We start from the raw sequence: 144,179 nt of genomic DNA, 5'->3' as shown, positions 1-144,179 counted from the left end.
ATGTTCGCAAGCGGCTGGCACGGGGTCACCCTGATCCCTGCTTGCCCATTCTCTCCTCCTCCTCCCTTGTTCTCCTTTTCTTGTCTCTGTGTTTTTTTGTGATGTTATCTTTTCACTCTCCTCCCACTCACTGCTGTTCCCTGAAGCTGTCTCGGGCTGAACAGCTCATTGTTTTTGTCCTTGTCCTGGTTTCCAACACGGCATGACTAGTCAGGGTGCTTAGCTGTTTCCTACACAGCCCCCTTTGAAAGGAGGATGGGTCAGAAGAAGGCCAATGCCGACTTAAAGACAATTCATCCTCTCGCAGCAACACTCAGACTGTATCCTACATGTCAGTGTTCATTCTCATATCAGGACTGAACAATACTGAGCCCTGTTAGCGTGTGATTTATTTGGATCCATGCACTATATGTGATTAATCTTCTTACTGTATGTAAAATCAACAAAACATCCTCCTTTTTATAGATGAGAAGCAACATAATGAAACATCTGAGCGTGTGAACAAAGAATGGTGATGCAGCTCAATAGCATTTTTTTTTGTATTACTAACACAGGCAGGCAGCGAGTACTGTGCAGGCATTGCCATGACAAAATTAAACAATCCTCCTTTCAGCTTTGTCTGTTTACATAAGTTGTCTCCTTTCGTCTTTATTTTTATTCTGATCATGCACATGCTGAGGCGTTACACAAATCAAGAAGGAACTCCTTGCAGATGGGTTGATGAAAGCTGTTCTCTCTGCTCCATGGGGGGTGGAGGGGGGCTGAGTGATTGAAGAGAAGACATGTTGTTCTGTTCATCACGAGGGCTCTAAAATTGATGTGCCCTTTTGGCTCTGCCGGGGTGACCTTAAAAATCTGAAACTCTCGACGAGAGGCACGGCCACTGTCTCAGCACTGATCAATCTCCATCCTCTGCTGCCCTCAGCTCCCCCTCTGTGCCATTCACACACAGACATCACTACTCAAATAATACAGTTTGTTCGTAAAGCTGGTGGCATGTCATCAATAACAGGTTATAGCAGCTCTCATGAGATCTGTGGAATCAAATTAGCAGGCTTGTTGGAAAGCTATCTAGCTAGGCTGAATTGCCAAATAGCATTATGTTACCTTTGTGTGAAGGTAACAACCCCACTCCTGAGATTGACTGGCAATGGGGATCTGACATTACAATTTGCAATGACCACATAGGAAGGAGCCGGCTGGAGAAGTATTTGGGTAAATAGAATCTCTTTCAGGCCATTTCTCTCTCCGGAAAGGAGGCAATGAAACCCTTTATCTACTACGTGCCCAAGAATAATTATATTTTTTTCTCTCTGGCCTTGCATTGCATTGTTACTCGATAATTACCGTGGTCCTTGGAGGATTCTCATTAGGGTGTTGACCTTGAGGAGGCTCATGCAACATTGACATCTTGACTAAAGACCGGAACACTCTTCATTCCATTCCACAACACACAGCGCAGGCAGGGACACTCCGATCACATTGTCCACCGTGAGCCAACTGGAGCGGAAAAGCCAGTGGAAGTTCAGGAAGCATGGATAAAAAAACTCTGAATGTGATGAGGTGCTGCAAGGGCAAGATGTCTTTAACGAGCCCCCCTCCCCCTCCTTCCCCTCAGCCCATTACTTCAACCCCCCCCCCACTCCCTGACAGTCCCTAGCCCCACCTCCACACACACTCATTACTCCCACAGCACACATAACTAGCCATTCCTTCAACCTCTGCACCTGTTCCTACCCCCATCTCTATTTCTCTTCTCCTATCCCCCCTCCACAAATGTGTTGTTCTGTTGTTGCTTTGGCGAGGAGGGACACAGCAGGGTGAGTAATTCTCCCGGTGATACTACCTCCTGACCTTTCATTACACCTAAGGAAAAGAGGGATTTTTCCTTCCCTCAGAAGCGTCACTCCTCATCCGCCATGACGGCTCCTGGTGCATTGTGGATCTGGGCCTGTGTGTGCCCCAGGAGTCGGGGGGAGGGGTCTGTCCTGTCACAGTGTGGAGCATCAGGCAGTGGGGGCTGAGGCTGGGGCCAGAGCCTAGGGTGGCCTACAGGCTGACAGCAGACAGACCTGCTCCTTGTTAGCTGTAACACCTCTAAGCTGAGGAAGATGTCAGCCAACAGACAGCATCACAACCATCGGGCATATCACCTTTCCACTCATCCGACCCCCATACCTAACCCCCTGCAGCATTTGGATGTGCTCCTGCCTAAAATGCAATTAACATCTTCAATGCTGTATGACAATAAACACAGGTGTGATACTCAGTGTTGGGGAAGCTACTCTGAAATCATAGTTACCAAACCAGTAATTACTTCACACTGGAACAAGCAAAACTAAATCTACCCTTAATAAAAAATATAGTTTACTTCACTAAAGCTACTCTGAAAAAGTAGTTCACCACATCCAAGCTACAAATTGTAAGAACAGATCCCTCTGAAATCAGAATGGGTCCTTTTGCCTATTAAACACAAAAAAGATGTTTAATATGTGAAAATTAGGAAGGTCTGATTCCGAAAAAGAAAGGAATTCAGCCATCATTTATTTTATTTGAGCTAAAAAAGTAGTGTGTAGTTCCAGTAGTTAGCAACATTGCCAAAAAAGTAATTAACTACTGAAAACACTACCTAGATTTGAATTTAGTTCAACTACAACCAAGCTACTACAAAATGTAGTTGAATTACTAGTTGAACTACATAACTCCTTAATACTATGGCTCTTTGGACAGCGAACATGACTGGTCCACTGTACAACACCAATGCAATAAATAAAGAAAGAAAGGACATGATACAATTAACATACCACATCCATGGTGAATTCAAAGTCCAGAGAGCAATGAACTAAACAGTGATATTATTTCATATTCCTATTGTCCAGTATGAATAGTCCGGTGAGTTAGATCATTAAGAGTTTCCTGTGTTCTGTGGTTCATTATGAGTGGATAGGAGGGGGCTTGTCAAGTCACGACAACCAACCACATAACCTCCACATGGAAACAGTCAGGCAGCTAATTCCTTAGACCCAACAGAGCACGCACAGAATATACTATTTCACTAGCTCAAAAAGCAAAAAGGAGATATATGAATAGACTGTGCAGAGAGACACAAAGGGAAGAGATTGGTAGTAGGACTGACTTGCAAGATAGAAAGTGGCTAGCTAAGAGCATTTGGAGGAGTGCGTGGGCCGTGGGCGAATCAACAGAGCCTGAGTGGAGCCAAGGCTGTATATACAGTATGTCACAGTAACAAAAGTGAAGCAGCTCCTTCATTTGAGACCCTATGTACGTAACCCCCCACCCCATTCCACTGTAGCTTTTACAAAGCCTCTTTTCTGCAGCTTTTCCTAATTTACACCGAGCCAGAAGAATGGGTAATTGCTGACCAGAAAACAGGTTTATTTTGCTATCCTATTAAAACATACATGTTGACAATGCTCCACTTTCTGGAGAGAGATGAGCAGGGAGGCAGCACTAATGCTGCAGGCTTCACACATCTCAAAACCACAACGCAACACACAGGGGTGGGACACTCAAAATTAGAACTGGGATCACATCCACATCTGTGGCACAACAAACAGCACTTTGTTTTTGGAGGGAATTGGGCGCTGTACCCCGTGCTCTGGAGTCCTAATTTCCTCCCGGTCCCATAGTAACAAACTCCTTTGTCAGTGATGGAAGCTTTGTAGATATTTACGCGCCAGGGGAAATATAATTTATTTTTTTATTATTCCAAACAATGGAGCTCACGCTGAGTCTGAAATGGGTCACAAATGGATTATAATTTTTTTGTTTGTTTGTTTTTTGACACTACTTTCATTCTTTATTTTTAGATGTAGTAAGGAGAGAGTGTTTCAATAAGTCCATCAATAAACATTGTTGTTTCAGTTTTTAAATTATACCCTTGGAAAGTCTCTTGAATACATTGCAACTAAAAAGGTTGCCAATTCCAAACCATACGTGTACATACTGTGTGTGAAAATGAAGATATTGACAGAGCATTGTATTAACCTGGCTTATGCTGATAATTACAAAACATCAACACCTAGCCATACCCCTCCTACATGGTGATAAAAAAAATGTTTCCTACTTGACAGCAATGTGGTAATTTTCTAGAGAGTAATAATGAAGGTTTTGAATTTGTCATTTTAGAAATATAAGATGTTATGCTTTTAGTTTGGCACACATTGAGGTATCCATTAGAACACCACTGTAACGGTATTGCTCCTCCTCTTCAACCGAAGAGGAGGAGTAGTGATTGAACCAAGGCGCAGCGGGTTGTGATGACATATGTATTTACAGAAAAGACGAAAAAACACGAACTTGACTATAAACTAACAAAACAACAAAACGGAGTAGACAAACCTGGACATGTGAACTTACATAAAACGCAGAACTCACGAACAGGAAAATGACTACACAAAAGACCGAACTTACAAACAAACCGAACAGTCCCGTATGGTGCGACAAACACTGACACAGGAGACAATCACCCACAAACAAACAGTGTGAACACACCTACCTTAATATGACTCTCAATCAGAGGAAATGAAAAACACCTGCCTCTAATTGAGAGCCATATTAGGTCACCCAAAACCAACATAGAAACAGAAAACATAGACTGCACACCCAAACTCACGTCCTGACCAACTAACACATACAAAAACTAACAGAAAACAGGTCAGGAACGTGACAACCACTAACAGAACACTAGACATTAAAGAGGTTGAACGGGATCTTAAGCACAATGAATTGGATTCGTAACATATCATCCGAATTGAATAAAAAAAAAAAAAACATGATCATTGAGTGAAATAAAAACAATACAAATTGTAATAAAAAAGTAAGAATAATATACATATTAACAACTGCAACAGTGATGAATGTCATTGGGGTGGGGGTGGAGTAAAGGTCTGAGTAGCGTGGATGGGGGGGCAGCAGGAGAAAGAATGTCAATAGAGGGAGCAGCATGTAAGGTAAGGGAGAGTTGAGGGTGTGGGGGAAGCAGGTAGCTGACTAGTGGTGGCTATTCAGCAGTCCGATGGTCTGAGGGTAGAAAGTATTGGTCAGTTTTTCATTTTTTTGTCTAGCCTGGTTCCTTCTGAAGTCCCCAATCAGCTCGTTTGTTTTGCTAATGTTGAGGGAGAGGTTGTTAACCTGGCACCACACCGTCAGAGTGCCTACCTCCTCCCTGTAGGCTGTCTCATCATTGTTGGTGAACAGGCCTACTACTGACGTATTGTCAGCAAACCTCATGATGGAGTTGGAACTGTGGGAGGCCATGCAGTTGTGGGTATACAGAGAATACATGAGGGGTTTGAGGACGCACCCTTGTGGGGCCCCTGTGTTAAGGATCAGTGCCGCGGAGTTAATATGGCCTACCTTCACCACCTGGGGACAGCCTGTCAGGAAGTCCAGGACCCAGTTGCATAGGGAGGAGTTTAGACACAGGGCCGTAAGCTTTGTAATGAGCTTATATGGCACTATGGTATTGAAGGCCGAGCTGTAGTCGATGAACAGATTCCTCACATATGAATTCCTTTTGTCCAGATGGGTAAGGGCAGTGTGTACTGCAATAGCGATTGAGTCGTCCGTTGATCTGTCAGGGCGGTATGCGAATTGGAGAGGGTCGAGTGTGTCGGGGAGGGAGGAGGCGATATTGGTCTTTGACTAGCCTCTCGAAGCACTTCATGATGTCGGAAGTGAGTGCTACTGGTTGGTAGTCATTCAGTTCAGTTACTTTCCATTTATTGGGCACAGGGATGATAGTGGGCATCATGAAGCAGGAGGGCTTAGACGCCTGAGCTAGGAGGAGATTGAAAATGTCAGAGAACACAACAGCCAGCTGGTCTGCACATGCTCTGAGGGCACAGGTATCGATGTCGTCTGGGCCGGCAGCCTTGCGAGGGTTAACACGTTTGAATGACTTACATACGTCCTCAGTGGAGACTGAATGTGTAGCCCACGTTGTCATTGGGGGCTCTCCTCGGCAGCTCAGGATCCTTTTGCTGTAATCTTGAATAAAAGGTATTTAGCTTGTCAGGTAGAGTGGCGTTGGTGACCATGATATGGCTGGCTTTCTTTTTGTAATCCGTGATCGATGGGGGCCCCTGCCACATACGCCTTGTGTCCAACCCACTGAATTGCTCCTCCACTTTGTCCCTATACTTGTGTTTTACCATCTTGATAGATCTGTGTAAGTCATATTTGTATTGTTTAACCAAACTATTGTCACGGTCCCGTGTGGCTCAGTTGGTAGAGCATGGCGCTTGCAACGCCAGGGTTGTGGGTTCAATTCCCACGGGGTACCAGAGTTCAATTCCCACAGGGGGACCAGGATGAATATGTATGAACTTTCCAATTTGTAAGTCGCTCTGGATAAGAGCATCTGCTAAATGACTTAAATGTAATGTAAATTACTTAAAAGTATTGTCACCTTGCCCTGTTTATTAGCAGCATCTCTCTCTTTCAGTTTTCCTACAAGTCTGCTAGCATTCCACGGTTTTTGATTAAAGTATGTTTGAAAGATACTATTAGTATCACGTCATCTATGCATTTTTTGATAAATCCGGTGACTGAGTCGACGTATTCATTGACGTTATCTCCAGAGGCGACCCGGAATATATTCCAGTCCATGTGATCAAAACAGTCTTGGAGTGTGAATTTTGATTGGTCGGACCACCGCTCTACAGACCTGACCACGGGAATATCCCTCTTGAGTATTTGTTTGTAGGCAGGGAGAGGTTTTACAGCCCTACCATAGACATGAGTAGTTTTACAGCCCTCCCAGTCCCACTGTGTGTAATTAGCCTGGCTGTCACCAAATCTCTGGGAATGAAAGGGCACCTTGCGACCCCAAGGTTACACAGGATCAAAGGTCACGGTGGGCCTAATCTTGTTTCCAGACACTTCCGCCAAAATGCTCTAGGAGTCTAGTGGACCAATGTTGCCTTCATTTGCAATCATCTTAATATACCAACCAATCATCTCTCACTACACCTTCCTCCTTAACCTCCCCGGTACGGTAGCACATCACAAGCACAGACCCACGCCTCGCAGTCAAGTGATTCGCTCAAATTAAATGATGACAAATATTATACTCAGTAAGGTCACTCCCATAGAATTCAATGGTCACTCACTCCCACTAATGCCAACTATTGAATCGTTGATGTACCAGGCTTATATGCGTTGTGTGCAATAGCCTAGGGACAAGGTTACGGTGGGGCCAACAGGGAAACTGTTGAGCAAACATCAACATTTACACACACACACACACACACACACACACACACACACACACACACACACACACACACACACACACACACACACACACACACACACACACACACACACACACACAAACAGGCACGCATTCAGATGCACACACAAATGCATGCACGCATAGACGTACAGACACAAAATACCATAATTCCTATAAAACTGGTGTCTTTAATGCCCTGCAGTGTCACAGTAAAACATGCAAAGCAAATGAACTGCCGTAATGAAACTGAGTGTGGCTGTCCTGTCCTCTTCTACATTACTGTAAGGTTGAATGGTGAATGTGGCACTCAGAACCCGAAGATGGTGACGGGGGCGACTGTGAGTGACATTTCAGAGGGAAATGACCCACGTGCCATGTGGCATGGCATTGAATAGAGGCAATGTCATCCTGATCTTACATAGCTCCAAAAGCGGCTGATAAACACCCCCAACCCCAACCCCAATGACACAAACACCTACACACATGCATGCTTGCGCGCATGCTTTCACACACACGCACACACAGACAGCCACATGTCTCTGACCTCCGGGTGAAAAGCGTGCCCAAAGTAAACTGCCTGTTACTCAGGCGCAGAAGCTATGATATGCATATAGAGATTTGGATAGAAAACACTCTAAAGTTTCCAAAACTGTTAAAATAAGGTCTGTGAGTATAACAGAACTCATATGGCAGGCGAAAACTTGAGAAAAATCCATCCAGGAAGATGGATTTTTTTATGCTTGTAGTTTTCCATTGACTTAGGACTCAAATTGCACTTCCTATGGCTTCCACTAGATGTCAACAGTCTTTAGAAATAGTTTCAGGCTTGTATTCTGAAAAATGAGGGAGTAAGACCACTCTGAATGAGTGGACACTGCAGTGTCCCAGAGGTCTTTCATGCGTACGACCAAGAGCGCGCCTTTCTTGTTTTCCTTTTATATTGACAAAGCTTTTGTCCGGTTGAAATATTATTGATTATTATGACTAAAAACAACCTGGGGATTGATTATAAACATTGTTTGATATGTTTACTGTTTACTGATACTTTTCGGATTTTTTGTTTTTTGGATTACTGAACAAAACGCGCGAACAAAACTGAGGTTTTTGGATATAAAGAGGGACTTTATGAACAAAACAAACATTTATTGAGTAAATTGGAGTCTTGTGAGTGCAACCATATGAAGATCTTCAAAGGTAAGTGATACATTTTATCACTATTTCTGACTTGTGTAACTCCTCTACTTGGCTGGTAACTGTTTGTAATGATTTGTCTGTTGGGCGATGTTCTCAGATAATGGCATGGTATGCTTTTGCCATAAAGCCTTTTTGAAATCTGACACCGTGGTTGGATTAACAAGAAGTTAATCTTTGAACCGATGTGTAACACTTGTATTTTTTATGAATTTATATAATGAGTATTTCTGTTTTTGAATTTGGCGCTCTGCAATTTCACTGGATCTTGGCCAGGTGGGACTCTACCGTCCCACACCCCCTAGAGAGGTTTTAACAAGAAACGTCATCTTCCAGATATGAATGTGCCATTATATCCTCTGGGCAGGTTTAGCTGCAAGAGGTTTTAGTGAAATACATTCAGTTGTCTCATCGTGCTAGATGTCACGATACCATCTGACATGGGAAAGGCTCAGTCATGAGCTCCATGCCATGTCACTAAACAAATACATTCTGACATTACTGTAACCCTAGGACCTAGCTGAAATTAGGGTCTTCATTGGCTTCAGAACACAGCAAGGAAAGGAGAAAGTCAAGGGTTCCTTGTTCGTGTAAAAAACAGAGAGCAGAAATGTGTTTGTAGAACTTCAATGTCAGAACACTGGGGGTCCATACTTGCGAACATTTGAATTTTTTTGAGTTTAAACATTTTATCTGTCTCAAAATGTGCATCAGCCCAGCCAAACTGAGCAATTGGGGGAGAAGGGCCTTGGTCAGGGTGATGACCAAGATCCCGATTGGTCACTCTGACAGAGTTCCAGAGTTCCTCTGAGGAGATGGGAGAACCTTCCAGAAGGACAACTATCTCAGTAAAAGGCACATGACAGCCCACTTTGAGTTTGCCAAAATGCACCTAAAGATTTTCTGGTCTGATGAAACCAAGATGAAACTCTTTGGCCTGAATGCCAAGCGTCACATCTGGAGGAAACCTGGCACCATCTCTACGGTGAAGCATGGTGGTGGCAGCATCATGCAGTGGGGATGTTTTTCAGCAGCAGGGACTGGGAGACTAGTCAGGATCGAGGGAAAGATGAACGGAGCAAAGTACAGAGAGATCCTTGATGAAACCTGCTCCAAAGCGCTCAGGACCTCAGACTGGAGCGAAGGTTCACCTTCCAACAGGACAACAACCCTAAGCACACAGCCAAGACAATGCAGGAGTGGAGGGACAAGTCTCTGAATGTTATTGAGTGGCCCAGCCAGAGCCCGGACTTGAACCTGATCGAACATCTCTGGAGAGATCTGAAAATATCTGTGCAGCGACGCTCCCCATCCACCCTGACAGAGCTTGACAGGATCTGTGGAGAAGAATGGGAGAAACTCCCCAAATACAGGTTTGCCAAGCTTGTAGCATCATGCCTCAAAAGACTCAAGGCTGTAATTGCTGCCAACAGTGCTTCAATAAAGTACTGAGTAAAGGGTCTGAATAGTTTTTATTTTGAATAAATGTGCAAACATTTCTAAATAGCAATTTTTGCTTTGCCATTATGGGGTATTGTGTGTAGACTGAAAAAAAAAAAAAAACTATTTAATCAATTTTAGAATAAGGCTGTAATGTGACAAAATGTGGAAAAGTCAAGGGGTCTGAATACTTTCCGAATGCAGGAGCAGCATCTTTCTTCAGCCTTGTAGACAACCACACTGCTAGTAATGACGTTTATTAGGCCTATTACATTGACATGTAAGCTACTGATGCGCAGGTCAGCTGTTTGTTCACCCGCACCCACCCACAGTTTCTAAACAGTATGTGATAGTGAAAATCTGAGGCCTGCACCTGACCCCAACCCGCAAATAGGCCAACAGAAAATGCGCTGTACAGTCAGAGATAGCGTAACGATCTTTTGACAGGTGGTGTGGGATTAATCCCCTTGAGTCTATTGATGCACCTGTGATGTGCCAACACACCAGTGATGTGATAACAGTTTGTCTGTAGCGTCCAAACTGTTTGGGCTATAAAATAATAGGACCCCACTGTAGAAAGGGGAGACGCTCATGAACATGATAGTCTTCGTTTTGCTCTATGACCCCCAAAAATGTCCAGGGACTCATCTAAAGGTAAGAGAGTTTTGTGCCAACAGAAATAAGGGGTTAAATATGTGTAAAAAATATATATTTATTTCATCATCTTTCTTATATCTCTTAGACACTTCAAAACCTGTCACGTTCTGACCTTTATTTCCTTTGTTTTGTCTTTATTTAGTATGGTCAGGGCGTGAGTTGCGGTGGGCAGTCTATGTGTGTTTTTCTATGTTGGGGTTTTGAGTTCGGCCTGGTATGGTTCTCAATCAGAGGCAGCTGTCAATCGTTGTCCCTGATTGAGAATCATACTTAGGTGGCCTGGGTTTCACTTTTGGTTTGTGGGTGTTTGTTTCCGTGTTAATGTTTGTCGCCACACAGTACTGTTTCGGTTTCGTTCGTTTCACGTTTATTGTTTTTGTATTTTGTAGTTTATGTCTTTGAATAAACATTATGGACACTTACCACGCTGCATATTGGTCCTCCGATCCTTCTCGCTTCTCCTCGTCAGAAGAGGAGGACGACAGCCGTTACAAAATCATATTTGTTATGAAACATTTTTTAACTGTCCTTTTTGGCATTCATGAATGTGTTATTCAATGCGTTTCTATGGGTCGTGTTAGTAAAGGCCAAATTCTATATTTTATCACATTTTTATTTTTGGGATACCTAAAGGGGTCCTATAATTTGAAATCAAAGAGCTAAATGATCCATTGTATGACCTTCATAAAACAATTCCATATGTTAGCTTTGACCCTCCCCAGCATAGACATGTAGGATTTTTTTAAAGCCTCATTTAAATATGTTTTTTCTTATAATTTCCGACATTTTGCTAGGTTATATGTTAGTCAACTTGTCTTAGATACATGCAGCTTCTCTTCTGTCATTACTGCCCTAGAAGACTACAGTACATAAACCCTTGCGCACCAGAATAATAACATAAATGATTGAATAGTTCAATCTAGTTGACATCAGTAATGTTATCTCTTTCATCTCTGCAATACTCAACCCTAAAAAAAAAACGGGGATGATTTTCCATGCAAAATTTCCAAATGACATCAGTTGGAATGGTTTTAAGGAAATTAAAAGCTGTGAAATGGCCCAACATGTTACTGATAAGATTTCAGTTCGGCTTGGATGCATATTTTATGTGGTTGAAATACTAATCAGCTTTTATGATGCTGATTTTATGACACAAGTTTAGGATGACACTGACAGATATTGCAGCACTGCTTCTAGCTCCTAAGCCGGAAATAACTTTTGGATATCAGAGCGGCGGTAACTCTCCAGCATTATGACCAGGAATACTACTTTCCCGAATTGGATCCTTTGCTTGTACCCCCAGGGCAATTGAACTTATTCCAGAGGCTGCTCCAAAACACAGAGAAGAGGTATTCGTAGTGGACTTCTAGCCCGATTCAGGTGGCGTGCACACCATCCACTGCTTCTGAGTATATTACTCACTAATGTTCAGCCTCTGGATAATAAAGTAGACGAGCTCAGGGCGAGGATATCCTTCCAGAGAGACATCAGGGATTGTAAAATACTATTTTTCACAGAAACATGGCTCTCTCGGGATATACTGTCCCCGTCCATACAGCCAGCTGGGTTCTCAGTACATCGCTCAGACAGGAATAAAGAACTCCCCCAGAAGAAGAAAGGCAGGGGTGTATGTTTCATGATTAACTACTCATTGTGATAGAAGAACAGAAACTGAAGTCCTTTTGTTCACCCAACCTAAAATACCTCACAATCCAATGCCGACTGTAGAACCTCCCAAGAGAATTCTCTTCGGTTATAGTCATAGCTGTGTATATTCCCCCTCATGTCGATACCACAACGACTGTGATATGTTCCTGGCAGCCTCTGAGAATAATATTGACAAATACACGGATACGGTGACTGAGTTCATCAGGAAATGTATAGGAGATGTTGTACTCACTGTGACTAGTAAAACCTCCCCAAACCAGAAACCGTGGATAGATGGAAGAATTTGCGCAAAACTGAAAGCGTGAACCACCGCATTTAACCATGGCAAAGTGACTGGGAATATGGCTGAATACAAACAGTTATTCCCTCTGTAAGGCAATCAAACAGGCAAAACGTCAGTACAGAGACAAAGTGGAGTCGCAATTCAATGGCTCAGACATGAGAAGTATGTGGCAGGGTCTACAGACAATCACGGACTACAAAGAGAAAACCAGCCACGTCGCGGACTACGACATCTTGCTTCCGGACAAGCTAAACACCTTCTTCACCCGCTTTGAGGATAACACATTGCCACCAACGACTGTGGGCTCTCCTTCTCCGAGTAAGATATTTAAGCGTATTAACGCTCGCAAGGCTGCCGGTCCAGACGGCATCCCTAGCCGCGTCCTCAGAGCATGCGCAGACCAGCTGGCTGGAGTGTTTACGGACATATTCAATCTCTCCCTGTCCCAGACTGCTGTCCCCACTTGCTTCAAGATGTCCACAATTGTTCCAGTACGCAAGAAAGCAAAAAAGGTAACTAAACAAAATTACTATCGCCCTGTAGCACTCACTTCTGTCATCATGAAGTGCTTTGCTAGTTAAGGATCATATCACCTCTATCTTACCTGACCCACTAGACCCACTTCAATTTGCTTACTGCCCCAAAAGATCCACAGACATTGCAATTGCCATCGCAGAGCACAATGCCCTATCCCATCTGGACAAGAGGAATACCTATGTACAAATGCTGTTCATTGACTATAGCTCAGCATTCAACACCATAGTATTCTCCAAGCTCATCATTAAGCTCGGGGCCCTGGGTCTGAATCCCGCTCGGTGCAACTGGGTCATGGACTTCCTGAAGGGCCGCTCCCAGGTGGTGAAGGTAGGAAACAACACCTTCACTTTGCTGATCCTCAGCACAGGGGTCCCACAAGGGTGCGTGCTCAGCCCCCTCCTGTACTCCCTGTTCACCCACGACTGCGTGGCCACGCATGCCTCCAACTCAACCATTAAGTTTGCAGACAACACAACAGTAGTAGGCATGATTACCAACAATGACGGGACAGCCTACAGGGAGGAGGTGAGGGGACTGGGAAAGTGGTGCCAGGAAAATAACCTCTCACTCAACGTCAACAAAACAAAGGAGCTGATCGTGGACTTCAGGAAACAGCAGAGGGAGTTCGTCCCTCTCTACATCGACGGGACTCTAGTGGAGAAGGTGGAAAGTTTCAAATTCCTGACGATGTGAAACGGTCCACCCACACAGACAGTGTGGTGTTCAGGAGGCTGAATAAATTTGGCTTGGCCACTAAAACCCTCACAATTGTTTTTTACAGATGCACTATTGAGAGCATCCTGTTGGATTGTATCACCGCCTGGTACGGCAACCACAATTGCAGGGCTCTCCAGAGGGTGGTGCGGTCTTCCCAACCCATCACCAGGGGCATATTACCTGCCCTCCAGGACACCAACAGCACCCAATGTCACACGAAGGCCAACAAGATCATCAAGGACATCAACCACCCGAGCCACACCTGTTCACCCCGCTATCATCCAGAAGGCAAGGTCAGTACAGGTGCATCACAGCTGGGACCGAGAGACTGAAAAACAGCTTCTATCTCAAGGCCATCAGACTGTTAAATAGCCACCACTAGCCGACTTCTCCACAGTTATGCAAACCTGCACCTTAAGAGGCTGTTGCCCTATATACATAGACTTGGAATCACTGGTCACTTTAATAATGGAACACTAGTCACTTTAATAATGTTTCTATAATGTTTACATATTGCTTTACTCAGTACATGTATATACTGTATTCTATTCTACTGTATTTTAGTCAATGCCACTCCGACATTGCTCGATCTAATATTTACTTTTAGATTTGTGTGGATTGTTGTGAATTATTAGATACTACTGCACTGTTTGAGCTAGGAACATAAGTATTTAGCTACACCCACAATAACATCTGCTAAGTATATGTATGTGACCAATATAATTTGATTTGATTTGATTGGATGAAGATAGAACCTTTACAGACGGTCCCTAACACGTATTCATTCTCTCAAGATGCTGAAATAAATTAATCATATTTCTCCACTGTGTTCTGAATTAAAATGTATATTTGGTGTATCATTTTACTACAAGAAATGCTTCATTCTGCGGGAGTTAATATTATATTAGGAGAGATAAGTTGAGTTATGTGAGACTTTATAGACCTACAATCAGTGTACAGATTTCTGTTAACCTAATATTCCATTTAACCCATCTGAACAGTAGGCTACAGTTCCCTTAACGTGCCATATTTGATGTACCCTTGTTGTGACTCTTAAATTTGTATAGCGCCTCACAATACTCACACGTAACACGTATCATCCTCTTTTACCACTTCACAAAATCTTTCCAAACATTACTGTTCTGGCCCTTCCTACTCTTTATTTTCAACACTCCATTTTACAGCTTTCCTCTTACTGAATTCAATTTCCCTTTTTGCCTCAGTGGATCAACATGAACTTTTTCTGCCCAAGTTCCCTAAAGCATTTGGCTATTGGCGAGCATACAGTTAGGCCCTGAAGCATAGGCTTACACACTAATGGTAGATACAAATAAATAATGATGTAGCCTAATATTGCCTATAAATAGAAATTGAACAAGAATAATACATATATGGATTTTGAATGCATTGTTTTCTATCTATTCAACCCACCCACCCCCCACCAGCCCTTCATCCTGTCACGTTCGTTAGAATAACTGGACCAAAGCGCAGCGTGATCTGGGTTCCACATCTTGTGTTATTACTAGGTGAAACTCACAGCAAAACAAAACAAAAAAATCTCAAAACGAAACGTGAAGCTAACAATAGTGCTAACAGGCAACTATCCATAGTCAAGATCCCACCAAGCACAAAGGGGCAATGGCTGCCTAAATATGATCCCCAATCAAAGACAACGATAAACAGCTGCCTTTGATTGGGAACCATACCAGGCCAACATAGAAATATAATCACCTAGATGTCCCACCCTAGTCACACCCCGACCTAACCAACATAGAGAATAAAAAGCTCTCTATGGTCAGGGCGTGACACATCCACACAATATATATTATATTTTTTATTTATTTTACCATTATTTTACCAGGTAAGTTGACTGAGAACACATTCTCATTTGCAGCAATGACCTGGGGAATAGTTACAGGGGAGAGGAGGGGGATGAATGAGCCAATTGTAAACTGGGGATTATTAGGTGACCATGATGGTTTGAGGGCCAGATTGGGAATTTAGCCAGGACACCAGGGTTAACACCCCTACTCTTACGATAAGTGCCATGGGATCTTTTAATGACCTCAGAGAGTCAGGACACCCGTTTAACATCCCATCCGAAAGACAGCACCCTACACAGGGCAGTGTCCCCAATCACTGCCCTGGGGCATTGGGATATTTTTTTAGACCAGAGGAAAGAGTGCCTCCTACTGGCCCTCCAACACCACTTCCAGCAGCATCTGGTCTCCCATCCAGGGCCTGACCAGGACCAACCCTGCTTAGCTTCAGAAGCAAGCAAGTAGTGGTATGCAGGGTGGTATGCTGCTGGCTATATAATTCATGGACTATGTTTTAAATGCTCATAAGTGTGGTAAATATGTAGATTTTCCTGTTTCAAAAATATATTGTTCACAACAAGCTGTTCAGTTACTTGCAGTACTACTCTGCCCCTCAGTGACGGCCATCAACAGCAGCTCCATCGCCATGGCCGCATAGGCCGTGCGAACATTGATTGGAATGTTTTTCCAGCTATTTGCTGTAAGGGGAAACAGCCCCAATGAAATCGCAGGATTTCATAGCATAAATTATAACAGCACAAAGTAACTGGACCGTCCAAATGTGTGTCCGTTCAGTCAGAACTTCTGGGTCTCCTCTAGTCTCCCTCCAAATGAGTCTCTCGCACCAGACGGCTTACTTCTGCACATGAGACCTGATAAACTGAACAACTATATCAAACAACAGTCGAAGGACAAAGGGATACACTAGCTAGAATTGGCATGGCAAATTTTGTTGTTTCTCCCCATGCTGTTCATCCGGTTCTACTGTAGGTGACAGGGCGACATTTTGTGTGGACTAAAAAAGCATAAAACTGGGTGTATCACAAAGCACGATCAAATTAATTAGCCAGATACAGTAATTTTGAGATACGTTAAGAAAGAGTTTGGTCAAATGTTTGGTCAAATTAACCAGTTATCTACTTCTAATAAGCTTTCTAGCTAGTTAGCTCCCATGCTAATTTCAAGTCTTTTTAAACTAATATCTGACTAAGTTATTTCAGAATGAAAGTTAACTGGCTAGCGCATCATGCTTTGTGACATTGTGTTAGCTAGCTATCCCCAGTTAGCTAAATAATGTGTTTTCATTTATTGCATCTGCATGCTTGTTGCATTCTCCCTAGTGCATTTGTTCATTTGTGACATGAGCTAGCTGCTCGTTCTAAATAGTATAATCTAATCTGTTCAAAACAGTGGCAGCATGTGCAGCATTGGTCACAGATCGCTTTATGTATCTTCTCAAAGAAATTACCAATAGTTCAAAAACTTGGCATCATATTTCTGTCATGCTGCTTTGTCGACAACTCCAACCACCTTGCGCCCCTGATATTCAGTCAATCAGTGGCCGGGCACTGCCTGGCAGTGATTGTAATGGAGGTAAATGACAGCTATATAACAAAACCATGAGGCTCTTCAACTTGTTTTAACGATGTACAATACACTTAAATGTTGTATAGACCTCCTTTACCTTTATCCTGTAAAAGCACAAAGATGTGTGTGAAACGTATAAGCATGAGATTTTGTCATGTATGCGAAAACGCGATTCTTTAATTTAATCTAACATTAGTAGCTAGTAGCCTAGTCAAGGTTGCATCATGCAATATTGCCACACTTCAATTGTGACAGACCAAGTGGAACAAAAGTAAACCTTGAATTTGAAGGTTTAAAATATCCCTCTGGTGGCCAAGTTGACCTATTTTAAGAAATTGTTGGTAGATATAAAGTCTAAGATCTTTGATATGCTGATGTGGAATTTGTTACAGAAAATATTCACTACCAGCTGGTCAAGTTATATTATATATTATTATAGGGCTAAATGTGCCAGGTTATCTAATGGGAACAGCTTAAATGTAGAGTTTTATCACTACCTCAACAATTTTATTTGGCTGATGTGCATTTTGAGACTGAGAAAAAGTTTAAACTTAAATGTCAACTTTTTCTAATGTTCGCAAGTATGGACCCTGTATTTCTGAGATCACAATGTGCAGAACAAGTGAATGTGCTTATTTTTCTGCTGCCATGGCGAATACAACTGCATTTCTAACAGCATGGGAACAAAACAAGCAAAACACTGAATTACAATGGTGGGGGAAGGCATTCACATCCACTGATAGCCTCACAGTATCAACAGACTACAAAATCCAATTACCTTATTCATACATGGAGCAATGACCTTTAGCTGTAACATTGAAATGGTCAACTCCAATATAACTCTTCCAATAAAAAGTTGCCATAAGAAAAACTGTGGCTATATTTTCCAGTGGATCTGTTTTGAGTCCTACATAAATCATCTGAACTACAACTCCCAAGGAGAACGGAGATCAGATACAGAGTTCCGGCATCAAAGACGGTGACGCGATTTAAACGGGAAGTTCTCAGTCATCGCAGCACAGAATGCCAATCTATCTTCCCAGTGCTTGCTGTATCTCTGTGCCTCATTGTTTCATCCTTCTCTCTCCCTACCCTGCTGTTTTAGGCATTCCCTCCATCTCCCTTTCTCTCACTCCCTCTTTTCTTTTCCATGTACCCCACCCTATCCCTCCCTCCCCCTCTCTCTCTCTCTTACATGCTGATGAGGCAGCTGTGAGGAAGCAGTGTAATAAAAAGAAGAGCTAATGAAAGGTTGTGAGGGGTCAGCATGCTCACATACCTTCACCAGACAAGGGGATGATAGGTTGACCATTCTAAGGGGACAAACTGTTTCACTTTTTGACTAGAGGGCATCCAACGTTCAAAAGGTTACAAGTAAGGGCGCAGGGTCATAACCCCAGGGTTTAGATTCCGAGTGCCCTGCGGTTCAGAGGGAAGGGGGGGGGGGGGGGGTCAAAGGTTTGGTCTCCATCCTGTGTTCGGATGGGTGAACAAAGGCTGCGGGGTAAATTAACATTTAATCCTCCTTGTTTTACCTCAGTCTCAGGCTCCAGACTCACCAACGACAGTACAAACCATTTGGGACGTCAACATTTGATATGATGAATTTGTAATTCTAATTAAATATTGCAATCATGTACAGTAGACAGTTCATGGTCATATTGCGAGTACCAATATACTGAAATATTTCCAAATCACAAGGAATATTTCATTGAATTTTAAGTAGCAAGGGAATAGTAAGAGAACTAATGAAAGCTATCTTGGTTTAGCATTTCAATAGAGATGTAGTGATCCCTAAGACATTAGTCGAGAGCTTAGTTGATTCTTACTACAGCGGCCCAAATAATTAAGCAATATTAACATTTCATCCACTTAACATCCAACAAAAATCTCACCTGACAGCAAAAATTATTGTTATTTTTCCTGTGAAGTGATTGATATGAACAGATTCTTTTGATTTTAAACAAAACTACTTCTTACAGTAACACAAGCGTCAATGTGTTTTGCCAGTGACAAGACGTGTGTTACATCAGTCATAGTGAGTGGAATATTGAAAACCGTATGACATTAACCCCATTTCCCCCATGGTTTTCTTGTGTATATGAGAACTGTGACAGTTCATGCAGAGCTCTACTGAAAAACAGTAGGAGTAACACTGCCATCTTGAGGAAAACAGTGGAGTCTGTCCCAAATGCAGTGTGGGTAACTGCTTAGAACTCCCAGTAGAGGGCCCTGCAATGCCAACTATCCAGTCCAATTTTATATGATGATACTAACAACATGAAATCCATTTTAAATGTAAAGTTATTTTAATAAATCATATGTATAAGATGTCACATTAACAGTACAAACACACAAGAGATGTCTGTAAGAAAAGCCACTTGGGTTAAATCAATACACATGATATACAGTTGAATTAATGTCATCATTCATAGAATTTGTGAATTCCTATCTTCTGGCCAGCTAGTTGGATCTCAACTGGAGAGAATAAGTCGATAAAGCAGCAGAGACATGATATATCTGTGTGTTTCCAGTAGTAGAGTAGCCTCCTCCTCCTCCTCTTCCTCCATCTCCTCCACCACCTCAGGATTAGGATTTTGTATTCTAGCAACCCGGATCAAGTTATACACCCTGTGCCAGGGATCAGTCTGACTGAAACAATGGCAGATAACTGCAGGACAGCAGCACACTGTCAGTCTGCAATGCTCAGAGTGTGGCGTTGCAGTAATGCATGGGTTTTAATGACTATCCTAAAATATTAACTGCAATCCTCAACTGTATTCTAGGCCACTCAGTAGTCACAACAGAAAACATAGCCAATATTGGGTTTATAACTTGGATTTTCATTATTTTCATTGCAGTAACTGTTATCTGAACAATGGATGGGTGTATTTATTATATATTTATCCGATTGATCGGGTTCCCGCCTACAAATATCTGGGCATCTGGATTGACAAAGACTTCATGTTTAAAAACGTAAGGATAAGCTAGTTAAAAAGCTAAGATTTAAAGTGGGCTTATTTAAAAAAAAAAAAGATCTTGCCTCTCCTTTAATTGCAGGAAGTAGATTGTACAGTCAACTTTCCTGCCAGTTCTTGATTATGGTGACACCATTTACATGATTGCAGCAGCCACTACTCTTAAATCTTTGGATTCCGTGTACCATAGCGTCATTCGTTTTATTGTTGGTGACAGTTTTAATACTCACCACTGCATCAAAAGGTTGACTGTTCCTCATTAAAGTCCCGTAGATCAATTCATTATTCCCTTTTTGTTTACAAAGCCTTACTACACAAGCTTCCAACTTACCTAACTTTGTTGCTAACGTATAAAAGAATGAGCTACCAAACCATTTCACAGGGTTGGTTAACTCTTCAGATTCCTCGGGTCTCCACAGAATTAGGTAAATCCGCTTTTAGTTTTAACGTTCTACATTTTGGAATCCCTTTCAAAATTCATTACATTTGGATTCCCTGGTGCCACTAGGGCATTTTAAAACCCTGATGTTAAATGAGTTCAACAAGGTGTGCAATTGTTTTGATTGATTGATTTAGCAACTTGTTTATGATGGCTGTGATGTTAGTGATGTTCTAATGTAAATGATTTGTTATTGTATCTTGTTATATATATTTATTATCTTTTACTTTATGATCTCAGGGCACAATTGAAAATGAGAGCCTGGTCTCAACTGGGCTCCCCTGATTAAATAAAAGTTAATACATGTACGATGTACATGACACTGCATGTGAAACCTCTTCATGGAAAACAAATTGCACCTATTCTATTCAAAATACTTTTAAACCATTAACGTTATACAATGTTATGTGATAGACAGTATTTCGTACAGTATATTGCCATGCAGAGAACAAGGCTGCTGCTGTGCGTGTTGGAGTGAGAGTGATGACAAAGTAGTTTGAGTCTTGCTCCAGCAGACTAATCTAAATCCCCCCCTCCCCAGTAGGAACCTAGCGTGAAGGCCAGGACACACAGATAGACATGCAATGCTCAGCTGGAGTCACACACACACACACACACACACACACACACACACACACACACACACACACACACACACACACACACACACACACACACACACACACACACACACACACACACACAGCTCTAATGAATTTACATGCAAGCCAAGCGATACGCCTATCCCTCTGAACCCTGACAAATGCATGCCTCATACATGAGTGGAGAAAAGGTGACATAAGGTGTTTATAATAACTTCATAACTTGCTATATGACACGTGACGTTAGCCCATTGAGCTAAAGCCTAGGGATCAGTTCTGGGAGCTACGACAAGTCTTCAGGTCTGAAGCGACATATCACACACATAATGTTGTATCAGTGTTGACAACAGCAAGACGTGTTGTTCTAAATCAGGGATAGGCAATCCTAGCGGCGCCTCTCGTGACAGCGAAGAGAAAAAACTATGTTTTAAAGTTAATTTCTTGCAATTCTGCACATTTTGCCATGGGGTGCAAAGAAAATGTTGTGGTCGTTTTTAATGCACGTTTGTTGCAATTCTACATAATTTTACTATGGGGCGGAGAGATGATTTTGGAAATTTATAACTCATTTCATGCAATTCTACTAATTTTGCCATGGCGTGGAGAGAAAGAATTGCAGTTTTACAGCCAATTTCCTGCAATTCTATACATTTTGCCATGGGGGGAGGTAAATGTTTGCTGGGTGAATGGGTAAGATTTAAGTGCCTTTGAACAGGGTATGGTAGTAGGTGCTAGGCACACCGGTTTGATTGTGTCAAGAACTTCAACGCTGCTGGGGTTTTCACACTCAACAGTTTCCCGTGTGTATCAAGAATGGTCCACCACCCAAAGGACATCCAACCAACTTGACACAACTGTGGGAAACATTGGAGTCAACATGGGCCAGCGTCCCTGTGGAATGCTTTCGTCAACTTGTAGTCCATTCCCAGATGAATTGAGGCTGTTCTGAGGGCAAAAGGGGGCGCAACTCAATATCAGGAAGGTTTTCCTAATGTTTTGTAAACTGTGTTTTTTGCAGTAAATTTATATACCAAATGTTAATTATGTCTTGGGAACAGGAGTGGATTTCTTTATTTCTTTCATCTTGAGAAAATGAGAATGCGTGTGGTGTAGCCGCCAAAAATTATAGATTGTTCATGATGCATTAATTCTATTGATTTATGACATTATTTTGATGAGCAAGGCTTTATTTAGTATTCTAGAGCATCAAGGAACGACAGAAGAGACGCTGCATGTGTCTAATTATTAACAAGTTTATTAACAAATAGTCTACTTAATGTTGGAAATTATATGCAGAAAAATAACTAGGCGCACCCTGTCGAAAAATCTTTCCACCATCCCTGGACAAATTAGGAATAATCTGGATGCTGTATTATTTTATAGAATCTGGCTGTAATTTCCTCCTTTGTCTTTCATCCAGATGTTGACACTGGTTTTTATCTGGCTATGATAGGGTCTCTGCAACAGAATCAGGTCAAGTCTGAGAGAGTTAGAACTATCAGGAATGATACTATTACTATCAAGGTAAGACCCAAGTGCAGACTGTGTGAAGTAACAATGTTTATTGTAACCACAGGGGCAGGCAAATGACAGGTCAAGGAAGGCAGGGGTCGATAATCCAGAGCAGAGGCAAAGGTACAGGACGGCAGGCAGGCTCAGGGTCAGAGACAGACAGTGGTCAGGCGGGCGGGTACAGGGTCAGGACAGACAGTGGTCAGGCGGGCGGGTACAGGGTCAGGACAGACAGTGGTCAGGCGGGCGGGTACAGGGTCAGGACAGGCAACGGTCAAAAACCAGGAGGATGAGAAAAAGAGAGACTAGGGAAAACAGGAACTGAGACAAAACGCTGGTAGGCTTGAACAAACAAGACGAACTGGCAACCGACAGACAGACAGAAAACACAGGTATATATACACAGGGGATAATGGGGAAGATGAGCAACACCTGGGGGGGACCAGCACAAGGACAAGTGAAACAGATCAGGGTGTGACAAGAACAGGGATGGGCAACTGGTGGCCAGAGGGCTGCATGGGGTCTCAACTTACTGTTGACAGTTCCAATAATAGAATACACAAGGTGCAATTTCGACATTTGGTATTGCATCAGCAGTCACACAATTAGCCCATGTCAGCAAATTTATTTTTATTAGTAAGTTACTCTAGCAGCAACCTATCTGGACTTGGTCAAATTACCGACCACAGTGGGGCCCATTGATCATCAGTAGGCTACATGTGAGGCCTACAGTCCGTGCCCAGACTTCAGTTCCTATTCCAACTTTTACTGTTTCCATCTGAACTTCAAGGGTGATAGGCATACAATGCGAAACTGAGCCTGTGCAGAACGCAAAAAACAACAGAAAATGGGATAAGATGTTTACATGCCACAGTACCAGTCTTAGATCAGCATATCCCAGGCTTCTTATTCGGGTTTCTCAACACCAGAATAGAGCTCATTCGGGTTATTGTAAACGGAATATGATGTTTATACGCATCAACTAAATAAATTATACTTGAGTACCCCGAATAATAACGGGATATTGGTGTGCATGTAAACATGGTCAATGATGCTGACTTGAGGCAGATCTGGATGAGAGAATAGGAGGGATGCAGACCAGAAATTCAACACACATGTGCCCACCATATGAGAAATATGCTGAAGTAGTGAGTGATGGAGCAGAACTACAGTTAGAGGACAAGGAGAGCAAGGACTACACAGGGGATAAACACTGAGCCTCACATCTATAATAATAATAATGTTATTTTTCTGAGACCAACCCTCTCTGGGTCCTCTGCTTAGAGCAAATGAGCAATATAGCCTGGTGATTGAAAACAGATATGAGTCCTTGGAATGGAGAAATAATATCACTGTATTATAAACAATTGTATTTAGAGATAGATGGGATTTGTGTAATAAAGATATGGACAATATGGTTGTTTTTCTGAGTTTCTACTGCTCTGGTCAATGGTCCTGCAAATCCCCTCTGAAACAAATACTACTTTAGAACTGAGGCTGAGCCAATGGAGTGTCTTGAATAGTATTTGTGGATAGAAAATAGGTACATTTTTAAATGTAACCTTTATTTAACTAAGAAAGTCAGTTAAGAACAAATTCTTATTTACAATGACAGCCTACTCCGGACAACGCTGGGCCAATTGTGCGCCGCCCTATGGGACTCCCATTCACGGCCGGATGTGATACAGCTTGGATTCGAACCAGGCTGTGACGCCTCTTGCACTGCGCCACTGTGACGCCTCTTGCGCTGCGCCACTTGGGAGCCCTACATTGACTATATGTCCATAACACATTTATTACACATCTATAAGCATTTCATGAACATGTCCCAAACACATGATTAAAGTTTAATTCAATATATCCATAGTGTATATGTAGTGCATTCATGTTATTCTATGTAAGAGTTCATATTTAGCCATCTTAATAGATGCAATATTAAGATGACAGCGTAGTTTCATCATTATGGCTGTTCTCAAAAGTGTGCTTCTGCCATACCATTGTTAGTTAGTAAATATGCCAAAAGGCCAAATGATTCTGATACTGTATATAGCCTGTACAGGCCTGTGACTTACATTGTAATTCTTCTCACTGAGGTCAACGGTGCATGAAGATCCCACAGGGTTGTACAGATCAAATGGTGTAATTGAGGGTTGTACGATAACTCTTTCGTAACTCATTAACAGCCCTCCTCCACATCACAATTAGGTTGGTCATACTGGTCTATAACGCCAACGTGGTCTAAAGGCAATTCGTATAACTCCTCTACGTAAATCTGTGACACTACATTCAGTATGATATGTTACGTTATGTTACATTATGAATGGAATAGCAGCCATGCAATATCATATAAATTAGAGGACATGTAGTATCATAAGTCTTATCCGGTTGTACAATACCATACAAATTGGATCATGTAATTTGCATTGTTCTTGGAGGACGTGTAGTATTGCATGTTTTATCTGAGACGAGATTGCTTGTTGCGCTGTAACAACAAAGGAGAATTACGGAGATAATCTATGTTGGCGGTTAGAGAATCTAACGACAAATGTTAGGAGAACTAAAATAACAAAGGTTAGTTGAAATGGATGAAGTTTAGGGGAAAGGTTTACTAAAAAGTTAGCTAAAATGCTACAGTTGACCCGAACATGTAACCTTTAGATGGCTAGACTGTCCTGTATTACGCCCACCCATCCTCACCGACCAACCTACTTTAATTTCTGTCTCAAGTAAATAGACCATTAATAGGTATCATATGTCTTGGAGGTGCTCAGAAATATGTAAAGTATATTGTAAGGCCAGGCCGATAACGCACACATGAAGGGTTTATGTATGAATTCTATGCAGCCAATGTAATGTAATTTATATTTTCGCATTCTTAAAGCATACATATACTTACTATGCCAAACATTAGGAACACCTTCATAATAAAGCATTCCACAGGGATGCTGGCCCATGTTGACTCCAATGCTTCACGCAGTTGTGTCAAGTTGGCTGGATGTACTTTGGGTGGTGGACCATTCTTGAAACACAAAGGGAACTATTGAGAGTGAAAAACTCAGCAGCGTTGCATATCTTGACACGAACCAGTGCACCTGGTACCTACTACCATATCCTGTTTTAAGGCACTTAAATATTTTGTCTTGCCCATTCACCCTCTGAGTGGCACACATACAATCCATGTCTCAGTTGTCTCAAAGCTTAACAATCCTTTTTTAACCTGTCTCCTCCCCTTCATCTACACTGATTGAAGTGGATTTAACAGGTGATATCAATAAGGGATCATAGCTTTTCATGTCATGGAAAGAGCAGGTGCCCTTAATGTTTTGTATACTCAGTGTGTGCCAATGCAGCATTTAGAAACATGCCTAACTTATCAAAAGGAATATGGACACAACACAGAATGTTAAAGGAAATATGAATGGCCTTACTGAAGAGCTCAGTGACTTTCCAACAAGTCAGTTTGTCAAATGTCTGCCCTGCTAGAGCTGCCCTAGTCAACTGTAAGTGCTGTTAGATGAAGTGGAAATGTCTAGAAGCAACAATGGCCCAGCCGCGAATTGGTAGGCCACACAAGCTCACAGAACGGGACCAACGAGTGCTGAAGCACATAGCGTGTAAAAATTGTCTGTCCTAGGTTGCAACACTTACTACCGAGTTCAAAACTGCCTCTGGAAGCAACGTCAAAACTAGAACTGTTCGTCGGGAACTTCATGAATTGGTTTTCCATGGCCAAGCAGCCACTCACAAGCCTAAGATCACCATGCGCAATGCCAAGTGTCTGGAGTGGTGTAAAGCTTACCGCCATTGGTCTCTGGAGCAGTGGGAACTGGAGGGATGAATCAAGCTTCACCATCTGGCAGTCCAACGGATGAATCTGGCTTTGGCGGATGCCAGGAGAACGCTACCTGCCCTGATGCATAGTGCCAGATGTAAAGTTTGGTGGAGGAGGAATAATGGTCTGGGGCTGTTTTTCATGGTTCTGGTGAGGCCCCTTAGAACCAGTGAAGGGAAGTCTTAACGCTTCAGCATACAATGACATTCTAGACGATTCTGTGCTTCCAACTTTGTAGCAACAGTTTGGGAAAGGACAATAACCCTGTGCACAAAACGAGGTCCATACAGAAATGGTTTGTTGAGATCGATGTGGAAGAACTTGACTGACCTGCACAGAGCCCTGACCCCATCGAACACCTTCGGGATGAATTGGAAAGCCGACTTCAAGCCATGCCTAATCGCCCAAAATCACTAATGCTCTTCAAATCAAATTGTATTTGTTTATTAGTCAATATGCAACAGGTGTAGACCTTACAGTGAAATGCTTACTTACGTACCCCTAACCAACAATGCAGTTAAAAAAAATAATATATGAATAAGAAATAAAAGTAACAAGTAATTAAAGAGCAGCAGTAAAAATAACAATAGCGAGATGCTGATAGAAATTTGGTAAGACGAATTTAAGTTTCCCTTCATTAAAGTCCCCGGCTACTAAGAGCGCCGCCTCTGGGTGAGCTTTTTCCTGTTTGCTTAAGGCGGAATACAGCTCCTTCAGTGCGGTTTTGGTGCCAGCATCAGTCTGTGGTGGTATGTAGACAGCTACGAAAAATACAGATGAAATCTCTCACGGTAGATAGTGTGGTATACAGCTTATCATGAGATATGCTACCTCAGGCGAGCGAAACCTCGAGACTTCCTTAGATATCGTGCACCAGCAGTTATTTACAAAAATACATAGTCCGCCGCCCCTTGTCTTAAAAGACACCGCTGTTCTATCCTGCCGGTACAGCGTATAACCAGCCAGCTGTATGTCGATAATGTCGTTGTTCAACCACGACTCCGTGAAGCATAAGATATTACAGTTTTGAATGTCCCGTTGGTAGTTTAATCTTCCGCGTAGGTCATCCATTTTATTTTCCAAAAATTGCACGTTTGCTAGCAGAATGGAAGGAAGTGGGGGTTTATTCGATTGCCTACGAATTCTCATAAGGTAGCCCGACCTCTGGCCCCTTTTTCTCCGCCTTCTTTTCATGCAAATGATGGGGATCTGGGCCTGTTCCCGGGAAAGCAGTATATTATTCACGTTGGGCTTAAAGTAACCATTTAAACACTTTATCACATATCTTATTATTATCTTATTAAAGTTTGACCAGAAGATCCCAACCCCCAAAAATAGCCTAAGCGTTAATTTAAATAATAATAATAATAAAAAATCCCCATAACAAAAGCAGCATGAGCTTTAGCGCTGTTTGTTTGTTTTGTGCAGCCAGCCAGCTTAAGTCAGTGCCTGCCTGTTGAGAGTGTGATTATGGGTGGCCTGCCTGGTCCGGGGCAGACCTGCCTGTTTGTGAGAGCTGTCTTGGACAGTAATGGCTCAATGTTTTCTATTGGATTATGGGTGGGATTTTAAACTGGTAGTAAGCCGTGGGGCTGTAGACAGCCTACAGAGCTCAGAAACTGTGTGTATGATCATTTGCGTATAGTGGTATGTGTCTCTACTGTTTTCCATTATCTGTGGCCGGAGGTGGAGGAGGGAGGCACAGCATCTGAAATATGAACCTCTTCTGCTTCTCTCTGGTAAGGCAAATACTACCATGAATTAACTTTCTTCTATTCCGTCTCTCTCTTTAACTCATTTTTTTATGGTTTCTCCAAAACTCCTTGTTGCTCTGTCAAACAGAGTTGTGGCCATTTCAATTATGCCAATTCAGGAACTTAACAGGAATTCAACTGTACAAATGTTTCAGCTGGATTTTCAGTTTACTTCCTGAATTTAAATGTAATGGACCCCAACTCTGCTGTCAGGACAGGCAGTGTTTTATATGTGTTCACTGCTCAGTCACTAGTGTTGGGGAAGCTACTCTGAAAATATAGTTTAGCAAGCTACCAATTACTTCACACTGGAAGAAGTTAAGCTACACTAAAGCGACCCTTAAAATATAGTTTACTTAACTAAAGTTACTATGATAAAGTAGTTCACTAGATCCAAACAATTTTGTTAAAAATTATCATGTGTAAATCTGAAATTGTATAGATGACAAATTGCAAGATTAGATCACTTTGGGGTCAGATGTTAACAGAATTTGTAATTTAGCCGATTAAACACAAGAACAATTTTCAAGTGAGAATTAGGCAGGTCGGACACCGAAAAATAAAGGAAGTTATTGCCTATTTTACACAGATTTTATTTTATTTTTGCCAAAAGAGTAGTGTGTAGTTCCAGTAGTTAGCTACACCACTACATGGCAAAATAAAATGTTATTAACTACTGAAAACACTACCTGGATTTTATTTTTTATTAAGCCACCAACAAGCTACTGCAAAATGTAGTTAAATTACTAGTTGAACTTGCAGGTTGCTAACTCAGGATTAGATACTGTAGTGTAGCAGTAGTTCAGGGATAGATAGTGTTATTTCTGTTGACGGGGATCCAAAATGGACTCTCAGGAAATTGACAAAAAGGAGATTGAGCTTTCAGTTGTACTAAGCTTAGGAACATTATCAAGAGATATTTGTGTATTATGTATTGTGTATTGTCAGTCCCCGCCTGTACACCCTGTTCACTCATGACTCATGACTGCAAGGCCAGGCATAACTCCAACACCATCATTAAGTTTGCTGATGACACTACAGTGGTAGGCCTGATCACCGACAACGATGAGACAGCCTATAGGGAGGACAACAACCTCTCCCTCAACGTGATCAAGACAAAGGAGATGATTGTGGATTACAGGAAAAGGAGGACCGAGCACGCCCCCATTCTCATCAATGGGACTGTAGTGGAGCAGGTTGAGAGCTTCAAGTTCCTTGGCGCCCACATCACCAACAAACTAACATGGTCCAAGCACACCAAGACAGTCGTGAAGAGGCCACGACAAAACCTATTCCCCCTCAGGAGACTGAAAAGATTTGGCATGGTTCCTCAGATCCTCAAAGGTTTTACAGCTGCACCATCGAAAGCATCCTGACGGGTTGCATCACTGCAAGAAACTAGGGTGCATCGTTCTGTTCCTTTATTTAATGAGTACTTGAGAACAGATTTCAGTCTCCTGGCCTGACCTGGCTATCCGCATCACCCTTAATTGGAAGAGTCCAGCACATAACCAAATAACATATCTAGAACTTGCTACCAGACAGGGGACTTTCCTAGCATTACCGCATGCTTTTGACAACCAATATAACACAGTAACTAGTCATGAAACTTGGCAAATCTTGAATTTTGACCTTGGAATAAATCAATAATACCCTATGGAATAATCAATAAACCCAAGCATTCAGTGTGTTTACAGTATTGTAGCCTTCCAGTCCCTGATCATGTTGCTCTCTTTCCTCTGGTCTAGGAAGGATCGACAGAGTGTTTGTTGAGCCTGCCCTCAACAAACACCCAGTCATCCACGAAAACAGTAGTAGAGTTCCCATTCGACACAGTAGCCCATCTTTGAGGGGCAAGGGCCAAGTGGAGAGGCTCAGATCCATGTATACCCACGGTGAGTTCAACCAGATGTTCAACAAACTAACTAACCTTCGTAACCCAAACCCTAGGCAAGTTGTTGCATATCAATACACTTACAAGTTTGAGAATTTATAGACCACCTATAGTTGACTATCCAAATAAAGTGGGACCTAAAGTAGTATATCATACCTCAAATCAGCTTCCAACACACTGACCAATAGCTTCCAACACACTGACGTTATAGTCTCCAACAACAACAAACCAGTCAGACACTGCTCGTGACCTGTGACTGCAGTCTGCTGCTAAAGCTTCAGGTCACTGGATGGGTGCCTGAAGACCAAACGTTCTGTGTTAGCCTATATGAACCTCTAGGTTCATCAGGGTATTCTGAAATGATTTCAGCAGATCTACTTGTGTAACACATTACGTGTGCCAAATCAATGCAAAGTGTTACATTCCATTTATTTTCTTCCCAGGAGCTGTCCGGAACTCACAAATCCCATTTGAAAAAGAAGAAGAGAAGGTGTGGAACATTTGTGTATTTATGGCTGTCAGTCAACACATGCTGTGGTTAAAGTTAGAGTGAGGGGTTTAGTTAACTCTTGAAATTGATGTGAAGGTGTGCTGCTTATATCTCCAGGAAATAATGAGTTAATCAGGAGTTCTCAGCAGGTCCACTGTTAGCGTTTTTGTCCTTGTCCTCATGGTGGCCTTCACTCTCTAAGCCTCCAGGCAGCTGTCTGTTTGGATCTTGGTCCCTTGCTCAAACCTGTTTAGAGGGCACCTATTCTATAATTTTTATATCACAACAAGGGCATGGTTCACAGTCTTTGGCAAGAGAAAGAGACACAGGTATGGAGGACACAGGGCGAAGTGCCTCGTAAGGATCCGCCGATGGCGAGTAGGAAATCTGCCCTTCCATCAATATTGCCTGCCAACATACAATCATTGGACAATAAATTAGACGAGGTATGATCACGAATATCCTACCAACGGGACATCAAAAACTATAATATCTTATGTTTCACCGAATCATGGCTGAATGACGACATGGAAAACATTCAGCTGGCAGGATATATGATGCACCGGATAGATAGAACAGCAGACTCCGGTAAGACGGTATATTTGTAAACAACAGCTGGTGCATGCTGGTGGAAGACTCCAGATTTTGCTCGCTTGAAGTAGAGTATCTCATGATAAGCTGTAGACCACACTATTTGCCAAGAGAGATTTCATGATTTTTTTTCGTGGCTGGATATTTACCACCACAGACGGATGCTGGCACTAAGACCGCACTCAGTCAGCTGTATAAGGAAATAAGCAAACAGGAAACAGCTCACCAAGAGGTGGCGCTCCTAGTGGCCAGAGACCTTAATGCAGGGAAACTTAAATCAGTTTTACCTAATTTCCATCAGCATGTTAAATGCGCAACCAGAGGGAAAATATTTCTAGACCACCTTTACTCCACACACAGAGACGCGTACAAATCTCTCCCTCGCCCTCCATTTGGCAAATCTGACCATAATTCTATCCTCCCGATTCCTGCTTACAAGCAAAAATGAAAGCAGGAAGCACCAGTGACTCGGTCAATAAAAGTGGTCAGATGAAGCAGATGCTAAACTACAGGACTGTTTTGCTATCACAGACTGGAACATGTTCCGGGATTCTTCCGATGGTATTGAGGAGTACACCACATCAGTCACTGGCTTTATCAATAAGTGCATCGAGGACGGCGTCCCCACAGTGACTGTACATACATACCTCAACCAGAAGCCATGGATTACAGGCAACATTCACACTGAGCTAAAGGGTAGAGCTGCAGCTTTCAATGTGTGGGACTCTAACCCGGGAAGCTTATCAGAAATCCTGCTAAGCCCTCCGACGAACCATCAAACAGGCAAAGCATCAATACAGGACTAAGATTGAATCGTACTACACCGGCCCTGACGCTCGTCGGATGTGACAGGGCCTGCAAACTATTACAGACTACAAAGGGAAGCACAGCCGCAAGCTGCCCAGTGACACGAGCCTACCAGACGAGCTAAATCACTTCTATGCTCGCTTCGAGGCAAGCAACACTGAGGCATGCATGAGAGCATCAGCTGTTCCGGACGACTGTGTGATCACGCTCTCCGTAGCTGACGTGAGTAAGACCTTTAAACAGGTCAACATTCACAAGGCCGCTGGGCCAGACGGATTACCAGGATGTGCCCTCTGGGCATGTGCTGACCAACTGGCAGGTGTCTTCACTGACATACCACAAGCAGACCACCATAGACCACTATGTATGCGGATGACTCAACACTATACACGTCAGCTACTACAGCGACTGAAATGACTGCAACACTCAACAAAGAGCTGCACTTAGTTTCAGAGTGGGTGGCAAGGAATAAGTTAGCCCTAAATACTTCTAAAACTAAAAGCATTGTATTTGGAACAAAACACTCACTAAACCCTAAACCTCAACTAAATCTTGTAACAAATCATGTGGAAAATGAGCAAGTTGAGATGACTAAACTGTTTGGAGGAACCCTAGATTGTAAACTGTCATGGTCAAAACATATTGATGCAGTAGTAGCTAAGATGGGGAGAAGTCTGTCTATAACAAAGCGATGCTCTGCCTTCTTAACAACACTATCAACAAGGTAGGTCTACAGGCCCTAGTTTTGTCGCTCCTTGAGTACTGTTCAGTCGTGTGGTCAGGTGCCACAAAAAAGGACTTAAGAAAATGGCAATTGGCTCAGAACAGGGCAGCACAGCTGGCACTTGGATGTACACAGAGAGCTAATATTAATAATATGCATATCAATCTCTCCTGGCTGAAAGTGGGGGAGAGATTGACTTCATCATTACTTTTATTTATGAGATGTGTTGACATGTTGAATGCACCGAGCTGTCTGTCTTAACTACTGGCACACAGCTCGGACACCCATGCATACCCCACAAGACATGCCACTAGAGGTCTCTTCACAGTCCCCAAGTCCAGAACAGACTATGGGAGGCACACAGTACTACATTGAGCCATGACTACATGACTAATATTCCGACAGAAGCAGTAAAATTTGATTTTAAAAACAGATTCAAAAACTCCTAATGGAACAGCATTGGCACTGAAACATGCATGCACACACGCACACGCACACGCACACGCACACGCACACGCACACGCACACGCACACGCACACACACACACACACACACACACACACACACACACACACACACTACATACTGTACACATGGATTTAGTACTGTAGATATGTGGTAGTGGTGGAGTAGGGGCCTGAGGGCACACAGTGTGTTGTGAATGTATTGTAACGTTTTTAGAGTTGTATAAATTGCCTTAAATTTGCTGGACCCCAGGAAGAGTAGCTGCTAATGGGGAACCATAATAAATACAAATACAAAAATAGTCCCTGTGCCCAAGAACACTAAGGTAACCTACCTAAATGACTACAGACCCGTAGCACTCATGTCCGTAGCCATGAAGTGCTTTGAAAGGCTGGTAATGGCTCACATTAACACCATTACAGTGATCCCTCGCCACTTCGCGGTTCACTTATCGCGGATTCGCTATTTCGCGGATTTTCATAATGCATTTTTTATTTATTTTTGGTGCATTGTGCTCTGCATTCTGATTCGCTAAAAACTCACTCCCGCTTCTTGTATCAAAACATGCTACGAATTGTGCTATCATTTTGTCGTCTCGTGCAGTTATGTTTACGTACATCGCTTAGCAACCATGGTGCGAATGGCCACTGAACTTAAGCGAGTAGCTGAGGAATGGGACCCTTTGATGAGCCGTTCATTACAGTTCTCCAACGTAATCGATGGTGGCATGTCGGTGTACAAGGATCTTTTTGCAAAGAAGAAAAAAGAGCGACAACAGCTGCCTATCACTATGTTCTTCTCCCGAACAAACACACCTGCACCGCGGGCTTCAGAAGAAGAGAACACTGCAGAGCGCAGTCAGGATGCAGCGGCCCAGTCTGAAGAGCAGTGAAACGGCCTACACGTGAGTCACTGTATTTGTATACATGTAATAGTTGCTAATTGTAAAAAAAAAAAAAATATCTATTTCGCGGATTTCACTTATCGCGGGTCATTTTCGGAACGTAACCCCCGCGATAAACGAGGGATTACTGTATCCCAGAAACCCTAGACCCACTCCAATTCGCATACCGCTCAAACAGATCCACAGATGATGCAATCTCTATTGCACTCCATACTGCCCTTTCCCACCTGGACAAAAGGAACACCTACGTGAGAATGCTATTCATTTACTACAGCTCAGAGTTCAACACCATATTGCCCTCAAAGCTCATCACTAAGCTAAGGATCTTGGGACTAAACACCTCCCTCTGCAACTGGATCCTGGACTTCCTGACGGGCCGCCCCCAGGTGGTGAGGGTAGGTAGCAACACATCTGCCACGCTGATCCTCAACACTGGAGCCCCTCAGGGGTGCGTGCTCAGAGACCTGGCCGGGTGGTGCCAGAATAACAACCTATCCCTCAATGTATTCAAGACAAAGGAGATAATTGTGGACTACAGGAAAAGGAGGACCGTGCACGCCCCCATTCTTAATTGACGGCGCTGTAGTGGAGCAGGTTGAGAGCTTCAAGTTCCGGTGTCCACATCACCAACAAACTAGAATGGTCTAAACACAGCAAGACTGTTGTGAAGAGGGCACGACAAAACCTATTCCCCCTCAGGAGACTGAAAAGATTTGACATGGGTCCTCAGATCCTCAAAAGGTTCTACAGCTGCAACATCGAGAGCATCCTGACTGGTTGCGTCACTGCCTGGTACGGCAACTGCTCAGCCTCCGACCGCAAGGCACTACGGAGAGTAGTGCGTACAACCCAGTACATCACTGGAGCTAAGCTGCCTGCCATCCAGGACCTCTACACCAGGCGGTGTCAGAGGATGGCCCTAAAAATTGTCAAAGACCCCAGCCATAGACTGTTCTATCTGCTACCGCATGGCAAGCGGTACCGGAGCGGCAAGTCTAGGACCAAAAGGCTTCGCTACAGCTTTAACCCCCAAGCCATAAGACTCCTGAATAGGTAATTAAATGGCTACCCGGACTATTTGAATTGTGTCCCCCCCAACCAACCCCTCTTTTACGCTGCTGCTACTCTCTGTTTATCATCTATGCATAGTCACTTTAACTATACATTCATGTACATATTACCTCAATTAGCCCGACTAACTGGTGCCCCCTCACAGTGGCTACCCGGACTATTTTCATTGTGTTCTGTACCCCCCACCCGCCATCCCCCTCTTTTACGCTGCTGGTACTCTCTGTTTATCCTCTATGCATAGTCACTTTAATAACTCTACCTATATGTACATATTACCTCAATTAGCCCGAATAACAGATGCCCATTGAATCTATATCGGTACCACCTGTATATAGCGTCACTACTGTTATTTTCACTGTCATTTTACTGTTTTTTAAATTAATTTTTTGTTTACCTAATACCTATTTTTACTTAAAAAATGCACAGTTTGTTAGGGCTTGTAAGTAAGCATTTCACTGTAAGGTGAAACACCTGTTGTATTTGGCGCACGTGACAAATAAACCTGTAGCTCAGAAACTGAAGCAAGGATATGCATATTGTTGATACCATTTGAAAGGAAACACTTTGAAGTTAGTGGAAATGTGGAAATGTGAAATTTATTTAGGAGAATATAACACATTGGATCTGGTAAAAGATAATACAAACAAAAAAACATGTTTGAAATGCAAGAGAAAGGCCATAATATAGTACTGCAGTTTAGGCACAATTTAGATTTCGGCCACTAGATGGGAGCAGTATATGTGCAAATCAGGAGTATTTGTACAAACAAGATGGCGCCGACAGAGATGGTCACCTCAATTAGTCCTTAGCAAACTATGAATTATTTAGTTTTTTTATGTATTATTTCTTACATTGTTACCCCATGAAATCTTAAGGTTTATTACATACAGCCGGGAAGAACTATTGGATAAAAGCGCGATGTCAACTTACCAACATTACGACCAGGAATACGACTTTCCCGAAGCGGATCTTCTGTTTGGGCCACCACCCAGGACAATGGACCTAATCCCAGAAGCTGACTCAAAACAACAGCGCCACAGAAAGGGGCAGACGGAGCGGCTTCCTGGTAAGGCTCCTTAGACGTGCACATCGCCCACCGCTCCCGAGTGTACTGCTCGCCAATGTCCAGTCTCTTGACAACAAGGTAGATGAAATTCGAGCAAAGGTTGCCTTCCAGAGAGACATCAGAGATTGTAACATTCTCTTTTTCACGGAAACATGGCTCTCTCGGGATATGGTGTCGGAATTGGTTCAGCCACGGGGCTTCTCCATGCATCACACCGACAGAGATAAACTCCTCTCTGGGAAGAGGAAGGGCGGGGGTGTATGCTTCATGGTTAACGACTCATAGTGTAATCATTACAACATACAGGAACTCAAGTCCTTCTGCTCACCCGACCTAGAATTCCTTACATGGTGGCCATATTATCTCCCAAGACAATTCTCGTCAGTTATCGTCACAGCTGTCTACATTCCCCCTCAAGCAGACACCAAGACGGCCCTCAAGGAACTTCACTGGACTCTATGTAAACTGGAAACCATATATCCTGAGGCTGCTTTTATTGTAGCTGGGGATTTTAACAAAGCAAATTTGAGAACAATGCTACCTAAATTCTTCAACGCTGGTCTGACCAATCGGAATCCACGCTTCACGATTGTTTTGATCACGCAGACTGGGATATGTTCCGGTCAGCCTCAGATAACAACATCGATCTATACACTGACTCAGTAGGTGAGTTTATAAAGAAGTGCATTGGAGATGTTCAACCGCTCTTTATCTCAGTCTGCTGTCTCCACATTATTGATGGCCACCATTGTTCCTGTACCCAAGAAGGCAAAGATAACTGAACTAAATGACTACCGCCCGTAGCACTCACTTCTGTCATCATGAAGTAGTTTGAGAGACTAGTCAAGGATCATATCACCTCTACCTTACCGGCCACCCTAGACCCAATTCAGTTTGCATACCGACTCAACAGGTCCACAGACAATGCAATCGCCATCACACTTGCACACTGCCCTATCCCATCTGGACATGAGGAATACCTGTGTAAGAATGCTGTTCATTGACTACAGCTCAGCATTCAACACCATAGTACCCTCCAAGCTCATCATCAAGCTGGAGGCCCTGGGTCTCAACCCCACCCTGTGCAATTGGCTTCTGGACTTTCTGACGGGCCATCCCCAGGTGTTGAATGTAGGAAACAACATCTCCACTTCACTGACCCTCAACACTGGGGCCCCACAACGGTGCGTGCTCAGCCCCCTCCCGTACTCCCTGTTCACCCATGACTGCGTGGCCATGCATGCCTCCAACTCAATCATCAAGTTTGCAGATGACATAACAGTGAAAAAACAACAACATTGCAGTGCTTCGTTATGTGGAGGGATTATGTTAAATAAGACAGCTGAATGAGAGCAAACAGGGTGTCTGTTGTTGGGTGTAATAAAACAAACTGAGGCTGAGACAGATGGCCGGGGCAGTTTCATTTGGATTCTGGACCATGTGTGGTAGTTTCAGTAGTTAACCCTACACCTGCACACAATGGCAACCTGTCATTCAGGGCAGGTGGTGCAGTGCCCCACCTGTTTTGACCCCACCGGTTTAAAAAATACAATTAAAAAGTAGGCCTGTTTTGCATGTAATTCTGGCATTAATTCATGTCACATATCAGTTGAGCAAACAATGTAAAAAAAGATTTAGTTAATACAGTACCATACAAACTTGGTCTCCTTTGAGTAAGGCAGCTCCAAAATGCAGCTGTTTCAGCCTAGCTCAGTGCTTTCTGTGGTGGAGGGGCTGCCAGCGAAAGCACATAGAGTAGGGAGTAGGCGATGTTAATCTTGTTAATTGGCTCAGGGTTCTGTCACTCATGTGGACATTGTGTCACTGCAGAATTGACAGGAGAGCAAGGCTGAAGATTATGGATATACTGACAAGATACATGTCTCTCTGCCCTAACAATGGGAGTCATCGATTTACAGTAGAAGTGCTCATCCAAGAAGGCTCAAGGTCATCAAAATGAAGTCAAATCACGTTATATCTCCCGTAGCTTTAATTGGACTGATCATGTCAACATCATACTTTCAAAATCTTAGCTAGCAAGCAAGCAAGCAGTCATCATCATTAGTCACATTGACAATGTACTGGCAAATACTTTTCAATCATTGCCATATGAAGAGAAATTAAAGATGACATTTCTTGGTGCTCATTGGCCATTGGACATAAACATTACATACAAAGTCAGAAATCGCTAATTCTACATTAAGTTGTTGGAAGGAAGCAGTGGGTAACTGCGAGCGTCGCAAAGCAATCACTATTATGCTTCCCCTGCCTGCGATTCGGTGGAGAGGGTGTGGTTCAAGTCTGGGATTAAGGATTTAAAACACCTGTCTGAAATGGTCTCAAAACATAAGAATTGTGCATAACATGTAGACAACGCTGTTAAACTCAGATTAAAGGGGAAATCAAACACTGTGGCACAGCTAGACACCCCATCAGAAAGTAATCACACCCCTTAACTTTTTCCACATTTTGTTATGTTACAGCCTGGCCTACACACAACAACCCATAATGTCAAAGTGGAATTATGTTTTTGGAAATATTTACAAAATGAAAAGCTGAAATGTCTCGCGTCTTTATTATGGCAAGCCTAATTATGTTAAATTGTAAAAATGTGCGTAACAAGTCACAAAAGTTGCATGGACTCTGTGTGCAATAATAGCGTTAAACATGGTTTTTGAATGACTGTCTCATCCCTGCACCGCACTCATAAAATTATCGGAAAGGTCCCTCAGTCGAGCAGTGAATTTCACACACGGATTCAACCACAAAGACTAGGGAGGTTTTCCAATGCCTCACAAAGAAGGACACCTATTGGTAGATAGGTTAAAAAAAGCAGACATTGAATATCTATTTGAGGATGATGAAGTTATTAATTACACTTTGGATGGTGTATCAGTACACGCAGTCACTACAAATATACAGGCGTCCTTCCTAACTGAGTTGCTGGAGAGGAAGAAAACCGCTCAGGGATTTCACCATGAGGCCAATGGTGACTTTAAAACACTTACAGAGTTTAATGGCTGTGATAGGATAAATCGGAGGATGCAGTTACTCCACAATACCTACCTAAACTACAGCGTGAAATGAAGGAAGCCTGTACAGACTACAAATATTTGCAACAAGGGACTAAAGAAACACTGTAAAAAAATGTGGCAAAGCAATTCACATTTTGTCCTGAATACAAAGTGTTATTTTTGGGGCAAATCCAACACAACACATTACTGAGTACCACTCTTCATATTTTCAAGAATAGTGGTGGCTGCATCATGTTATGGTTATACTTATAATCATAAAAAATTGGGATTTTTAGGATAAAACCCCCCCGCAATGGAGCTAAGCACAGGCAAAATCCTAGAGGAAAATCTGGTTCAGTCTGCTTTCTACCAGACACTGGGAGATGAATTCACCTTTCAACAGGACAATAACTTAAACACAAGGCCAAATCTACACTGAAGTTGCTTACGAAGAAGACAGTGAATGTTCCTGAGTGGCCAAGTTTTGACATAAATCTGCTTGAAAATCTATGACAAGACCTAAAAATGTTTGTCTAGAAATGATAAACAAAGAATTTGAGTTTAAAGAATTTTGAAAAGAATAACGGGCAAATGTTGCACATTCCAAGCATGGAAAGCTCTTAGAGACTTACCCAGAAAGAGGGGTGTGAATACTTATGAAAATTAAATATTTCTGTATTAAATTTTCAATACATTTGCAAACATTTCAAAAAACTTGTTTTCACTTGAAAACAATTAAACAATTGAATCCATTTTGAATTAAGGCTGTAACACAACAAAATGTGGAATAAGTCAAGGGGTATGAATACTTTCTGAAGGCACTGTAGATGAGCCATCGACCTTCACAACCAACAAACAGAGGAGAATATGTACGTGCTTGCCAGAATTTGAACATGCATTCAATTGTGTTGCTGAATGAATAGGCCTATAGGCTACGTACGTCTCGGCTCGCTAATGTCTTATGCCCCGTTTACATCGTGAAGTATTTCATTACGTCGTACGTCATCTTTACAGAGTCTTGCCCCGCTATTGAACAGACAACTGTAGTGTTGGAGGAGAGCCTGTCTTTTGTTAGAGATCACATTGATTTTGGGAGATTGCAAAATATGACCGGAGCAGCTAGTTAGCTAAAAGCTAGGCTTTTCCCCCCACATTTATATAACCAGGTAGGCCAGTTGAGAACAAGTTCTCATTTACAACTGTGACCTGGCCAAGATAAAGCAAAGCAGTGCGACAAAAACAACAACACATAGCTACACATGGGATAAACAATGTACAGTCAATAACACAATAGAAAAATCTGTATACAGTGTGTGCAAATGAAGTAAGGAGGTAAGGCAATAAAATAGGCCATAGTGGCAAAGTAATTACAATTTAGCAATTAACACTGGCGTGATAGAATGTACAGATGACGATGTGCAAGTAGCAATACTGGTGTGCAAAAGAGCAGAAAAACAAAAATAAATATGGGGATGCAGTAGGTAGTTGGATGGGCTATTTACAGGTGGACTGTGTACAGCTGCAGTGATCGATAAGCTGCTCTGACAGCTGACGCTTAGAGTTAGTGAGGGAGATATAAGTCTCCAACTTCAGTGATTTTTGCAATTCGCTCCAGTCATTGGCAGTAGAAAACTGGAAAGAAAGGCGGCCAAAGCAGGTGCTGGTGTTGGGGATGACCAGTGAAATATACCTGCTGGAGCGTGTGCTACGGGTGGGTGTTGCTATGGTGACCAGCGAGCTGAGATAAGGTGGAGCTTTACCTAGCAAAGACTTATAGATGACCTGGAGCCAGTGGGTTTGGCGACGAATTTGTAGTGAGGGCCAGCCATCAAGAGCATACAAGTCGCAGTGGTGTTGGAGGCTATTTTGTAAATGACATCGCCGAAGTCAAGGATCGGTAGGATAGTCAGTTTTACGAGGGTATGTTCGTCAGCATGAGTGAAGGATGCTTTGTTGCGAAATAGGCCACGGAAGGAGTGTTGTATGGCATTGAAGCTCGTTTGGAGGTTTGTTAACACAGTGTCCAAAGAAGGGCCAGAGGTATACAGAATGGTGTTGCCTGCGTAGCGGTGGATCAAAGAATCCCCCTCAGCAAGAGTGACATCATTGATATATACCGAGAAAAGAGTCGGCCCAAGAAATGAACCCTGTGGCACCCCCATAGAGACTGGCAGAGGTCTGGACAACAGGCCCTCCGTTTTGACACACTGAACTCTGTCTGAGAAGTAGTTGGTCAACCAGGCGAGGCAGTCATTAGAGAAACCAAAGCTGTTGAGTCTGCCGATAAGAATGTTGTGATTGACCGAGTTGAAAGCCTTGGCCAGGTCGATGAAGACGGCTGCAGAGTACTGTCTTTTATCGATGGCGGTTATGATATCGTTTAGGACCTTGAGCGTGGCTGAGGTGCACCCGTGACCAGCTCAGAAACCAGATTGCATAGCGGAGAAGGTACGGTGGGATTCGAAATGGTTGGTTATCTGTTTGTTAACTTGACTTCCGAAGACTTTAGAAAGGCAGGGCAGGATGGATATAGGTCTGTAACAGTTTGGGTCTAGAGTGTCTCCCCCTTTGAAGAGGGGAATGACCATGGCCGCTATCCAATCTTTAGGAATCTCAGACGATACGAAAGAGAGGTTGAACTGACTAATAATAGGGGTTGCAACATTGGCGGCAGACAATTTTATAAAGAGAGGGTCCAGATTGTCTAGCCCAGCTGATTTGTAGGGATCAACATTTTGCAGCTCTTTCAGAACATCAGCTGTCTGGATTTGGGTGAATGAGAAGCAGGGGGGTGCTTGGGCAGGTTGCTGCGAGGGGTGCAGAGCTGTTGGCCGAGGTTGGGGTAGCCAGGTGGAAAGCATGGCCAGCCGTAGAAAAATGCTTATTGAAATTCTCGATTATCTTGGATTTATCGGTGGTGACAAGATACCATCATAGATAGTGACATCCACCCAATAATTATCCTCAAAAACAAACGTCATTGCCATCACAATAAACTTAAACGGGAGGCAACAGTCATATAATCTAATTGTCTTAACAGCCAATGTGTGTTTTTTAACATTACTATTAAAATAGTTCTCACTTACAGGAATGGGTAATTGTTTACAAGTTGCTGTCTATCCCATAAAGTCATCACCGAAAACCTCATATTTTCATCTTCTTCTGTGGTTTGGTAACTTTCTGTTCTTCAACGGACTCTGGCTGGACTGAAGACGACGCACGCCAAAAAATTATCTAAGTATGCGTCGTCCGTCTCGCAATGGAGCCTTCAACCTAAAGGGGGCGTTGCGTTTCCACTCAGTTGTGTTCATCCCCATTGAAATGCATGACATGTGCTTATGGGTAATGTGAATGATGCTTTATTCTAAATGAAAGCTTGCCTCTTATGCGCTCATCATTCACTTATGCCACAGTTCATACATCTCCATTGTTATATTGCTTATATAGACTGAGGGTATAAAACATTAAGACAACATCCTAATATTGACTTGCACCTCCTGTTGCCCTCAGAATTGTGTTCTTCGGGGATGCTGGCCAATTTTGATGCCGACGCTTCCCACAGTTGTGTCAAGTTGGTTAGATGTCTTTTGGGGGGTGGACCATTCTTGATACACACAGGAAACTGTTGAGCGTGAAAAACCCAGCAGTGTTGCAGTTCTTGACACACTCAAACCGGAGTGCCTGGCTCCTACTACCATAACACTTTCAAAGGCACTTAAATATTTTGTCTTGCCCATTCACCCTCTGAATGGCACATATACACAATCCATGTCTCAATTGTTTCAAGGCTTAAAAATCCTTCTTTAACCTGTCTCCTCCCCTTCATCTACACTTGTTGAAGTGTGACATCAATAAAGGATCATAGCTTTCACCTGGATTCACCTGGTCAATCTATGTCATGGAAAGAGCAGGTGTTCCTAATGTTTTGTACACTCAGTGTAGGTCTATCTTATTAGTATCTTATTCATTATTTTAGGCAATGTTAGATTGATGTATTGCATTGTTTTGCTTACTTTGTGCGTATTATAATTAGCGAATGTGCATTTCTCCACAAGGAGGGCATACTATATAATGTTGTTGGGTCTTTAACCGTTTTTGCCAGGGACAGTGTCTTCCCGTTCAACTATTTTTGTTCAACAAAAAGTTAAATAATAGACCCATGTAGCCAAATTCCAGTCCATTTTGTGTGGGTTGTTTTGTTTGTCAATGCACTGTCTGTGCATCAGTATATTGTTTATAAAAGTGGATCCTCATGATTGTATTTTCAGTCTTTTTTAGACCACATAATAAAACATTTAAAATGGTAGGCTAACCGCTGATTCTCTCTCTCTCTTTGACTTTCTCTCTCTCACTCTCACTCTCACTCTCTCTCTCTCTCTCTCTCTCTCTCTCTCTCTCTCTCTCTCTCTCTCTCTCTCTCTCTCTCTCTCTCTCTCTCTCTCTCTCTCTCTCTCTCTCTCTCTCTCTCTCTCTCTTGTGTGGTGACTTAACTTCTTATGGCTGCAGGGGCAGTATTGAGTAGCTTGGATGAAAGGTGTCCAGAGGTGCCCAGAGTAAACGGCCTGCTCCTCAGTCCCAGTTGCTAATATATGCATATTATTATTAGTATCAGATACAGAAAACTCTGAAGTTTCTAAAACTGTTTGAATGATGTCTGTGAGTATAACAGAACTCATGTGTCAGGCAAAAACCTGAGAAGAAATCCAAACAGGAAGTGGCAAATCTGAGGTTGGTCGATTTTCATCCCAGCCCCTATTGAATACACAGAGGGATATTGGTTATGTTGCACTTCCTAAGGCTTCCACTAGATGTCAACCGTCTTTAGAAACTTGAATGAGGCTTCTACTGTGATGTGGGGCCGGATGAGAGCTCTTTGAGTCAGTGGTCTGGCAGAGAGCCAGGTCCTGGTCACGCGCATTTCACATGAGAGCAACCTGTGTTCCATGGCTTTTCTACAGACAAGGAATTCTCCGGTTGGAACGTTATTGAAGATTTATGAAAAAAACATCCTAAAGATTGATTCTATACTTAGTTTGAAATGTTTCTACGACCTGTAATATAACTTTTTTAACTTTTCGTCCGACGTTCGGCTGGACCTGCATGAGCGTTTGGATTTGTGTACTAAACGCCCTAACAAAATTAGCTACTTGGACATAAATAATGGTCATTACCAAACAAATCAACCATTTATTGTGGAACTAGGATTCCTGGGAGTGCATTCTGATGAAGATCATCAAAGGTAAGGGAATATTTATAATGCTATTTCTGATTTCTGTTGACTCCAACATGGCGGATAAAAAAATAATAATTCTGAGCGCCGTTCTCACATTATTATTATTAAAGTTTAAAAAAAAATCTGACACAGCGTTTGCATTAAGGAGAGGTATATCTATAATTCCATGTGTAACACTTGTATTTTCATCAACATTTATGATGAGTATTTCTGTAAAATTGATGTGGCTATGCAAAATCACTGGATGTTTTTGGAACTAGTGAACGTAACGCGCCAATGTAAACTCAGATTTTTTTATATAAATATGAACTTTATCAAACACAACATACATGTATTGTGTAACATGAAGTCCTATGAGTGTCATCTGATGAAGATCATCAAAGGTTAGTGATTCATTTTATCTATATTTGTACTTTTTGTGACTCCTCTCTTTGGCTGGAGAAATGGCTGAATTTTTCTGTGACTTGGCGGTGACCTAACATAATCGTTTGTGTTGCTTTCGCTGTAAAGCCTATTTGAAATCGGACACTTTGGTGGGATGAACAGCAAGATTACCTTTAAAATGGTATAAGATACATGTATGTTTGAGGAATTTTAATTATGAGATTTATGTTGATTGAATTTGGCACCCTGCACTTTCACTGGCTGTTGTCATGTCGATTTCGTTAACGTGATTGCAGCCATAAGACGTTTTAAAGAAGAGTAAAGTTAAGGTCTCAACATCTTGATGAATTTATTTTAACTAACATCTATATACATTTCTGTTGCTGTTGTTAGGTTCTTAACAAACAGAGTTAAAAATTCAAATGGACAACTAGAAAAAGCTCAAACCAAGTGTATTCACCCACTGGGTCAAACAGCTGCAAAGACATGGCAGATTACACAAGCACATATATTTATAACCTTCTAATAGGCGGGGTCAACTCCTTACACATTTAGAAAACCAATACATCTCTTTAGCTAGACATGAATTTAATTGGTTCCTCTCACTGTTTCTTAAACCATTGTGGAAATGTGTGTGAGATAGGACTCTAGTAGGAAAGTCGTTGTGGTGGGCTTCTCTGGCCCCCCTCCTAGATTTGTTGATTTGACCTTGAGATGCATTCCTCACTCCTCCCTAAAGTAGTTCCGCAGTCGGCCTGCCTTATCAGAGACTAACAATTTGCTTTTGCCTCCCTCCTTAGAAACATGGAACAGAATACTCTTACTCTCTTACTCTTCAGTCTTACTCTCAGTGACTTTCCATATTCCTAGTTCTCATCTACCCTTCATTGACCCCAACATATACATTCCTTATACATGTGAAGTAATTAATGAGTTCTAGTATGGCAACATGAATCAGTACATTTCAAGCCAGAATCTAACACTGTCCATTTTGAAAGTTCTGAAAACATTGGCCTACCTCGTCACAGCACATTTGCTTGCACTTGCTTATACTGATGGCTAAGTGTTAATGTTAAGAAAAACAAACATTATGAATTTACTGTATATAAATGTAATCATGTTTGTGAATGGTTCAAAAGTCAAAACTCATGTCGGCATTCATTATTATTGAAGGAGTATGTGGTTCTTATCGAATCAGCAGAAACCATATCTATTTAACAAAGTCAGACATATCAGCTATGGTTTTTAAAAAGGCAGTAAATGAGGCTGAATTAACTGTTTGGCTGCCAGACAAGGCTCCGCTGATAGCCTAGTGTAGCAGTGGTAAGGCCTCCCTCCATGGTGCTGAATGGAAAGCTCCACTGTCGGGACTGCTTTATGTAGGCCCTAACAATTTGTGGGCACCGTTTGTCACCGTTATATTTAGAGCATTTAATGTATTGTTTAGTCTTGTGTAGTGGCTTCACTGGCATGGATCGAAAGAAATTGATTGAGTTTGCTCCACAAAGATTTACATGCAAAAAATTGCCACTACCTGCACATCTAGAACCAAAGTCAAGATGTTGGTGTGTGTATGTTTGTCACTGAAAACATATTGTACCAAAGAAAGGTGGTCTTACCTTGCATTGTCGCCTGTGGTTCCTCAGAGATGGGTCGAGGTCCTTGTCAGAGAAGCGTTTCGGCAGCAGAGGACACAGTGGAGCAACTGAACTCTGAAAGAAGAGAAAAAGATCCCACAACTCAGGTAATACTGTATCATGATCATCATTATCAGCTGTTGGACAAAATACCAAGTGTAGTTTAGCTCTATCCCAAAAATGCAATGTTGGTTTAGAAGTTCTGAACTTTTCAAATGTAATCATGGCTGAATTATTGACCGGGTACGGAGGGAATGTGCGCAAGGGCCTTAACCTCCAGGTGGCACCGTTGATTTTGTTTGTCACTCTCACTCAGATATCATATTAACGTGACTTCATGTCATGGATATTTTTTTGAATTGCAGGAAATTTGCTTTAAAACTTAAATAAATTCTCCCCACGCCGTGTAAAAAATGTGTAGAATTGCAGGAAATTTGCAGTAAAAATGCTAAATAAATTGTTCTGTGAAGCAAACATATTTGTTTAACTTTTGTTAATATATACATTTTTTCTGCTAACAGATAATGTTTAGCGGCTAATTGTATAGCTAATAGGCTATTTGTTTGTTGATCAACTGAGGTGAATGAGAAATACATTTTGGAATATTTCATTCAATTTCAATTTCCAATTTAGTTTGGACGCTCCATGTTTGCATGTGTCTTGTTGCTCCATCCCACCAAAATGTTGAGTGAGCGCCCATAAAAATACGTAGCCTGTGTGTCACGTTCGGGTCATTACTGTGAGTTAAGATACAATTAGGAAAAATGAACAGCAGTTAAATATAATGATTAGGTCTGATTTGGACAAATTTACCAATGTAATGAATAATATGTAAATGGCCTTTTATGTAGAGCCATGTTGAACATTAGGCCTAACTGTGGTTTTCACTAGAAAGATTGGGGATGTATGAATGTAACTCATTAAACTTTGATTTTACTATCAATCATCTCTGATTGTTATTTTGTTTATGCAGGGTGTCACGCCCTGACCGTAGAGATCCTTTTTATGTCTCTATTTTGGTTGGTCAGGGCGTGAGTTGGGGTGGGCATTCTATGTTTTTGTTCTATGTTGTCTATTTCTATGTGTTTGGCCGGGTGTGGTTCTCAATCAGAGGCAGCTGTCTATCGTTGTCTCTGATTGAGAACCATACTTAGGTAGCCTTTTCCCACCTGTGTTTTGTGGGTAGTTGTTTTCTGTTTTGTGTGAGTGCCTGACAGAACTGTTGGGTTTTGTTCCACTTTTGTTTTTGTTTCAGTGTTCAGGCTATAATAAACATCATGAACACGTACCACGCTGCGCTTTGGTCTACTCATTCCTCCTCAGACGAACATCGTTACACAGGGGGTGAATTTCGAGGCCTGGAATCCAAACTATGAGCCCCCGGACAGCCACCAGCAGGACATGGTGAGTGTTATTGTTAGCAGGAGTGACCAGAGGCCTCATGCTCATGGAAAGTGATGGTGTATCCAGTGGCGTGTCCAGGACATTTTGTATAGGGTGGCCAAGGTGGGTCACAGACCCAGTTTAGGGGGGCAATAACATTTTAAACCTTAATCGATGCAAGTGGGTTTATTTTATATAATGATGATAGTTCAACGCATTAAATGCTTCAGCTTCATCTACTCCAAAGTCCAGCATCCAAACAGTGCACTGTGCACACACCATTTGAATGGAAAGGGACATCTCTTAAAAACACCATAATCGTAAAAACATTCAGCCTACAAAGTGTGTGCCAAGGGAAGCTAGGCTTCTATTGCACAAGAGAAAGCATCCAAACGAGGCAAATAGCGCGCCTCGTCTTAAAGCTGATTCAAGCTGTCCGGAGACACTGTATGGAGGAAGGGTGTGACACAATTGTGGAGCCCATGGAGGGAAAATCAAGCTGAACTCTGAAAATCAAGCTCCCAGATTTTGTAACAATGCGTATGGATCCGTATAACTCCGCATTGACATGATTGGTTGATGGTAGGCGAGGGCAGTACATCCTGTATAAACACAAACTCACATCCTTGAAAACTTCCTTCACAACAAACATGGAGAACTTTAACGAAAGGCTATCAGAACAAGTTCGCAAATATATATTTTTTTATGATACCTCGTGTAGGGATTTCCCAAAAATGAGTTTGAACTCCTGGAAAGAGATAATGGGGAGGTATGGGGAGGTTATTGGGAAGGAAGGGGAAGCTTGCCACAAGAAAGGGAGATAGATTTTATGTGACAATATAAAATATAAACGCAACCTGCAACAATTTCAATGATTTTACTGAGTTTTAGTTCATGTAAGGAAATCAGTCAATTTAAATAAATACATTTGACCCTAATCTATGGATTTCACATGACTGGGCAGGGGCGCAGCCATGGGTGGGCCTGGGAGGGCATATGCCCACCCACTTGGGAGCCAGTCAAACCCGGTGGAGAGCCAGGCCAAGCCAATCAGAATGAGTTTCCCCCCACAGAAGGGATATGAATGGGATATGGTAGTAGGTGCCAGGCTCACCAGTTTGGGTGTGTCAAGAATTGCAACGCTGCTGGATTTTTCTCGCTCAACAGTTTCCCGTGTGTATCAAGAATGGTCCACCACCCAAAAGACATCCAGCTAATTTGACACAACTGTGGGAAGCATTGGAGTCAACATTGGCCAGCATCCCTGTGGAATGCTTTCGACACCTTGTAGAGTCCATGCCCCACAAATTGCGTCTGTTCAAGGGCAAGACATGGCCAGGGATGTTCTCTCTTGATGGGTGAATTGGACCATTTTCCTGTCCTGCTAAGCATTCAACATGTAACTAGTACTTTTGGGTGCCAGGGAAAATGTATGGAGTAAAATGTTTAAAAAAATCTTTAAGAATGTAGTGAATTGAAAGTAAAAGTAGATAAAAATATAAATAGTAAAGTACATATACACAAAAAACTACTTAAGTAGTACTTCAAAGTATTTTTACTTAAGTATTTTACACCACTGACTTAAATATACAAGATATACACAATTAATGCAAAGATATTGATTTGCCTATCGTTTCATGAAGTGCTAAATACTGACTGTAGTGTATAATAGATGACACAGCCATTGTAGATTGGAGAGAAGATCAATGCTCTATGGCATTAGCAAAATCTCCTGAGGGACACAGAAGCAGAAATCCCTTTAACAGCACAATGATAATTATTAGAAATGCAGTGCAGATGGCAGCACATGGCCATGGTAATCCCTCACCCATATGGCCCCTGAGTGGCACGCGGATCAGTCTCTCTGTGTTTGTGTGTGTGTTTGTCTGGACGTGACACGTTGATCATTGTGTCTGTAAGGACATGTTTGTTTGTGAGACCAGACGGGATGTAGCAAGCCCTCCCAGTGCTTCTATAGTATACCCACCAAACAGGCAAGGGGATGGATGTGAGCACACATGGGTTATTACACATAGTGTCCATTTATATGGTTCTTCTGTATTTGGTCATATCTTTTTGAGATTTTCGGCACAGAAGCCATTGCTGGTGCTGGCATACATGTGTTTATAAAGTGAAATGTACCATGCATTTTATTGTGGTGTGGCATAATAACCTCCTGGTCCCTCATCCTTCACCCCGCAAGTTGAATTACAACCAACAGATCAACGAAGTCCTCAGGTGACTGGGCAGCAGTGGAGGCTGTTGAGGGGAGGATGGCTCATAATAATGGCTGGAATGGCGCAAATAGAATGGAAACCATGGGTTTGATGTATTTCCACTTGTTTTTAGCAGATGGGAGTGGAACCCGGTGTGGTCGTCTGCTGCAATAGCCCATCCGTGGCAAGCACCAACGAGTTGTGCGTTCCGAGATGCCGTTCTGCACACTACTGTTGGACTGCACCGTTATTTGCCAGTTTGTTGTCACATTGGTATGAATGATTCGGGAGAAAGGCGCATGACGTGGCATGCCGTGTATAAGCACGGGACGAAGACCAAACAATACAAAACACAGGGTAGAAAACCAAACAAAAGAGCGAGGAGTACCTCGAATAAATAACACACGCACACAATGATTAACACACGGGACATGACCCGTAATCATCTGGGCAATTCACAATGGCACGAAAGCCAAAACACACAGCACAGGTACTCACACGCACCGACGGACATTGTAACAATAATCGACAGGACACTGGTAAACCAAGGGCACACTTATACAATTACTAATCACTGGGAATAGGGGCCAATTGTGCGTAATGAAAGTTCCAGTGGGATCCGTGACATTTGTGGCCCGCCTGTTAGCTTGCACAATTCCTGCCATTCTCCTAAGGATGTGATTTCGCCCACAGGACTTGTTTGTCGCACCATTCTCGGTAAACCCTAGACACTGTCGTGTGTAAAACGCCAAAGAGGCCATCTGTTTCATACCACGCGCAAAGTCGCTTAGGTCACTCGTTTTGCCCATTCTAAAGTTCAATCGAACAGTAACTGAATGCCTTGATGCCTTTATATAGCAAGCCACGCCACGCAACTCACTATCTGTAGGAGCAAAACAATTTTGTGAACGGGTGTATATTTTGTATTCATTTAACAATGATTTAACTTAGTGAGGTAATAGAGCTGAAACTGCAATATACAGGATTTGTGGAATTCACCCCTTCCTGTGTTCACCGGTCTCTTGACCACTTCCTCATCAGTAGTTTTACTGGTTACAGTGAGTTGCATTTAACTTGGTGCGTTGTCAAAAAGTGTCATGTAGGCAACAGTTTGGGACATTGATTGAATAGTCTTTCAACTTTCATAAAATGATTTTACCATACAACAACAATCCAGCAGTCACCAATGAGGCTTTCTTGATGCACTGAAGATGTTTCAGTTTATGCAGCTTGTTGACAAAACTTTACACCTTCCACCTAAAAGTACAACACATTCATGCCTTTGATTACAGATAAACAGACTGTGTAGATATAGTCACATCCTGCCTGACTTAGAGGAAATGTACCTGCTCTGCACAACTGTTGCGGTACAGTAGGTTGTTGATATGATAATTGGTCGAATAGGCTACAGCACAGTTGTTGTTTATCCAAAATCAAAAGTGTCCAGCGGTAATTCAGATTCAGCACAATGCTTCAGAGGAAACCGTCAAACGTCTCAAACAAAGACCCAAAGAGTAAGACAAAACCAAAGGTGAGATCTTTTAATTGTCAGGTTTTTGGGGGGTAAAATTAGCTTTTCGATTTGCTACTATCCAATGTAATAACAAAAAACAATATTTTGTCTAACTCGTTGGGTATTTTGCTTGACATTTTTAAACTGCGTGTATTACAATAAATTGAAACACTCTAAGGCATATTTTTCCAAACATTGGGCTGTATTATGCACATCAAATCAAACTTCATTTGTCACATGTGCCGAATACAACAAGTGTAGACCTTACCGTGAAATTCTTACTTACAAGCCCTTAACCAACAGTGCAGTTTAAGAAGAGTTAATAAGAAAATATTTACCAAATAAACTAAAGTAAAAAGTAACACAATAACATAACAATAACAAGGCTATATACAGGAGGAACCGGTACCGAGTCACTGTGCTGGGGTACAGGTTAGAGGTAATTTGTACATGTACAGTAGGTAGGGGTGAAGTGACTATGCATAGATAATAAACAGCGAGTAGCAGCAGTGTACAAAACAATTGGAGGGGGGGGGGGTCAATGTAATAGTCCGGTGGCCAGTTGATTAATTGTTCAGCAGTCTTATGGCTTGGGGGTAGAAGCTCTTAAGGAGCCTTTTCGTCCTAGACTTGGTGCTCCGGTACCGCTTGCCGTGCGGCAGCAGAGAAAACAGTCTATGACTTGGGTGACTGGAGTCTTTGACAGTTTTATGGGCTTTCCTCTGACACTGACTAATATATAGGTCCTGGATTGCAGGAAGCTTGGCCCCAGTGATGTACTGGGCAGGATATTAAAGATGAAGATTCACTCAAAAGATTTGAGTTCATTATAAAATAAATACTAGCATTTGCTGCACTTGCTATTTGACCATTATTTCTATTAGATATCATTAGCTTTCCCCAGTAGGTGACGGTGACTGCAGCCGGCCAAGGTTCACGGTTCAGTAATGGTCAGATAGTCAGTGTTGGGCCACAAGCCAGGGTTTAATGTAACAGATGTTGGGCGAGAGCCTCAGAATTAATCTAATGGGCCGCCAGTGAACAACGGACCATTGCTTTTCGCACTCTCTCCATTTTAATGACGCTTTTGCCGATTATCTTTCAATTAGATTATCTTCAATTAGATTACATGTTTTAGGGAGATCAGGAGGACTAGAATGTGCTAGAACAGTGGTTCTCCCCACACGTCACGTGTATCTCTATGGCCACAAGCACTGACCATGGCATAAACGGTTCACACCCTTTTTGTTTGCGGAGAGATAATTGTACATGTTTAAAGCTTATTTCCTGCAATTCTATCCATTTTGCCATGGACAGATGTCATTTTCTTTGCCATTTAAAAGCAAATTTACTGCAATTCTACACATTTTGTCATTTCTTATTAGTGTTCATGTGATATCTGAGTGACTGAAACATTACAACAAAATCAGTGGGTAAAACAACCTAGCTAAAAAACATTAGCTGAAATGTCAGAGCCGTGTGTATAGGTGGCAGGGAAGTCAGGCGCAGGAGAGTTAAACTGAGTGACTTTTAATAAATGTCCACTTAACATGCTCCAAACACTAATACGTACATACATAAAATAAACATGGGTACGAGGACCCGTCGCGCACCTATACATCAATAAACAACAGTTGACATAAAACAATCCCTGACAAAGACATGAGGGGAAACAGAGGGTTAAATACACAAGAGGTAATGGATGGGATTGAAAACAGGTGTGTGGGAAGACAAGACAAAAGCAATGGAAAATGAAAAATGGATCGATGATGGCTAGAAGACCGGTGACGTCGACCGCCGAACACCGCCCGAACAAGGAGAGGCAACGACTTCGGCAGAAGTCGTGACACATGATATAGTTGATCTGGACATTTCTGATGTTATAAATAGATCTCCAAGGTCTGCAATGACTGACATGACAAGAAGAAAACAGCTGATACACTACCCAATTTTACCCAAATGTTTTTTTTTTTTTTTTTTGGGGGGGGGGGGACACTGAACAAATAAAGTAGCAAAATAATAACAAAATACTATAATATTCAATGTATTGATTTAGCATAAGATATACATTTACATGACATCAATTTATGGAAAATGGCCGACCATAACTGATACAAACCTCATTAGCTGCAGTGAAGCTGAGTGCCACTCAGCACTCATCCATTACTGTACAGTAGTTCTCATAATGCTCATGAGTCCAAACTGAAACTGCAGTTACATCATCAAATCCAACCTTAATCAAATGCAATATTAGATACAATTCAGTACAAAAAAGTACAAAAAAGATCAAGAAAAGTCTTAGTCCGGTGGATAAAATGGCATAATAGAGCCTGATGGTAATACAGATAGTACTATGTAAATACATGGCCAGAAGAACAGCAGATTAGATGGTTTACAGGGTATAGGCCTACAGACATGACTGCTCGGAGTTCTACATAAACACGGCAGCCAGACAACATGTGTCCTGCTGTTACAATCCAAAACACATTTTAATCCGTTTAATCTCCCATCTCACCCAGCGCTCCACCAGCTTTGGCCGATTTGACACCTTCCGACACCAACCAGCCCCAGTGAAGACAGAGGAAAATGGCGATTCTTCGGTACGTGAAGCATCTGTCTGATTTTGTTGGCTACTTCAACCAGTAATTCCTTATAAGTGACACTGTAAACTTTCTTCATTGTTTCAACATTAGTTTTCGACATTTGTTGAAACAACATGTTTCAAGTCAGCGGGGCTGACTCAACATTAAAAAGATAACACACAATATTTCTGAAACACTAACTTTGGCCTTTGTATATTGCTGTATCGTAGTTTAAGCATGTCAACTATGTAACAAAATGTGTGTGTTAATGTGCGTGCAGTCTGCAGAGGGAGAGCAGGTTGACAGTGGTGACCAGACCAGATCAGGAGGTATAGGGAAGAAGATGAAGGCCATCTCACTGACGATGATGAAGAGGATGGGCAGGAATTATGTCAAAGCCCTGTCAGAGGAAATGGTGAGTGAGCAGAGCACATTGTGTCATACAGATCAGGCCTGAACATTCAGTGTACCACAGACCTCGGATAAAAGTCAAAAGAGTGAAATGTAAGTTCAACGAAAAGAAAGCGGATGCCCAAATGCAGAGGTATGGGCTAGTATGTAGAAAATACTAAGACCACACAAACTATAGGAATAGACACGCTGTGTAATAAAGAGTCAGAGCCTATGGTAGATTACACACACTCCCTGGCCATGTCAAGTCTCAGTAATAAATGGCAAGGCAGCTCTGTGTGGATTAAGGACTCTTGGCAGAAGAGAGGAGAGGAGCTCTTCTGTGCCATTACAAAAACTGCCTGTGATACTGAGCAGCTTTGGCACATGAGAAATTAAACACGGAATAGCTTAGAGCCCTGGCCTGACCCAGCCCTCTGATTGGTTTAGCTTTTTCCTGTTCTTCCTCCTCAACTGCCATGCTGTGAGATAAGATGAGATGGGGAGTAACAGCATAAGAAGAAAAGGAGGGCAAAGAAAATAATAAAACGTGACCTTATGTTGTTTTTTTACTGTGTAGGTTGACGGGACAGAGAGAGATGAAGAAGGAGAAGGGGATATTGTTAATGGTGTCCATTCATTTCCAAAAGGACACAGAGTGTCCAGTCACTCCCTTGAAAGTATCTACAGTCTCAACAGTGGACACAGCAATTCCAGTAAGCTCCTTGGGCACACAGCCAAGACCTTACTGAACTAATTAAGTTCCCTTTCACTCTCTACTAATGCACTTTTCGCTTACTCTGCGTTACAGTAAAGCATGTTACACATTGTGGTTGATAAAAATCTAAGTATGGAACCCAATCTACAGTTGAAGTCGGAAGTTTACATACACTTAGGTTGGAGCCATTAAAACTCGTTTTTCAACCACACCAAAAATTTCTTGTTAACAAACTATCGTTTTAGCAAGTCGGTTAGGACATCTACTTTGTGCATGACACAAGTCATTTTTGCCAACAATTGTTTACATACAGATTATTTCACTTACAATTCACTGTATCACAATTACAGTGGATCAGAAGTTTACATACACTTAGTTGACTGTGCCTTTAAACAGCTTGGAAAATTCCAGAAAATTATGTCATGGCTTTAGAAGCTTCTGATAGGCTAATTGACATCATTTGAGTCAATTGGAGGTGTACCTGTCGATGTATTTCAAGGCATACCTTCAAACCCAGTGCCTCTTTACTTGACATCATGGCAAAATCAAAAGAAATCAGCCAAGACCTCCACAAGTCTGGTTCATCCTTGGGAGAAATCTCCAAATGCCTGAAGGTACCACGTTCATCTGTACAAACAAAAGTATTCAAGATTAAACACCATGGGACCACGCAGACATCATACCGCTCAGGAAGGAGACGCATTCTGTGTCCTAGATATACGTACTTTGGTGCGAAAAGTGTGAATCCATCCCAGAACAACAGCAAAGGACCTTGTGAAGATGCTGGAGGAAACAGGTAAAAAAGTATCTATATCCACAGTAAAACAAGTCCTATATTGAAATAACACAAAAGGCCGCTCAGCAAGAAAGAAGCCACTGCTCCAAAACCGCCATAAAAAAGCCAGACTACGGTTTGCAACTGCACATGGGGACAAAGACCGTACTTTTTGGAGAAATGTCCTCTGGTCTGATGAAACAAAAATAGAACTGTTTGGCCATAATGACCATCATTATGTTTGGAGGTAAAAGGGGGAGGCTTGCAAGCCGAAGAACACCATCCCAAACGTGAAGCACCGGGGTGGCAGCATCATGTTGTGGGGGTGCTTTGCTGCAGGAGGGGCTGGTGCACTTCACAAAATACATGGCATCATGAGGCAGAGAAATTATGTGGATATATTGAAACAACATCTCAAGACATCAGTCAGGAAGTTAAGGCTTGGTCACAAATGGGTCTTCCAAATGGACAATGACCCCAAGCATACTTCCAAAGTTGTGGCAAAATGGCTTAAGGACAACAAAGTCAAGGTATTGGAGTGGCCATCACAAAGCCCTGACCTCAATGCCATAGAAAATTTGTGGGCAGAACTGAAAAAGTGTGTGCGAGCAAAGAGGCCTACAAACCTGACTCAGTTACACCAGCTCTGTCGGGAGCAATGGGCCAAAATTCACCCAACTTATTGTGGGAAGCTTGTGGAAGGCTACCCGAAACGTTTGACCCAAGTTAAAGGCAATGCTACCAAATACTAATTGTGTGTGTAAACTTCTGACCCACTGGGAATGTGATGAAAGAAATAAAACCTGAAATGAATCATTCTCTCTACTATTATTCTGACATTTCACATTCTTAAAATAAAGTGGTGATCCTAGCTGACCTAAGACAGGGAATTTTTACTAGGATTAAATGTCAGGAATTGTGAAAACGGCATTTAAATGTATTTGACTCAGGTCTATGTAAACTTCCGACTTCAACTGTACTAAGGCATGTTGTTGGACCTTGATTAACCCAACAAGGATGCCTGACAAACATAATCAGTCAAAAGTCTAAACTGACAATGTTTCACTCACTGCCATACCTTTCATAACTTAATGTTCAAATCAGTAAGTAGGCTATCATTAGACCAGCATCAATCCTCATGAATAGACATTCACTGCATCAAGGAGCAGAAAACTCCCTCACTATGTAGCATGATGTACTACAGTACCCAAAATGCTCTGTGTAACACATTTGGCTTTGTCTTTTTGAGATATTGATGTGAAGCCGAACAACATGATGTCGGTCTCCTACCAATCAAACTGTGTTGTGTGCTGCTCCCCAGGTGGGTTGACCAGTGGGTCAGATGGCTTCAGTAACAGAGACAGTCTGAGGCTGGATGAGGAGCTGCCCTACACAGGCCAATTCTGTGGCAGAGCCCGGGTCCACACAGACTTTGTCCCCAGTCCCTACGACACGGAATCACTTAAACTTAAGGTAATTAGCCTACTTGACTAAACCAGTTGTATCCTGATTCCTGACTGACTGAAATATTGCTGTGAATGTAGAATAATATAACATATTATGAAGAATTGTTATAGACAGCCTCTTTCTCAAATGTCAAACCTGTCATTCCACACATCTTCCTGGATTTTTAAGCCGTTGAGATCGAGCCAATGTCTTGCAAAGTAGGCTGTGTAGACCTATTACATGTACAGTATTTCTCAAGTAAAAGAACCAATTCTTCTTTCAGGTGGGGGATGTGATTGAGATAATCAGCAAGCCTCCTATGGGTACATGGACAGGCATGCTGAACAACAAGGTGGGAAACTTTAAGTTCATCTACGTGGACCTCATAGTAGAGAAGGTTCCCGAAACGCCTCAGAAGATGAGGACACACTGGAGGAGCAGGAGACCCCGTCCCAAAACGCTACAGGAGCTCCTAGAGCGCCTCAATCTGGAGGTAGACTGACTCTCTCTTTCTCTCTCTCTTCTCTGTCTGTCTCCTCACAGTGGTTACAAATAATCCCTTGCAAAAAAACAGGTTCCCTGGATTCTTTGGAAAAAATCCCTAGATAAATTGCATCTTTAGGGAACAATATGTTTCTGATGTCAATACAGTGCTAATAGACTGGTTTAATTTGCGTTTTTCATTGCAACATGGCGACTTGCTTACAGATTGGTATTGTTTATATGTATTGTAGGAGTATGCCTCTTCACTGCTCCTGAATGGCTATCAAACAGTAGATGACCTGAAAGAGCTGAAGGAGAAGTATCTGATGGAACTCAATGTGACTGATCCTGAACACAGACATATTCTCATGGCAGCCATCGAGTGCCTCCAAGAACCCCAAAGTGAGTTAGGGTAGTCTTCCTCCTATTTAAATTTCCAGGTGGAATGCAACGGGCGGCAGCGTAGCCTAGTGGTTAGAGCGTTGGACTAGTAACCAAAAGGTTGCAAGATTGAATCCCCAAGCTGACAAGGTACAAATCTGTCATTCTGCCCCTGAACAAGGCAGTTGACCCACTGTTCCTAGGCTGTCATTGAAAATAAGAATTTGTTCTTAATAACCTCTAACGAGTCTCCCTCCCGGATCCAGGATCCTCCTCATCAAAAAAGCTGACTAGCATAGCCTAGCCTAACGCGACAGGGATATCATATAATATAATTTCATGAAATCACAAGTCCAATACAGCAAATGAAAGATAAACATCTTGTGAATCCAGCCATCATTTCCGATTTTTAAAATGTTTTACAGCGAAAACACAATATATATTTATATTAGCTCACCACAATAGCCAAACACACAACGCCATTTATTCACCACCAACATAGTTTTCACAAAACCCAGAAATAGAGATAAAATTAATCACTAACCTTTGGATAACTTCATCAGATGACAGTCTTATAACATCATGTTATACAATACATTTATGTTTTGTTCAGAAGTGGGCATATTTAGAGCTACAAATCGTGGTTTTACATTGTGAATACGTAGCCACAATGCACCATATTGTCTGGAGATATTTTGGACAGTCACCTAATCTAACCAAAGAACTCATCATAAACTTTACTAAAACATACATGTTGTACAGCAAATGAAAGATACACTGGTTCTTAATGCAACCGCTGTGTTAGATTTTTAAAAATAACTTTAGTACAACATACAGCATGCAATATTGTGAGACAGCGCCCTACAATTCTCTGCCTTGTTGGACCCAACATAAAACACAAAAATATGAAATAACATCATAAATATTCTCTTACTTTTGATGATCTTCCATCAGAATGTTGTGCAAGGAGTCCTAGTTCCAGAATAAATCATTGTTTGGTTTTAGAATGTCCATTTCTTCTGTTGAATTAGCAACTTTGGCTAGCCATGTGGAGGGCACATGTCCAAGAAATAGTTGTCCAAGGATTATGTCCAAGGATTATGCTTTCACGTCAATTATCTAATATCGCCAGATTTAGATTTTTTTCTTGTTCATAATATATGTTGTAGCTTAGGTCCTATTTGATGTATTTATTGATGGAGGGTTTCATTCAAATCAAAAGGGGTTCAGTCAGAAAGTAATTGAATTCATATAGAAGACCCAGTAAAGACTGTCTGTATTAACAAAGTAATATCACTGCAAGAAGTGAATTTCAGAATGTAACATTAATTGCGTTCACCTCACAGTGTGTGTAAATAACAGGATATCAGCCATCTTGTACTGGCCATGGCTAGCTAAAGAAGATGTGTTATACTATTTGTGTTATACTACCAGTCAAAAATTTGGACACACCTACTCATTCAAGGATATTTCTTTATTTTTACTATTTTCTACATTGTAGAATAATAGTGAAAACATCAAAACTATGAAATAACACATATGGAATAATTTAATAACCAAAAAAGTGTGAAACAAATCAAAACATATTTTATATTTAAGATTCTTCAAAGTTGCCACCCCTTGCCTTGATGACAGCTTTGCAGACTTTTGGTATTCTCTCAACCAGCTTCATGAGGTAGTCACCTGGAATGTATTTCAATTAACAGGTGTGCCTGGTTAAAAGTTAATTTGTGGAATTTATTTTCTTCTTAATGTGTTTGAGCCAATCAGTTGTGTTGTGACAAGATAGGGGGTATACAGAAGATAGCCCTATTTGGTACAAGACCAAGTCCATATTACGGCAAGCACAGCTCAAATAAGCAAAGCGAAATGACAGTCCATCATTACTTTAAGACATGAAGGTCAGTCAATACGGAACATTTCAAGAACTTTGAAAGTTTCTTCAAGTGCAATCGCAAAACCATCAAGTACTATGATGAAACTGGCTCTTATGAGGACCGCCACAGGAAAGGAAATCCCAGAGTTTCCTCTGCTGCAGACGATACGTTCATTAGAGTTACCAGCCTCAGAAATTGCAGCCCAAATAAATGCTTCACAGAGTTCAAGTAACAGACACATCTCAACATCAACTGTTCAGAGGAGACTTCATGAATTAGGCCTTCATGGTCTAAATGCTGCAAGGAAACCACTACTAAAGGACACCAATAATAAGAAGAGACTTGCTCGGGCCAAGAAACATGAGCAATGGACATTAGACCCGGTGGAAATGTGTTTTTTGGTCTGAGTCCAAATGAGCTTTTTGGTTCCAACTGCTATGTCTTTGTGAGACGCAGAGTAGGTGAACAGATGACCTCTGCATGTGTGGTTCCCACCGTGAAGCATGGAGGAGGATGTGTGATGGTGTGGGGTTGCTTTGCTGGTGACACTATCTGTAATAATTTATTTAGAATTCAGCTTTACAGCTTTACAGCTTTCTGCAGCGATACACCATCCCATCCAGTTTGCACTTAGTGGGACTATCATTTGTTTTGAAGCAGGACAATGACCCAACACACCTACAGGCTGTGTAGGGGCTATTTGACCAAGAAGGAGAGTGATGGATTGCTGCATCAGATGACCTGGCCTCCACAATCACCCGACCTCAACCCAGTTGAGATGGTTTGGGATGAGTTGGACCGCAGTGTGTAGGAAAAGCAGCCAACAAGTGCTCAGCATATGTGGGATCTCCTTCAAGACTGTTGGAAAAGCATTCCAGGTGATCTGTCATCAAGGCAAAGAATATATTTTAATTTGTTTAAAACTTTTTTGGTTATTACATGATTCCATATGGGTTATTTCATAGTATTGATGTCTTTACTATTATTCTACAATGTAGAAAATAGTAAAAAATTAAGAAAAACCCTTGAAAGAGTAGGTGTGTCCAAATGTTTGACTGGTACTGTATATGTAATCTATATACACTGCAAATACGCAAACCACTGCTTATAGGCTGTAAAGAGACAGTTACTAGAAGGACATGAAAGGAAAGGCAGAGTCGGAGTCAGGAAACAACATTGAGTGGTGCAAGACAAGACAAGCTACTAACAGGAAATGTCATTTTCAGAGGTAAGACACTGTGGTATGGGCGCTGCACTAGCTTATCTATCTTGTTTTTCAAGCTTATGCAAACCTTTTTATCTTTTGAACTTCACTTTTCGCTGCGGTAAGCAAATGTAACAGGGTCTCACAGCTTTCACAGCCTACATAAAGATCAAACATCCAGCTACAATAGGCATATTTCGGTGCTGGAGAGAAAGAGGAAACTATGGAAAAAGTTATTTCTGCTACTCTGATATTGTGGGAGCATATCTGTGGCCATTACTTTTGAATAGATCAATACAAGTTCTCAAAGCCCCCATGCCCATTCCATTCTAGGTGATGGTCAGGAGGGAGAGTTGAACCAGGAAGCCAAGTCCCCGACTGAGAGTATTTAAAGCGGACCTGAACGACTGCCTCAGAGACTCTGGCTGTTACATCCCTTCTGACTGCTCAGACAACAGCAAGGAGGAGACAGACATCCACCTGCCAGCACTGCACCATCATCCTCCCATGGCTCAGACCTAACCTAAATATGATCGATGTGGATCGATGCAATTCACCCAGATCATGGTCTAATGTAAAAGCCCTTTTTTGCATTACAAGAGCACTCCTCTTTGCTTTCATACTGCATTTAGTGTCTGTAGCCTATGTGGCTGGCACTGCAATTGTTATGCATGAAGCTACTGTACACAATTTCCTGTTCTAGTGAGTTGGCTTGGCTGCTGGTTTGTAAATGTTAATGATGATGTATCCCAAGCCTTTCAAATCACTGACATTGGACCTGTGAAATCATCACAGTAGGCTAGGCTTTGTTTTTAGCACAATGTGCAATGTCAACTTTACTGTGTGTGGGTGTACAGTACAAGAGGTGCCTGTGGAAATGGGAGAGATTAAATACAGGCAGGTCACCCATGATACAAGTCAGTATTCAATGTCCATACATGTCTGAGGAGGTCGGGAGAGGACGTGGAAACTGGCTCTAGGGACAACAGTAAGTGCTGTTATCTTTAAGTAGGTATTGTGGAAGGGATGGCAGATGAGCGTAAGCATCTGCCTGTGGCTCCAAAGGTTACATATTTGAATCCAGCAATAGAAAGTTGTTTTTGATATTTTGCTTTAAGCCTATCCCTTACCTTAACCATTTGGCGTTAATGCCTAACCTTAATACTTCAGAGTTAATACCTACAATTTAACCTTGGAATCATACAGAGAAGTAACTAAACACTTTGACGTTTGATGTTTGGAATAACTTCAACATTTTATGTTTAAGAAACATGGATGAACGTCTAATTCTGATGTGTGACTGCGAGAGATGGTTGATTAAATGAGGGTTTAAAGGATTTTTGTACTGTATCTTACAGTTTTGATTTATGGTATCATTTAACATTTTGTTAAAGTTCTTTGAGAGTTAGTAGCATACTGTCAGTTTCTTGAATGCTCTCCTTCATTAAAGCAATTGTTACACCAATGTATTATTGAAATGCAGCTGTTAAATCCTTTATGGTGAGAATGGCACACAGGGCAAAATAAGTTTGGGCTGAAGTTTCGATGAGAAGAACAACCAGCAGAAGTATGGCAACATATAGAGTTGAAGTCAGAAGTTTACATACACTTAGGTTGGAGTCATTAAAACTCGTTTTTCAACCACTCCACCAATTTCTTGTTAACAAACTATAGTTTTGGCAAGTCGTTTAGGACATCTACTTTGTCCATGATACAAGTAATTTTTGCCAACAATTGTTTACAGACAGATTATTTCACTTATAATTCACAGTATCACAATTCCAGTGGGTCAGAAGTTAATATACACTTAGTTGACTGTGCCTTTAAACAGCTTGGAAAATTCCAGAAAATGTCATGGCTTTAGAAGCTTCTGATAGGCTAATTGACATCATTTGAGTCAATTGGAGGTGTACCTGTGGATGTATTCCAAGGCCTACCTTCAACAAAATAAATCAGCCAAGACCTCAGAAAAAGAATTGTTGACCTCCACAAGTCTGGTTCATCCTTGGGAGAAATTTCCAAACACCTGAAGGTACCACGTTGATCTGTAAAAACAATAGTATGCAAGTATAAACACTATGGGACCACGCAGCCGTCATACCACTCAGGAAGGAGACGCGTTCTGTCTCTTAGAGATGAACGTACTTTGGTGCGAAAAGTGTAAATCAATCTCAGAACAACAGCAAAACACCTTGTGAAGATGCTGGAGGAAACAGGTACAAAAGTATCTATATCCACAGTAAAACGAGTCCTATATCGACATAACCTGAAAGGCCACTCAGCAAGGAAGAAGCCACAGCTCCAAAACCGCAATTAAAAAAGCCAGACTACGGTTTGCAACTGCACATGGGGACAAAGATTGTACTTTTTGGAGAAATGTCCTCTGGTCTGATGAAACTAAAATAGAACTGTTTGACCATAATGACCATCGTTATGTTTGGAGGAAAAAGGGGGAGGCTTGCAAGCCGAAGAACACCATCCCAACCGTGAAGCACAGGGGTGGCAGCATCATGTTGTGGGGGTGATTTGCTGCAGGAGGAACTGGTGCACTTCACAAAATGCATGGCATCATGAGGAAGAAAAATGATGTGGATATATTGAAGCAACATCTCAAGACATCAGTCAGGAAGTTAAAGCTTAGTCGCAAATGGGTCTTCCAAATGGACAATGACCCCAAGCATACTTCCAAAGTTGTTGCAAAATGGCTTAAGTACAACAAAGTCAAGGTATTGGAGTGGCCATCACAAAGCCCTGACCTCAATCCTATAGAAAATGTGTGGGCAGAACTGAAAAGGCGTATGCGAGCAAGGAGGCCTACAAACCTGACTCAGTTACACCAGCTCTGGTCCAAATTTCACCCAACTTATTGTGGGAAGCTTGTGGAAGGCTACCCAAAACTTTTGACCCACTGTGAATGTGATGAAAGAAATAAAAGCTGAAATAAATAATTCTCTCTACTATTATTCTGACATTTCACAATCTTAAAATAAAGTGGTGATCCTAACTGACCTAAGACAGGGAAATTTTCTTATGATTCAATGTCAGGAATTGTGAAAAACTGAGTTTAAATGTATTTGGCTAAGGTGTATGTAAACTTCCGACTTCAACTGTATTACCTGTTAGATACTGCTGCACTGTCTGTCGGATCTAGAAGCATAAGTATTTCGCTACACTCGCAATAACATCTGCTAACCATATGTATGTGACCAGTAAAATTTGATATGATTTGACAATGCAAGAACAGTTCATTCCCATAATGCAAAATGTCATTCACACATCGATAGGAGAGGACACACATGTTAGTGAATTCAGTCTTATACAATCAGAACTCCAAACCATGAAAATCCTATGAGGGAAAATAAAATAACAGAAAAACTCAACTCAATATACAGAGCAGGACGCTTTTCCTCTGCTATATAAACAAATTAGCAAAGACAAACATCCCATGATCCGTCAGAACAACTTCTAAAAAAGTCAGTCCAGCAAGGTCAACAGTCTTCAAAATATTGAACATTCAGAACTTTTTAAAGTTCAAACTTCCGACATGTTGGTAGAAACATCCATGTTTACAGTAGCAGCCATTGTGATTCTGCATGTTGCGGTCACCATGTTATGCCGTCATAAGTGTAGCTGTCACAACCAGCTCAGACAGGTACAGAGACAACTCATCCTTCCTGCACATTGGCATAGCCATTCTCATGGTATAGAGACAGTTCATCTGAATGGACCATTGTCCTAGCCATTCTCCAGGTATACAGACACAGCTCACTTGTACTGCCCAATGTCATAGCCATTCTCTGGATATAGATGTTCATCTGTACTGGTCACTCCATTACTTACCTCTAAAAAAGGAGAGAAAAGAAGAGTTAAACCTTGACCCTCACTCTTTTCCATTCTTGATTAGGTCAAGTGGGTTAGTTCGACCATGGTGCTGGCAACACACATTTTTCCCTTTTCCTGTGTTTTGGTACCTGAGAATATGAGCTTCTCCTTCATGATGTTGACATCCCGGCTGGGCCTGCGCGCCACAGCACTCAGCATGATCTGCTCTGGATTGTAGTTCTGCATGCCACTCATCCTCCACCTGGTGCAGCACAGAGAGGCACAGCACCGTCAGACACACCGTTAGAATCAGTGGAGACTGCTGAGGGGTAGGCGGCTCATAATAATGGCTGAAATTGAGTCAACGGAGTGGTATCAAGCACATGGAAACCATGTTTTTGACGTGTTTGATACCGTTCCATTGACTAGATTCCAGCCATTATTATGAGCTGTCCTTCAGCAGCCTCTACTTGTTAGAATTGTTAAAACATTGACAAATGATGAATACATTAAGAAAAATGAAACCTATAGTGTTCACTGAGTTCAAGAACTTTAGAGACACACGAGAAGCTCAAGGATAGAAGACAGATAAGACAGAAAACAAGGAAGCAACATGAGCCAGTGAAGTCACCTCAGTTACCTGATCACATGATAGCTGACAGACGCCAGAGCGCAGCAGAGAAACGTAGCATGCAGATCAGGCAGAACAAAGGACAAACAAGGCAAAGAGAGAGGAAGGAATAAATGAGAGATAGTGAGAAGGAGAGAAATGGAAAGACAGTGATGAGGAGAAGAATGAGAGACAGTCAACAAAGAGAACGCGAGAGAGCAGAAAGGCAGGGCAGTGAAAGGGAAAGAGCAGAAGAGTCAGTTGAGAAGCAGAAGGCTATGTAGCACAAACCTCATCACAGAGATCAAAGTAGACTCAGACCTCTACAACTACACAACAGTTGTTAAACTTTTACAGTGAAGCAGACATATAGTATTAATGCAGTGTAAAGTATGCTGCACATATACAACTGCTCATAGCAAAATGATAAGGAAATCAAGTATGATAATAGAATCTCAATAAAAAATGGGTACCTACTTTTGAAAGATGAATATTCCTATAACTATGGCGATGGAGACTAGATCGGAGGTGATCCAGACCAAGCAGTATTTATCTGGGCTCTGGAACAACAACACAGCCAATGAGAACCAACATCCTCCACCACTAGATGGAAGCATAACCACACAAACATACAGTCTCACAGTACCTCTCATACATTTTTTGCAGAAGGAGCTCTATTTTGGTAGCGACTGGTAAATACTAATGCCTGAATTCCATCTGAAATACACAGCAAAATGATTGAATACTTTATCGAGTTTACCTCCCAGATTAGAAAAATGAGTTGTAGTATTGTTTAGAAAGACATGACTTTACAATTTAAATTATTGAAAATGTATGAATTCAGCATATTGTTAGTTGTTTTTGATATTGTCTTTGTCTAGGCCTATATAATCATGCCTATTTTCTAAGTAAGAGAACAATAAACCTTTTTAACATTTATCCGGTCTTCTCTTGAGATAGCTTCTTTACAGTTTTACTGCAAGATATTAATTGCCACAATGTTTGTCTTCAAATGATGTATTTTATTAAAACAGAAAAATTCATTAAATAGCCCACAATTATATTGACAAATAAATTAAAGGTTTTGTTTTTCCAGGTTTCTGTTTTTATTATTTTATTAGAAAAACCACAAAATTGGATGTTCTAAATCCACAACAATGCTTAAACAATATTTGGAGGTCTGGGAAAAATCAAATGAATTTTAAACATGATGAACATAATCATGATATAATTCTTCCAGGTAAGCATAGGCTACTTTGTAGTTAAAATTTAATTGACAAGGTTTTTGGGAAAGCCTTTCATCTACCAGAAGACTGTTTTCATTAGCATCATTGCTAACGTCCACACAAAGTGGTAGACGTGCACAACGCACACACACAGACAGGGGCATTCTCGTTGCTTCTCCAGAAAGTTGCAGGAAATTCAAATCACTGATGCATTCTGTTCATGTCTTATGATAAACTTGGGCAAACTAATACATTTTCAATACATTTAGTTGATTCCCTACTAAGGTCAATACATATTTGAATATTGTTCAATTCTGTTTTAATGCCTGTATTCCGTGAGGGCCTGAATGATCATATTTGGACTAGAATGAGTCTCTCCAATACCTATTGTTCCTGCAGTGGTGATTCACCATCTGCATCAAATTATTTAATAATTTATCTGCAGACAATCGGCAAAAAGCCTAGGCCTACCAGTAGCCTATGCAAATTAGATAGCCAAATGAACAGCTCTCTTTAACCAATGCGATTCGGTAGGCTGCACTCACTACTACCTATGTTTCCATTAACTTGTCCAGTGATTTATTTTTTACATGTAGAAAATTTGCATAGAAAATAGATACAACAATTGCCTGCTAGACTGTGTTTCCATGTAACTATCTTGTGTTGATAAAATTAGCTGGATGTAATGATGTCATACCAAAAACCAACAGAATTGAATAAAAATGTAGTGGTTAAAGTGTTTCCATTACCCAATTAGGCAAATTGCTCATTAATAAGGGACAGATCTAAATTTACTGGGGGGGAGGGGCTGGTCCAACACAAGGTGTCATGAAAAAAATGCACTCCCCTCCCCAACGTAAAAAACATTTTTACATGACCCCCCCCTTGAATGATGGCGCCGGAGGAGATGGCTGCCATTTTACGGGCTCCTAACCAATTGTGTGTGTTTTTGCGCATTATTTGTAACTTATTTTGTACATAATGTTTCTTCCACCTTCTCTTATGACTGAAAATAGCTTCTGGATATCAGGACAGCCAAAAAAAAAAAAAAAAAAAAAAAAAAAAAAAAGACTATCCTACCAATGGGACATAAAAAACTGTAATATCTTATGTTTCACTGAGTCGTGGCTGAATGACGTTATGAATAACATACAGCTGGCTGGGTTTTCAGTCCATCGACAAGATAGAACAGCTGCCTCCGTTAAGACAAGAGGTGGCGGTCTGTGCCTATTTGTAAATAACAGCTTGTGCACAAAATCTAATATTTCAGGAAGTCTCAAGGTTTTGCTCGCCTGAGGTAGAGTATCTCATGATAAGCTGTAGACCACACTATTTACCAAGAGAGTTTTCATCGATATTTTCCATAGCTGTCTATTTACCAGCACAAACTGATGCTGGCCGCCTCTTTCAAGGAGCGGGACTCTAACGGGACGCTTATAAGAAATCCCCCTATGCCCTCCGATGAACCATCAAACAGGCAAAGCGTGAATAGAGGACTAAGATTGAAAAGTACAACACCGGCTCCAACACTCGTCGGGTGTTGCAGGGCTTGCAAACGATTATGGACTACAAAGGGAAGTACAGTCGCAAGCTGCCCAGTGACGCGAGCCTACCAGACAAGCTAAATGATTGCTATGCTTGCTTCGAGGCAAGCAACACTGAAGCATGCATGAGAGCATCAGCTGTTCCGGACGAATGTTTGATCACACTCTCAATAGCCGATGTGAGTAAGACCTTTAAACAGGTCAACATTCACAAGGCCACAAGGCCAGATGGATTACCAGGATGTGTACTCCGAGCATGCGCTGACCTACTGGCAAGTGTCTTCACTGATATTTTCAACCAGTCCCTGACCAATTCTGTAATACCAACATGTTTCAAACAGACCACCATAGTCCCTGTGCCCAAGAACACCAAGGTAATCTGCCTAAATTACTACTGAACCATAGCACTCACGACTGTAGCCATAAAGTGCCATGAAAGGCTGGTTATGGCACCCATCAACACCATTATCCCAGAGACCCTAGACCCACTCCATTTTGCATACCGCCCCAACAGATCCACAGATGATTCAATCTCGCCACACTGCCCATTCACACCTGGACAAAAGGAACACCTACGTGAGAATGCTATTCATTGACTACAGCTCAGCGTTCAACACCATAGTGCCCACAAAGCTTATCACTAAGCTAAGGACACTGGGACTAAACACCTCCTTCTGCAACTGGTTCCTGGACCTCCTGATGGTAAGGGAAGGTAACAACACATTTGCCACGCTGATCCTCAACATGGGGGCCCCTCAGGGGTGCGTGCTCAGTCCCCTGCTGTAGTCCATGTTCAACCATGACTGCATGGTCAAGCAACTCCAACACCATCATTAAGTTTGCCGACAACACAACAATGGTAGGCCTGATATTCGAAAACGATGATACAGCCTATAGGGAGGAGGTCAGAGACCTGGCAGTGTGGTGCCGGGATAACAACCTATCCCTCAATGTGATCAAGACAAAGGACATGATTGTGGATTACAGGAAAAGGAGGACAGAGAACGCACCCATTCTCATCAACAGGGCTGTAGTGGAGCAGGTTGAGAGCTTCAAGTTCCTTGGTGTACACATCACCAATAAACTATCATGGTCCAAACACACCAAAACAGTTGTAAAGAGGGCACAACAATGCCTTTTCCCCTCAGGAGACTGAAATGGGTCCTCAGAACCTCAAAATGTTATACAGCTGCACTACCGAGAGCATCCTGACTGGTTGCATCACCTCCTGGTATGGCAACTGCTCGGCCTCCGACCGCAAGGCACTACAGAGGGTAGGGTGTACAGCCCAGTACATCACTGGGGCCAAGCTTCCTGCCATCCAGGAACTCTTCACCAGGTGGTGTCAGAGGAAGGCACTAAAAATTGCCAAAGACTCCAGCCACCCTAGTCATAGACTATTCAATATGCTACCGCATGGCAAGCGGTACCGGAGCGCCAAGTCAAGGTCCAAAAGGATTTTCTTTCTTAACAGCTTCTACCCCCAAGCCTTAAGACTCCTGAACAGCTAATCAAATGGCTACCCAAACTTTTTGCATTGCCCCCCCCCCACCCTCTTCCACGCTGTTGCTACTCTCTGTTATTATCTATGCAAAGTCACTTTAATAACTGTACCTATATGTACATATTACCTCAATTACCTCGACACATGTGCCCCCGTACATTGACTCTGTAACGGTACCCCCTGTATATAGCCCCGCTTTTGTTATTTACTGCGGCTCTTTAATTATTTGTTATTCTTATCTCTTAGTTTTTTTGTGGTATTTTCTTAAAACTGCATTGTTAGGTTAAGGGCTTGTAAGTAAGCATTTCACTGTAATGTCTACACCTGTTGTATTTGGCGCATGTGACAAATCAAACTTGATTTGATGCTAAACGCTTGGCACACCTGTATTTGGGGTGTTTTGCAAATTCTTCTGTGCAGATCCGCTCAAGCTCTGTCAGTTTGGATGAGGAGCGTCACTGCACAGCTATTTTCAGGTCTCTCCAGAGACAATTAAACGGGTTCAAATCCGGACTCTGGCTGGGCCACTCAAGGACATTCAGAGACTTGTCCCGAAGCCACTCCTGCATTGTCTTGGCTGTGTGCTTAGGGTCGTTGTCCTGTTGGAGCGCTGAGTTCCTGAGCGCCCTGGAGCAGGTTTTCATCAAGGATCTCTTTGTAATTTGCTCCGTTCATCTTTTCCTCGTTCATCTTTTAGTCTCTGCCGCTGAAAAGCATCCCCACAGCTTGATTCTGCCACCACCATGCTTCACCGTAGGGATGGTGCCAGGTTTCCTCCAGACGTGATGCTTGGCATTCAGGCCAAATAGTTCAATCTTGGTTTCAACATACCAGAGAACCTTGTTTATCTTGGCCTGAAAGTCAGCGACGATCTCCAGTCCGGAGCCTCCAGCAACAGTCTCCAGTCCGGGGCCTCCAGCGACGGTCTCCAGTCCGGTGGAGCGGGGTCTGCGTCCCGCACCTGAGCCGCCACCGCGGATAGATGCCCACCCAGACCCTCCCTATAGGTTCAGGTTTCCGCGGGGGGGGGGGGGGGGGGGGGGGATGTGCTGTCACGCCCTGACCTTAGAGAGCCTTTTTATGTCTCTATTTGTTTTGGTCAGGGTGTGATTTGGGGTGGTCATTCTATGATTTGTTTTTCTATGATTTTGTATTTCTATGTTTTGGCCAGTTATGGTTCTCAATCAGGGACAGCTGTCTATCGTTGTCTCTGATTGGGAACCATACTTAGGTAGCCCTTTTCCCTCCTTTCTTGGTGGAAAGTTAACTTTGTTTGTGGCACATTGCCCTTAAGCTTCACGGTTGTTTTGTATTGTTTATTGTTTTTGTTGGCGTCACCTAAATAAAGGAATATGTACGCTCACCACGCTGCGCTTTGGTCCACTTCCTTTGACGGCCGTGACAACGGTGTTCTTGGGGAATTTTTTGGTACACTTCCTCAGATCTGTGCCTCAACACAATCCTGTCTCTGAGCTCTAAGGACAATTCCTTCAACATCATGGCTTGATTTTTGCTCTGACATGCACTGTCAACTGTGGAACCTTATATAGACAGGTGTGTGCCTTTACAAATCATGTCCAAACAATTGAATTTACCACAGGTGGACTCCAACCAATCAATCTTGAGGATGATCAATGGAAACATGATGTACCTGAGCACAATTTCGAGTCTCATAGCAAAGGGTCTGAATACTTATGTAAATAAGGTAAATCTGTTACTACATGATTCCATATATGTTATTTCATAGTTTTGATGTCTTCACTATCATTTTGCAATGTAGAAAATGTACATTACAGCTATATTCTAAAATTGATAAAATATATTTTTCCCCCTTCATCAATGTAGAAAACAGTAAAAAGAAAAGAAAAGCTGCTTACCATAAGCCAGATGGGGTAAGGCACCTTGCGGAGGACCTGAGGGGTGTCAGAGGAGACAGAAGACACCCCGCTGCACCACAGCACTGAGTAGAGCCACGGCTCATTCACCGGGTACACCGTCACACTCATGTTGTTTGCCAAGAAGTCCCTACATAGACAAATAGTTATTGGAAATGCTGGCCTGTGAGTAATACAGGGTGAGGTTAGGGATTTAGATAACATTTTTTGACCTACCAGATAAGATTCTTGGAGCATGGCCGGTTAAGATTGTGGATGATCACAGCAGGTGAAGGGTTAGGGTTAGTGTTTGAGAGTAACAGTAGGTATGTCTTACTGAATGTCCTTGTTGCTGGCCTGTGAGTAGCGCAGGGTGAGGCTGCTGATGCCTCTGTGTCTGAGCTCCTCCACTGACAGCTTCTCCAAGGAGGTCTGCTGCAGCCCCCTGACACGGCCCCTGTCTGTGTCCGGGGTCCACGTCACCTAAAGCGCAATAGGGCGCAAGATACAGGGTAAGAGACTGGACCTGCTTTTTGATTCACACTTTTCTACTAATATTACTAATAAGGATTCAGTGAGATCCATAAACAGAGTCCTTCTCACTCTCTTCTGTGATATCCCAGACCTCTGGACGGCCCACAGGGTGTCCATGACCCAGGTCTTGTAGTGTGGGTGTTCTGGCGGAGGTCTGCGGAGATACAACAGGGCTGAGCGGTTGGCCCTGGCAGCCAGACGCAACATCTCTACCAGGCTACACACTGTCAGGTTCCGTATCCGGTTCCGGTCCCTTCCTGTCAGAGACCCAACAGTCCAGAAGGGGTCGTTCTGGAGAGACAGAGAGGGTATTTTATTTTATGAGGTGATGCAAAAAAAGATACATTCTAAAATTGCCTCGGTGTAGGGAGAGGGAGAGGTAGACTAGAGAAGGGAGAGACGAAGAAAAAAGAGCAATACAAGGAGAAAGAGAGTGTCATAGATAATGAGAGAGAGAGAGAGAGAGAGAGAGAGAGAGAGAGAGAGAGAGAGAGAGAGAGAGAGAGAGCGAAAGAGAGAGCGAAAAAGAGAGAGAAAGGTACCTCCAAAAACCACTGCCCTGCATTTAGAGAGCGAATCTCTGTCCAGTTGAAGAGAGAGGCGTCCTCGTGCTGCCTGTCTGGAAAGACCTTGGCGATGTCAGTGGTCCGTTTCAAGGTGCGGTCTCGCATCAGGAAGGGCACCCCGTCCAGACTGGAGGGGAGAGGTGGGACCACAGACTTACATCACTGAACCAGCAACACATGTCATTCACACATATGTCACTGCTTTCATAAATAAAGAATATGTTTCTGTGGCAATGAAAGTAAAAAAAAGGGCCTGTAATAAAAGGCCTATAATGCATTGAAAAGGAATGGATGTGAGATTAAAATGGTCTTAAAACATGTTGACTATATCAAAGGCAGCGACAGAATGGGGCTCTTGGGTTACCAGTCTACTGTAGAGGACTCATTGCTCCTAACATTGAGGTGGTAGGTGTGGGGTGGGGTTAGGTTATTGGCTGGTCGAGTATGGTTGGTTACCTGACGGTGACGTCGGCCTCCAAGGAGCTAACCCCCTGCTGCAGAGCCTTGTTGAAGGACATCAGGGTGTTCTCTGGAGCCAGCTACAGCACAGGACACACAGACAGAGGGACAGAGAGTATGATGGGTTATTATGGGTTGTTAGAATCTGATGGTGGTCATTTGATCTAGTGGTGGGTGGCATTATTATTTCAGTATTTTAATAAAAAGGTCAGCAAAAGAGGTAATTGTATGTGCGGGAGTTATCTTTTATCATAAGCTTTTTAAACGTTGTACAAATGGTGAGGTTGGTGAGACCTGTAAAAAAGCCATTGATCTTTCTAGCAAGTGGATGTCAGAGAGGCACGTTTACTTAAACAGAGGCATTTACAGCAGTACACCTCTGACATCATCATTTCAATGAAACTAAACCTTGCTCTCTGTGACAAAGATAGGTATCTACACCACAACTCAAACCTACTACAGCCTTACAATGTTAGACATACTAATCCACTTCTGAATATATTGATCCTTTGATTTCTCCTGAGGGAAGAGGTCCTTGTCTGAGTTTGTAGAATAAAGCTCATAGAAAGACAGAATAATGGATCTGTCTTGTCCTTTGGGAAGCAGCTTTCAGGCACTGGTCTCCTGTCTCCTTCCACAGACAGCTACCGTATTACCCACAGCAGGAGTCAATAGAGGCAAGCCCTGACGGCCTGAAAGTGTGTGTTTGTGCTTTTGTGTTTGTGGAGTGTGTGTTTGTGATTTGAAGGCAGGTAGACAGGCAGAGTGTGTGTCTGGGCTACAGTCTGAGTGTATATTTGTTTAAAGCAAGTGGTCTGGAACAATGTTTACTTACCCAGCTGCTTCGGGACAGAACAGTTTATTGTGTTCCCTACCAACAGTAGAAAACAAACCAAACATCTACAATCCTAACAAATGTGCTCTCGATCAATGAACCTATTGCTACTCCATTGGGGGAGGGGGGCGACATATGGACTTGTTTTAAGAAGGTCATACAATGGATCATTTAGCTATTTGATCTACAATTTTAGGACCACTTTAGGTATAAAAAATATATATACACATTTTTGATAAAATATAGAATTTGGCCTTTAATAATTTAATACTATAGCCCATAGAAACAAATTGAATAACACATTCATAAATCGCATAAAAGACAGTCCAAAACTAAACCACAAAGAATAAGGTATTGAAGTGTCTGTCCTATTTCTATATCTCAGGAAATATTTGTGTATTTTTTTATACATATTTAGCCCCTTTTCACAAAACTACCTCCATACTTCTTATCATTTGTATGGGTTACCTTTAGACGAGTCCCGTGACACTTGTGAGGGGTCATAGAGCAAAACAGAGAACATTGTGTTTGTGAGAGTCTCCCTTTTCTATAGAGTGGTTTGTATTAGTTTGTAGGCCAAACCGTTCGCATGCTAAATACGTTTTTGTGAGAAGACCAGTTTTCGGGATGTCTCCTTGTCTGACAAACAGCGTTGTAGCTCTGCCACTTTCCACCGCAGATGTGGAAGGGTGACATAGGTGGTTTCGGTGGATTGAGACACAGCCCATGCAAAAATATATCTTTAGCTTAAACTAAATAATTATTATTACCGGTGCGTCAATAGACTCTAGGTTATACACTGCTGTTTGTCTGGCCCTATATAGCCTGCACTCATTACCAGGTCAAGGCAGCACAGTCAGTGCATGTCACAAAGCAGACCTGTTTTAACCTGATTGTGAACTCCACCTATCCAATTAACTGTTTCATTGTCCAGCAAGTAAATATTGTTCGCTAATGGGGCTCTTTATTGGGGCGCCAAGACATTCAGTACATTCAATACCCTGAAGCAGAACAGCTCTCAAATTGAATGTGATTGTGAACTCCAGCCACCATTATCGCTTATACCTATTTAATAATTAATGATCTACATGAAGAGGCTAGAGGGTAGAGCCATTGCCTTACCATTGGCGCTCCCCGTCGTCCAATGACGTCAGGTCGAGATTTGAGGCTGTTCTTGTCCATGATGCAGGGTGAGGAGATGGCGAGGGGAGCCATGTAGAGGGCCAGCAGGACACTCAGGTAAACCAGTAGCAATATCATGTGGAACTCTGGGAAGGAGGAAGACCACAGTGTGAGGACATTAGGTCTCACAAATTTCTGAATGCTGCTGCAGTTATTGTTCATTATCAAACATCTTAATGGTTATAATGGTTAACAATGATAATAATTATGATGTAATGTAATATGTATAATATTGGTATTATTGGTCAGAGTTACAGTGAAAGCCAATCATAAGCCAACACAACACTTACTGGTTCTCTCTGCACGGACCACATGTTCAGCAACTAGCCAGCCTAGCGCTGTGACGGCAGCCAGAGCTCCTATGTGCAGGAAAGGCCCTGTGGACTGAATTACAACAAAGGAAGACAGGAGTTTTATAACCTTGTTTACGCACAAACATCTACCAAAAAGACCAATAGAGAAACGAAGACAAATAGAGATGTAGACCTGTAGAGATATGAGGATGATGTCCCATTCGTCCCCCCACACGTCATCGATGGAGACTACGCCACTGACAGTGGTGATCAAGGCAGCCAACACACCAACCTGAGTTAAAAAACATACTAACAGTTTGATTTGTTCTACACATTCCTATGCAGGGCTAATAGTAATAGGGTATTTATTTCCGTAGGTCAGAGTTCATTTGGAAGCCTACCTTGTGGATCCAGTAGAGGTTCAGCTGCTGTCCCAGTGAAATATGACAAAGTGCTAAAATCTGGAAATGAACAGAGCCACAATCAGGTTAGATCATACTGAAGCTGCTGCAGCAACATGTGCTTTACTGTGTGTATAGGCATATAACCAAACATGGGTAACTCACTCACCATTAAAAATGTAATGTAACTAAAGCCAACTGCGGTGGTTGCGAGAATGGGGACAGTCCCGTCCTTCCATTCCCCAGAACGGTTGTATAGTAACCTGAGGATGAGAGACAACGGGTGGGGAAGGTGAACCAGTGCCTTGACAAGAAGAGGATGAAACAGACAAGCCCTTCTAGAAGATATTGAAATATACACACATTCAATTACTAATTTAAAACTGCTCAAAAGAGAGAGTGCTTCTGAGGGACAGAAACAATGGTACAAACAGCTCACAGTCACTCTGGTAAGGACTAACTGCCCCACTCACCAGTTGAATTGGTTGTAGTCATTGTGGGCCTCCAACCAGAAGTAAGCCCAGAAGAGGAGCAGGGAGAAGGTGCTGCACAAGATGATGAACCATGCACACTCCCACTGGTGAACACACAACAGACAAGAAGAATACATTTGTGACTCATTTCAGGAAATTAGGCATATGTCACACGTCACTACTTCACAGGAGAGTCATTAGAACATAACTTTTTTAAATCAAAATGCTTTTTTGGGGGGCAGAAATGCCTTCTGGAACAAGTGAACTTTCAGGTCCCTTAATAACAAACTTGTATTCCATCCGTAAATACAAATACAATTGCTAAATGACGAGCCTAGTTGGTTTAGTCTTGGAAAAAGTCAGGAACCTTCCCACTAGCCATGATTGGCTTAGATAATGGATGGGCTGGACATGCCAGGAGATGAGTTTGGATTGGCCTGCCGTGTAGTATGCTTCTGTTTATAACGTGAGTTGCTCAGTATGTGTTGATAGTCCTTTCTACTGCGCCGTTTTTGAAATATATAACGTTAGCCATTGAGAACTACAAAAGTTTAGCTACTTTTCTCAACAACATTAATGCCCTGAATTTAGCAGGCGCTATCGACAGATCAGTTGGGAAAAGTGATTTGCTACTTTCTGCACCTGCCATGGTCATTGTGAACTGGAGTGACTTGACACAACGCTGGCCTAACAAGATGTAGCTATAAACAAAATGGAGTTAAATGGTTCCAGTCTGTTGTGAAGCATTCATTAATGTACACGGGTAAGAGTCTAGCTATATTTTCAGGTATTATACGTTTCTAATTTTGTCAGAAAGTTGTTTTAATTGCAAGTTAAAGCGTACTGTTAGCAAGCTAGCGAGCATTAGCGTTATAGCCTACTGTAGCTAACATTGAACCTGGTAGGTTAGCTTTAGCTACCTGCAGATTCATATTACAGCTATGACAATGTTTGTATTGGTTGGTAGTAGTATGAGTTGGGATAATGCCGGTTCATTGTTTAGTTAGCTACATGTTTAAACAAAAGACAAAAGACTACATGTCTAAACAAAACACTTCGCCAGATAATTACATGACCCATCAAGATAGACAAGTGTCCGGGGGTGATTACGGCCATCTATTGTATTTCATGAACATGTGTACATGTCTAGAGAATAGTGACTCATCCACTTAACTAGATGTGGCTGGGGAGTGGTTACAGCATTTATTTCATGTGACCCATCAATTTAGACAAGTGTGTCTGGTAAGCGTCATCTAATAATTCAAAAATATTTATAAAATACTTTTATCTGGACACTTTCTGTTTTTGATATTGTTACTATGCAAGTAAACTTTTCACTGTACTGTTTACACCTTCTGTATCCGGTGCATGTGACAAATCAACATTTTATTTTGTTTGATATAGTGTGTTTACCAGACACGGTAATGTGAAGAACAACATGACCTGCACCCAAGTCAGATTAGGATATAGGCCAAGGACTAGATCAAGTGTTTTTTTTACCTGGAGTTTTTCCTTATTGTAGGCTACTACTTTTACCACTTTTTAGTCTTGAAATCTTTGGTTGTTTACTAAACTAATCACTCTGTTTAGCAAATGGCCTCACATGTGAATCGTTAAAGAGATGGGTGGGGCTAAGGGTTAAGAGGGTGGGAACGATGCTGAATGGATTCTCACATGACCTCTTAAATAAAAATACATTTTCCCCTTGATTGCTAACATAACCTTCACCTTTTGTCTGTCCTCTGGCTTGACTTGTAGAGTGAAAGTATAGGAGAAGGTTTGGACAGATTACCAGGCACTTCCCCCAAAGTAATGAACTGGATTGAAGGGGATAAGACAGGTCAGGGGCCCATGCAGCAGGGCACAACGTTGCGGAAGAGCACATTTCCCAAGGATTATAAAGAATATGGTTTCATGTCAGCGCTATTCATGACATCTCTTTCTGCAAAGTTCTTCAACGTTTGCCTACTGAACGTGGCCCTGGTCAGACCACAGCCAGGTGGAGTTGACCAGTGATCAGTTTTACACCTCATGCTGGCCAGACTAGTGCGGCATCTCCTCCACATCTTCTACAGTCTATTATTAGAGGTGTGGTTAGAGTGGAATACCACATTAACACTTCACACTGCACTCAGAGGAAAGATGAGCAACCTGATCAGAGAGGTCTCACCTTCTGCAGGTTAGAGTTAATACACAGGGGAGAATGGGAGAGTAGAGGGCTGCTGTTTTAATGAATTCTGGTTTATGAGGTAACCACCACACCACTTCTGTTGAGACATTCAATTACCTTGTCCTGCACAATACTTTACAGCCTCGACTTGACTGTGTGTGTGTGTGTGTGTGTGTGTGTGTGTGTGTGTGTGTGTGTGTGTAAGCAGTAAAGTTAGACCCTAGACCTAATGCGACTAAGGTAATAGAGGTAATACGAAGTGACAGTGGGGCAGGGGCTCTAACAAAGTCAGGTTGTAGTATTTAATTGGTCAACTTACAGTGAGCTGAAAGTGCATAGGTGTAGGACTACAGCCACAGTCACATGGTGAATCTCACATTCACTCAAGAACAGTCGGAGGAATCTCTCCAAAGCAGGTTTGGGGTGAAATGAATTTACGATTCCGTTAATTCAGGAAGTTAGCTAGTGTTAGGAGAGAACCAAGGAGAAGGATATTTTGTAAATATTTAATAGACAACACATTACAGTGGGTGACTCATTCATTGTCACCAAGATGATGACGTCTAATCCTGACGTCCTTCCAATCCCATTACATCCTCCTCCAGAGCACAGTAGCATATGGGCACCCAGACGGTGTCTGGCCTTCCTTCTCCTTCCCTCTCTAACGTCTTCACAGCCTGCTAATTATAACCCTAATAGGCAGTGCTGATCTACCACACTGTTACATCTACTGAGAAGAACACTGATTAATCACCATGAATGTGCTTAATCAGACAACCAGTATGACTGGTTGCCATTACCAGCAAACCTTCTCAGACAGACAGTTCACATCTCGCTTCTGTATTATAAAGTACACACACACAAGTTATCCTATGGATTTTGCCATATCAGGTGCGTGGTACTACATGGAAATATGTACATAAAAAATAAGGTGCAATATTAATGTGAATATTGATGCTTTGTGCCTCAATAATAACTTGCAACATATGATTGAGCTATGGATCATAAGAAGACCTCCAGCTGGAATTCCCTCCTCACTCCTGTTCAGCATGGGCTGCTTCATGGTGTGCTAGTGTTGAGTGAAAGTTTTTCTATGTCATTTATTACAAAGTTCTCTATTGGCTGGAAGAGCAGGAAAGAGCTAATCTGTTTCTGAGAAATACCAGCCTACCACTAAGTACCAGCAAGCAATGATATACAAACACAGGAGGATCAACTCAGGACTGGGAATCACAGCAGTACTATCTCAATGGTCAAGTCAATATCAGAATGAACTCTAATAATACAAGTGAGAGAAATAAGTATTGTTAGAGAGTTGCATTTAGTCTGGGTATACCATAGACCCACTACAGTTTGCATACTGCCCAACAGATCCACGGATGACGCAATCGTCATTGCACTGCACACTGCCCTATCCCACCTGGACAAGAGATATACCTATGTAAGAAAGCTGTTCATCGACCACTGCTCAGCCTTCAACACCATATTTTTATTTTATTTTTTATTTATCCGTTATTTTACCAGGTAAATTGACTGAGAACACATTCTCATTTACAGCAAAGCCCTGGGGAATAGTTACAGTGGAGAGCATAGTTCCCTCCAAGCTCATCACTAAGCTCAGGGCTCTTGGTCTGAACCCCTCCCTGTGCAACTGGGTCCTGGACTTCCTGACGGGCTGACCCCAAGTGGTGAAAGTAGGCAACAACACCTCTGCCACGCTGATCCTCAACACAGAGGCCTCACAAGGGTGGAAGCTCAGTACCTCTGTGGGGCAATTGCAACGTCCGCAACAGCAGGGCTCCTCCGAGAGTGGTGTGGTCAGCCCAAGGCATCGTCGGTGGCACGCTGCCTGCCCACTAGGACATCTACAGCACCCGGTGTCATAGGAAGGCCAAGAAAATCGTCAAGGACCCCAGCCAACTGAGCCACAACCTGTTCACCCCGCTACCATCTAAAAAGGCGGGGACAGAACAGGTGCATCAAAGCTGGGACCGAGAGACTGATAAATAGCTTCTATCTCCAGGCCTTCAGACAGTCACCACTAGCCGACCTCCGCCCAGTACCCTGCCCTGAACCTCAGAAAATGTCACTAACCGGTTACCACCTGGTACTCTAAGCTGCACCTTAGAGAACACTGGTTATTTCAATAATGTTTACCTAATGTTTTACGCAATTTATATGTATATACAGTATTCTAGTCATGGCTCATCTATTTCTGTCTCTACTTTGCACTTTCTTCCAATGCAAACCAACCATTCCAGTGTTTTTTAGTTTTTATTTTACTTGCTGTGTTGTACTCACTTCGCCTCCATGGCCTTTTATATTTTACTTATTTATACATATATCTGTTTGCCTTCACCTCCCTTATCTCACCTCACTTGCTCACATTGTATATAGACTTATTTTTTTTCACTGTATTATTGACTATATGTTTGTTTTTACTCCATGTGTAACTATGTGTTGTTGTATGTGTCGAACTGCTTTGCTTTATCTTGGCCAGGTCGCAATTGTAAATGAGAACGTGTTCTCAATTTGCCTACCTGGTTAAATAAAGGTTAAATAAAAATAAAAAAATAAAAAAATAACCACTGTTATACAAACCATTTATATTCACATTGTTAGGTTCTAAATGAACCTATTAAAACTCACTGACGATTAGTAAAGATGAATTAAACCGAGTTTATTCCCCCATTGGGTCATACAGCTGCATAAGACAAATACATATTTCCACCAGTGGTAATATATATACCCCAATTTGGGTGGAGTCTCCTTCTCTCTTAACATTACATCTTTATTACTAGGCAGGAAATTAAGTGATGCGGGCCACAAACTGTTCCTTCTCCCTTAAGGTGACCTGACCTCAACCCCCTTCCTCACTTCTCCACAGAACCCCACCATTATCAGTGACTGCAATCATGTGATTGCCTCTCCTCTACTCAGCACCTCCCAAAGCCCCCTGGATCCTATCCAATCTTCCTTGAACCCACCATAAACATTCCTCCTACAGATAACCATTAACTACTGGTGAATAAACCAGACTATGGCACTACTCATGTCTCTAGTATAACTGATGATTAACAACATTTAAAAAGTTTAGAAATCCGAACCCATCAACATACTTTCCATACTGTCTATACACACATACACTACACGGCCAAAAGTATATGGACACCTGCTCGTCGAACATCTCATTCCAAAATCATGAGCATTAAAATAGAGTTGGTCAACCCTTTGCTGCTATAACAGCTTCCACTCTTCTGGGAAGGCTTTCCACTAGATGTTGGAACATTGCTGCGGAGACTTACTTCCATTCAGCCACAAGATCATTAGTGAGGTCGGGCACTGATGTTGGGCGATTAGACCTGGCTCGCAGTCCGCGTTCCAATTCATCCCAAAGGTGTTCGATGGGATTGATGTCAGGTCTCTGTGCAAGCCAGTCAAGTTCTTAGACACTGATCTCGACAAAGAATTTCTGTATGGACCTTGCTGAAACAGGAAAGGGCCTACCCAAACTGTTACCACAAAGTTGGAAGCACAGAATCGTCCAGAATGTAATTGAATGCTGTAGCGTTAAAATTTCCTTTGACTGGAACTAATGGTTCTTGCCCGAACCATGAAAAACAGCCCCAGACCATTATTCATCTTCCACCAAACTTTAAAGTAGGCAGTATTCATAGGGGAAGGTAGCATCCTGCTGGCATATGCCAAATCCAGATTCGTGGGTCAGACTGCCAGATGATGAAGCATGATTCATCACTCCAGAGAATGAGTTTCCATTGCTCCAGAGTCCAATGGCTGCCAGCTTTACACCCCTCCAGCCAACGCTTGGTATTGCACATGGTGATCTTAGGCTTGCATGCAGCTGCTCGGTCATGGAAACCCATTTCATGAAGCCCCCGACGAACAGTTATTGTGCTGACGTTGCTTCCAGAGGCAGTTTGGAACTCGGTAGTGAGTGTTGCAACCGAGGACAGACGATTTTTACACACTTCAGCACTTGTGGTCCTGTTCTGTGAGCTTGTGTGGCATACCACTTAGCGTCAGAGCCATTTTACTCCCACATATTTCCACTTCACAATAACAGCACTTACAGTTCATCGGGGCAACTCTAGCAGGGCAGAAATTTGACAAAGGTGGCATCCTATGACAGTGCCACGTTGAAAGTCACTGAGCTCTTCAGTAAGGCCATTCTAATGCTAATGTTTGGCAATGGAGATTGCATGGCTGTGTGCTCTATTTTATACACCTGGCAGCAACGGGTGTGGCCGAAATAGCCGAATCCACTCATTTGAAGGGGTGTCCACATACTTTGTATATATAGGGTATCAAGTTGTTTCAGATCTATACAAATGAATGTATGAATGAACAAATCACCAGTTGGCAGCCCATTCCTTATGGAATTAATTGACACATAAACAAACATTACAATAATTCAATGTCATAATTTTTCAATACAAAATAGTAAATAAGGTTATCCAAATAATAATTATATGCCTAGAGCAGTACAAAATATACATTCATATACATACACAGTTGAAGTCAGAAGTTTACATACACTTAGGTTTGGGTCATTAAAACTCGTTTTTCAACCACTTCACAAATTTCTTGTTAACAAACTATAGTTTTGGCAAGTCGGTTAGGACATCTACTTTGTGCATGACACAAGTAATTTTTGCCAACATTTGTTTACATATAGACAATTTCACTTACAATTCACTGCATCACAATTCCAGTGGGTCAGAAGTTTACATACACTTAGTTGACTGTGCCTTTAAACAGCTTGGTAAATTCCAGAAAATGATGTCATGGCTTTAGAAGCTTCTGATAGGCTAATTGACATCATTTGAGTCAATTGGAGGTGTACCTGTGTGTCACGACTCCTACCGAAGGTGGCTCCCCTTCCTGTTCGGGTGGCGCTCGGCGGTCGTCGTCACCGGCCTACTAGCTGCCACTGATCCTTTTCTCCCCCTTGTCTGTTTATTAGTTGCACCTGTGTTGAGTTAGGTTAATTGGTTGGGCTTTATTTACCAGCCGGCCCACCTGCTGGTTGTGTGGGATTATTTTTCAGTGTACTGTTGTGCACGACTGTAAGTCACGGTTGTCTGTGTGTGTTTTGCTGAACTGTTTAGTTCTCCCCTGTTTGGGGCATTCGTTTGAGTTGGCGTCATTTTCACCGGTGTGGTGTATTAAAAGTATCGCTACCCTGAACTCTCTGCTTGCTGCGCCTGACTTCTTCCTCCACTACACCCCGGACGTTACAGAATCCCGCACCACCTAGAATGGAGTCAGCAGGAGCAGCTGCCAACCCCCTCCCATCGATGGAGGAATGTGTCCTCCACCACACCACCGTTCTCTATCGGATTGGATCCGCGATGGACCAGATGATGGAGAGAATGGACCGATGGGAGAGGAGTGGTCTCCTCTCTCCACCTTCGGTTTCCCCAGCTCTGGACCCCTCTTCTCCTCTCTCCCCATCCTCCGGCTCTAGCGCTCTCCGTCTTGCGCTCCAGAGGGACTATGATGGAGCGGTGACGGGGTGTCAGGGGTTCTTGCTCCAACTGGAACTGTACCTGGCGACCGTGAGGCCCACTCCCTCGGGAGTGGAGAGGGTGAGTGTCCTCATCTCCTGCCTGACGGGTCGTGCTCTGGTGTGGGCAAACGCGGTCTGGAATGGCCCAGACTCGGCGAAGGAGCACTACCCGGAATTCACCCGCCGCTTTCGTGCCGTGTTTGACCACGCTCCAGAGGGCCGAGCGGCGAGAGAGCGACTGTTCCACCTTAGGCAGGAGAAGAGGAGCGCCCAGGATTACGCTTTGGAGTTCCGGACCTTGGCCGCTGGGTCTGGGTGGAACGACAGGGCCCTGATAGACCACTACCGGTGTAGTCTCCGAGAGGACGTCCGCAGGGAGCTAGCGTGTCGGGACACCGCTCTCTCCCTTGATGAACTTATCGACATGTCTATCCGGCTGGACAATCTGCTGGCTGCCCGCGGGCGTTCGGAGAGGGTCCTGTTCGTTCCACCATCCAGCGCCCCCGCTCCCATTCCTATGGAGTTGGGGGGGGGGGGGGGGGGGGGCGTGCCGAGAGGTACCGGAGGAGGAGGCTCCCCCTGCAACAGCTGTGGTCGGAGAGGACACACGGCCGATCGGTGCTGGGGGGGGCCCGTCTGGGAGTCGAGATGGCAGGCGGAATGCATCTCGTCACCCCAGTTGAGTCAGCATCAAACTCACCCAGAACCCCCTGTTGGTCACATGTTTTTCTTGATTTTGTTTCTTGAATTTTTCCCCTCTTCCCAGCATAAGGCGCTAGTCGATTCAGGTGCAGCTGGGAATTTTATGGATCGCGGACTCGCCATCAAGCTGGGTGTTCCGCTCGTGCCGATAGATTCTCCCTTCCCCGTGCACTCCCTAGATAGCCGGCCATTAGGGTCAGGGTTGGTCAGGGAGGCCACAGTTCCACTGGACATGGTGACGCAGGGGAATCATAGGGAGCGAATTAGTCTCTTCATTATCGATTCGCCTGCGTTTCCAGTGGTGCTGGGGATTCCCTGGCTGGCTAGTCACAATCCTAAGATTTCGTGGAGACAGGGGGTTCTCCAGGGGTGGTCAGAGGAGTGTTCTGGAAAGTGTCTGGGAGTTTCCATCGGTGCCACGTCGGTGGAGAGTCCAGACCAGGGTTCCACGGTGCGCATTCCCCCCGAATATCCTGATTTGGCAATCGCTTTCAGTAAGAAGAGAGCGACTAAATTACCACATCGACCGGGGGGGATTGTGCGATAAATCTTCAGGTAAACGCTGCGCTTCCCAAGAGTCACGTGTACCCATTGTCCCAGGAGGAGACGTTGGCTATGGAGACATATGTCACGGAATCTCTGGGACAGGGGTACATTCGGCCCTCCATCTCACCCGTCTCCTCGAGTTTCTTTTTTGTGAAGAAAAAGGAGGGAGGTCTGCGTCCGTGCATTGATTATAGAGGTCTAAATGCCATCACAGTGGGGTTAAGTTACCCACTACCTCTCATCGCTACGGCGGTGGAATCAATTCACGGAGCACAGTTTTTCACAATACTGGATCTCAGGAGCGCGTATAGTCTGGTGCGTATTCGGGAGGGAGATGAGTGGAAAACCGCATTTAGTACCACATCGGGCCACTATGAGTACCTCGTCATGCCGTATGGGTTAAAGAATGCTCCAGCCGTCTTTCAATCCTTTGTAGACGAGATTCTCAGGGACTTGCATGGGCAGGGCGTGGTCGTTTATATCAATGATATTCTGATCTATTCCGCCACCCGCGCCGCGCATGTGTCTCTGGTATGCAAGGTGCTTGGTAGACTGCTGGAGCATGACCTATACGTCAAGGCTGAGAAGTGTGTGTTCTCCAAAGGAGCCGTCTCCTTCCTGGGTTATCGCATTTCCACCTCGGGGGTGGTGATAGTGTGACCGCATTAAGGCCGAGCGTAATTGGCCGACTCCTATCACGGTGAAGGAGGTGCAGCGGTTTTTGGTTTGCCAATTATTACCGGAGGTTTATCCGGGGTTTTGGCCAGGTAGCGGTTCCCATTACCTCACTGCTGAAGGGGGGGCCGGTGCGTTTGCGGTGGTCGGCAGAGGCGGACAGAGCCTTCAATAGGTTGAAGGCGCTGTTCACGGATGCAACCGTGTTGGCGCACCCAGACCCCTCTCTAGCATTCATAGTGGAGGTGGACGCGTCCGAAGCTGGGGTGGGTGCCGTGCTAGCACAGCGCTCGGGTACGCCACCAAAACTCCGCCCCTGCGCTTTCTTTTCGAGGAAGCTCAGTCCGGCGGAGCGTAACTATGATGTGGGGGACCGGGAGTTGTTAGCGGAGGTCAAGGCCCTGAGGGTGTGGAGACACTGGCTTGAGGGGGCTAGGCACTCCTTTCTCAACTGGACCAACCACCAGAATATGGAGTATATTCGGGCAGCTAGGAGACTGAATCCGGCAAGGTGGGCCATGTTCTTCACCCGATTTAGGTTTACTCTGTCTTATAGACCAGGCTCCCTGAACGTAAAGGCCGACGCGCTGTCCCATCTTTATGACACGGAGGATCGGTCCACCGAGCCTACTCCCATCCTTCCAGCCTCGAGGCTGATGGCACCAGTGGTATGGGAGGTGGACTCGGACATCGAGCGGGCGTTACGGGTGGAGTCTGCGCCTCCTCAGTGTCCAGCTGGGCGTAAGTACGTGCCGCTTGGTGTTCGGGACCAACTGATTCGGTGGGCTCACACCCTACCCTCCTTGGGTCATCCTGGGGTGGCGAGGACAGTGCCGGGCCTTCGGGGGAAGTATTGGTGGCCCACCTTGGCTAGGGACGTTAGGGTTTATGTCTCTTCCTGTTCGGTGTGGACCCAGAGTAAGGCTCCTAGGCACCTTCCTAGAGGGAAGTTACAACCCCTCCCCATTCCACAACGGCCATGGTCTCACTTATCAGTGGATTTCCTGACCGATCTCCCCCCGTCTCAGGGGAACACCACGGTTTTGGTGGTTGTGGATCGGTTTTCTAAGTCCTGCCGTCTCCTCCCGTTGCCCAGTCTCCCTACAGCCCTACAGGCTGCGGAGGCGTTATTCACCCATGTCTTCCGGCACTACGGGGTGCCGGTTGACATCGTCTCTAATCGAGGTCCCCAGTTCACGTCCCGGGTATGGAGGGCGTTCATGGAGCGTCTGGGGGTCTCGGTCAGCCTGACCTCCGGTTATCACCCCGAGAGTAATGGGCAGGTAGAGAGAGTGAACCAGGAGGTGGGTAGGTTTCTGCGGTCGAATTGCCAGGACCGGCCCAGGGAGTGGTCCTGGTACGTCCCATAGGCGGAGTTGGCCCAAAACTCACTCCGTCACTCCTCGACAAACCTATCTCCGTTCCAGTGTGTGTTGGGCTACCAGCCGGTCCTGGCACCTTGGCATCCGAGTCAGACCGAGGCTCCTGCGGTGGAGGAGTGGGTGCAGCGCTCCAAGTAGACCTGGAGGGCCGTCCAGGAATCCCTCAAACAAGCCAGTGGACGGCAGAAGAGGAGTGCTGACCGCCACCGCAGTGAGGCCCCTGTGTTTGTACCAGGGGACAGGGTCTGGCTCTCGACCCGAAACCTACCCCTCTGCTTGCCCTGCCGGAAGCTGGGGCCGCAGTGTGTGGGGCCCTTCAAAGTCCTGAGGAGAATAAATGAGGTGTGTTATCGATTACAACTCCCTTCCTATTATCGTATTAACCCCTCGTTTCATGTGTCTCTCCTCAGGCCGGTGGTAACTGGTCCCCTGCAGGACGGTGAGGTGCCAGAGGTCCCTCCTCTCCCTCTGGACATCGAGGGGTCCCCGGCGTACACGATACGGGCCATTCCGTCTCGAGACGCCGGAAGTTAAAGCTTGGTCGCAAATGGGTCTTCCAAATGAAAATGACCCCAAGCATACTTCCAAAGTTGTGGCAAAATGGCTTAAGGACAACAAAGTCAAGGTATTGGAGTGGGCATCACAAAGCCCTGACCTCAATCCCATAGAAAATGTGTTGGTAGAACTGAAAAAGTGTGTGGGAGCAAGGAGGCCTACAAACCTGACTCAGTTACATAAGCTCTGTCAGGAGGAATGGGCCAAAATTAACCCAACTTATTGTGGGAAGCTTGTGGAAGGCTACCCGAAATGTTTGACCCACGTTAAACAATTTCAAGGCAATGCTACCAAATACTAATTGAGTGTATGTAAACTTCTGACCCACTGGGAATGTGATGAAAGAAAAAAGCCGAAATAAATAATTCTCTCTACTTTTATTCTGACATTTCACATTCTTAAAATAAAGTGGTGATACTAACTGACCTAAGACAGGGAATTTTAACTAGGATTAAATGTCAGGAATTGTGAAACTGAGTTTAATGTATTTGGCTAAGGTGTAGGTAAACTTCTGACTTCAACTGTATATTACTGAAAATGTAAGAGTATGGTGACTCCCCTTTCGGGCCTCAAACCGAGGCCACCACCAACAGTAATGTCAAACACCCTAACCACTGTCCCAATAATGGATATCTGAAGGGCATGTGCTTATTGGGCCAGTAAATGTAGGCCCTGTCCAGAAAAAACTCCTCCTACCTAGGAACTTATGTAGATGAATCAACTTGATTGGTGTAAGGAATAGATGAATGCAACTTTGAAATAAATATCAGCTCTGTTAAAAGTACACTCAATAAAAACTATTTTATTGATCATAGTGATTCCGGAGTAACAATAAAACAGGTTAACATGCCCCACCAACATTAGACAACTATACAAAAAGCCTTTAAAATCGCTGAAATAAGTAAGTCAAATCAATGATGAGACTCGTCAGATTAACTGACATCTGACACCGACATGGTGGCGTAGTGGAAAGATCAGAGTATCGTGGACCATGAGGTTTTGAGTTTAAATCTCAGGTGAAGACATGATTAATAATTACTATATACATGAACATGCACAATGAAATCATTTATGTAAAATAGGTAAGTTGAAAACTGCATGTTAAAAGCAATGTGTCGGTGTGAAAGTATCCCTAACCTTGCCAAAAGACAAAGACCTATGAATGGATCAGTGGTTCACTAATCAGGGCCTTGATTGGCTCTGCAAAAGTAACAAGACATGATGTTATTGAAACATTCATTTTTGGGGGATTGTTTCTTTGGGAACATCAGGCGACGTTCTGACAACTGATACACAGAAATGTTCTTGCAACGTTCCCATTCCCATGTCTAGAACATTAACATCTTAGATTCTGAGAACATGGCAACCATGTTCTGTGTATGTTTGGTGGGACGTTGATGGAATATTCTCCTTACCCTCAGAAAACTGGACACATTCACATCTTATGTTCTGAGAACACGGCAACCGTCTGGACACATTAATGTTCTTGCAACGTTACCATGAAACGTGTCTAGAACATTAATATCTTAAATTCTGAGAACATGGTAACCACATTCTGGTTCTATTTTACAATAAGGGAATGGCCTCTTGGAAATATTCCTTGTACATAATGGAAACATTCCTATGAAAACGTTAGTTAATGACCTTATGAAACTCTTAAGGGAACATTCTCGAAAGTTTGGGAACATTTTTTGTTAACTGCATCCTCACCAACTGCACCATGCAGCCAATTCCTTGTCAGTGGAAGGCAATATTTGTCTGTCTAATCGTTAGGGTGTTCTTGGTTGACCTCCGTAAACGTGACCAAAGATGTGTCTGAAACATTAACCACCTTTAATGCGATTCTAAAGATACAAGCAGAACAGAGGATACAAATGAAAGTGACATTTGAGACCTCTCTCTTACCAATTAATTGTACACATGTTATGTTTTCAGTTTGTAAGTGTGTGATATGGGGGTTAAGAAAAGCTTATTTCAACATTTATAAACAATATGCCTGTTGATCTGAGCCTTGCTGTTGGAAAACCACTACAGTGTCCGACTTCGGCTGTCACAGATTCATCTCCCCCAACTACACTCATCGACTTCCGTATAGTTGGTGTTGTTAGCCTTACTACTCGAACACACCCGATGAGATAAACATTATGCAAGACTTTGCTCTCACATAGTCACACAGAGTATCTGCACATGTGCACGGGTGTGCTTCATTCTGCTATAACCGGGTAGTTACGGGACCAAAACAGCTGAGAAGTTTAACCTCGCACTACAACGCTCCTGGTTGTGGTGGAAATTGACCCACTACTACTGTTTACTTCATTAAGCTACAACATCTGACTGAGTGTACCTTTAAACTTAACCTAGCCTATGACCTGACCAAGGCCACAGGGTTCCGGTCTAGAAGCACACTTTCCACTGTACCCAGAGGACATTTTTTGTCTTTCGGTATTGCAGTTTAGCTGAATTCAAGCCCAAAAAGATAATTGCCATAGAGTAGTCCACACTGAAAATTGCAAATAAGATGCCTTAGTCATCACCTTGAGTCAAGTAATTGTCTTAGATGCCATTTTTTTTCCCATCACTCACAGCCAAAGATATTAACATTTATACTTCACAAAAAGATAAACACAATATGCAAAGTGTTGGTCCCATGTTTCATGAGCTGAAATAAATGATCCCAGAATTGTTCTATTTGCACAAAAAACATTTCTCTCAAATTGTGTGCACAAATTTGTTTACATCCCTGTTAGTGAACATTTCTCCTTTGCCAAGATAATCCATCCAGCTAACAGGTGTGGCATATCACGAAGCTGGTTAAACAGCATGATAATTACACAGGTGCACCTTGTGCTGGGGGCAATAAAAAGCCACTCTAAAATGTGCAGTTTTGTAACACAATGCCACAGATGTCTCAAGTTTTGAGGGAGCATGCAATTGGCATGCTGATTGCAGGAATGTCCAAAAAAGCTGCTGCCAGAGAATTTAATGTTAATTTCTATACCATAAGCAGCCTCCTGCGGGATCATCTGAGACCAGTCACCCGGACAGCTGATGAAACGGAGGAGTATTTCTGTCTGTAATAAAGCCGTTTTGTGGGCTTTGATTGGCTGGGCCTGGCTCCCAAGTGGGTGGGCCCATGACTGTGCTTCAGCCCTAAACTTCATAGATTATGGCCTAATGGATTTATTTAAATTGACTGATTTCCTTATATGAACTGTAACTCAGTAAAATCATTGAAATTGTTGCATGTTATGTTTATATTTTTGTTCAATGTCTGCCATGCTTCTGGATGATGTGATGACACTGCTCGCGCTTGCTCCAGTGCGCACTGAGTGCTAGCTATCGGCTCTATAAAGCAGATGGCAACCACCATGAAACGGGGTATGTGAACGTGAGTAAATTACATTAAAAACAATGGGTGTCTATCTTGGACTATAACTCAAAAGGACCTGACCCATCACCTTATGCATTACTGCCCCACAGTGGCAAGAAGTGACATCTCAAAAAACACCAAAACTATACAAAACATAAATGGCTCCTAGCCTACTTTCTGCCTACTTTCTCATAGCCTACTTTCTGTCCCTAACACTAAAACTGAAACCAAATAACATAAAAACTAAATAGAAATGTTTTTATAAAACTAAACTAACTAAAAACTAGTAAATCAGATCTGAAAACTGACTGAAACTAAACTGAATTTCAAATAAAATCTTGAAACTAATAGAAATATATATTAATATAAAAACACAAAACTATATTAACCTTGGTGTGCATGTGTGTGTGAGTGACTACATTCTGCTTTGTAAATGGAGAGAGGGAAAGCAGGCGTGCAGCTGTGTGTTCGTATTTTTCCTCTTGGTCAGCACTTCATTAATGCCCTGCTTACACATTCCCTAACTGGCCTAATTTATGGACAACCTACTGGGTCTTTATAGTCCAATGACAAGTCAAGTACAGCAGGAGTGGCTGTAATACTCTAGTCTGCGTCACACACAGCTGGGAGTCTGGGTCAAAGCATTACATTAAAACACCCCATTGACTTCTACACTAAGCTTATGGCTGCCAATGTCTGCCATAAAGCTACAACTTTACAATGGGCAGCAAAGTTTGATTACTTCTCCTCGCTGATACAGACCACTATTTACAGAACATTGAATTTGAGTTGCATTTCATAACAAGACAATAACTGTATTTTGGAAAGAATTATTTTGAATCAACTGAATAATGTCTGTCTGTCTTTCTTTATGTATGTATGTATGTTTGGAAAATTGTTCAAATATTCCTGAGGTGTGATCAGCTTTCAATACAGGATGGGCAGAACTGTGTCCTGCTAGCCATTTAAAAGGAGTTTAGTGTTATAGTACACACTGACCTCTATACCTATGCACACTACTTGCTGCCTCCCTCTGTAACATTTTACAGAGCTGACAGGTATAACACTATATTACTTGTTATAAGCATATATGAACTATAATGTCTTATTATAAGGCGTATAATACTGTATCTTATTTCTCTCTATGAAGCCTAAGGCAAAGGTCATACAGGCAGGCTCTTGCCTTGCAGGCTGACTGATATTGTCGTGCCCCATCTCACACGTGTCAGGTTACTGTATCTCAGTCAGGTTTCCTTTGTCACTGTTTTTTCCCTGCAGGTGATACTGTATGTCTCCTGACTTTGTTTTGCTTACAAACAAGCCTCTACAGCTGCCATAATCTCACTAACAAATTTGTTGGTGTAACGTTCCTGACCTATTTTTATGTTATTTTGATTATGTTTAGTTGGTCAGGGCGTGAGTTGGGGTGGGCATTGTATGTTGTGTGTGTTTGGTTAGTCCATGGGGGTTGTATGTGTATGGGATAGTGTTTGTTAGGTTGTCTAGTTATGTCTATGGCTGCCTAGATTGGGTCTCAATCAGAGACAGCTGTCATTCATTTGTCTCTGATTGGGAGCCAGATTTAAGGTAGCCATGGGCAGTAGGCTTTTGTGGGTGTTTGTTCCTGTGTCCACACAGGACAGTTGAAGGTTAGTCACGTTTGTTGTTTTGTAGTTTTGTAGTGTCTTGTTTTGCTGTGTTCATTAAAAGATGGCTTATTTCCCTCAATCCGCATCTTGGTCCTATCCATGCTCCTCCTCGTTTGAGGAGGAGAACAACATTGACTGCCTTTACAGAAACACCCACCACAACAGGACCAAGCGGATTGAGGAGAGAGAACAAGAACTAAAGCAATGGAGAGAAGAGGAATGGAGTTGGGAGCAAATTTTCAATGGAGAAGGACCCTGGGCTAAGGTGGGAGAGAATCGCCGCTCTCGGGAGGAGAAGAAGGCAGCCACAGCCCAGGAGCGCAGGTATGAGGGTACGCGGCTAGCACGGAAGCCCGAGAGGCTCACCCAAAAATTTCTTGGGGGGGGGGCTAAAGGGGAGTGTGGCGAAGCCGGGTTGGATACCTGAGCCAACTCCCCGGGCTTGCCGTGGAGTAAGAGGGCGTCGTACTGGTCAGACACCGTGTTATGCGGTAAAGCGCACGGTGTCCCCAGTACGCGTGCTTAGCCCAGTGCGGGCTATTCCACCTTGCCGCACTGGGAGGGCTAGGTTGGGCATCGAGCCGAGTGCCATGAAGCCGGCCCAACGTATCTGGTCTCCAGTACGTCTCCTCGGGCCGGTGTACATGGCACCAGCCTTACAGGTGGTGTCCCCGGTTCGCCTGCATAGCCCAGTGCGGGCTATTCCACCTCGCCGCACTGGCAGGGCTACGGGGTCCATTCAACCTGGTAAGGTTGGGGAGGCTCGGTGCTCAAGAGCACGTGTCCTCCTTCACGGTCCGGTATATCCGGCGCCACCTTCCCACCCCAGCTCAGTACCACCAGTGCCTACACCACGCACCAGGCTTACAGTGCATCTCCAGAGCCCTGTTCCTCTTCCACGCACTCTCCCTAGGGTGCGTTTCTCCAGCCCAGTGCCTCCAGTTCCGGCACCACGCACCAAGCCTCCTGTGCGTCTCCAGAGCCCTGGACGCACTGTTCCTTCTCCCCGCACTCGCCCTGAGGTGCGTGCCCTCAGCCCGGTACCTCCAGTTCCGGTACCACGCACCAGGCCTAGAGTGTGCCACGAGAGTCCAGTGTGCCCTGTTCCTGTTCCCCGCACTCGCCCTGAGGTGCGTGCCCTCAGCCCGGTACCTCCAGTTCCGGTACCACGCACCAGGCCTATAGTGCGTCTCAGCCGGCCAGAGTCTGCCGTCTGCCCAGCGGTGCCTGAACGGGCCGTCTGCCCAGCGGTGCCTGAACTGCCCGTCTGCCCAGCTCCGTCTGAGCCATCTGTCTGCCCAGCTCCGTCTGAGCCATCTGTCTGCCCAGCTCCGTCTGAGCCATCTGTCTGCCCAGCTCCGTCTGAGCCATCTGTCTGCCCAGCGCCGTCTGAGCCATCTGTCTGCCCAGCGCCGTCTGAGCCATCTGTCTGCCCAGCGCCGTCTGAGCCATCTGTCTGCCCAGCGCCGTCTGAGCCATCCGTCTGCCACGAGCCATTAGAGCCGCCCGTCTGTCCCGAGCCAGTAGAGCCGTCCGTCAGTCAGGAGCCGCTAGAGCCGTCCGTCAGTCAGGAGCTGCCAGAGACGCCCGCCAGTCAGGAGCTGCCAGAGACGCCCGCCAGTCAGGAGCTGCCAGAGACGCCCGCCAGTCAGGAGCTGCCAGAGACGCCCGCCAGTCAGGAGCTGCCAGAGACGCCCGCCAGTCAGGAGCTGCCAGAGACGCCCGCCAGTCAGGAGCTGCCAGAGACGCCCGCCAGTCAGGAGCTGCCAGAGACGCCCGCCAGTCAGGAGCTGCCAGAGACGCCCGCCAGTCAGGAGCTGCCAGAGACGCCCTCCAGTCAGGAGCTGCCAGAGACGCCCTCCAGTCAGGAGCTGCCAGAGACGCCCGCCAGTCAGGAGCTGCCAGAGACGCCCGCCAGTCAGGAGCTGCCAGAGACGCCCGCCAGTCAGGAGCTGCCAGAGACGCCCGCCAGTCCGGAGCTGCCCTACAGTCCGGAGCTGCCCGCCAGTCCGGAGCTGCCCTACAGTCCGGAGCTGCCCTACAGTCCGGAGCTGCCCTACAGTCCGGAGCTGCCACTCAGCCCGGACCTGCCAGAGTCCCTCAGCCAGGACCTGCCGGAGTCCCTCAGCCAGGACCTGCCGGAGTCCCTCAGCCAGGACCTGCCGGAGTCCCTCAGCCAGGACCTGCCGGAGTCCCTCAGCCAGGACCTGCCGGAGTCCCTCAGCCAGGACCTGCCGGAGTCCCTCAGCCAGGACCTGCCGCCCCTTATCCCGGTGCTGCCCCTTGTCCCGGTGCTGCCCCTTATCCCGGTGCTGCCCCTTGTCCCGGTGCTGCCCCTTGTCCCGGTGCTGCCCCTTGTCCCGGTGCTGCCCCTTGTCCCGGTGCTGCCCCTTGTCCCGGTGCTGCCCCTTGTCCCGGTGCTGCCCTTTGTCCCGGTGCTGCCCCTTCTCCCGGTGCTGGTCGCTCATTTAGGTGGTGTTAGTGGGAGGGTGGTCATTGGGAGGGGGATAAAGAAGCGGGGATTGATTATGGTGGGGTGGGGACCTCGCCCTCAGCCTGAGCCACCACCGTGGTCAACTGCCCACCCAGACCCTCCCCTGGACTTTGTGCTGGTGCGCCCGGCGTTCGCACCTTGAGGGGGGGGTTCTGTAACGTTCCTGACCTATTTTTATGTTATTTTGATTATGTTTAGTTGGTCAGGGCGTGAGTTGGGGTGGGCATTGTATGTTGTGTGTGTTTGGTTAGTCCATGGGGGTTGTATGTGTATGGGATAGTGTTTGTTAGGTTGTCTAGTTATGTCTATGGCTGCCTAGATTGGGTCTCAATCAGAGACAGCTGTCATTCATTTGTCTCTGATTGGGAGACAGATTTAAGGTAGCCATGGGCAGTAGGCTTTTGTGGGTGTTTGTTCCTGTGTCCACACAGGACAGTTGAAGGTTAGTCACGTTTGTTGTTTTGTAGTTTTGCTGTGTTCATTAAAAGATGGCTTATTTCCCTCAATCCGCATCTTGGTCCTATCCATGCTCCTCCTCGTTTGAGGAGGAGAACAACATTGACTGCCTTTACAGTTGGAAAATCATCCATCATCCACCCATGGCCTGAATAAGGCAGTTCTTCAATAAACAGAATTCAGACTAAACTAGCATATGGAATGGATTTAAGATGGTCATACCATGGATCATTTAGCTATTTTATTTAGAATTGTAGGACCAATGTAGGTATAAAAAATATACATATATATATATTACAAAAAAGATAAAATATACAATTTGGCCTTGTCTTCTATAGCCCATAAACACATTGAATAACACATTCCTAAATGGCAAAACATACAGTCCCCAAAAAATCATAAGGAATAAGGTTTTGAAGTGTCTGTTCTATATATAGGAAATATAAGAAAGCTCAGGAATATGCACTGAACTAAAATATAAACACAACATGTAAAGTGTTGGTCCCATGTTTGACGAGCTAAAATAAAAGATCCCAGAAATTTCCATTTGCATAAAGAAGCTTATTTCTAAAATAAATTGTATACACATTTGTTTATATCCCTGTTAGTAAGCATTTCTCCAAGATAATTCATCCACCTGACAGGTGTGGCATATCAAGAAGCTGATTAAACAGCATGATCATTACACAGACAATAAAAGGCCAATCTAAAATGCACACAACACAATGCCACGGATGTCTCAAATCTGAGAGAGCGTGCAATTGGCATGCTGACTGCAGGAATGTCCACCATGTTAATTTCTCTACCATAAGCCACTTCCAACTTTGTTTTAGAGAATTTGGCCAACCGGCCTCACAACCGCAGACCACGTGTATGAAGTTGTTTGGGCTAGAGGTTTGTTGAGGTCAACATTGTGAACAGAAAGCCCAACGGTGGCTGTGGGGTTATGGTATGAGCAGGCATAAGTTACGGACAACGAGCACAATTGCATTTTAACAATGGCAATTTGAATGCAGAGAGATACCATGATGAGATCCTGAGGCCCATTGTCGTGCCATTAATCCGCTGCCATCACCTCATGTTTCAGCATGATAACGCACGGCCCCATGTCGCAAGGATCTGTACACAATTCTTGGAAGCTGAAAAGTCCCAGTTCTTCCTTGGCCTACATACTCACCAGACATGTCACCCATTGAGCACGTTGGGATGCTCTGGATCGATGTGTACGACAGCGTATTCCAGTTCCTTCTAATATCCAGCAACTTCGCACACCCATTGAAAAGGAGTGGAACAACATTCCACAGGCCACAATCAACAGCCTTATCAACTTTATGCGAAGGAGATGTGTCGCGCTGCATGAGGCAAATGGTGGTCACACCAGATACTGACTGATTTTATGATCCACGCCCCTACCTTTTTCTTTAAAGGTATCTGTGACCAACAGATGCATATCTGTATTCCCAGTCATGTGAAATCCATAGATTAGGTTCTAATGAATATGTTTCAATTGGCTGATTTCCTTACATGAACTAGCTCAGTAAAATCTTTAAAATTGTGGCATGTTGCGTTTATATTATTGTTCAGTACATATAAATATGTATTTTCTTTTGTTGTTTTTTTATACCTATTTAACCCCTTTATTTGGAGCACAAAATACTTCCAAACGTCCTGGTACTGGGAGAACACCATCGTGTTCGTGGGAGTTTCATCTTTCCATCAAGTGGTTATATTAGTTTGTAGGCCAAACCTTTCTGACGCTACAAACGTTTTTGTGAGAAGACTACCGGTCTGTCAAACAGCACTGTAGCTCTGCCACTTTCCACCACAGATGCAGAACGGCAACATAGGCGGATGCGGTGCACTGATACGCAGCCCATATCTCTAGCTGAAACTTTTTATGGGGATTTTTTTTATTACGTTAATTGGATTGACGCAAAGCAGCTAATCCATAAACATTCGAACGTCAGACAGTAACCAGTTTGTCAAAGATCATTCTGGTTTAAACATGTTGATTCCACTTAGGTACATGGAGCTAAATCAGGTATGCTGCAGTAATGTTAATGACATCCTAATAAACAGTCAGACAAACACACACACACACCACACACACACACACTCACACACACAAATACTAATTGTGCTTATGAAGGTCTATCAATCCCTATATTGGTAATTCATCATTACCATTGATGTTTTGCGGTCTCCTGCTGTTCAGTAAATGTCAGATGAGGAGATCCAAAGCGTTTTCTTTTGAGCTCAAAGCATAGTTAAGCAGCATTAGTACAGATTCTCTGTTTGGGCCTCAATCCATGTGGGTAAATAGATATTATGACTAACGGTCATTCAGAGCATCTACTGGTTATTAGTGATGGGGGGAAGAAAATATTATCGTTACATATCACAATATTATTTTGTAGGTAGCATTAGCTAGCGCTAATTGGCTGTACCTGCACCCAAAACTCTGGTATTTTTCATCCTATAGCTTGTTCTCCATCTTATTTTTTAAATAGTGAGCCCTTTAATAATGGAATTTGACTGATTGAGGACTAGAGTGGTCCTCCGTAACAAGTCCAGGCATGTTGCCAGCAGGTGCATTTAAAGGTCAGGACAATCTAGCTCTCAGACATTCCACTGATTTGTATGACAAGAGACTGTACAAATACACCTATCATTTGTCCACAACAGAGCATCTTGTGACATTTGCAGAAGTCTTGTCTCTCACCTTGGAGCTGTCGTCATGTGAACGCTGGTAGCGTTTCCAGCGGCAGCCATAGATCCCAGTGAGGAAGGACAAACACAGCTGCTTCTCATAGACCTGCTGCAAGGGTTGGTGCTTCACCATGCTCCTTCAGCCTCGGCTCGCCACCGGGCCGCTAGCATTCCACACTGAACAAGGAAGCCTGCAGGAGAAGAAGACCGAAACATATTGAAGATAATTAAAAACTGGAGAGATCATTTGGAGAGAATAAAGTAACTTGAAGGAAGATAAAGGAGTGTTTGTGTGGAATACTGTTTATTATATTTTCCAGCTACTCAACATGATGACTGTCTTTCCAGTAACTGAACTCCATGGTGATTGTTGTGATGAACAACAGGAACCCTATAAAACCTTAAAACATGCATGAATATTCCGTGCCTTAGTCATGTAACTGGGGTAGTTGGATTGTGGATCAGTGGATTGATTTCTTTATCTTTACTCATGGTTACTCTGCCACCCGAAGCCTCCAACCATCCTATGATTAATGAGTTCTTGGCAACCAAGCACACATCAGCACATTTCAAAATGGCCTGTTAAAAGAATAGCCTGCTCGAGAAAGAGGCCCAGTATGTTCAGCTCCCATTTGCCTCATGCTTTTTAAAATGTTGGTTGTCTTGGTTGCGTTTAAAAATGTCCTCTTGGCAAAGGTAGCTTTTTCATGCCCCTTTGGAGAACAAGGAAACCTTTCCTCAAATTGCTGACACTTCTGTTCTGGATTTGTCACACCCTGACCATAGAGAGCATTTTATTCTCTATGTTGGTTAGGTCAGGCTGTGACTAGGGTGGGTCATCTAGGTAATTATATTTCTATGTTGGCCTGGTATGGTTCCCAATCGGAGGCAGCTGTTTATCGTTGTCTCTGATTTGGGATCATATTAACGCAGCCAATTCCCCTTTGTGCTTTGTGGGATCTTGACGATGTATAGTTGCCTGTGAGCACTATTGTAGCTTCACGTTTCATTTGAGATTTATTGTTTTGTTTTGCTGTGGGTTTCACTTAGTAAATAAAATATGTGGAAACCAGATCACGCTGCGCTTTGGTCCACTTATTATAATGAACGTGACAGGAGTCACTGTCTATCATTTGTTTTATTACTCTCTGGTTCAACATTTTCATCTTGACAGTCATTTAAACAGCAGTATACAGCATTACGTAAACAATACCTTTGAAAGTGTCTCAATGCAACTACTGTAGTATGAACCTTCCTCATGGCTTCATAATACTTAGACACAACCAATGGATCAATTCTCTACAGTTGCAAAACAAGAGTCGATTTTGTGAAACATTGACCTTCAGTTCTCTTTCTAACTGCTCTCGATGGTGCAGCTGCAGAACCTTTTGAGGATCTGAGGACCCATGCCAAATCTTTTCAGTCTCCTAAGGGGGAATAGGCTTTGTCGTGCTCTCTTCACGACTGTCTTGGTGTGTTAGGACCATGATAGTTTGTTGGTGATGTGGACACCAAGGAACTTGAAGCTCAACCTGCTCCACTACAGCCCTGTTGATGAGAATGGGGGCATGCTCGGTCCTCCTTTTTCTGTAGTCCACAATCATTTGTCTTGATCACATTGAGGAAGAGGTTGTTTTCCTGGCACCACACGGCCAGGTCTCTGACCTCCTCCCTATAGGCTGTTTCATCGTTGTCGGTGATCAGGCCTACCACTGTTGTGTCATCGGCAAAGTTAATGATGGTGTTGGAGTCATGCATGGCCGTGCAGTCATGCGTGAGCAGGGAGTACACGAGGGGACTGAGCACGCACCCCTGAGGGGCCCCCGTGTTGAGGATCGGCGTGGCGGATGTGTTGTTACCTAACCTTACCACCTGAGGGCAAATAGAATACAGTATATACATTTGAAATGAGTAAAGCAATGACAAACTGGAGAGGTGCCCTGAAATAGTAGGCAAAACATATTCACATTAACTATGAACAAAAAGCTGGATAAAGCAGCCTAGTCCCATAATAAAAGAGTGAACAATCTAAAGTTGCAGCCTTCTCAATTATTGTGATATATTCTTATTACAATAAATTCTTAATGTTGTGTGACTAGGAAAGGAAATCATACTATATATCTGTAGGACTGAAACACATCATCCATCCTCTGGCAACTCTCTTGATACTGAGGAGCAATACCATGTTTTAATGGACAAAATGACAAATCAATGTCCTTTCAATTCAACACATATCAAGCCATGAGCGACTACGCCTAACCACATGTGATGCACATTCCAACATTCAATGAAAATATTAATTACATGTAAAACAGAACATGATTGCACTTTTTGTGTATCACAGTGTATTCGGAAAGTATTCAGACCTCTTGACTTTTTCAAAATATTTTCCTCATCAACCACACATACCCCATAATGACAAAGCGAAAACAGGTTTTTAGAATTTTATGTACAAAAGTCTAAAGAATTTAAAACAGTAATACATTATTTACATAAATAATCAGACCCTTTGCTATGAGACTCGAAATTGAGCTCAGGTGCATCCTGTTTCCATTGATCATCCTTGAGATGTTTCTACAGCTTGATTGGAGTCTACCTGTGGTAAATTCAATTATTTGGACATGATTGGGAAAGGCACACGCCTGTCTATATAAGGTCCCACAGTTGGCAGTGCAAGTCAGAGCAAAAGGAATTGAGGTCAAAGGAATTGTCTGTAGAGCTCCGAGACAGGATTGTGTGGAGGCACAAATCTGGGGAAGGTTACCAAAACATTTCTGCAGCATTGAAGGTCCCCAAGAACACAGCGGCCTCCATCACTCTTAAATGGAAGATGTTTGGAACCACCAATACTCTTCCTAGAGCTGGCCGCCTGGCCAAACTGAGCAATCAGCGGAGAAGGGCCTTGGTCAGGGAGGGGACCAAGAACCGATGGTCACTCTGATAGAGCTCCAGAGTTCCTCTGTAGAGATGGGAGAACCTTCCAGAAGGACAACCATTTCCGCAGCACTCCACCAATCAAGCCTTTATGGTAGAGTGACCAGACGAAAGCCACTCCTCAGTAAAAGGCACATGACAGCACGCTTGGAGTTTGCCAAGAGGCACCTAAAGACTCTCAGACCATGAGTACCAAGATTCTCTGTTCTGACGAAACCAACTCTTTGGCCTAACTACCAAGCTTCACATCTGGAGTAAACTTGGCACCATCCCTATGGTTATGGCAGCATCATGCTGTGGGGATGTTTTCAGCGGCAGGGACTGGGAGACTAGTCAGGATCGAGGGAAAGATGTACTTTGCTCCGTTCATAGAGATCCTTGATGAAAACTTGCTCCAGAGTGCTCAGGACCTCAGACTGGGGCAAAGGTTCACCTTCCAACAGGACAACAACCCTAAGCACACAGCCAAAACAACGCAGGAGAGGCTTCGGGACAAGTCTCTGAATGTCCTTGATTGCCCCAGCCAGAGACCGAACTTGAACCTGATCGAACATCTCTGGAGAGACCTGAAAATGGCTGTGCAGCAACACTCCCCATACAAACTGACAGAGGTTGAGAGGATCTGCAGAGAAGAATGGGAGAAATTCCCCAAATACAGGTGTGCCAAACTTGTAGTGTCATACTCAAGAAGACTCAAGGCTGTAATCGCTGCCAAAGGTCCTTCAACAAAGTACTGAGTAAAGGGTCTGAATACTTATGTAAATGTGATATTTTATTGACAGCTGACCCTTACCTACTGACTCTTACCTTAACCCTAATCTTAACCTAACCTTAATGCAAACAAATTTGGAAATGATATATCAGTTTGCATGTCAGCCACATCCCCTTTGATTTTCAGCTTGAGGTAGGGAAAAACTATCTTACACAAGAACATACGTTATCAATCATTGCCAAAAGCTACATTTCCACTATCTCCTCCACTCTGTTGATTTATCAAATCAATGCTACCATGCCAACCTAAACGAGATAAGTTTTTTTAATCACACCAGCGCCAGTATTCTCTCAGTGAATGGCTGTCAGATGATGACATAGAACAGTGTCAGGAGCCCATTTCCTGGTTAATCTTCCCAGACAAAGAGAGCAGTGAATTTCCCCCTGTTCTTTATCTCCTAACAGACTGACCGATTCTCAGAACGGAGAGATAGAAAGAGTGAGATTGAAAACGTGAGTGGCTGGCAGCTCCAGCTGTATTATCTGGTTTCCTCAGCTCAGCTGTGTTTGTGTAAAGCTACTGTGCCAGGGCCACTGTTTCCATGACGCTGGAACGAGCTCACTATCAGCCTTTCACAGATCTAGCCTGGTCCAGAAATAGGGTTTATTCAAGAAATAAGATTGATGCTTTATTGAGTAATGACCATATAAACCAGTGGAGGGTCTTCAGATGAGAATGTGGAGGAGCATCCTCAGTGAATTTCAGAAAAATTTAAATAGTGAAACATTAAAAAAGTCATCCTTTGTAAACAAAACGATACTAAATATATTAATGTCACCAAGTAATTGATTAAAACACACTGTTTTGTAACAGTCTACAGTAGCCTTAACAGCACTTTGTAGGGTAGCACCATGGTTTAGCCGGAGGACAGCTCGTTTCCATCCTCCTCTTGGTACATTGGCTTTAATACAAAACCTAGGAAGCTCATGGATCTCACCCCTTTCCATAAACTTACACAGTAATTATGACAACTTCCGTAGGACATCGTCCAATCCATCAGAGCTCTTACAGCATGAATTGACATGATGTCCACCCAATCAAAGGATCAGAGAATGAATCTAGTACTGAAAGCATAAGCTACAGCTAGCTAGCACTGCAGTGCATAAAATGTTGTGAGTAGTTGTCTAAGAGAAAGACAATAGTAGAACAGTTTTGAACAAATTAATTAATAAAAAAATTAAGGAGAAGCAAAAGAGCGAGAGAGATATGTATTTTTCTTTTCACTTTCACTTAGCTAGTGAATGCAGCTAGCTAGTTTAGCCTACTCAAACACCGGCAGAAAGGGATGCTATGTTAGCTAGCTGGCTATGGCTATCCAACACTGGAACCCTTCCAAGTCAAGGTAAGCTTTTGGTTTAATTAATTATTGCCACCGGGGTCCACGGGTGTAACTGCTAAACTGTTTGCTGACTGTACACTGTCCTGCATGATTGTAGCGGGTTTACTAACGAGTTAGTTCTAGTAGCTATGTTGACTATGACGTTAGCTTATATAGAGACAACAATGTAGGCTGTGTGTAGCGGTTAGGGGTTATAATATGAAGGTTTGGCTTCTAAAGGTTTTTTCACCTGGTCACAGACAGCTGATGTGTTTGTTGTACACTGAAGTCTACAAGCGAAGGGAAAAGGTAAGAGGAGGAAAGCGTGTAGATGTGAGAAGGAATTATACAATGAGCAAAATGATTATGCTGTTTGTATGTGGCTGCTATGAAAGTGAACTGTGTTTGTGTGTGATTAGGGGTGTATTCATTCCACTGAGTTTGTTGAAAAACATATCTTAAGCGGAAGCAAACGGAACAAAATGGAGATAAACATACACTAACTATACTGAACAAAAATATAAATGCAACATGCAACAATTTCAAAGATTTTACTAAGTTACAGTTCATAGGAGGAAATCAGTCAACTGAAATAAATGCAGTAGGCCCTAATCTATGGATTTCACATGACTGGGAATACAGATATGCATCTGTATTCCCATGACTGTACCAGATAAGGTATCTGTATCTGTACAGACACCTTAAAAAAAGGGCCTCACAACGGGCCTCAGGATCTCATTGCGGCATTTTTTTGTGCATTCAAATTGCTATTCGATAAAATGCAATTGTGTTCGTTGTCCATAGCTTATGCCTGCCCATATCATTACGACACTGCAACCATGGGGCACTCTGTTCACAATGTTTACATCTGCAAACCGCTTGCCCACACGCTTGCGGTTTTGAGGCCAGTTGGACGTACTGCCAAATTCTATAAAACGATGTTGAAGGCGGCTTATGTTAGAGAAATGAACAATCAATTCTCTGCCAACAGCTCTGTTGGACATTTCTGGAGTCAGCATGCCAATTGCATGCTCCCTCAAAACTCGTGACATCTTTGGCATTGTGTTGTGTGACAAAAATGTACATTTTAGTGTGGCCTTTTATTGTCCCCAGCACAAGTTGCACCTGTGTAATTATCATGCAGTTTAACTAGCTTCGTGATATGCCACACCTGTCAGGTGGATGGATTATCTTGGTAAAGGAGAAATGCTCACTAACAGGTATGTAAACATTTTAGAGAAATAAGCTTTTTGTGCACATTTCTGCAATCTTTTATTATAGCTCATGAAACATGGGACCAACACTTACATGTTGCGTTTATATTTTTGTTCAGTGTACATTATCAAAGGTATGTGGACACCTGCTTGTCGTAAAATCTCATTCCGCTCAGCCACAAGAGCATTAGTGAGGTCGGACAATGATGTGGGGTGATTAGGCCTGGCTTACAGTTGGCTTTCCAATTCATCCCAAATGTTTCGATGGGGTTGAGGTCAGGGCTCTGTGCAGGCCAGTCAAGTTCTTCCACACCAATCTCGACAAACAATTTCTGTATGGATCTTGCTTTGTGCACAGGGGCATTGTAATGCTGAAACAGGAAAGGGCCTTCCTCAAACTGTTGCTACAAACTTGGAAGAACAGAATTGTCTAGAATGTAATTGTATATTGCAGGGTTAAGATTTCCCTTCACTGGAACTAAGGGGTCTAGCCCGAACCATGAGAAACAGCCCCAGACCTTTATTCCTCTTCCACCAAACTTTACAGTTGGCACTATGCATTTGGGAAGGTAATATTCTCCTGGCATCCGCCAAACCCAGATTTGTCTGTCAGACTGCCAGATGGTGAAGTCTGTTTCATCACTCTAAATAACGCATTTCCACTAATCCAGAGTTCAATGGCGGCGAGCTTTACAGCACTCCAGCCGATGCTTGGTATTGCGCATGGTGATCTTAGGCTTGTGTGCGGCTGCTCGGCCAACAGTTCTTCTGCTGACATTGCTTCCAGAGGCAGTTTGAAAGTCGTTAGTGAGTGTTGCAACGGATGATTTTTACGCGCTACGTGCTTCAGCACTCGGCGGTCCCATTCTCTGAGCTTGTGTGGCCTACCACTTCGCGGCTGAGCAGTTGTTGCTCCTAGACGTTTCCACTTCACAATAACAACACTTACCGTTGACCGGAGAAGCTCTAGCAGGGCAGAAATTTGACGAACTGACTTGTTGGAAAGGTGGTATCCTAGGACGGTGCCACGTTGAAAGTCATTGAGTTCTTCAGTAAGGCCATTCCACTGCCAATGTTTGTTTAAGGAGATTGCATGGCTGTGTGCTCAATTTTAAACAGCTGTCAGCAACAGGTGTGGCTGAAATAGTCGAATCCACTAATTTGAAGGGGTGTCCACATACTTTTGCATATACAGAGCATTTTGAAAGAATTCAGACCCTTTCACTATTTCCACATTTTGTTACATTATTCTAAAATGGAATACATTAAAAAAATCGTCATCTATTTACACACAATACCCATAATGACAAAGTGAAAACAGATTATTAGAAATGTTTTGCACATTAATAAAAAAATGTATACAAACTGATTTACATACAGTTGAAGTCGGAAGTTTACATACACCTTAGCCAAATACATTTAAACTCTGTTTTTCACAAATCCTGACATTTAATCCGAGTAAAAAGTCCCTGTCTTAGGTCAGTTAGGATCACCACTTTATTTTAAGAATGTGAAATGTCAGAATAATAGTAGAGAGAATGATTTATTTCAGCTTTAATTTATTTCAAGTTTACATACACTCAATTAGTATTTGGTAGCATTGCCTTTAAATTGTTTAACTTGGGTCAAACATCTCGAGTAGCCTTCCACAAGCTTCCCACAATAAGTTGGGTGAATTTCGGCCCATTCCTCCTGACAGAGCTGGTGTAACTGAGTCAGGTTTGTAGGCCTCCTTGCTTGCACAGGCTTTTCAGTTCTGCCAACAAATGTTCTATGTGATTGAGGTCAGGGCTTTGGGATGGCCACTCCAATACCTTGACTTTGTTGTCCTTAAGCCATTTTGCCACAACTTTGGAAGTATGCTTGGGGTCATTGTCTATTTGGAAGACCCATTTGCGACCAAGCTTTAACTTCCTGACTGATGTCTTGAGATGTTGCTAAAATATATCCACATAATTTTTCTTCCTCATGATGCCATGCATTTTGTGAAGTGCACCAATCCCTCCTGCAGCAAAGCACCCCCACAACATGATGCTGCCACCCCGTGCATCATGGTTCAACGTGTTCTTCGGCTTGCAAGCCTCCCCCTTTTTCCTCCTAACATAATGATGGTCATTATGGCCAAACAGTTTTATTTTTGTTTCATCAGACCACAGGACATTTCTCCAAAAAGTACAATCTTTGTCCCCATGTGCAGTTGCAAACCGTAGTCTGGCTTTTTTAATTACGGTTTTGGAGCAGTGGCTTCTTCCTTGCTGAGTGGCCTTTCAGGTTATGTCGATATAGGACTCATTTTACTGTGGATATAGATACTTTTCTACCTGTTTCCTCCAGCATCTTCACAAGGTCCTTTGTGGTTGTTCTGGGATTGATTTGCACTTTTCGCACCAAAGTACGTTCATCTCTAGGGGACAGAATGCGCTTCCTTCCTGAGTGTTATGACGGCTGCTTGGTCCCATGGTGTTTATACTTGCGTACTATTGTTTGTACAGATGAACGTGATACCTTCAGGCATTTGGAAATTGCTCCCAAGGATGAACCAGACTTGTGGAGGTCTACCATTTTTTTCTGAGGTCTTGGCTGATTTCTTTTGATTTTCCCATGATGTCAAGCAAAGAGGCACTGAGTTTGGAAGTAGGCTTTGAAATACATCCACATGTACACCTCCAATTGATGTCAATTAGCCTATCAGAAACTTCTAAAGCCATGACATAATTTTCTGGAAATTTACAAGCTGTTTAAAGGCACAGTCAACTTAGTGTATGTCAACTTCTGACCCACTGGAAATGTGTGAATTATAAGTGAATTATAAGTGAAATAATTTGTCTGTAAACAATTGTTGGAAAAATGACTTGTGTCATGCACAAAGTAGATGTCCTAACCGACTTGCCAAAACTATAGATTGTTAACAAGAAATTTGTGGAGTGGTTGAAAAACGAGTTTTAATGACTGCAACCTAAGTGTATGTAAACTTCTGACTTCAACTGTATATCATACATACACTGAGTGTTCAAAGCCCCTTCCGAATATTGAGTTGTACATTGTTTGCCCTCAGAACTGCCCCAATTCATCGGGCATGGACTCTAGAAGGTGCTGGAAGCATTTCACATTAATGCTGGCCCATGTTGAGTCCAATTCTTCCCACAGTTGTGTGAAGTGGACTATTCTTGATACACCTGGGAAACTGTTGAGCGTGAAAAGGCACTTCAATCCTTGGTCTTGCCCATTCACCCTCTGAATGGCACACAAAGTCATGCACAAAGTAGATGTCCTAACCGACTTGCCAAAACTATAGTTTGTTAACAATACATTTGTGGAGTGGTTGAAAAAGAAGTTTAATGAGTCCGACTTCAACTGTAAGTTCTCAGACAAGAGATGCAAAATATATCGGTGAACATATCGGAATCAGACGATATTAGCATAAAATGCCAACATCGGTATCAGCCCAATGTCTAGTTTAACGGCGATGTGCAAAACCGATGTCAAAGCTGACATGCATACCTATATAACGTAGGTACATGACGTAATGACGCCATGGAAAATGTTGCGCTACACGTGCAACACAGCATTTCTAACCCAGCCCACAATGTCTGCTGTGTGGAACGAGCAGTAAACAAGTTGAGCAGTCATTTGAAAGAGTAATAAAATTCAGTGAGACAACTCTAATGGAATTCATTGCCCTTGACAATTAACAGTTCTCTGTCGTGGGTGATGTTGGCTTTCGCCAACTGGTCGAGCACCGGTACACACTACCAAGTGCGCTATTTTTCAGATGTTGCCCTACCGGAGTTACACAGTAGTAGCGTCACTGCTATTAGCTTCACAACATACTATGGAATGCTGTTTGGATCTGTGCGTGATACACATAAAATAACACTATTTGACGCGTTAAATAACACAGTTCTATTATAGAATGTTGTGTGTTCTGAATTTGCACATGCAAGTCAAGCGCCACCACTACTATCAGTAGCACTGTCAAAGCTGTACAAAAATGTCTGCAAACAAGCCAACACCGGCCACGAACGATGTACAATACCGCATTGATAATAAATCATAATTTCTTTGACCGCAACTTCTGGGGTAGCTAGCTTTAGCTTGGTACTTAGCTAGCACCAATACAACCAGCCTGAAAACAATGACCAGTAGAAACTGCAGTCATTTTCATTATTCTTTGCAATGGTTTAAGAATCCGTGTGAATAAGTATTAGCTAGGTAGCCACTTGTTGTTCGCCTATTGAAATGTAACTTCAGTTCATGAGAAAAGATAGCTAGCCATCTACTTAACCCTGTTGCCCAAAGCTAACGTTATAAGCAGCCAGCTAGCTTCATCTGGCAAGTGATGCTCGACCGGACCGGGGTATGTGTTGTGAAGCTTGCCACAATAAGGATTAGGCACAATAGTAGAATTTGCGGTTTGCCTTCAAAATAAAAGTACTTATTTGAAAGTGATGCAGAAGGTTACAATTGGTGGATAATGTTAAACAAGGTTGGAATGTGAAGCAATGAAATGGGGTATCAGTCTACTCGGTGACACCCACAGAACACAACTGTGAAGAGTTCACGCAAATTTTAGTAATGTAGCTCTTATCGCGGGACTGTGACTGTGAAATCACCTCCCCAGTCAGCCTATTTTGTGTATTGACATGCATATTGCACTGTACAGCTTTACCTAAGGATTGGGGATCAATGAAATGGGGTTTCAGTCTACTCAATACTCAAGATATTTTTTCCCCAACGTCCTCCTCAACTTATCAGACTCCAAAACATCCACGCAGTGTTGTTTTTCCTCGGGAATAGTGTTCAATACAAATAGGTTGACAATAAATGTGGCTCAATTCACAGTTGTTTCAGAGTACCGCAACATGCCCCCAGTGCAATTCTAAAGTATAATACATCCAGTGTGATTAACAGATTTTTGCAAATTAAACAATTATTGTCTTCTGTTGATTTTATATAACAACATTCCAACCTCGTTTAGCATGATCTATTCAATTATGGCACAATTCTACTATTTGTATTAATTTGTATCACTGTCCATTTTAAAGGCTAACCGCAAAGTCCACTATTGTGGCTAATCCTTATTGTGGCTAGCTTCACATAGATGGGTCCGACCACCATTAATCAAATAAGACCTGTCTTATAAATTAGGGTTATTTTAGATGATGACACCAACTGTAGCTATATAGTTAGCTAACTTTACCAGCATCATAGCATACATATCGATGAATCATTATGACATATGAAATACGAGTGATAGTGTAATCAATGTCTAATAACTACGTAAAAAATGTATGAACACGTTCAATTATTATGTGGCGTGCAGTCCTATTCAGGTCCTGATTGGTCAACAAGCTTAATTGACATGTCAAATAGTGTTTATATATATATATATGTATCTATATATATATCTTGTGTTTGTGTTATTGGTGTTAAATAGTGTTATAGTGTTATATCTTTTTTGACACGCAAAGACCCAAATGGCGTTCCATAGAAATCCTGATTGAGAATGAAACGACTGAACAAATGAACAACGAAACAGCACAGCAAGTAAGTGAAAGAAATAGGTTTTGATTATGTTTTTCTGGTAATGGGGACATACGTAAATGCCAACAAAATAACTTTTTGGTCAGTGGTGTGTGTGTGTGTGTGTGTGTGTGTGTGTGTGTGTGTGTGCGTGTGGAACCTTTATTTAACTAGGCAAGTCAGTTAAGAACAAATTCTTATTTAGAATGACGGCTTACCCCGGCAAAACCCGGGACGAAGCTGGGCCAATTGTGCGCCACCCTATTGGACTCCCAATCACGTCCGGATGTGATACAGCCTGGATTCGAACAAGAGACTGTAGTGACGCCTCTTGCACTGAGGTGCAGTGCCTTAGACCACTGCATCCATGTGTTGTGTTAGCTGTACTAGAACGCAAAAATGTTTACTATTGTTATCGGTATTGGTTTAATTTGGCAATAAAAATATCAGATATCGGTATCGACCAAAAATGTCATTTCGGTGCATCACTAATTCAGAACCTTTGCTATGAGACTCGGTCAGGGAGGGGACCAAGAACCGATGGTCACTCTGACAGAGCTCCAGAGTTCCTCTGTGGAGATGGGAGAACCTTTCAAATGGACAACCAGCTCTGCAGCACTCCACCAATCAGGCCTTTATTGTAGAGTGGCACGACGAAAGCCACTTGTTAGTAAAAGGCACATGCCAGCCTGCATGGAGTTTGCCAAAAGGCACCTAAAGGATTCTAACAAGATTCTTTGGTCTGATGAAATCAGGATTGAACTGTTTGGCCTGAATGCCAAGCGTCACGTCTGGAAGAAACCTTGCACCTTCCCTACGGTGAAGCATGGTGGTGGCAGCATCATGCTATAGGATGTTCTTCAGCGGCAGGGACGGGGAGACTAGTCAGGATTGAGGGAAAGATGAACGGAGCAAAGTACAGATAAATGCTTGATGAGGTCCTGCTCCAGAGCACTCAGGACCTCAGACAGGGCTAAGGTTCACCTTCCAACAGGACACCGACCCTAAGCACACAGCCAAGACAACGCAGGAGTGGCTTCGGGACAAGTCTCTGAGTGTTCCTGAGTGGCCTAGCCAGAGCCTGAACTTGAACCCAATCTAACATTTCTGGAGAGACCTGAAAATAACTGACGTTCCCATCCAACCTGACAGAGCTTGAGAGGATCTGCAGAGAAGAATGGGAAACTCCCCAAATACAGGTGTGCCAAGCTTGTAGGGTCATACCCAAGAAGACATGAGGCTGTAATCGCAGCTAAAAGGTGCTTCAACAAAGTACTAAGTAAAGGATCTGAATACTTATGTAAATGTAATATTTCAGTAATTTTTTTATACATTTGCAAACATTTCTAAAAAACAGTTTTTGCTTTGTCATTATGTGGTATTGTGTATAGATTGAAGAGGGGGAAAAACAATTGAATCCATTTTAGAATAAAGATGTAGAAAAAGTCAAGGGGTCTGAATACTTTCCGAATGCCTGAATTGTCCAATAGAAACTCTCGTTTGCAACCCTAGATCAGCTAGATGCAGGCAAGAGTGTGCAAGGCAGTATTGAATTTGTCACTGTCTGTCACCCTAATTACTCAACATTTTCTCTCGCCCTGTGCACCTACAGTACGCTGTAAACTCTAAATCATAGAGACCTAGCCCAGAGCAGCTCACCATGCTGGGCGAGCTGGGCCGTGGGCACCCTGCCAGAGTCCACACCCTGGATGGGCCCCCAGGAGAGAGTTATCCTGGGCCACCCAGCCCTCCATCACAAGGGAAATATTTTACCCAGGTCAGGTCACCCACCCCCCTATTGACACACTCTGCGTTTTCAGAACAGGAAATCTGATGACAGGTTAAATGTTTATCCCTGTTAGGCTGTTCCATTCAAATGAATAGTTGAACACAAAAGTAAAGGCCTTTATCTTTCTTTTGAATAGGTTTCAAACAGACAAGTGGAGGACAGGTGAAGCCAGCAGCTAGCTGTTTCAGTATTGTCACGAACGTGTGGAGGATTGACGGACCAAAACGCAGCACTTGGAAAATAAGCCATCTTCTTTTATTTTAAAAGATGACGAAAAATAAACACGAAACACTTAATACAAACTATACAAAACAACAAACGACCGTGAAGCTAAATAACGTTGTGCACATACACACACACAGGCTACAAACGTTCTACATAGACAAAACACTTTCAAAACTACAAAATAAGAAAACGACGTACAACGGAACCTGAACATAAACTTACATGGACAAAACTAAACTTACGAACAGGAACGAACATCAAAACGAACGAACAGCAAAACAGCTCCAAATGTGAAAAAACATCGACAACACGATAGACATCACAGGAGACAATCACCCACAAACACACAGTGATAATGCCCTACCTAAATATGACTCTTGATTAGAGGAAAATGCAAACCACCTGCCTCTAATCAAGAGCCATACCAGGCACACCGAAACCAACATAGAAACAGATAACATAGACTGCCCACCCAAAACACATGCCCTGACCATAAACACATAAAAAACAACATAAAACAGGTCAGGACTGTTACAGTACCCCCCCCTCAAGATGCGCACGCCGGGCGCACAAGCACAAAGTCCAGGGGAGGGTCCGGGTGGGCAGTTGACCACGGTGGTGGTTCCGGCTCAGGACGCTGTCCCCATACCACCATAGTCACTCCCCTCTTCTTTCTACCCCTTCTAATGCCCACCCTAACACTACCTTCCCCTAAATAAACAGCTAGCACCAGGACAAGGGGCAGCACCGGGACAAGGGGTAGCACCGGGACAAGGGGCAGCACCAGAACAAGGGGCAGCACCAGGATAAGGGGCAGCACCGGGACAAGGGGCAGCACCGGGACAAGGGGCAGCACCGGGACAAGGGGCAGCACCGGGACAAGGGGCAGCACCGGGACAAGGGGCAGCACCGGGACAAGGGGCAGCACCGGGACAAGGGGCAGCACCGGGACAAGGGGCAACACCGGGACAAGGGGCAGATCCCGGCTGAAGGACTCTGGCAGGTCCTGTTTGGACGGCTCTGGCAGGTCCATGCTGGCTGACGGCTCTCTACGCTCATGGCAGGCTGACGGCTCTTGACGCTCATGGCAGGCTGACGGCTCTCGATGCTCATGGCAGGCTGACGGCTCTCGACGCTCATGGCAGGCTGACGGCTCTCGACGCTCATGGCGCTCTGACGGCTCTGGCTGCTCATGGCTCTCTGACGGCTCTGGCTGCTCATGGCTCACTGACGGCTCTGGCTGCTCATGGCTCTTTGACGGCTCTGGCTGCTCATGGCTCTCTGACGGCTCTGGCTGCTCATGGCTCGCTGGCGGCTCTGGCAGATCCTGTCTGGTTGGCGGCTCTGGCAGATCCTGTCTGGTTGGCGGCTCTGGCAGATCCTGTCTGGTTGGCGGCTCTGGCAGATCCTGTCTGGTTGGCGGCTCTGGCAGATCCTGTCTGGTTGGCGGCTCTGGCAGATCCTGTCTGGCTGACGGCTCTAGCGGCTCCTGTCTGGCTGACGGCTCTAGCGGCTCCTGTCTGGCGGATGGCTCTGTAGGCTCATGGCAGACGGGCGGCTTTGCAGGCTCATGGCAGACGGGCGGCTTTGCAGGCTCATGGCAGACGGATGGCTCAGACGGCGCTGGGGAGACGGATGGCTCAGATGGTGCTGGAGAGACGGATGGCTCAGATGGCGCTGGGGAGACGGATGGCTCAGATGGCGCTGGGGAGACGGATGGCTCAGATGGCGCTGGGGAGACGGATGGCTCAGATGGCGCTGGGGAGACAGATAGCTCTGTAGGGAGGAGAAGGAGAGACAGCCTGGTGCGTGGTCTAGGCACCGGCTGCGCTGGAGAGGAGGAAACAGCAGGAGAGAGAACCCGGAGAGACAGCCTGGTACGGGGGGCTGCCACCGGAGGACTGGTACATGGAGGTGGCACCGGATATACCGGACCGTGAAGGAGGACACTTGCTCTTGAGCACCGAGCCTCCCCAACCCTACCAGGTTGAATGAACCCCGTAGCCCTGCCAGTGCGGCGAGGTGGAATAGCCCGCACTGGGCTATGCAGGCGAACCGGGGACACCACCTGTAAGGCTGGTGCCATGTACACCGGCCCAAGGAGACGTACTGGAGACCAGCTACGTTGGGCCGGCTTCATGGCACCCGGCTCGATGCCCAACCTAGCCCTCCCAGTGCGGCAAGGTGGAATAGCCCGCACTGGGCTAAGCACGCGTACTGGGGACACCGTGCGCTTTACCGCATAACACGGTGTCTTACCAGTACGACGCCTTCTACCTCCACGGTAAGCACGGGGAGTTGGCTCGGGTATCCTACCCGGCTTTGCCACACTCCTCGTGTGCCCCCCCCCAAGAAATTTTTGGGTCTTACTCACGGGCTCCCAACCGCGTCGTCGCGCTGCCTCCTCATACCAGCGCCGCTCAGCCTTCGCTGCTTCCAATTCCTCCTTTGGACGGCGATATTCCCCTGGTTGAGCCCAAGGTCCTCTACCGTCCAATATCTCCTCCCAAGTCCAGAAATCCTTATTGCTCCGTCGAGCATTCCCATACCGCTTGGTCTCTGTATTTTGGTGGGTGATTCTGTTAGAGCTGTCGCTCTCCTCATCCTCAGAAGAGGTGAGGAGAGAAGGATCTTCGGACCAAAATGCGGAGTTAGGGAAATAAGCCATTTTTATTACACATACGACGTAGACTAAACAAAACAAAACTTACGAACAGGAACGAACATCAAAACGAACGAACAGCAAAACAGCTCCAAATGTGAAAAAACATCGACAACACGATAGACATCACAGGAGACAATCACCCACAAACACACAGTGATAATGCCCTACCTAAATATGACTCTTGATTAGAGGAAAATGCAAACCACCTGCCTCTAATCAAGAGCCATACCAGGCACACCGAAACCAACATAGAAACAGATAACATAGACTGCCCACCCAAAACACATGCCCTGACCATAAACACATAAAAAACAACATAAAACAGGTCAGGACTGTTACAAGTATGATATGTTGGATAAAGGAATAAAGACAGACACCAATGTCAAGTTCAATAGCCTTGTTCATGCATTGTACAAATCCCTACACGCAAATCCCGGCTAGTCGATTACCTATCAACTAGACTCCGTAACATCATTCTTTTCAATAGAAAGTGCAAACATAACGGCATAACATTAAGTTATTAACAGTCAAGTCATAACAATTGAAAAGGCATGACATTTTCTTTTTACTTCAGTTGTCAACTTCCTCAAAAACATTTTTTTTATAAACAGATGACAAGTTAACACAGTCTCTTGCTTACAGAGCAAGCCTGTCCGGCTGCTTGCACAACCGACCCACCCGTGAGTAAGTATTGGCTCTGACAGGGGTAGGATTAGGGCCACGAGGTGGAGAGCTTGGTGGGGTAGAAGCCTCACCTTCAGTTGGCTCATGTCTCAATTCTGCGCGGTGAGTGTATGGCGTGTTCTGGTTTGTCTGCTCTGCTACGCTCAGATCCACCTGATTGCGACGATAGAGGGAACCACCAACATCCACCAGGTAAGAACGTGGTGGATTTAACTAACCAGCCTCCAAAGTCCTGTGTGGTAACCCGGCAGCGGTTTCATCCTTATCGTTTCACCCACCTCCAGCTCTGGTAGGTCTCGAGCAGTCCGGTCATAGAAGCACTTAGCGAGCTGCTTTAGGCCCTGCTTAACAGGTGTTTTGCAATCTTGACAGCTGATTCTGCCTTGCCATTTGCTTTTGGGTGTCTTGGAGAGGAGGTCACGTGGTCAAACTCCCATTCTGAAGCGAAACGCTTGAACTGTGCAGTGAATTGTGGGCCATTGTCTGTGATTACCTTGTCAGGCTGACCTTGCCTTGCAAACTGCGCCTTGCAGCGCTTTATGACCGTCTCTGCAGACAAGTCAGGGAGCAGTTCAATTTCCCAAAATTCAGAGTAGTGATCAACGATGAGAAGATAGTCCTTTTGTCTGTGGCTGAATAAGTCCATGCTGATGATTTGCCAGGCCCTTGTGGGCAGTTTGTGTGACATCATGGTTTCCTTTTGCTGTTCATGAGAGTACTCGTTACATGTGGTACAGCTGCTGACAAAGTCTTTAATTTCTGCTTGCATGTTTGGCCATATATAATGTTTCACGAGCCTGGCGGTAGCATGCGTCACCTCCAACGTGACTTGAGTGTATGCGGGTAAGCATCTCTGGATGTAGTGATTTGGGAATAATGACCTTCTGACCTCTGAACAAGATGCTATTTTGCACGCTGATCTCATCTCGAAAGGTCCAGTATTCTCTCACTGTGAAAGGTGTCTCCTCTTTCAGGTATGGCCAACCTGCGAGACCCATGGACTTCAGTGACTGTAGGTGTTCGTCCTTATCAGTGTGTTGCCTGATCTGGGCTAGGCGGTGATCTGTGACGTTTAAGTAGTCTGCCTGATTGATCTGTTGAACATCCTGTTGTTCCTGCTGTAGCGAACAGATGTCCGGTAGTGCCTCTGCCTGTACATTGTGCTGTTGCCCTGCTCAGTGTGTTGCTGATGTACATCTCTGGTCCTGGCTTGTAAATGACCTTCAGGCTGTAGTTTTGCAGAGTCATGAGCATGCTTTGAAGCCTCTTGGGCGCGTTGGGGAGAGGTTTACTGAATATGGCAATGAGTGGTTTGTGGTCAGTTTCAGCAGTGACCAGCTCTCGACCATATAAGTAGTGATGGAATCGCTGGCAGGAGAAGACAATGCTAAGGCACTCTTTCTCAATTTGTGCATAGTTTTGTTCGGTGGGGGTGAGCGCTCTCGAGGCAAACGCAACGGGTTGGCCTTCCTGCATAAGGCAGCATCCAAGTCCCCTTTGCTTGGAGTCGCTCTGGATTGTAACAGGCTTCGGGACGTCGTAGTAGCACAACACTGGCATGGATGAAGCCAGAGATTTCATCTCCTGCACTGCGGCCTCGTGCTTGGGTAGCCAGTGCCATGGTGTGTCTTTGTCCAGCAACCAGCGCAGAGGCTCACAGACTGCTGATAGGTGTGGCATGAACTTTGCAAGATAGTTTGCAAAACCGATGAGACGCTGTACTCCTTTTGCATCAGACGGGTTTGGCATGTCGAGGATCGCTCTGACCTTGTCTGGGTCCGGCTTCAGGCCTTTGCCGAGAGAATGTGGCCATAGAAGTGGACGTCTTTCACCTTGAACTGCAGCTACTTCAGGCCAAGACGAAGCTTAACTGATCGGCAGCGCTCCAGTGCCAGGAGCTTCACATCGTGGTCGCGTTCTGCTTCTTCATCTGTGTCACCACAGCCTACGATCAGGACATCATCGGCGATGGGTTCAATGCCCTTGAGCCCAGCCAGTAACTCGTGCTGCTTGCGTTGGTATACCTCAGGCGCCACTGAGACACCAAATGGGAGCTTGAGCCAGCGTTTCCGATCCCAGGGGATCCAGAAGGTAGTCATGAAGCTGCTTTATTCGTCCAGCTTGCATTGAAGGAATGCATCTCGGGCATCCACAAAGTTGAAAATCCTGGCCTTGGGAAGCTTGTAGAGGACATCCTCTAGTGTCGGCATGATGTAGTGGGATCGTTTCAGTGCTTGGTTCAGATGCTTTGGGTCGATGCAGACCCTCAGCTTCTCTGGTTTTTTCACTATGACCATATTGCTAATCCAGTCAGTTGGTTCAGTCACAGATGTCATGTGGCCATCGGCCTCATACTTGTCCAGCTGGGCCTTCACAACCACTTTCATTGCAATGGGCACATTGCGAGGAGCACACTGGACTGGAGTGATGCTCTCATCCACTTCAAAGTGTTCCTCCCCAGGCACTGATTCAACGGGCATGTTGAATACATCGTCATATCTGCTGAGTAGTTGTTCTTTGGACAGGGGTCCATGCTGGACATGATCCACAATGTGCAGGTTATTTGGTACAGTGAACTGCATCAGTCCCAGGCATTCGCATGTAGAGCCTGAGAGGAGAGGATGTTGACTGGTTTTCACAATCTCAAACTCCAGCTTGTGTTTGTGTCCCCGAATAACACATTCGGTCTCAAAGGTGCCTATAGAGCTCATTAGCTCTCCTGAGTACAGCTTTAGTCTAGTATCGCTGGGCAATAGATGTGTGTCAGGTGCCAGATTGATTTTGTCTTTGTAGCTCATTACGTTGCATGTAGCACCAGAATCCAGTTGACATTGTTGTTGCTTGTTGTGTAATCGTAGTGTCACAAACTATTTCTTCCCTCTTGAGTGTACAACCCCAATGGATTCATGCATGTAAATGTCACTTTCACTGTTCAGCTCTGAACATTGAGTGACATCATCAACACAGTGAATCTTGCCTTCACTCACCCTTATTTTGCTTTTGAGACACACTTTTGCAAAGTGATTATTAGTTCCACAAGCTCTGCGTGGTTTTCCGTAGGCAGGGCAGTGCTCTTTGCCACGTGTGTGTGTATTCCCACAGTATTTACATGCTACGGGGCTCTCTGTGTTCACCGTTCGTGGTGAATTACTCTGCCTCGATTGGTTTTGTGTGAATGTCTGCCTAGCAACAGCATGAACAGTATCCACGTCGGAGCGTGGGGTTTCGATTTCCATTGCTCTCATTCTCATGTCAGTGACTTCAGCAGTGCGGCACATTTCGAAGGCAGTTACTAATGTTAAGCCTCTCTCTCTCAGTAGACGCCGGCACGTATCCTCATTTGCAATTCCCAGTACTATTTTGTCACAAATCAATTCCTCTTTCAATCCCCCGTATTCACAAGTGGCGGATTTTTCTCTCAAACGGGTTACAAAGTTGTGTACTGACTCACCCTCTACCTGTTTGCAGCTTCCGAAAACAAACCGCTCGTAAATTACATTTCTGGCGGGTTTGAAGTAATTCTCCAATGCATCCAATATAGCCTTTGCATCACACTGTTGTCGTGCTGTGAGGGTGAGATTGTGCAGGTAGATATGCCTGCATTCGCTGCCCATTAAACTCCTCAGAGTTGCCGCTTGTACCTCGGTGGGTTTCTCATGTAGACCGGTCGCCAGCGCATATTCCTCGAATTCATCCCTGAAGTTGTCCCAATTAGTATTCCAGTCCCATGTGAGAACCAAGGGATTTGGTGGCAGAATGTTCGTGCCATAGCGATGGAATAGGAGATTTCTTTGCCTTCAGTCATCGAGGTAGGTAGTGATGCTAGCTAGCCAGCTAACAACGAGTTGATCAGTATTGTGACTAGGAGTTGGAAACGGCGTGTGTTCGCATATGGAATGTAACTGCGCCTATAATGTACTTACCTACAAAAATAACAAACGTGTGTTTTTCGAGTCACTTCTGATACCATGTTTCAGTATGATATGTTGGATATAGGAATAAAGACAGACACCAATGTCAAATTCAATAGCCTTGTTCATACATTTTACAAATCCCTACACGCGGAGTCCGGGGAACAGTCCGGCTTGTCGATTACCTATCAACTAGACTCCGTAACAGCTGCTAGAGGGATGAAGTTGCAAAAACACATACCATTCAATAAATCTAACTGCCTTAAACAGAGACTAAGTCAGACCGATAATTATTTTTGTCAATATTCTCTTAAAAAATTCTAATGTTATTTGTAACATGCGCTGAATACAACAGGTGTAGACCTGACAGTCAAATTGTCACGCCCTGGCCTTAGTTATCTTTGTTTTCTTTATTATTTTGGTTAGGTCAAGGTGTGACATGGGGGATTTATGTGTTTTGTCTTGTCTAGGGGTTTTGTATGTTTATGGGGTGTTTCTAGTCTAGGTGTTTGTATGTCTATGGTTGCCTAGATTGGTTCTCAATTAGAGGCAGCTGTTTATCATTGTCTCTGATTGGGAACCATATTTAGGCAGCCATATTCTTTAGGGATTTCGTGGGTTATTGTCTATGTGTTAGTTGCCTGTGGCTGCACTGTTATATATAGCGTCACGTTCATTTTGTTGTTTTGTATTAGTTTGGTTAGTGTTTCTTCCTTAAATAAATAGAAGTCCTCCTCTCTTCCACATTACGACGAACGTGACACAAATGCTTACTTACAAGCCCTTAACTAACAATGCTGTTCAAGAAATAAAGTTAGGAAAATATTTACTAAACAAACTAAAGTAAAAAAATCTAATCACATCAAAGTAACAAGAAAATGACATAACTATAATGTGGCTATATTTATTTTATTTGACTTTTATTTAACTAGGCAAGTCAGTTAAGAACAAATTCTTATTTACAACGATGGCCTACCAAAAGGCCTCCTGCAGGGACGGGGACCTGGGATTTAAAAAAATAAATACAATATAAATATCGGACAAAACACACATCACAACAAGAATGACAACACAACACTACATAAAGAAAGACCTAAGACAACAAAATAGCAAGGCAGCAACACATGACAACACAGCATGGTAGCAACACAAAACATGGTACAAACATTATTGGGCACAGACAACAGCACAAAGGGCAAGAAGGTAGAGACAACAATACATTACACAAAGCAACCACAACTGTCAGTAAGAGTGTCCATGATTGAGTCTTTGAATGAAGAGATTGAGATAAAACTGTCCAGTTCGAGTGTTTGTTGCAGCTCGTTCCAGTATTCACTTCACGCTAGCTGCAGCGAACTGAAAAGAGGAGCAACCCAGGGATGTGTGTGCTTTGGGGACCTTTAACAGAATGTGACTGGCAGTATGTGGAGGATGAGGGCTGCAGTAATTATCTCAGATAGGGGGAGTGAGGCCTAAGAGGATTTTAAACATAGGCATCAACCAGTGTGTCTTGTGACGGGTATACAGAGATGCACAGTTTACAGAGGAGTATAGAGTGCAGTGATGTGATGTGTCCTATAAGGAGCATTGGTGACAAATCTGATGGCCGAATGGTAAAGAACATCTAGCCGCTCGAGAGCACCTTACCTGCCAATCTATAAATTATGTCTCCATAATCTAGCATGGGTAGGATGGTCATCTGAATCAGGGTTAGTTTGGCAGCTGGGGTGAAAGAGGAGCGATTACGATAGGGGAAACCAAGTCTAGATTTAACTTTAGCCTGCAGCTTTGATATGTGCTGAGAGAAGGACAGTGCACCGTCTAGCCATACTCCCAAGTACTTGTATGAGGTGACTACCTCAAGCTCTAAACCCTCAGAGGTAGTAATAACACCTGTGGGAAGAGGAACATTCTTCTTACCAAACCACATGGCCTTTGTTTTGGAGGTGTTCAGAACAAGGTTAAGGGTAGAGAAAGCTTGTTGGACACCAAGAAAGCTTTGTTTTAGAGGAAGTAACACAAAATATGGAGAGGGGCCAGCTGAGTATAAGACTGTATCATCTGTAAATAAATGGATGAGAGAGCTTCCTACTGCCTGAGCTATGTTGTTTATGTAAATTGAGAAGAGCGTGGGGCCTAGGATCGAGCCTTGGGGTACTCCCTTGGTGACAGGCAGTGTCTGAGACAGCAGATTTTCTGACTTTAAACACTGCACTCTTTGAGAGAGGAAGTTAGCAAACCAGGCCAAAGACCCCTCAGAGACACCAATACTCCTTAGCCAACCCACAAGAATGGAATGGTCTACCATATCAAATGCTTTGGCCAATATACAGGGGGTACCGTTAGCAAGTCACGTTAGTCGAGGTAAATCCTGGATGTCCTTCTTGTTTACCTTTTAAATTGACAACGTTTTTGTCCGGTTGTAATATTATCGATTATTTAGGCTAAAAACAACCCGAGGTTTGAATATAGACATCGTTTGACATGTTTCTATGAACTTTACGGATACAATTTGGATTTTTTTGTCTTCCGATTTTGACTGCGTTTGAGCCTGTGGATTACTGAAGAAAACGTGTGAAGAAAACGGAGGTTTTTGGATATAAAGAGACTTTATCGAACAAAAGGAACATTTATTGAGTAAATGAATGTCTGCTGAGTGCAACCATATGAAGATCATCAAAGGTAAGGGATTAATTTTATCTCTATTTCTGACATGTGTAACTATTCTACTTGGCTGGCTACTGTTTGTAATGATTTGTCTAGTGGGCTATGTTCTCAAATAATCATTCGGTATGCTTTCGCCGTAAAGCTTTTTTTTTTTTTTAAATCTGACACCGTGGTTGGATTCACAAGAAGTTAATCTTTAAACCTATGTAAAATGTGACACTTTAGGGTCCACTCATTCAGACTGCTCTTACTTCTTCATTTTTCAGAATACAAGCCTGAAACTTTTTCTAAAGACTGTTGACATCTAGTGGAAGGCATAGAAACTGCAATTAGAGTCCTAAGTCAATGGATACTGTAATGGCATTGAATAGAAAACTACAAAACCCCAAAAAACTACTTCCTGAATGGATTTTTCTCAGGTTTTCGCCTGCCAAATCAGTTCTGTTATACTCACAGACACTATTGTAACAGTTTTGGAAACTTTAGAGTGTTTTCTATCCAAATATACCAGTTATATGCATATCATATCTTCTGGGCCCGAGAAGCGGACAGTTTAATTTGGCATGCATTTCATCCAAAATTCCAAATCCTACCCTAGTGAAGTTAAAGTCCCCGGCCACTAGGAGTGCCGCTTCTGGATGAGGATTTTCTTGTTTGCATATCGCCTTATACAGCTCGTTGAGTGCAGTCTTAGTGCCAGCATCGGTTTGTGGTGGTAAATAGACGGCTACGAGTAATATAGGTGAGGACTCTCTCGGTAGAAAGAGTGGTCTACAGCTAATCATGAGGTATTCTACCTCAGGCGAGCAATACCTTGAGACTTCTTTAATAACAGACATCACACACCAGCAGTTATTGACAAATAGACACACAACCCCGCCCCTCGTCTTACAAAAAGTAGCTGCTCTGTCCTGCCGATGCACGGAGATTCCGATTCGTCGTTTAGCCACGTCTCGGTGAAACATAAGATATTACAGTTTTTAATGTCCAGTTGGTAGGATAGTCTTAATCGTAGATCATCCAGTTTATTTTCCAATGATTGCAAGTTCGCCAATAATACGGAGGGTAATGTGTGGTTTACCTACTCGTCGTTGAATTCTTCAAGCACTCCTTGGGGTTTAACATACAATACTGCCAATGTTTGATGCAGTTAACTGGAGAAATATCTATAACAACGCCTTTCAAGCTTTTACCCTGGGCAGGAAAATATCCCAGGTAGTAAGACTTCAGAGGCCTTTAAAGGATCGCTGCAGGGAGTTTCATAACTGGCGCCTTACTGTAGCCGAGGAACAAGTGTCGCACGGGCAAACAGAGAAAAGCAAAACAACCTGAAACAAGATAAAACAAACAAAGCAAAACAACCTAAAACAAGACAAGAGACAGGGCGGTGTATATCACAAAACAACTGGCAAATCAAATAACAGAGAAGGGTGTAGTCCCCTTTGGGAATTAGTTGTAAGTTGTATAAATTGTTAAAAACTAGAGAAACAGTCGCAGGTGTGGGGATGCTATGCAATGTTGGTTTCGCTATTTTGGAAAAAGATACAACAATTCCATAATCCACTGCAAATGTCTGTCAACACACTCTATCAGACGGCACTGTCTAGTTCCACCTGTGAGAGATGGAGAAATCAGTCTGGTTGTCTGTTTGCTGACCGGAGTGTCTTCAACACCCGTTGTTTTAACGTCCCCCTAGCAACTTGTAATAACCATGCAGAAGAGCCACCCAACTGACTGGCCCCTAAACGTCTTGTGACATCTTTCATCAACAGTCTCCTCTCAGCTGTTTGTGGTTATCTGTCCATAGCCAGAGGGACTGAACTGAAGAGACAGGACTTCCTTCCTGTTGGGGTGTCATTATGTCTTTCCTCTGAGTCTGGCTTCCCTGGTCAAAATATCTACCACACTCCATCTCAATCATCTCAAGTAGCTTCCTCTGCTCATCTCCTGTTTGAGTCTGCTTTCTTTCAAGCTACCGACCAACACTGCTACATCTCAATAATCTAAAGTGGCTTCCTTTCCTTGTCTCTTTTTTTAGTCTGCTTTCCTTGATGCTACCTACCAACATGGCTGCATCTTAATCATCTAAACGGGCTTCCTCATCTCCATCTGCACTAGTATGAGAAGACAAGCCAAGTAAAAGCCTTACAGCAGAGGGACTTGTTTTCTTCTGTCCAGCATGCAGGTAAAGGAGAGGGGACAAGGAGAGTGAATCTGTTTAGATTATTTGAGAAGCTGCCCACAACAACCTGAGAAGACTTCTCTAGGTTTCTCTCTCTGTCTCACTTCCTTGCCAAATCTGTTCTAGAACCATCCTCTCAGACGATAGCCGTGTTCTATAATTGGCTTCTCAGATGACAGCACATGTCAAAGTTGCCGTTGTCATTAGAATCATCAGCTCATGGTTATTCATAGAATAATCTCTGCCATGGATATATATAAAATTAGCTCTTTATATTGGTCAGTGTTACTTATCTCCAGGCTCCCTCATCATTCATTCATTCCCTCATGAAAAATATATTACATTAGTTATTCATTCCTGGATCTCTCATTCAGTGTATTCACCTCCCCACAATAGGGTTTTCATTAGAGCAATGTTCTCATTACAGCTACTCATCAAAGGGATGGGAAGACATTGAACATTTACTAACACTGCCCTCATCATTCAAACCATAGGTTCAGATATGACTCATACTACATGTGAAATCAATCATCGCTGAGGTTGCTGGTGCCAGAAATAGACTTTGCTGACGCTGTGTTATGTACCTGACTTTATCAGGTAGTGGATGGATGTGACTTAAAGCTGATTGAGATGTCCCTTAGTAGCAACGCTGTGTAACCTCTTGGCCTTCATTTGATCATTCATGCAGAGTCTGCCACGTAGAGACCAAATCATGATTTCATTAATGATGATTCAGACCTGACAGATTATAACCTCATGATGACGCAGGTTAGGAAAGGCAGGGTAAGATACAGACTGGAAAGTGTTGTTACAAAAGCACTGTCTCTACACTCACACTCTTAGAAAAAACAGTGATATCTATCTATCTTGGCTGTCCACATAGGAGAACCCTTTGAAGATTTTTTGGGGGTTCCAGGTAGAACCCTTTTTGTTCCACGTAGAACCCTATTGGTTCCAGGTAGAACCTTTTGGGGTTCCATGTAGAACCCTTTCCACAGAGGGTTTTACATGGAACCCAAAATGTTTCAACCTGGATCCAAAAGGGTTCTCCATGGAACCAAAAAGAGATCTCCTATGGGGACAACCGAAGAACCCTGTTGGAACCCTTTTTTCGAAAAGTATAGTCTCTCGACCAGATTCTCAAAGACAACTTAATTAACCCAATTAATTAAAATGGAGATCCTAGAGTTGCTTATGACTGAGATGTTACAAGTGCCCTGGTGCGAATTGCTGCTGTGATTACTAGAGCAACATCCCAACCTTCTCTCTAAAACTATTGACGGATCTGGTACAGGACAAAGATAGGAACAGATCCATATCACAACCTGGTTGGCCTACACCTGCTGAAAATATTTCAGGCAGTCTACGGGCTCCGAGTGGCGCAGCGGTCTAAGGCACTGCATCTCAGTGCTAGAGGCTTCACTAAAGACCATGGTTCGATTCTAGCCTGTATCACAACCGGCCGTGATTGGGAGTCCCATAGGGAGGCACACAACTGGCCCTGCGTCGTCCGGGTTATGGTTTGGCCAGGAGTAGGCCGTCATTGTGAATAAGAATTTGTTCTTAACTGACTTTCCTAGTTAAATAAAGGTTCAATAAATACAAATTATAACCTGTCAAAACAGGCCTCAATTTTCATTGTATTAAAACACAAAGCTAAATGGGTGCATTCACAAATGTTGATCTTCTCTCAGAAATCATAATCTCTATGACAGGCCCAAGCTAGACAGACAGATAATAGCAGCCCAGAGATGTTTCATGTCACCCCCCTATCATGATGTCTTTGCTGGCCTAATCCTATATGGCAGAGGACCCAAATGTAACTATGAGCCATTTCTTCATTTGGCCTTGATTTTAACTCTGGTTATAGATCAAGAGATATGAGTTGGGAAACAGTTTGCATAAAGTTGCCCTTCTGCAATCTGTAACTATATAGTATTGTCTAATTACTCAGCTAGTACTACACTGTAATTGTAGACACAGTGCATAAAACAACTAATTAAACTAGAATTGAAGCAAGTGGCCAAGTACTTTCTGCATTGGTTACTAGTACAGTTACTATGTAGTTATTTGGTAATTACACAAGTGAATTCAATTTCTATTTAACTAGGTATCAGTGTAACTTAATGTAAGGGTTGACCAGGAGTTTTAGGCTACAGTGAGAAATAATACAGTAAGGTATGATGATGGTGATGATGTGATAGAGGACAAAAATCATCTTTAAACTGTCCAGGTCTGGTCAGCCACTGTGAGCTACCTTACCTGTGCCAATTAACATGTTTTATATAAATTATACAGATCTGTATTTTATCTACCCAGTTAGCCAACATAAATACAACTTTCTGGTCATCATGGTCTCATTGCGTCTCATGAAATGATAGCAGGTAAACAAGGCAAATCACACAGGTCAATAGACTACGTGACAGCGATCGGATTATATGAAACGTAATCCGTTAACCTGCGCACAATGTCAACACTCACCTTCCCTCCACGACGGAGTATCTTCTCCAAAGCAAAAAGTATAAAACAGGTTCCTATCTGGCACAGCTATGTTCTTGTGAGATTAGGCTACACCAATACTTGTCCCCTCTTTGAAGTTATTGCAGATTCAAACTTCAAATAATACGCAAACGTGTGGTTTCTGGTTATGTTGGCAACCCATCTAATGACAAAACAGCACATGAATTAAACTAAACGCAGAGCAAATTATATTTCAAATGACAATGTCCGAAGTTATTTTTCCTTAAATTCAAAGAAAATTACTCACAGGACTGTGACTCACCGACTATTTACACACTTCGCAGATCAGGAGAGAGCCTTAATCCATTCGACACGGTGTGGGTGGAGCTGCAGTGTATCATCTGCAATGCCCTGGTTCGGGGTAGAGGGCGTTAGAAACTAGTGACACAATGAGCATCGGAGGTATGATCAACTGAATGAGGTCTACACGTTGGATAGGTAAATACAAGTGCACACTGTAAACGACATATTCCAATAATGACTAAATAACTCAATTGTCAATTATTTTTTCCATAGGTTCCCTACAAGGATCAAATTCCTAATCAGGGCCAGATTAATCCAGGCCCGTAGGAGGCCCAAGAAGCAGCTAAAAAATAAAATAAAATGTTAAACTAATACATCAAGAATATAACACTGAGTGTACAAAACATTAGAAACATGCTATTTCCATGGCATAAACTAAACAGGTGAAAACTAGGATCACTTATTGATGTCACCTGTTAAATACACTTCAATCAGTGTAGATGAAGGGGAGGAGACAGGCTAAAGAAGGATTATTAAACCTTGAGACAATTGAGACATGGGTTGTGTATGTGTGCCATTCAGAGGGAATAGTCCACTTCACACAACTGTGGGAAGAATTGGAATCAACATGGGCCAGCATCAATGTGAAATGCTTCCAGCACCTTCTAGAGTCCATGCCCAATGAATTTTTTTTATTTTTTATTTATTTATTTTACCGTTATTTTACCAGGTAAGTTGACTGAGAACACGTTCTCATTTGCAGCAACGACCTGGGGAATAGTTACAGGGGAGAGGAGGGGGATGAATGAGCCAATTGTAAACGAATTGGGGCAGTTCTGAGGGCAAACAATGTACAACTCAATATTCAGAAGGTGCTTTGAACACTCAGTGTATGTATGATATACATTTGAAGTAAGAAGTTTACATACACTTAGGTTGGAGTCATTAAAACTCGTTTTTCAACCACTCCATAAATTTCTTGTTAACAATCTATAGTTTTGGCAAGTCGGTTAGGACATCTACTTTGTGCATGACACAAGTCATTTTTCCAACAATTGTTTACAGACAAATTATTGCACTTATAATTCACTCCATCACAATTCCAGTGCATCAGAAGTTTACATACACTAAGTTGACTGTGCCTTCAAACAGCTTGGAAAATTCCAGAAAATTATGTCATGACTTTAGAAGCTTCTGATAGGCTAATAGACATCAGTTGAGTCAATTGGAGGTGTACCTGTGAGTGTATTTCAAGGCCTACCTTCAAACTCAGTGCCTCTTTGCTTGACATCATAGGAAAATCAAAAGAAATCAGCCAAGACCTCAGAAAAAAAATGGTAGACCTCCACAAGCCTGGTTCATCCTTGGTTGCAATTTCCAAACACCTCAAGGTACCACGTTCATCTGTACAAACAATAGTACGCAATTATAAACACCATGGTACCACGCAGACATCATACCGCTCAGAAAGGAGATGCATTCTGTCTCCTAGAGAGGAATGTACTTTGATGCAAAAAGTGCAAATCAATCCCAGAACAACAGCAAAGACCTTGTGAAGATGCTGTAGGAAACAGGTAGAAATGTATCTATATCCACAGTAAACCCAGTCCTATATCGACATAACCTGAAAGGCTGCTCAGCAAGAAAGAAGCCACTGCTCCGAAACCACCATAAAAAAAGCCAGACTACGGTTTGCAACTGCACATGGGGACAAATATCAAACTTTTTGGACAAATGTCCTGGTCTGATGAAACCAATATAGAACTGTTTGGCCATAATGACCATCGCTATGTTTGGAGGAAAAAGGGGGAGGCTTGCAAGCCGAAGAACACCATCCCAACCATAAAGCACGGGGGTAGCAGCATCATGTTGTGGGGGTGCTTTGCTGCAGGAGGGACTGGTGCACTTCACAAAATAGATGGCATCATGAGGCAGGAAAAGTATGTGGATATATTGAAGCAACATCTGAAGACATCAGTCAGGAAGTTAAAGCTTGGTCGCAAATTGGTCTTCCAAATGGACAATGACCCCAAGCATACTTCCAAAGTTGTGGCAAAACGGCTTAAGGACAACAAAGTCAAGGTATTGGAGTGGTCATCACAAAGCCCTGACATCAATCCTATAAAGAAATTGTGGGCAGAACTGAAAAAGCGTGTGCGAGCAAGGAGGTCTACAAACCTGACTCAGTTACACCAGCTCTGTCAGGAGGAATTGGCCAAAATTCACCCAATTTATTGTGAGAAACTTGTGGAAGGCTACCCGAAACGTTTGACCCTAAGACAGGGAATTTTTACAAGGATCAAATGTCAGGAATTGTGAAGAACGGAGTGTAAATGTATTTGGCTAAGGTGTATGTAAACTTCCGACTTCAACTGTATTCTATATACAGTATATATCAGTGTTCCCCAACTGGTGGCCCGTGAGCCGAATTTGGCCCTTAAATTTTCTGAGCAAAAAATACCATGGCAATTTCACTGTTAAATGTATGGGTGTGCTAACAATGGCTGCCAGTCCTGACTGCCATCTAGTGATTATATTTCTATGGTTGTTCTCAAGAAAAATGTACAGTTTGGAAAGCAAATGTTTAAAGCTGAAAAGAGAAGACTAATCTGTCTGTAGAACCAACAGAACATTTTATTTTCTCAGCACTGTTTTTCAAAGTATCTCATCTTTAGAAAGGCTATTGCCACGATGAGGGCATCAGCCGTCACTGTGAGGAGCCTTAATCTTTGTTATTAGGTGAGTCAGTGCGCCATTGGAAATGTTAATTAGTAGCCTACTGTAGCCTATATTCAGACCCCTTGACTTTTTCCACATTTTGTTATTTTACAGCTTTGTTCTAAAATGGATTAAATAGATTTTACCTCGTCAATCTTCACACAATACCCCATAATGACAAAGTAAAAACAGGTTTTTAGAAATTTTAGCAAATGTTTAATAAAAAAATAAAACACTGAATTATCACATTTACGTAAGTATTCAGAACCTTTACTCAGTACTTTGTTGAAGCACCTTTGGCAGCAATTACAGCCTCGAGTCTTCTTTGGTATGACGCTACAAGCATGGCAAACCTGTATTTGGGGAGATTCTCCCATTCTTCTCTGCAGATTCTCTAAAGCTCTGTCAGGTTGGATGGGGAGCGTTGATGCTCAACTATTTTCAGGTTTCTCCAGAGATGTTCGATCAGGTTCAAGTCCAGGCTCAGGTTGGGCCACTCAATGACATTCAGAAACTTGTCCTGAAGCCACTCCTGCGTTGTCTTGGCTGTGTGCTTAGCGTCATTGTCCTGTTGGAAGGTGAACCCTTTCCCCAGTCTGAGGTCCTGAGCGCTCTGTAACAGGTTTTCATCAAGCATCTCTCTGTACTTTGCTCTGTTCATCTTTCCCTCGATCCTGACTAGCTTCCCAGTCCCTGCTGCTGAAAACATCCCCACACCCTTCACCTTCGGGATGGTGCCAGGTTTCCTCCGGACGTGACGCTTGGAATTCAGGCCAAACAGTTCAATCTTGGTTTCATCAGACCAGATAATCTTGTTTCTCACGGTCTGAGAGTCTTTTAGGTGCCTTTTGGCAAACTCCAAGTGACTGTCATCTGCCTTTTACTGAGGAGTGGCTTCAGTCTGGCCCCTCTACCATAAAGGCCTGATTGGTGGAGTGCTGCAGAGATGGTTGTCCTTCTGGAAGGTTCTCCCATCTCCACAGAGGAACTCTGGGGCTCTGTCAGAGTGACCATCGGGTTCTTGGTCACCTCCCTGACCAAGGCCCTTCTCCCCCGATTGTTTAGTTTGGCCGAGTGGCCAGCTATATGAAGAGTCTTGGTGGTTCCAAACTTCTTCCATTTAACCTCTACGGGATCGGTGTCTATAAACCGGTACAGTTGTTGCTAAAGTGCGCTAATGTGTCCAATTTACATTAGCTATTACAGTGAAAAGATACGACGCTATTGTTTGAGGAGAGTGCACAACAACAAAACACTTTTATCACGTCAACTTGTTTGATACATTCACCTCTGAAGGTAAATAATGTAAATAATGTACAATTTGATACATTCACCTCTGAAGGTAAATAATAATGGACTTGGGTAAATAATGGACTTACGTTCAGTAATCTTGCTCTGATATGTCATCCTGAGGGTCCCAGAGATAAAATGAAGAATAGTTTTGTTTGATAAAATCAATTTCTATATTCAAATGTAGGAACTGGGTTCTACAGTTTGAACCCCTGCTGTCTCTGGCTCCACACCCACCCCTAGACATGTGAAGGTTAGTGTTTTTTCTGTAGGGAAGCTAATTATCCATCATGTATGACATTCCTGGATGTGTGTAAACCTACATTTTTCATTACCATAGCATTTTTGTATGTTCTCTATACTTATGCACTTGAAAATGTATCAATTGACCAATTCGGCACATTTGGGCAAACTCCTGGCAGACTATATTGTAGGAATATAATACTTCTCTGGATCAGTCTGAAACTTTGCACAACACTGCTACCACCAGGTGGTCAAAATCTAAAATTACACAAACTCCTTTCTCTTGCATTTCAAATATCATGGAAGAAAAAAATAAATTGAAAGCGCATGTTTTTTTAGTTTTATTATCTTTTACCAGATCTATTGTGTTATATTCTCCTACATTAATTTCACTTTCCTTTCAAATGGTATCAAGAATATGCATGTCCTTGCTTCAGGTCCTGAGCTACAGGCAGTTACATTTGGGTATGTCATTTTAGGCGTAAATTGAAAAAAAACAGGTCCGATCGTTAGAATGATGGAGGCCACTGTGTTCTTGGGGTCCTTCAATGCTGCAGATATTTTTTGGTACCCTTCCCCAGCTCTGTGCCTTGACACAATTCTGTCTCGGCCCTCCACGGACAATTCCTTTGACCTCATGGCTTGGTCTTTGCTCTGACCTGCACTGTCAACTCTGGGACCTTATATAGACAGGTGTGTGCCTTTTCAAATCATGTGCAATCAATTGAAGGATGATCAATGGGTGTGAATAATTACGTAAATGAGGCATTTCTGTTTTATTTTATATATACATTTGCAAAAATGTATAAAAACGTGTTTTCGCTTAGTCATTATGGGGTTATTTTGTGTAGATCGCTGAGGATTTTAAAAATATTTAATCCAATTTAGAATAAAGCTGTAACGTAACAAAATGGTCTGAATACTTTCCGAATGCACTGTACATATATATAAAAAATAAAAAGCCCTGGGCCCGTGGTTTCTTAATCTGGCCCTGTTCCTAATCATGGTAGATGGTGATTTTTACTGTTGAATTTGATGCCCATGCCTTAATCGACTGTACTATTTGTGTATGGTAATGGTATGGTGAATGTGAAGGACCTCGGCGCTACTCTGGACCCTGATCTCTCTTTTGACGAACATATCAAGACTGTTTCAAGGACAGCTTTTTTTCATCTACGTAACATTGCAAAAATCAGAAACTTTCTGTCCAAAAATGGCAGAAAAATTACTCCATGCTTTTGTTACTTCTATGTTAGACTACTGCAATGCTCTACTTCCCGGCTACCCGGATAAAGCACTAAATAAACTAAATACGGCTGCTATAATCCTGACTAGAACCCAAAAAATGTATCATATTACTCCAGTGCTAGCCTCCCTACACTGGCTTCCTGTTAAGGCAAGGGCCAATTTCAAGGTTTTACTGTTAACCTACAAAGCGTTACATGGGCTTGCTCCTACTTATCTTTCCGAGTTGGTCCTGCCGTACATACCTGCACGTACGCTACGGTCACAAGACGCAGACCTCCTAATTGTCCCTAGAATTTCTAAGCAAACAGCTGGAGGCAGGGCTTTCTCCTATAGATCTCAATTTTTATGGAATGGTCTGCCTACCCATGTGAGAGACGCAAACTCGGTCTCAACTTTTAAGTCTTTACTGAAGACTCATCTCTTAAGTGGGTCATATGATTGAGTGTAGTCTGGCCCAGGAGTGTGAAGGTGAACAGAAAGGCTCTGGAGCATCGAACTGGCCTTGCTGTCTCTGCCTGGCCGGTTCCCCTCTCTCCACTGGGATTCTCTACCTCTAACCCTATTACAGGGGCTGAGTCACTGGCTTACTGGTGCTCTTTCATGCCGTCCCTAGGAGGGGTGCGTCACTTGAGTGGGTTGAGTCACTGACGTGATCTTCCTGTCTGGGTTGGCGCCCCACCTTGGGTTGTGCTGTGGCGGAGATCTTTGTGGGCTATACTCGGCCTTGTCTCAGGATGGTAAGTTGGTGGTTGAAGATATCCCTCTAGTGGTGTGGGGGCTGTGCTTTGGCAAAGTGGGCGGGGTTATATCCTTCCTGTTTGGCCCTGTCCGGGGGTAACATCGGATGGGGCCACAGTGTCTCCTGACCTCTCCTGTCTCAGCCTCCAGTATTTATACTGCAGTAGTTTATGTGTCAGGGGGCTAGGGTCAGTTTGTTATATCTGGAGTACTTCTCCTGTCTTATCCGGTGTCCTGTGTGAATTTAAGTATGCTCTCTCTAATTTTCTCTTTCTCTCTTTCTTTCTCTCTCTCGGAGGACCTGAGCCCTAGGACCATGCCTCAGGACGACCTGGCATGATGACTCCTTGCTGTCCCCAGTCCACCTGGCCATGCTGCTGCTCCAGTTTCAACTGTTCTGCCTGCGGCTATGGAACCCTAACCTGTTCACCGGACGTGCTACCTGTCCCAGACCTGCTGTTTTCAACTCTCTCGAGACCACAGGAGCGGTAGAGATACTCTTAATGATCGGCTATGAAAAGCCAACTGACATTTACTCCTGAGGAGCTGACTTGCTGCACCCTCGACAAATACTGTGATTATTATTATTTGACCATGCTGGTCATTTATGAACATTTGAACATCTTGGCCATGTTCTGTTATAATCTCCACCCGGCACAGCCAGAAGAGGACTGGCCACCCCTCATAGCCTGGTTCCTCTCTAGGTTTCTTCCTAGGTTTTGGCCTTTCTAGGGAGTTTTTCCTAGCCACCGTGCTTCTACACCTGCATTGCTTGCTGTTTGGGGTTTTAGGCTGGGTTTCTGTACAGCACTTTGAGATATCAGCTGATGTATGAAGGGCTATATAAATACATTTGATTTGATTTGATTTGATGCAGTAATCAGGATGGCTGGCCTACTACAGGTGCCATCAAGCACCAACCCCTGATACAGCTCGGAGGCATTGAACCAACACCAGGCACAGGGAGTGACATCCAACAGGATATCTATTTCAGGCCTAACAGCCACAGATTAACCCCTGGCTTCGAAGATGATTGCGTCAATTCCCTCTAATCTTGTGCAACTGACAAGTGGAGTTAATTTACTTTAGCATACTGTACAGTAGGTGACCAGAGACTCTGTGAATCTGTGTCTGTCTCTGAGAGTACTCTGCTGGAGTTTGACTGCAAGAATGTACAAGGCGGTGTACAAGGAGTTTATAAACTGTAACTGTTAATTACTGTTACTTTTAAATATATAGATAGTTTCTAAATCTATAAACAATGGTTGAAATTGTGTGACTGTCATTGGATAAAAAAAACAGATATCTAAATACTATAATCAAGTGGAGATTAAAAAATATATAATAATTGTGCAACAGAGCTCATGGCTAAACATTCCCTAGCATTTGGTAGTCCCTGGTGGTGAATCATAATCGTCTCCTCTCTCTATAAGTCCCTGATCCCTGCTCTGTCATGATCATGGCACATTAGCCGATTTTCATCCACCAGAGGATGCTATTGCCATCTGTAGCTCACTTTGCTCACTTGAGGGCCTCTCTCTAAAACATTTGTCCAGTTCCAAATGTACACTAGACCTTACTCCTACGCACAACGCCTGAAAGTATTGGCAAGATGTATGTCAGCAATATGACCAAAAACTTACAAAAGATTCTGCATGATACAAATCTTCTACACAAACTCTACTCATTAGTGCAGTGGTCTTCAATCATGGTTCGAAAGACCCACAGCGTGTGCAGGATTTTGCTCTAGCCCAGCAGTAAGACACCTGATGTCAACTTACCCCCTGATTAACTGACTCAGATTCATTAGTATGGGGCTGGAACAAAAGTCTGCTCACCTGGCAGTGGGTCTTCAGGAACATGATTGAAGAACACTGCATAAATAGGATCAGAATAAACTGTAACAGTATATCTCTGCACACTTCCACTCTTTCCAGACAGGCAATAAACTACTGTACCAGAGTTTATACAGTGAATCACATCTTTGAGTGGGTTTGGCAATAGTTGGTGAGAGTTAAACAGCTGAAGGTTGCATCAGCATGCAGGGCAACATTACTGAGGTCTTACATCATGAGAATATCAGGCACATTTCTATTTCTAAAGGAAGAAACCCTCTGTGACCCTGCTTCCTCTTACAGAGAGCTCGTATTTGAGAGAAAAGTCAAGGTTTGCTTTTTTCACATGAATGCTTATTTTTCCCCCTCCATGATCAGCATCTCCATCTCTCTGCTACATGGTATTTCTGGATGTGGAACCAAGGCAGGTCATCACAGGAACCTGGACAACATGGAGACGGATATAAGTTCTGTTCCACTGCCCCTTTTTCCTACTGTTTGTTGATGTGATTCCCATGCTGCCATTGTTGCTATTGTTACATGCATCTTGACATGCAGTATTGTGCAGGCAGTAACCAACATGAGCTATTAAGTCCTCAGTGAAGGTATACAATACAATACAGCATAGGAGGTTGGTGGCACCTTAATTGGGGAGAACAGGCTCGTGGTAATGGCTGGAGCAAAATAAGTGGAATGGCATCAAATACATAAAACACATGGTTTCCATGTATTTGTCATTCCATTTGCTTCGTTCTGGCCATTAATATGAGCCGTTCTCCCCTCAGCAGCCTCCTGTGCAATACAGTAATCTATTAATGACAGAGAACATTGTCTTTCGTATTGCCTATAAGATCTTAGTTGGAGACTGCACTATATAGCCCTTTACATACTCTACACAGCCTTACCACAATTAAACCATTCATGGATTGGTCTGTAAACATTTGCAGAAATATGCAGAAAAGGCACACGATGTTTAAAACCATTACAATATCTTAAGAGGTTCTGTTCCATCAGTTTTACCATTATGTCTCTCCTACAGATCTAGGATGGATCTTAATGTAACCAGTTTTTCACAACAGGAAAATAAGCCTGCAGAAACAGGAAATTATAAATATTGTGTGGATTATAATTAATGGGCATTTTTGTAGGGGTTGATACATTTTTAGTTAGGGCAAAACTTTAGAAGCCTTGAATACACTACAAATGTGCATTTCCAGCTGTGAAGGACATTTCCTGCAACAACAGGGTGACCAAATTGAGATCCTACTTCTGTATCTGCCGTTAATCAGTGACAGTGAGTTTGAGTTGAATAAAAATACATCTGAACTGTATAGATGTTCGAAGTCCCGTCTCTTGGTTAGCTGAGCTGCAAGCCTTAGCAACAGAGTTAATTGAAGCTGCCTAGCCCTATATGCACGCAAAACTAAACCAATGCTGCCCTCAGGCAGTATATCAGGCCAACCTATTCTTCTGAGACAAAGAGCCAGTTTGGAATTTAGCTATGTAATACAAAAGCATGTAGCCAAGTGCTATGCTTTTTCATGTTGAGGGTGGAGATGTGGTGTGGGTGAGTGGGGTTACTTCTTTTGTACTCAGACCAATGTTGGCTCTATGTAAATTGTTAATTTATCTAAGCATCAACAGAACATGTGTCTTATGCATAGCCTTTTCACTCTAGCTGTGCTGAGGCATAGCCAATGTAATGTGACCTAATTTCTAACATGATGTCAAAAATCCCTTGGCACCAAACACTGGGCTACTGTGGCATGTTGAGTGATTTCTTAAACTTTATTGCTCTTCAGCAGAAACAATCCATGTTTAAGAGTGCCTGAATAGATTTTTCGACAGGGAATAATCAGATACACTGCATGCATGTCCACAATGACATGTTGTTCATTTTGGGGAAAAGTGAGTTAGTTAGACACCAGGGGATAATTTAACAATTTGGCATGGCTAGGCAGACCAGGCAGGGGGGCTTGAATGGACACATTCCCGATCCTGCATCCCACGCTATCAGTCTCTCAAATCCGACAGACACAACCACAGACGTGGCACTAAGAAGGGGGAGGAGGACGAAGAAAAAACGGTCAAATCTTCACAACTTGCAAGCAAAATGTACGAATCATAACAATTATAATACCAACGTTTTTTCTACCCCCTAACAATTATTATTCTTCGGTCTCATGGAATTTTTGATTTTCAATGACCTACTTAGAAAACTTCCCTGCAACTCTGTTTGCAGTAGGTAATCCAAACAGATGGCACTATTATTCATTTTATGTTGTTTGCCATCTGCGTCTGACTTTAATGTACCCAGCCCGCTATACACTCGTGTCCACCAGGGACCAGCTCATACATAAAGCATCATCCATTCAGGCTGCAAAGGCGTCAATTTCCTCCTTAACCTGATTTAATGGCACACACAAAAACTAGGAAAATATGTGTACTGTCTTAATTAATAAAACACAATTTCCCACCACTATTTTATGATTTTCTGACAATTTACAGATGTTGCACACTGTGTTCAGTCCAGCAGTCTGTTGTTTACCCCTGGCTTAAAGCGGTGTGCAACATCTAGAAATCGTCAGAAAATCTGAAAATGGAAGTGGAAAATGTTGTTTTATTAAGACAGTATGCATATTTTCCCCGTTTTTTTAGGCAGGAGGGCCATTAATACAAAATAATGTTTCTCTATGATGCATGGTCTAAAACTGTGTACAGTATATTACAGTAGCAACATTTGAGAATACAGAACTATGAACTATGAACTATAGAAACTCTGCCAGATGTCTGTCTGCAGTGTGAATGAGCTTTCAGTGTGTCTCAGGCTTTAGGACCTGGAGGGGGAAAGTCCCACTTACATAGCTGCTCAACAGATACTGTGGGAGGGCCCAGTGCTACTCACTGTGCATTGAAAATCACTGTACATCATTAACATTTTCCATTCCTCAACTTCCAGAATATTTCCCCCACGGTTTGTAGACCAGCTGAAGGATCGTGTGGAAGCTAATAGAGAAATTAGAGGAAAACTGCTGAAAGAGCCTGGTAAGTTAAAAGGGGATGCAATGGGAGGGGGAGGGGGCTGGACTTGTGTTAACTGCAGGAAAACTTCTGACCAGGAATCTGAGTCCCTCCATTTTGGGCTTATAAAATTATTTTTGCGAATTTAGTTCTGTATTACAATACAGCTTCATGTGATTGAGCATGTGCAGGCCAGCTGAAAGGAAAAAGTTGCCAGGCTAAAACATACTTCTTCCTCCCAACTTCACTGTTCACACTTAATGAATGGGTCACATAACAGTGAAAATGCTATAATGATCAAATAAAAGTGATGGTTAATTAACAGTGGCAATGCTGCTTTGAATTGTGTCATGTCTGAGGAAGCCTATCTAATTAGGCTTCCTCAGACATTAAACCCCTACAACTCATCCAGAACGCCGCAGCCCGTCTGGTGTTCAACCTTCCCAAGTTCTCTCACGTCACCCCGCTCCTCCGCTCTCTCCACTGGCTTCCAGTTGAAGCTCGCATCCGCTACAAGACCATGGTGCTTGCCTACGGAGCTGTGAGGGGAACGGCACCTCAGTACCTTCAGGCTCTGATCAGGCCCTACACCCAAACAAGGGCACTGCGTTCATCCACCTCTGGCCTGCTCGCCTCCCTACCACTGAGGAAGTACAGTTCCCGCTCAGCCCAGTCAAAACTGTTCACTGCTCTGGCACCCCAATGGTGGAACAAACTCCCTCACGACGCCAGGACAGCGGAGTCAATCACCACCTTCCGGAGACACCTGAAACCCCACTTCTTCAAGGAATACCTAGGATAGGATAAAGCATTCCTTCTGACCCCCCCCCCCCCCCCCCCCCCCCGTTAAAAGATTTAGATGCACTATTGTAAAGTGGCTGTTCCACTGGATGTCATAAGGTGAATGCACCAATTTGTAAGTCGCTCTGGATAAGAGCGTCTGCTAAATGACTTAAATGTAAATGTAAATGTAGTAGCGGTCCCACCCAGCAACAGACTCTTGTGCTCTGATCTGAGTCACAGTTGCCTCTGCCAGGGGGCATCTCACTTTACTTGGTCAATTGAACACATGCTGTGTGGTGGTAGAGAGTGTGGAGAAAGTATCAGATAGATTATCAGAAGAAATGAGCTGTGTAATTTATAAACATATGTTCAGAAGGATATTAATGACGATGCACGGAACTGTAAACCAGCTTATTCCTCCTCCTCTAAACTTTCTCTCACACTGGTTTCTGTCCAATAAGATGAGACCGTCATTGCCGGTATTTGTACGTGCCAGGATGTTTCTTAGTTATGACTTATAAGGGCATTGAATTACGCCCGATGTCCACCAGATGCATATGCATTTTGTTTTGCCGGATGTCTGGCCCATATTTTCCGTACTTGACACACATGTGTTTCGCTTTTCAACTAGCTAAAACCTAGCTAGTTGGAGTCGGTGTGTTTACCTCCATTTGTACCACCGCATGGTAAAGCAAAGCACAAGTTGAAAATATTGAAAACATGCAGTATACAGACAGTTGTGGACTGCTTCATTCACAATGAAGAGTTTGATGCATCTGGTGGACATGAGCCGTTAGCTTGGGCTGGGATTTGCAATTATGCATGCAGAATCAAAATAATAGGTATTGCAAATTTAGAATGTACTGGAATAATTTGTAGTTCCAACAAAACTTCTAAAGTCATCATTGTTACAGTAAAGATCAAACTTTATGTTTAGTACTGAAAAATGTGAAACCTCACGCCCGCTTAAGGTCACTCATTCCAGGCCTCAGAGGATGCATAGCATCCTTTTGTTTAGACTTCATGGCTTAGCCTGATCATGTTGCTACTTGTCTGCTACCGTAAGCCTCCTGCAGGGCAACACAGAGCAGAGAGAGATAAATAAAAAGTGATTGGTCCCCCAAATGAAGAGAGAGCTTGATATAAATTTCCATTTTCTTCTTAAGAGAACTTGTATTCTTCATTCAGTAGCTAATGGCCCTCAGTAGTTGCTGTAGAATTATTCCACTTAGAATGTTGACGACTGTTTCATCTTCTAGGCGTTTTACAGCTGCAGTGTCAACGTGGCTCTTGAGTCTTGCCTTGAATGTCTACTTGGAGACTCTCCATTGGCACAGTCAACCCTGCTCTCAGATTCTCTACCAATGAATTCAGGTCTATAATTACATTACAGACTGCATAATGAAAGCTTAGTATACCACACAGCATGTCCATTCTGCATCATCCAGGTTGAATAAAAGAGAATGTGGTATTCCTCTTGAATCTCAGCAAAGTGTTTGAGAAGTGCGTTATCTCCTTAACTCATGCTATCACTGGCAAGAGCAAGAAGAGAAGTCCAACAAGAGGTTTTCTGTATTCAAAATCCAGGACAAATGTAATATAATTTGCCTCTAACACCTGGGATTTGAGACTCTGTTGCTCTGTAATCGATATGATGCTCCATAAGGAAGTCCACTGTATAAATCTAACACATACACCTTTTCCATGTCTCCTCAAGTCTCTACTGATTCGGTTGACACCATGTGGGTGACTAACCTGGTAGCCATGGCCCTATTGGCCACTGCAGCCTCCGCTGCCACCGCCGCCTCGGCAGACAAGGTCCTGAGCAACCACGCCACCCTGTTGTCTGACAACAGCGCCAGCCTGGCGTTCGGCCTCTACCAGAACATAGCCAAGGAAAAGGACCTGGAGAACATCCTCATCTCCCCGGTGGTGGTGGCCTCTTCCCTGGGCCTGGTGGCACTCGGGGGCAAGGCTTCCACCGCCTCCCAGGTCAAGACCGTGCTGAGTGCTAACAAAGTGAAGGACGAGCAGCTGCACGCTGGCCTGGCCGAGCTCCTGGAGGAGGTCAGCGACTCCAAGGCCCGTAACGTCACCTGGAAGATCAGCAACCGCCTATACACCCCCAGCTCGGTCAACTTTGCAGATGCCTTTGTCAAGAGCAGCAAGAAGCACTACAAATATGACCACACAAAGATAAACTTCAAGAACAAGAAGAGCGCTGTGAAGTCCATCAATGCTTGGGCGGCCAAATTCACCGATGGCAAGCTGCCCGAGGTAACCAAGGATGTGGAGAAGACCGATGGGGCCATGATCATCAACGCCATGTTCTTCAAACGTGAGTTCTCTCTTACAAAGGACCAGAATCTTTTAGATTCACTCTTCTCTCTTTCGCTTAGTTGATTTACTCATTCATATATTTACAGTATAATTGTATTTTACTTTATATCTGAACAGCCCATTGGGATGAACAGTTCCACCATAAGATGGTGGACAACCGTGGCTTCCTGGTGTCTCACACTCACACTGTTGGTGTACCCATGATGCACCGCACAGGTCAGCCCTCATTATAATATCATAAAGTACCTTTGAACTGAACTGGGGTGTTCTCATTTCAAAGTGAAGGAAGATGTAAAGAAATGCCCTAGAAATGTCTCTGTGTCTGTATCCATACTGACTGTACCTGCAGGTATCTATGGCTTCCACGAAGACACAGTGAATAAGCTGTTCATCCTGAGCATGCCCCTGGCCCATAAGAAGTCCAGCATGGTGTTCTTCATGCCCTACCACGTGGAGCCCCTGGAGAGGCTGGAGAAGCTACTGACCCGTAAGCAGCTGGAAGACTGGATGGGCAAGCTAAAGGAGACGGCTGTTGCTGTGTCTCTGCCCAAAGTCTGCATGGAAGTCAGCCACAACATTCAGGTACTGGAAATACCTAGAGATGACACAGGTCATTGTTTAAAACAACATTTATTAATCATTTTGTTAACTATTTATAAGATACAAGTTTGAATAACAATAATTTTGTTAACTGTTTATGAGATACAAGTTTGAATAACAATCATTTTGTTAACTGTTTATGAGATACAAGTTTGAATAACAATCATTTTGTTAACTGTTTACGAGATCCAGGTTTGAATAACATGATAGAATACAGTACACATCACTGATGCTCTTAGGTGGCTGAGAGTTCATGCTTCAAACTCCTTTACAATAAAGATCTCTCTCTCTCTCACTCTCTCTCTCACTCTCACTCTCACTCTCTCAGAAACACCTTGGGGAGCTGGGTCTGACTGAGGCTGTGGATAAGACCAAGGCGGACCTGTCCAACATCTCTGGGAAGAAGGACCTGTATCTGTCCAATGTCTTTCATGCCTCTGCCATGGAGTGGGACACCGATGGGAACCCCATAGACAGAAGCATCTTCGGCACAGACAAGCTGAAGAACCCCAAGCTGTTCTACGCTGACCATCCCTTCATCTTCCTGGTGAAGGACACCAAGACCAACTCCATCCTCTTCCTCGGCAGACTGGTGCGGCCTAAGGGCAAGAAGATGAGAGATGAATTATAACACTTTGGAGTCTTATGTGAAGTGTTTTGTATGTGTGCGTGTTATGGTGTTTGTGTGTGTGTTTATGTGTTTGTATTTTTCTATGCAAAGAGAGGAAAGGGAGAAAATGAATTTGTACGTCTAATACCTCAAGAGTACATTCCCATTTGATCATCAATGTGCCAACATTTTTGCCTGTTGTTCACTATGCATGATTCAGAATTATATTTCTGTGTTGTAAGAAACAAAGCATTGTGTACTCTAACTTCACCTTGACATGGTATTATCATCTAGCCTGGTTTCAAAACTGAATATCGCCCCATTTCACAAAAGAGAGTGATATTGGGTTTGGTCATCCTCATGGGTGAGTATTTAAATTAAGATGAGATCACAGGATGGATACTTACATTAAGCATGATCTACCAAACTATTGCTTAAATGTAAAATAAGCATTCCTCTGTTTTCCTCTCCTGTCTCCAGTTGGGATCCCAACTGATTGCACACTGTTTCACTTCACTTTGGATTATAGGCTATTCTTCTGTAGTAGTTGTTTATTTGAATTTCACCGAATCAACATCAACTTACTATTCTCTGGGTATTCAGTACACTATATTCAAGAAATAACTAATTTAACCTTTATTTTTAAAAGTATATGGACATCCCTTAAAATTAGTGGATTCGGCTATTTCATTGTATGCTCTACCGTTAAGATTTCCCTTTACTGTGCATGGTGATCTTAGACTTGTGTGCGGCTGCCTGGCCATGGAAACCCATTTCATGAAGCTCCCGACGAACAGTTCTTGTTTTGATGTTTCTTCCAGAAGCAGTGTGGAACTCGGTAGTGAGTGTTGCAACCGAGGACAGAAGCTACGCGCTTCAGCACTCGTCGGTCGCGTTCTGTGAGCTTGTGTGGTATACCACTTAGCAGCTGAGCCGTTGTTACTCCTACACGTTTCCACTTCACAATAACAGCACTTACAGTTCATCGGCGCAGCTCTAGCAGGGCAGAAATTTTACA

General features: G+C 43.3%; 2 protein-coding genes and 1 pseudogene across 4 annotated transcripts in view; 2 read left to right on the top strand and 1 right to left on the bottom strand.

The window, feature by feature from the left end:
• The first annotated feature begins 51,520 nt into the window (after positions 1-51,520).
• LOC129817475 (SAM domain-containing protein SAMSN-1-like) lies at positions 51,521-62,996 on the top strand (annotated as a pseudogene).
• On the bottom strand, positions 62,995-127,849 carry LOC129817456 (glycerophosphodiester phosphodiesterase domain-containing protein 5-like). 3 transcript variants are annotated; one of them, XM_055872742.1, is made up of 16 exons: positions 127,755-127,849; positions 99,102-99,279; positions 76,851-76,954; positions 76,547-76,640; positions 76,378-76,437; positions 76,170-76,268; positions 75,974-76,067; positions 75,624-75,769; positions 73,664-73,746; positions 73,184-73,334; positions 72,711-72,932; positions 72,445-72,590; positions 72,111-72,258; positions 66,437-66,519; positions 65,499-65,611; positions 62,995-65,369 (listed from the first exon to the last, which is right to left on the bottom strand). In XM_055872742.1, exons 2-16 carry the CDS (start codon positions 99,219-99,221, stop codon positions 65,293-65,295), a joined length of 1,740 nt encoding a protein of 579 aa, XP_055728717.1. In that variant the 5' UTR covers positions 99,222-99,279; positions 127,755-127,849; the 3' UTR covers positions 62,995-65,292. The 3 variants fall into 3 exon arrangements, with proteins under 3 accessions (XP_055728717.1, XP_055728709.1, XP_055728699.1); XM_055872734.1 differs by having other exon boundaries at positions 127,740-127,838; XM_055872724.1 differs by having other exon boundaries at positions 127,454-127,789.
• A 10,801-nt stretch (positions 127,850-138,650) lies between these two features.
• The window catches only part of LOC129817450 (serpin H1-like), a 6,928-nt gene continuing 1,399 nt past the window's right edge, over positions 138,651-144,179 (top strand). The window contains exons 1-5 of the mRNA XM_055872710.1: positions 138,651-138,852; positions 141,329-141,949; positions 142,069-142,167; positions 142,301-142,533; positions 142,880-144,179. The exon at positions 142,880-144,179 is cut by the window's right edge and continues 1,399 nt beyond it. Of these exons, the coding sequence (XP_055728685.1) occupies positions 141,352-141,949; positions 142,069-142,167; positions 142,301-142,533; positions 142,880-143,182 (1,233 nt within the window). The 5' untranslated portion in view covers positions 138,651-138,852; positions 141,329-141,351 and the 3' untranslated portion in view covers positions 143,183-144,179. The remainder of the gene's footprint in view (positions 138,853-141,328; positions 141,950-142,068; positions 142,168-142,300; positions 142,534-142,879) is intronic.

The sequence above is a fragment of the Salvelinus fontinalis genome, chromosome 2 (assembly GCF_029448725.1).
Source record: "Salvelinus fontinalis isolate EN_2023a chromosome 2, ASM2944872v1, whole genome shotgun sequence".
Lineage (NCBI taxonomy): Eukaryota > Metazoa > Chordata > Actinopteri > Salmoniformes > Salmonidae > Salvelinus > Salvelinus fontinalis.
The sequence above is the reverse complement of the archived record's forward strand: the minus strand, read 5'-3'. Positions and strand labels throughout refer to the sequence as shown.

What these genes read in the sequence shown, in the direction of transcription:
- LOC129817456 (XM_055872742.1), bottom strand. Translation starts at nt 99,221, where the DNA reads ATGGTGAAGCACCAACCCTTGCAGCAGGTCTATGAGAAGCAGCTGTGT. An exon ending in GACTACAACCAATTCAACTG is followed by an intron (nt 76,641 to 76,850) that starts GTGAGTGGGGCA and finishes TCTCATCCTCAG; the next exon opens with GTTACTATACAACCGTTCTG. An exon ending in GAGGCCGACGTCACCGTCAG is followed by an intron (nt 73,335 to 73,663) that starts GTAACCAACCAT and finishes TCTCCCCTCCAG; the next exon opens with TCTGGACGGGGTGCCCTTCC.